Here is a 144179-nt window from a genome sequence, read left to right as displayed (position 1 = left end):
ACTTTTAAAAAAAAGCAAGTGGAATGAAATAGAGATTTGCATTTAAGTAGAGAATCTCTTATTAATTGTATGGAAATTAATTTTTGGCATTAAAGTTGAGGAAAAAATCAAGATTAAAAAGTATTTATTTGGCAGCTACATGGAAGATAGATTGGGGGAAAGAGGGATAAGAAACTAGAGGCTAAAAAAAACCAAAACAGAATAATTGCACTAGTCCAGGTGTGAGGTGAAGGCCTAAACTAAGGTGGTAGCTATGGAAGATGGTTCAAGACACAGAAAAATAATAGGAGGAAAAAAGCTCCTGGGTTCTAATCACATCTATGACAGCTACTAGTTGCTGGCAAATCACTTAATTTTTCTCTGTGTTTTAAGTTCTTTATCAGAGGATGGAGATAATACTTGTAAAATCTCACAAGATTTTATTCAACAAGCATTTATTGAGTTTACTAGATTTGTCATGAAGATCAAATAATACATGCAAAGAATTTTGCCAACTTTCCAGTGCTAGATCATCTCTAGGGTTTCATAGATGATCTTTACAGGTATTACAACAAAAATTTCATCATCTTGCAGCCTGATGAACTTTTCCTTAATTATGTTGTTTTCCCTCCGGATATAGTCTGTCAGCCTATCAATTGCACGGAACTTCCCAGAATTTGTCATAGGCTAGAACAGCTTTTAAGAATGTAGGCTCTTGAGAACCTATAGTGACTTCCCAAATGTGGCTGGGCATCAGAAGGCAGCTTTACTGAATGCCAAGTGTTTTCTAAACAATAAAAATGTCCTAGAAATGTCAGTAGTTATCACTTGGTGCAAGAGAGGAGAAATAAAGCTGTGAGAGACTTGAGGGAGGGTGCCAGTTGTGACCAGAGGTCCTAGGAAAGCTTCCCTGCAGCAGTGACATCTGAGGGTGCTTTGAAGGTATGGCAAGTTTTTCTCTTTAATTTTTATTAAAATGTAGAGAAAAAGTATAGCATACAAAACAGTGGATTTCTATTATACACGAGTTTTGTTTAAGTGCATATTAAAGCCTCAAAGTCAAGAACACCTGACTTCAGGTACCACTTACGACACATATAATCCTGGGCAAGTAACTTTACCTCTTAATGCCCTCCCTAAAAGCAACTCTTAAGAGTTACAGGTGCTGTAGTTTTAACCTGTATTTTTATCGCATAAGTCACAGGTCCAATTTATATTCTTCAAATTTACCATGATAGTAAGAAATGTGCCCTTTTCTATGCTTCTATGTAATGTTTAATTTTTTCTTTCCATCTCTACTACCCATGAATTCTCCTGTCCCAGCAAGCAAAACAAATTCATAGATTAGCCCATCTGAAAATGATTCATTCTGCACCCCAAATCTGTCCCCTCTTCAAAGGATGGGAAGCATGCTTCATCAGTCTTCTGATGGCATGATTGATTACTGATTGGTTAGGAGAGTTCTGGAGTCTTTGAAAGGTTGGGTTCCTTTACCTTAGTCATTCCACAGACTGCTCCTCTGGTTCTGTTCTTTTCCCTCTGCATCTTCATAGAGGTCTTCCCAGGTTTTTTTGAATCAGTCATTCATCACTTCTTGGCAGAGTATCCATTCCATTCTTGCAATCTTAGTTACTACTCAGTTTCGAGTTTTTTACAACAAAAAGGACTGCTATATTTTTCTATATAAGTCCTTTCTATCTAGTGACTGTTGTTAGATATAAAATGTCTATAAAGTGTTTTACAAAGCCCAAGCCCTATAATATGTGGGCAATAACTAACATAGCAGTTTGTGTGCAAAGTATTTTACATAGTAACTCATTTTATCCTCACAACCTTGTGAAATGCTGTCATTACCCCCATTTGACAAGTGTGGAAAATGATGCAGATATTAAGTGACTAGCCTACTAAGTGAGGCAGACTTTCAACTTGGGTCTTCCTGATTTCAAGTCTAACACTTTATCTGCTGCTCCACCTGCCCCATTCTCTTTAAGAGGAGATTCGTGGTCAGATGCCAGTTGGACTCCAGTTTCTGAGGTACCTTCCAATTCTGATATTCTTTGAATGGATAGCCAACATGGTGGTGGTTAGGAGGAAGAGGGAGATTATGTATGCTGCCACTGGTAGTATCTAACCTGGCTCCAAAATGAGAACATTATTAGTTTTAAGAGTAGAAAAATACGACACAGTGGATTCAGTTGGGAGAAATTTCACACATGGTACGTCCAGTCAATATAACCTGGGAATGACTTTAGGAGACGCTGACGCTGTAAAATTCTTAGTTCAGGAGATTTCCTCTCCTCTCTTTGGATGATTTAAACTTTCTTTATAGGAACTGAAGTTTCTCGACCTAGTCTGATTTCTTCCATAAACCAGGTTGAGTTTTCCTAAGTCACAGAAATAAGCATTTGCCCAGTGTCTAGAAGAAATTAAGGTGGACCTTACAATATACGGTTTGAGTTTATTAATCACTACTCCTGTCTTCTTTCTCTTGCATGTTGCTCCCTATTTTCTGTTTCTTCTACATGTTCATATTAGTATTTTTGTTTTCTCTACTGCATGCAGCCCATTATCTTGTATGAACATTCAATAAATGTTTAAGTACTTTAGCAACTGTAAAGCATTACAAGAAAATGAATCGATAAGCCTGCGGTTGTGAATTCTGTAGACCTTTTAACTGCATGGAAGGAAAAGAACCTTGATCTAATAGAGTTAACATAAAAGGATTCTAAGATTCAGTAATGTCACAACACAAGTTATATGATGGTGGTGCCATCTAGACAGTATCAAGACATATCACATGTGATCAAATCATCTTTACTGTGATAAGGAAATCTGGTTCTTCATTTCCCTGCTGATCATATCAAAGGAAAAAGCACGATGTTTCTAAAACTGATCATTATTTTTTTGGTAGATGTTATTGTGACTAAAACTCATTTTAAGGACTCACATTATGCACATATTTTATTTCTTAACACATGTGGCAATATCTATGAAGAATTCAATGATGTAAAAATAGCTTTAAAGTCTGGAACTTTCATATACCTAAGATTCAGAATATTTGAGTTATTTTAAAAGTACTTTACTAGGCTTAGAATTAAGTAACTTGTGTTAAGTACTGTCAAAATATATAATATAGTAAGTTAAAATTCATTTTAAAAGACAGTATACTATCTCTTTTTCTTAGTGATAAACTCAATTATCCAAAGTGGTATTCCTGAAAGTCAACATGCACTGGACTTAAATGCAGCACATTCAAACAGATAAGAGTGCTGCACTTGAATGTGAAAGACATGAGTTTGCATCCTGCCTCAAGGATGAATCCTAGTTCTGTGACCCTGGACAAGTCACTTAGTTTTTTCCTCAGTAAGATGAAGAAGTTGGACTCGATGACCATTAAGTTCTCTTACAGCTCTAAATCTTTGATCCTAGGATTACCCAAAACAACCTTTGTTTTCTGGGTAATTCCAAAGCTTAACACTCTTGACTTTTGAGACTGAATTCTATTTCATTTAGTGAAAGGACTTCTTAACAGAATCAAACAATTTCACTTAAATTTGTAAAGCTAAAACCAGATTTTGTGAAAAATTAAAGCTTAGGAGTCTTTTGGAAAGGGAATAAGAACTAGGAATGAAGAATTAGGTTAAACCAGTCAATGAACAATAATTTACTGACTGTATGTGACGTGCCAGGCACTGTGCTACTTGTGACTACAGATTACATCACTAAAACATTTCATGCCTCAGTGTACCTATCTTACTAAAGGTCCTTCACTATAATCCTACTACCTCATGATGGTGTGGAGGTATTTTACAGGGACCAATCAGACTGCAAAGGTTTTCAGTACAGGCCTAGAGATGTACTGTTGTCTGAGAACCAAACCTATCTCTACTCAAGGTTCCTTATAAAACCAAGCTCGCTGCAGGGAGATGAATTTTTCAAATCACAGAAATTCTCACAGACCATTTACCAAGTAACAGAAAAGTGGTAATCTGTGTTGGTGGGAGAAGTACTAAGTAAATTACTTACCGTTGAAGTTCCTGTTTTTTAAAATGGGAATCTGAGGGCTGTTACAAGGAAAATGTGTTAAAAGATGTGAACATATTACAGAACACAATGTAATAACTTTGCTATATGGATGTCACTTAGAGACTTTCAGAATGGGAAGCTGATCTCACATGATAATGAAGTCCTTATTCTTTTAAAAAAACCCCTTTGGATAAAGGGGAAGACATACTTCATACTGCTAAAATAATGTTATGGGGGTTTGTTTTTGTCAGCTGCTAAAGCCAAAGTAACTGAATGGATTGCAGAAAAAGAAAAGTCTCAATGACAATTTATTGAAAGGATTCTTAAAAGCAGATAATGGGAAATGGGAATCCAGTGAGATCATAAAAACATTCTCTTTAGGTTCCAATTGGTGTGCACGTCATCCATAGTATACATGCTAACATAGCCATTTATACTACACAAGCTGTAAAGAAGTGTTTTGTTCCAATGTTTGTAGGTCAACAAATTGGTACAAAAATCTCCACTGGTTGCATATGGACAGGCATGTTTCCTACAAAAGCCTTCGGAATTCATTGAGCAAGTGCACAGTACAGTGTGTGCTGACATTATCATTTGTTCAGTGTTTTGTCTGGAAATAGTATATTCTTACCAAACGGTGTCATAAATTCTAACCAAAGTAGCCACCAGCAAGACACATTAAAAGGGAAATTTAAAAAGTATTATTTTACTAAATATTAATTTTATGTCTGATTATATAAACTAATTGTTCCTTAATATTAAAAAAGTTTGTTTTTGAAAATTACAGAGTAAGTAAATGTAAACTTTGAAACAAAATTTCTGAATATTTACAACGTGGTATAAATATTAAAGACCGTGGGATATTAAATTGCTTTAGTGGGATAGTCATCTACAAATTTTATATACCCACTTACCAGAAATGTGTATTCTGTATTTATTGCATGTATCTCTCACATATGTGGGATTTTGATTTGAACAATAAACTGGTGATATATATATATGTAATTGAGCTGGCCAGAATGGAACCATGAATGAGGCAGTCAGATGGTGGGTTTTTTGTTGTTTTTAAAGTTCAATTTACATATTCCAACTGTAAACTACTCTATAACATTTATTAGCATTCCCTTTAAACACACATTTGACTACAGAACTAATTTATGGGAGGAAAACCTTATATTAACTCAATGACAAATTCCACAATTCAACCATTTCAGTTTGAAGGAATATTGTCTTTGTCCTATCTGTTTTGAACTGAAGGATGTTTTAACACTTAATTATGTGACTCTTATACCAAGCCCTTTTTTACAATAATGTAGGAATTTCCTAAGACAATCTGCTATTTGAAGAGTTTTCTGCTATCAAAAGGCTTACTTTAGTAGTAGAAAAATGCCAAAAATTTCCAGTGTGAAAGTTAACTGTCAGGTGGTATAAATAAATGCATACTTACACATTTCATACCAAACAGACACATGGACATCCACACACACACACATACACCTAGACACACACATGCACACGCACATACAATCATATGCACACACCAGTGTACCAGAGGACAATGAACTGAATAGATGGCTAATATGAATGTGGTTACAAAATGTTTCTTTAAGAGGTATGATGGGCAATAAAGAAAATGCTCTTGTACTCCTGTGCTCCTGCATGTAATCATTCTGGGCTTCTCATCCTGTGTTTACGGTTGGAGTACTATATATATATACATATATAATAATGCTCTATTAAAACAAGAATCAATACTTTACAGTTTAAGAAACTTTACATATATACAAAAATTGTACATCAGGAATGGATTTTTAAAGCTCATATTAGGTTTTTTAACATGAAAGTTCTATTTTCCTTCAATTAAAGACTTTAATTCTTTCATATTGTGGTCATTTGCAACAGTCATAGCATGATCCAGAGCTCGAACACTTGCAAGAAGTTTTACTATCTGTTTTATGTTTTCCCTAAAAAAGAAAAACATTTTAAGTAACAAAACATTTGATTAGTTAATTTTCATAAGTACACTTACACAAAAACATTTGATTACAAACTCAGTTTAAAAATTCATCTATGTAATATACTGTTAAGAAAAAAAGCTTATGTAAAAAACTTACAACATTCTATATGTATTGGTCTGATATAGTCTGTACGTTTTCCCCAAATGAAAACTGTATGAAACTTGATTACATACTATAAGCAGCATAATTTATTTTTCCTTTTAAAAATTCATAGTGAGACAGGATTAAGCTCTTTTCCTTGCACACTTGGAATAATTACTGAGTAAATTGGTCTCATTAAATCATGTTAACTGATCCCTGTTGATATGGGTAAATAAAAATTTAAAAAAAAAGTGAAAAATAAAAACTAAGTGTATTTATTCTGGGAAAAGAGTTCACAATTACTAAAAGTATTTCTAGTGAATTTAATCCAATTTACATCTGCAAATAGGATGTGTTCAAATATCAAGCTTTCTATAAATGTTAGCTATTATTAATATGTAAATAGCAGCCAAGTCAAAATTGAGACCATGAACGGTACTTCAACAAGTAAATAAGCTGCCCAGAAAAGATTCTTAGGATCTCCCCTTTCTACCCCCAATGACTTTTGGGTAACCACAGCTTCCTCTTTACCACTGTACCCTAAACAAATCTAGCCTTAATGTTTTGCTTCATCCTTCTTAAATTTTATCTTGAAAACAGAGGGAATGAAATGGACATAATTTTAATACACAATTCATACACACGTTTATGTACAAATTATGTAATGTAATACAAATGTATTATAATTACAATTTGATTAGGAGTAGAATCAATACCAAATTACACACACACACACACACACACACACACACACACTCTCTCTCTCTCTCTCTCTCTCTCCCTCCCTCTGAAGAGCAAGAGATTCAATAGTAAGATTTCACTAGTACAGGCAACTTCTAGTTTGGAAATTCCTTCAACTGAGCAATCTGAGCACTGAGAGATTTTCGTGTCCATGGTCATACACCTAGGACAAGAATTCAGATTTTCCTAACTTCAAAGTCAATCTTTTATCTACTATGCCGCGCCGTGTGTGTGCGTGTGTGTATCTGTACATAGAAATGCAATAATTCAAAACCAAAAAGTAGATATCTTTCAACTTTAAAATATCTAATTAAATACTATTTGATTAAATGATCCCTACTTTACTTCATTAACTGAATAGAAATAATTACCTTGCATTTCTTTTTTCTACATCAGAGCATCCAATGCTATTTCTATAAATAGTATCTGCCAGGTGAACAAGGTATCTACAAAAGTTTTCTAGCTGGCATATAGTCCTTTCTCCCTTCAGATTTACAAACCACTGTTTGGGGAAACAGTTGATTACCTGTAGGGTAGGAAAAAAATGGTGAGCAGGGTTAGAAAATAATAATTATCCAACTAGAAATCCTGCAATATATTTCTAGATAAAGATAAAAAAGCCTAATTGATTTAGTCAAAGTCACACAGTTAAATTAGAAGTATACTCATGTTTGGAACTCAAATATGCTGAGTTTCCAAACCTCAGCTAAGCCAACATGTGAAAGAACATTTTAATTTTAATGCAGACATAGTTATGTTATGTTTTTAATGATCACATTCTGTAAATCAGAGATAACAAACTGATGAGTACAACTGAAATGAAAAGACCATAGTACTTTTTTAGAAGTCACAAAAAGAATCGTAACTGATAAAACTGTCCCAGAAAGAAAATGCTACTAATGTAAGGAGACAAAACTGCCCCATAGCATCTTTCAACGTCAACTGCAGAATCATCAAAAAACAGCATTAAAATATTTTCCCTTGAAGAGTTTGGTACAAATGAAATGACATATTTAAGAAAATATTAAGATAACCAATTTATTTTATGATTACTTAACCATATTTAGTTAAATGGCTATTTAACAAAGTGGTTGTTAAAAACAATTTTTTGCCTAGCATACTGTAGTTAATGTATTTAATAATTATTTTTTTAATATTTAAAAGATCAATATTCAAAAAATAAAATCAAACATTACTAATCTCCTTGGTAGTACTTAAAAGTACCCATTAATTACCACCAACATTTATTTAGAAATAATGTGGCACACAGGATGCTATGGGGGATCTGAACTAGCTGTCTAGGTAAGTTACTTTCCAATCCTACATTTTTATGTCTTCTCCTAGTTGTTGTAGAGGACTTCATAAAATATTCAAAAGGTCTGTACAAAATTTTTTTGAAATTCAAAATAAAATAAAATACTTAATAGCTAACTTAATAGTAATGGTTAACTTACATGTTGAGCTTTTCTGATACTGTCATCCCCATATTCTGAATTCTGAAAAGCCATAAGGATGTATCTATTCAGCAAACCATCTATGGATAGTTCTTGAAGGGTTTTGTTTGAAAAAATGCCATACCACTGGAGAAAGTTTCCTAATAGCTGAGGAGAAAATCAAATTGAAGAACTGAGATAACATAAGAAGTTAGGTTGTATATACATATGCTGTAGAAAATACCTTTAAAATGCTGGTATTGGGCAAAACTATTTTAGAATTTAAAAGCAATGAATCAGTATATTTCACTAGGGGATATGACTTAACCCAAAGTACAGAGGACCTCAAGAGGCAGTTTTAGAAGCCTTTCCAGCTTGACAGGTCTTGCCAGAACTTCAGCTGTGCTACCATTGACTAGAGAACCCAAGTTCCCTCTTGCATAGCACTCTGAAGCAATGGAGAACTTTTGTGGGAACACTTTAATAATTTTTTTTTTTAAAAAAGAATTTTAGAGAGGTGAAATAAATTGATATATCTTAAGACTGTAACTCACTCATGCTTTATTCGTAACAAATAAAGCATATTCAGTCCATTCTATTACTGCTTTAATATTGAAAAACCTCTTACCTACATATAAATTAGCAACACTGATTATAAATTCCTTTTACACACAGTCCCCAACTTCAGTGTGAAAAAAAAAATCCAAATAGGGATTTTGTCAGGGTTTACAAGAAACATAAAATGAAAAGTAATTTTGAAAAGTCTCAATCATAAAATTTCTTTGAACAAATTCTTATTGAATTGAATATGAGTTTAACCTCTGAAGGCTTCAGTTTTTTAAACTTAAAACATCTTACAAATTTATAGCCAACACATACAAAAGTCTAATTCCCGCCTCCCCCCCCCCAACATACACATAGGGAACCAGCTGCTATTGCTTATGAAAAGACAATGAAAACACTTGGAGCTGTTAGAGAATATGCAGCTTCAATGGCTGAAGAAAGGATACAAAGTGTTATGTGTACTTTATTACAAATGATTTTTCACAAATAGCCCTAAATTACAATTCCTATTATCAGTTTCGCCCTCCTTTTACAAATGAGTAAAGATTTGCACCCAAGCTTCTACTGACTCCGACCACTAGATGGTGCAGTAGATACAGTATCAGGCCTAAACTCATTTTCCCGAGTTCAAATCTGTCTCAGACACTTCCTAGCTGAGTGACCCCGGGCAAGTCACTTAACTTGGTTTTCCTCAGTTTTCTCATTTGTAAAATAAGCTAGAGAAGGAAATAGCAAACCAGTTCAATATTTTTGCAAAGAGAACCCCAAAAGGATTCTTGAACAGTCAGATATGACTGAAAACAACTGTACAAAACAACTCTGCTGACTCCAAATTTAGAGCTTTCATAAATAAATATTGCTGTTTGTCAAATTTTAAAAATAGCTCAGGACTCTGATTGTAGAGTCAAGCTCTCAAGGAAGACTCCTGTCCAATTCAATAGTTGTCTCTGTCAACAAATCAAATCCAAAATATCTCACTTCATTCTGGGAATATTAAGAGGCAATTAACAATCATTTATATTTGTATGAATAAGCTCAGTAAGAAGAGTCCTCCTCACAACCTATTCTCTGATGTCTGTGATCAGCTACAATGAAGTAATAACAAAAGAGAAAGGTTAAGTAATTCTGAAACATATTAGGAATGGTGTAGAAACTTATCCTACAACTATATCAGATACTTAGAGATTGAAGAGACATGGAGAAAGGACAGTGGTGGGTTACTAAAATCGATTTTTAAAAATTTCTGAGGGCCATCTCGATAGCCAGGAAAAAGTGAAAAAACGAGTTCAGTTACTCTATATAGTTTATAAATAGACTTTTCTGGGTTAGCCAAGAAATCTAACCAACACTGTTTCTCTTGGAAAAGTATTTTGCGTTTTAAATAACAAAACTGCAAATGAGCCTGTTTCAAATAGAAGCTTTTCTGTTTATAAATATCTAATTATTTATATTAGAGGTGATTTTCTTAACTAATAAAATTGTTTTAGAGTGGTAGCATTTATGAATTAATTCCAAATTCCTAGAATGTCATAGTCACTTACCTTTACTGAAGACCAGAACTGTCGCTGGAAAAACAAATAAGGGCCAGAGTTTTTATTTTCCAAGATACTATATATAAAAGGGAGAGAAAAACAGTAATTGAAATATTTTATTCTAGAAGCCAGATGACGTAAACATGGAACAATGACACAAGAAAACAGGCAAAAAAAAGTTTAAAAGGCAGCAAAGGGTTTTCAATTAATTATATATTTTTAGGAAAGTTATTTGACATTTATGGGATAAAACAATACACTTTATTTGGCAGATATTAATGGAAGATTAATGATTAAATATTATTACCTATAAGTCAACAATCTGTCCACCACACTATCCAATAGTCTGAAACTCCTTAAAATCAAATGATAACTACATATTAAAACAGCAAAGTAGGGAATAAATAAATTTAACTTACTTCTTGGGATACAAGGGCATGAATACATCATCATCTAAAGTTCTTCTCATTCTTAGTAAAAGTGCCTTTAAATATAGCTGAAAATGTTAAAAAAGAAACTTGATGGCCATTTAAAAATTATAATCTTTGGGTTTGTTATACTGTGCCAACTTATAAGAAACACATTTCTCAATGTCTGAATAAAGCTGCAAGATTTAAACTGATGAAAGTTGCTAAGTGCTACTTTTAATGAAAATGATCTTTCGTAGACATATAAACTGTAACACACCCATTCATATTTCCAAAAAGGAAAATTAGAAGCCACCTAAATGAACATAATGCTTCCCAACAGGCAATGAAAATAAATCACCTGTGTGTTCTTATTTTCTGCATTTACCACTGAAGGATATCCACTTGTCAATTTCAGTGTAATCCCAACCATTCTAGTTGTCTGTGTTGTAGAGAAGGGGTCCCATGTATTTTCAGCTATTCCTATTCGGATAAGAATAAGTTTTATTGGATATAGAGATAAAGGCGAACTATATACAAAATTAAAATAGACAAGTAGCAGACAAAACAAAAATACTCAGTAAGTTTTAATAACCAGGAATCCCTACTTACAAATACTCTTTATTACATTAAATGGGTTCTGTCACTTACCGTCCTGGTTGGTACAGCTGTAAGAGCAACCTCTTCCCTTCCTTGTTGCCCCTGGAGATTTGCCTCTTTGCTCTCTCTGCTGCTGCCTGGCCTGTCTCATCACATTAACTCACTCTAAATCCAAAGAAAATGCCTGGAAAATGCCCCTATTCTTCCCATCTTCAAACAACATTAACTTCCTACTTTAATTGCCCAATCCTCAGTCAATATTCCTTTGCTACTACCAGGTACAGAAGAGGTATATTGTTTTGTTCCTTTTTAAAACCATCCCTATCCCCTGAATGAAACCCTGTGACATTATTTGTGGTCTGCTTGCTTAAAGCTTCACAAGTGACATTTGTTTCCTGTCCCCTCAGTTATCTTGGACTGGGCAGGATACCTTCCTATGAATAGAAAAAAGCTAACTATAGAACAAGATTATTAGTCATTTTAACCTGCTGACATTAGCAGAAAGCTGTTTTCTACCCCTTTTGTGAAACCACAATTGAGATTTCCCAGTTGGCTAAATGCCATACTTGTTAACACTTAAGAACGTCCAGGATTTGCCTTACAATGTGGAATTTTTCAAGAAAAGTCTGTTCTGCTAACACACAATAGCATAAAGAATCAAACTAAGGGAAGGAAAAGCTTGTAAACCTTTAATTGCTTTGCATAGTTTTCTTTTGAAGATCACTATTAAAAAATTGGACTTTTTATACTTGAGATAAAGCATTAGAATAAAAATCTAAATAAAGACTAGGATAGCAGAAAGGTTGATTTGTCATCAGAACACCAAATTTCAAGTTAAAACTTGGGGACCATTTTCTCAGAGAAACAAAGAGGAAAGCATGGTAGAATTGGCACTAACATTCTATATTTTGTACTGAAGGGTGGTGAACCTAAGTACAACTGCAATATTGTGCACGCACTCTCACACACGCACACACAGGGGCACCCACACCCACACAATCATACCTGTTAGCTTAGGAAGAATCACTTTCTCCACAATGGTAGGCAGTAATGCAACATCTACATCTTCCTTTTCTTGCTCCTGCTCTTCACAGCCATAAAATAGCAATGACTCAAACCACAGCATACTCTCAAAGTCACGACATTTTGCCTTGCGCAAGAATTAAACATGTCATTAGAATCAAATATTCAAATCATTCTGTCATGTGTAAAGTAATACAACAAGGATTTCAGTACACAAAACAGTTTACCAAAGTAACCACTTATCGTAACAGTAAGTGAGCAACTTTTACATTTAGCAGTGGATTAACAGTTTAAAAAGTGAAAACAAAAAGGCCGCCTGGACGCTGGTTCTAGTCCTGCTGCTTAAAATAAGTGAAGTGTTGGACAGGTCATTTCAATCTGTGTCTTGGTTTTCCTCCATAACAACTGAAGAGAATACTAACCCTACCTACCCCATAAGTAGGGGTAGGTATATTTGCCAAGAATCAAATGAATCAGTGTATGCGCAAACAGCCTGAAGAGTGCACAACATTATAAAAATGAAAGGCATTATATTTATTAGGAGCAACTAAATATCAAGGCATATCTTCCAAAATTTTTGTAACTAAGGATATAAAGACATCTTTATATGACAACTTCAACATATTCTCAAACCAAAGTTATATAATGTACCTATTACTGTTACCCTCAAAGTATCAAGTTTTTATTAATCAAGAACGTGGGAATGAGATTATGTTATCTCTAATTTCAAAAATATTGATAAGTATTTTTTACCTACGAGGTGGAGTGATAAGACTGGGTTTCTAACTTTCAGCATATTGGAATAGACATGAAGGAGGACAATGACACAGCTATTCATAACCTAGCTATAAATGGGTGAACCGCTGAAAAATTGTAAAGCACCAGATAGTTTGTCATTTGGGGACACGAGACTGAAATGAGTGTAATCTTTAGTGTCTTCTCTCCAAAGCAGCATTGCATATCACTCCAGGAGGGAACTAAATTATATGTTGGGTAAAATTTTGAGATTGCGAGTCAAAGATTAAATTTAATCAAACAGACAATTTTATTACAAAAAAAAGTGTTTTTACATCTACCCACCTCCAGGGGAGTCCAAGTAAGAAGTTGCAGCCTTATTAGAGGATTGAATAACTTTGGCAAACAAAGACCAATATAAGCATCCTTATAAGAAGTGAAATATTTAGAACGCCATGCTTCAAACTGTGATTTAATACAATCAATCGAATAGAAGCTCTCAAGGACATCTTCAAAAATCTTACTGGATTCTTTTGAGATACGATCTAGGAAAGAAACACAACTAGAGTTATTACTAACTATGTAAGTATAAGCAATGGGACCCTGATGAAAATTAATCAAGAATAAGGCTTTTTGATTTTCAGTTCTTGGCCACCACAAAAGAGAGCTGCTATAAATATTTTTGTACATGTGGGACTTTTTCCCCCATTTTTATGATCTCTTCGGGATACGGTTCTAGAAGGGGTATCTCTGGGCCAAAGGGGACACACATTTTTATAGCCCTTTGGCCATAGTTCCAAATTGCTCTCCAGAATGGTTGGATCAGCTCACAGCTCCACCAACAGTGAATTCGTGTTCCAGTTCTCCCACATCTTCCCCAACACTGATCACCTTCCTGTTCTGTCATGTCAGCCAGTCTGATAGGTGTGATGTGTTATCTCAGCTGTTTTGATAGTGATTTAGAGCATTTTTTTCATATGACTATAGATAGCTTTAATTTCTTCCTCTGAAAACTGCCTGTTCATATCCTTTGACTGCTTATCAATTGGGGAATGGCTGAATAAATTGTGGTATGTGAATGTAATGGAATACTTTTGTGCTGTAAGAAACGATGAAGAGGAAGACTTCAGAGAGGTTTGGAAAAACTTATATGAACTGATGCTGAGTGAAAGAAGCAGAACCAGAACTTCGTACACAACAACAATCACAGTGTGCGAGGAATTTTTCTGGTAGACTTAGCCCCTTCACAGCAATGCAAGGACTTAAAAAATTCCCAGTGGTCTCTTGAGGCAAAATGGCTTCCACATCCAGAGAAAGAACTATGGAATTGGATCACAGAATGTAGCAGATCATTTTCTTTTGTATTATGTTTTCTCCCATTCATTTTAATTCTTCTATGCAACATGACTAAGGTGAAAATGTATTTAATAGGAATGTATATGTCGAACCTATATAAAGTTGTACGCTGTCTCAGGGAGGGAGTGGGGAGATAGGGGAAAAAAATCTAAGATATATGCAAGTGATTGTAGAACACTGAAAACAAATAAAATAATTTTTAAAAAAAGAATAAGGTTTTTTCATTCACAAATACAACTATATTTTTGAGAGTGTATTAATAATGGAAAAGACCCTTAGATTTAGCAACATTAAAAACCTGAGTTAAATTCTCATCTCTCACTTAATATCTGTGTACCTATATATGCAAATCATTTAATCTTGGACTCAATTTCCTGATCTATAAAATACGGATAATATTTATAGTACCTGCCTCACAGTGGTACTGGCCAAATCACATGAAATACTTTATATGACATGATTTATAACCTTTTAAGTGACATATGAATTCTAATAGTTGATATTTGCCATTATTTTTAAAGCATTATAATTTTCTAGTCTTACAGTCAATTTAAATAAACATTCAAAAAAGAACCTACTATGCGCAAAGCAGCTAGGTAGCACAGTGGATAGAGCACTGGGCCTGGCATCAGAAAGATTACTTTTCTTGAGTTCAAATCCAGTCTCTTCGTCCCCCTCCCCTGGGGTCACAAAGAGTCAGACATAACTGAAAAAAATGACTGAATGAAAACGTCCCAAGCACTGTGTTAACACAGGAAACACAAGAGTCAGAAAAAGTGCTCTATGAAAATTAGAAGAAAACACTTCCCTTTGGGTTGATGGAGAAAGGGTCTACATAAAATGTGCCATTTTAGTTAAGCGTTAAAGGAAAACTTAAAAAAAAAAAAAAGGTAATTCGAGGCATGGAGGAAGGAGTTGCGTCTCCCTCTACACTTCTTTCTGTTGATTTCTGCGCATTCAAAAAGTTTTACTGATGCTTTTTTCTTCCATCTCTTCTTTGGAAGCAGTAGTTGGATAAAGTACCCTCATCCACCTCTACTTTCATCTCTTCATCTTGCCTTTCCCCTTGACAAATAAGTATACTCAAGGAAAAAAAATCTATACATTGACCATGTCTGAAAACATATGACTCATGTACTTCTAGCCCATCACCTCTCTGTCATATTTCATCATAATTCTTCTGGAGTCCTGGTCAGAAGTTCTTAAGCATTCTACAGTTGTTTTTTACAACATCCTGTTTTATAAATTTTTCTCCTAGCTCTGGTCATTTTTCTCTGCATTAGTTTATATAGTCTTCTCAGGTTTCTCTAAATGTGTCCTCTTCACAACATTAGGACAAAATAACATTACGTTTACACTTGTATTACATAATTTTTCGGCCATTGATGGGTAACCCTTTTCTGGTTCTTTACTAGAATAAAAAGTGCTGTATTGAATATTTTTGTACATATGCCCCCTTTTTATTCGATCTTTTTGAACTGTGTATACCTTTGTTTGTGTGTACCCTGAGTAAAGCCTTCTCATAGAGTACACACAGTTCAGTGACTTTCTGGCCTCTCTCTATTCCTGGCAGAGGTGAGAACTAATAGTATGGAGTACTGCGTACAATGTCAGACTTGGTCAAGTCTGTGTTAAGTTTGGATGAATTGTTTATTATTTCCTCTTTTTTTCTTCCTTTAAGAGATGACTGAGGGAATTGGAAAGGAAAAAGGTTTAACAGAAGAATTAAGTAATATAAAAATAGAAGTACTAATTTTTTTTTTTAAAAATTAGAAAGGCAGGCTAGAAGCAGATCAGAGAATCTTAGAGGCTAGATTAGTAAGTTTATTATTTTCTTTAGAAACCAGGCTTCTGAGGAGAAGAGTGACATTGGATCATACCCACAAATTAGAAAAATTATTTTGAAAGCAGCTGTGTAAAGGGTCAGATGATGAGAGGTAGAAGTAGGAGCATGGAGACCAGTCCAGGAAAGAGATGATAAGTACCTGAATTAATGGCAGCCATGTGAGTGAAGGGAAAGATATGAAAATGTCAAGGAGGAAACACTGAGTAAATGAGGCAATTGACTGGGTATGGCTGGGGGATGAAGGATAAGAAGAAGGAAAAATGACTCCAAGTTTTGTGCCTGAACAGATGATAGTTCTACCAACTAAAAATGTTGGGACTTCGGTGAGATTTGAAAGAAGATGAACACTAAAAAAATAATAAATCAACAAAGGAAACCCAAAAGGGACAGTCAGACAAGTAGAAGAACCAGGAAATAAAAAGAAGTAGAAATAAGGAGGAAGGAATATCAATAATGTGGAATGCAGAGAGAGCTAGGAAGATGAGTACTGAAAAAAGATCATCAACTTTAACAAATAAGAAGTCGCTGGCAACCTTGGAGAGTGTCATGTCTGCATCATGTTAGGCTTGGAAGCCAGACTACAAGGGAAAAAGAAATGAATGGAAACCAAGGCAGTAGGGATATGAAGTCTAAAATTACTCTTTCAATGAGTTTACTTTAGAAAAAAAGATATAAAGTGATAGGTTGTTGGAAAGCTAGGCTCAAGGGAGAGATAGTAGGGAAGGAGGGCAGGGAGGGTACCTATGTCAATACAGGAATTTGTAAGCCACTGGGCAAGGTGAACACTGAGTATGGAAAGACTAAATCAGTTACAAAGAAGGTACTTAGTAAATAGTCAATGAATGAATGAATCAGGAAAATATCAGTGTAAAAGTTCCCCTTCTGATGGTACCTCCCAGGTATAGTGACTTCAGCCAGTTGTAGCAGGGGACTGTTGGGCCTTGTCCAATCCATGAGATCTAGAATGAATTAGGTTTAAGACTTGGTTCAAAATTTAACTTCCTTTGGGCAGAACACCCTAAGGTAAAGGAAGGAGAAGAAAAGGGAGATGTAGCTGAGTTGCCCAGTTGGGTCCCCATTCAGGTAGCTCAGACTACTCCCTGATTTTGCACAGCCCTCCCTTGCTCAAGTCAGTCAACTGCAAGTTATGTCATCATCTCTATTATCTGAGGGTCTTCTACCCAAAGGAGGGTAAATTTTGAAACAAGCCTTAAACCCAATTTCACTCACGGGTTGCTCAAGTACCACTTAGTGGTTACTTACTGGGGCCCTCCTGACTCGGAGTGAATGTAAATAGTAACTGTTTCTCTTTTGACCAGCAACCTGGAGGGTCTTTCCCTCCGAGTCTGATTTCTTTTTTTGATTAAGGGGGCCATGCCTTGACTCACTTCTTAAATAGTCCAATTCGCTGAAAGGGTTTTGCCTCACTCAAGTGAGAACTTGAAAAGACCTTAGCGTAAAAGGGCCAGGGTCTCCCACTGCATCCTGGGGCATCTTCATTCGTCCTGAATATCTGACCACTGGACCCTGACTCTGGAGGAGAGAGTGAGGCTGGTGACCCTGCAAAGCACTTCCTCACTCAAATCAAAGTCAACTGCCAAATCATGTCATCATCTTGATATCATGATCCTCTTTGAGAATCAAGGACAAACCACACACAATAACGCATTCTCTAACCCTGTAAAGATAGACTTGAAACAGTTCAAATATTAGAGAAGTTTTCATTTTACCCTAGAGTGATCCACTGAGAGAAGTAACTTGAGATCAACTAGTAGGCTTTTGCAAAAGCTAGTGAAAGGCGATGAGGGCCTGAACTTTAGAGTGGTGGTTGTGTAAGTGAAGAGAAAGGAATAGATATCAGAAATGTTTTGGATGTAAAATTATTAGAAAGAAACAAATGACTAGATGGGGGGGTGACAAAAGTCAAAGGTAACTTGTAGGTTGTAAAAGTGGGGGATTAAAAGATAGTGGTGTTCTTGATAGAAATAGAGAAGTTAAGAAAAGAGGTGAGTTTAGGGGAAAAGATGAGTTCTATGTTGGACTTGTTGAGTTTGAGATATCTATAACACACAAGTAAAAATATTCAGCAAGCATTTGGAAATGCAAAACTGGAGCTCAGGAGAAATACAAGAGCTGGGTATGTAGATTTCAGTCATTTGCACAAAGGTAATAGTTGAATCCATGAGGGCTGATAAAGTTACTAAGAAAGAAGAATACAGAGAGAGAAAAGAAAGCCTGGAAGAGAGTCTTGACAGATCCTACAAAGACGGCTGAGAAATGGTCAGGCAGGTAAAGGGATCAGAGGATTCACAGATCTAGAGCTAACAGGATATCAGTTCCAGCTCCTTTATTTTAAAGATAAAGAAAAGAGAATTAGGAAAAAGAGTCATGAAAATCCAGGGAAGAGATAAGTATCCAGGAAGAGGTAAAGGTTCTACATAGTGACAAATGCTGCAGAAAGGCCAAGAAGGATGAGCAACAAGAAATGGACTAGGTATAGTGTACCTGGTGATACAATTCTATTACAGCAATCAACAGAAAAACATTATGATACTCAGGATGGCTCAGAACTGTGAGGTAAACTGGGTCCACCAATTCTCATCATATTTTTTAAACTTAGCATTTCAAAGAAAATAAAAAAAGTATGGCTAATCAGGTTACACAAAGACTATATACATACATACATACATATATATATATATATATATAAAACGTATATATGTGAAATGGCTACCTTTCAAAAAATTAAATTATTTGCATGATAAGAATGGTCACATATTCTTCAGGAATTGTACCAACCAACTAATATTGATATTTTTTGTGTAGAAAAAAGGTTACATTTTTATTCATGTGGAACACGAAAGAGGTCACTATGTGATGATGTTCTGGTCACAGCAATCCATATATGAAAGAGATCTGGGGCACATAATTTCTTTCCTTCAAATGTCAAAATCAAGAGGTACACAGCATCAGATTTTATGATAAGCACTGGCAACACTACATTCCTTTATGTTAGTTTGGCATTAGCATTTTATTGTCTTCCTACAATAACCTTAGCTACTCAAAAAAACTCAGTGGGGTGAAAAGTTAAACAGAAAACCCTAGTTATCTAGATGACGGCTGGCAGGTCTCACAGGATACTGCATTACTGTAATAGCAACTTAAACGGGGAGATCTTTTATATCCATTAATAGGCCCATGCGACCTGCCTGAGTCACATGGAGCCTTTGGTGGGAGGAGTTTGCTGAATGGGTGGAACAGAAAGAGGTGAAGCTAGAGCAGAGCTACGAGGAAATTGGTCAGAGAGCAGTCAGTGCTAGGAAGGATGCAGGCAGCTGGCTAGTGAGTGATGTTGTGATTGTGGTTTTGTCTAAGGGAGTTGGTTTGTGGGAAGTCCAGCAAGGGGGAAGACCTGGGGATGGTGCTGTCCTGTGCACTACTATTGTGTGCAGATTTTTCTTACTGCGATGGATTTGGTTTTCTGCTGTCTGAATAAATGTCTTGGTTCTGTCTTCCATGGGGAGAGTCTATTGCATTTTGAGATTCAAGAATTATGCCAAGATGTTCATGGCCACCATGGGCGCTGTGAATATTGCACTGGCGCTACAACTACCTTCCTATAACCTGCATTTCTGGGAGTTTTGGACAACTTATTGTTGTCCAAATTCCTTATAAGACATAGGAATTCCTATGGTTAATAAGCATATGCCAGGAAAGGAGCCAGGGCAGGAAGAAAGCAGAAATATTTGTAGAGTAAATATAGGACACGAGAGACACTATTCATATTAATTAGCAGTCCTGGTTTTGGGAGATTCCAAGCTTTGCCCTTAGATCCTGAAATTTTCACTGAGATATAGGAAAAGGGGGAAAAAGGAAAGAGAAAGAAAAAAAGCATCTTGAATGATTTTGCGCATCCAAGGTTCCTCTGGATCAGGAGCCAGCACCTGTACTCCAAGAGGCAACTTATGGATATCCTGTAGCCCACTAAAATCTGTGACAAAAAAGCCTATGGAGCAAACCTTTTGGTGGAAAACATAACATTTTGAATTATGTGAACACAATTTATCTCTCCAGCATTGATTCTTCTTGTTTTTGTTTTACTAAATCATATAATACTTTCCTAAGTAGGAACATTTTTGCAGGACCAATCTAATCTGAATTAGTCTTAGGGCTCATTTTCTGATTTGGCACAGGCCATTTTTATTGGCATCATTTATTATTTAACAATGCCCTTCTTAAAAAAAAAAAAAAGACCTCTTCTCCACCTCCTCAATAACTGATAGCTTAATATTTAGTTTAAAAACAAAAAGCCACTACTTAACAAACCAACCAACCAGTCTCTATGTTTTTATTTCGTTGTAAGAAACAAAAGGCTAAAAAACAGAGAAGGGATAGGGCTTGGCCCTTCACTGCAGGGCAGGGCAGGGCAGTACTTTCTGTGAAACCATCAGTCTTACAGAGCTACCCAGAGTCCTGTGAGGTAAAGTCATTTGGACAGAGTCACCCAGTCAGGATGAGGCAGAAGCTGGATTTGAACCCAAGCCTTTCCTGGCTTTGACACAAATCATCCACTCTATCCAAGGAGAAATTTTCCAAATTTCATATTTAAGTACACAAATATCTAACCTCTTTCCAGACTGAAATTAGTAATATCTGTTGATGTTTCTTCATCATCACTGGAAAGACCTTCAAGGTGATCTGCCATTTTGCCGGTTTGCTCCCTGGCTTGTCTGCGACGGGTCCTAAACATAAACAGTATCAAGTTTCCCCCAACACAGATAAAACAAATACTTGCTTCTCATATACAATGATCGCTAGGATGAGAAAACATTACCTTCTGGCCTCTCGCTCTGCAATCCGACGCTTTGCATGCTCCTGATACAGGGCTCGGTCACGTCCAAAAGAATCAAGATTTGGTGCCATCAGAGCTTTATCTGCAAGACATCAATGACTCAAATTAAAAGCCTCCTATCAACAATACTGGGGAAAGAGTTTGCATAGAACAAACTACTATGACAGACTGCTTGCTAATCTCAATACAGTGTGACTGGTTCCAGTTAACAAACCTGAATATTTCTCTGTGTTCCTGGGAAAAGGGGCAGAGGAAGGAGTAGAACAACTGAATTACCTTTTAGAAGAGGCAACAACTCTAGGCATATACAATACTTTTCATTTTTTTTCAGGTCTTAAGTACTGAAAATGGTGCATGCTATTATGAACACACAAAAAAATTTAAAAATCCATATTGCCTAACTTAACAAAGAAAACATGTTTTTCCTTAAGCAAGAAGATTTCAAATGTTGTGTACTTATAACATGAAAAATAGCAAAGAAAGACAGGGAAGGATACAGGAAAACAGTTTTGTGGTCTAACTACTATTTAAATTTTGGCCCATACTAACAATATTAGATTTCCTAATTACAACTATCTTTTGGAACCATGAAGGAGAGAAGCAATACTCAACCCTGAAGTTCAGAATCTGAGTAAGTCCAACTTCACCATCCCAAAATATTCTTCCTTTTATACTTTTCTCACCCCTATTTCCAAATATCTTAATTATGAGTCTTTGAAAGGAAATGGCATAGGAGTGGGAGGGAGATAAATGAGGAGATATTGGGAGAAAAGAAATAACACAAGAATAAAAAGGTACCAATTAAAGACTGTAGAGATTCCCTCTTCCCACCTCTTGTTTTCTGGGCTAGTCCAAAACCATGACAATCAACAGCAGGAAAACCAAATCAAACCAAAAAAAAAATGGCCTCCCTCAAAATGTCCTATTACGGAAAGTAGAAGTTAAAAGTTTTTTATTTCTTAAAGCCCTAAGACAGGTCTGCAGGGTTTTCTAGAACATCTCTGTCAGAGATCGTCTCTAACAAGTTCCTGGGGCAAACTGCTTAATCTCCCTTTGCTTTAGGAAATCTTCTAACACGGCAAGCTGCAGAGAAGGTGTCGACCTGCGTTGGTCCACTGACTTTCCTATACTGATGCAATAGTAGATCCAATCTCTTTCTATTCACTAGGGTAATGAGGAATGGTTTAATCATGAACGCCCCAACTGTGGCTCAACTAGCTCTGTAAACTTCCCAAATCGCTAGACTACTTCAATTAAGAAACTCCCTGGCACCCAAACCATCATACTTCCTAAAAACAAACTTTAATAAATTAATGATTTAAAGTAGGGAGAGTAATATAACATTTTAAATATCACCATTTATAGGCTTTACAAAAATATTTACTTTGAGGGAAAACATCTGAGTCAAGAGATCCTTTTGTCTCTGTTCCTATCCCTGAGTTTGTTTCAAGGTAGCAAGAACTATACAAAAGTATCGATGAATTTATGCAGACAGTCCATGTGACAAGTTTTCAAAATCTTTCTAATGGATGCCAACACAGCTTTGGGAAGTGTTAAGAGACATTTTCATTATTTCCTACATTTTTTTTCCTTGAATCTTCTGATAATATTCACTCCTTGATTCATTTTTATTTCTTAAAACTTTCAGTCTAATTATCCTATATCATCCCTCACATACTACAGGCAACACTTAACTAGTGTGAATACATTTTGATAAGTAAATTATAAGTAGCAATGGAAATTGCTTAGAGAATCTAAAATGAACAATTCATGTTAATTACTTTATTTAAGAGGGAAATTTCTCATGAACAAGTCACTAATTACTGAATGACTAAAGGCCTAGGTTACAGAAATCAAGTTTAGGGTGGGATGCAGAAGTCAAAATCTGTAAAACATCAGAACACAGCAAAAACAGAAGCTCAAAAGACATTTGGGGAATCTCAGCTCAGGCCACTTTACTCTGGAAGCCACTGCTGTTACCCCTTTTCTTTGCCTCTCCCAAACTCACAGAATATGCCTATTTTGTTAATCAAACACTTCTTTCAGAAAGAGAAAGTCACTGGGAATGTTTAGTTAGACCAAAAAAAAAAAAAGGCAACAGAAATTAGATTTTCACACCAGCAAAATTTCTGATCATCTAAAAACACATTAGAATGCATGGGCAAAAAGAAAAGGGTCTCAACGGTTTAAAATTAATAGAGCTCTATTTTTATAGATTGAACTAGCAACTGTATGTGCGTGTGTCTGTCTCTATCTTTCTGACAAGAAATGAGTCTCAGCTCCGTCTGTCTAACCAAAGATTAACTACTGCTTCTCTTCAAATTAACAACATTATTTTTTCCTTTAAACCACTCTTTGACCAAGAAAAAGTATTTCTGACCAACTATATAAGACCATATCACGGTAGAAAAAATAAATATGCAAATAGCTCCACTACATTTACAAAGTGAATACTTCAGAAAGACTAAAATTCATTAACATTCTACTCTACAATTTCAAGTATCACAAAGCATTTCAGTATGCTAGTTAGCAAAGTAAGGAAAGGGAAGTTTAAAAAAAAAAAAGAAAAACATGGAGAAATGCTTTATCCAAGAGATATTAAAAAAAAAAAAAAGACTGAACCCCACAAAGCTGAAGTTTTACATTTTGACTGACACTGTAACAGTTTTAACAGAATAAAACTGTGGTTTCATTTTCAAGCACCTGAAGTCTTCAAACTTCCTTTGTGTGATCAAGTTAACGTAATATTACTTACTATGTGTACGGTGAAAAAAGAGAAAAAAAAGACAAGATGGTTTCAAATTAAAACATTATGAATATGAGGTATTGACTGAACTTTAAAGAAAAGAAGAAATATGACTAGAGAAGAAAGAAATAATCGTAAGACAAAAAGTAATAGTGAAAATCTCAGAGTTCTTGTGTGATGCAGAATTTAAAAAATACATTTTGATTCTATGATATTATTTTTAGATCTACCTGTCTTAAGACCAAGGAAACTGGTTTTTAAAAAATACTCTGAGATATCTACTTTTCAATTAAGCTGCACTAAGTATAAACAAGGTTGTTTAATGAATAATAAAAACCTTCAAGATGGACTGACTTGAATGGCTTGAAAACTCCGAAGATTCATCTTTAATATCATCTTGTCGTCTTTGGACAAGGCGGGAAGCTCGCTGTTTGTACAGCTGATGCATTGCTGATTCAAGTTCGTTAATCAGTGGCACCTGCAAAAATACAACACACTACGTAACATCAAATTCTAGCTGCTTAAGTATTCGGGGGTTCCATACTAATCCAAGAATTCTGAAAAAGTATCCTAATTATGGTCAGAATAAAAAGTGTAATTTAAAAAATAGAAGAAATTAATTTGCTTCTGCAATTCACACATAAATTCTGTTCACAATTCCAAAAATCTCTTTCAATATTTATTTTCGAATAAAATTTGCCTACCATACTTTTTAGATTATCTTAATTTTTTTAAAGTGCTTCATTAATCTCTCAGCAGTTAAGTTCTGATTCTCAAAAATACGAAGAAGCCAACTATATAATTATCACTGGGCAATGCTAAAAAAAAATACTATGCTGTATGTATATCATCTATTTCTTATAATAATCTAAAAGATAACTGAATTAATAATTTAAGATAACCTTAATACTGCCCTAAAACCTACAGATACTACATAACTCAGTGATTTGTTGAACTTTTAATCAAGAAATTTTGTCAAAAAACAGGGTAATATTACTGCAATAGGTTTCACTAACCTCTCTGTTAGCAACCAGGATTTCCTGTTATGAGGCATTAATGTCTTAAAAGTATAGCCAGGAAGTTCCACCTCTTGCCACCAAAGAATTAATTTCCTTTATTTTATTATAAGACAGTGAGTTTTCACATGAGTTATCAGGTTAAGAAATCAATGAACTCTGCTTCTAGTTTATTAAAACTTTTATAGTTAATTATGTCACTGGTTCTCATTTAGCACCAAAGCTTTTATAAAAGCAAGTCAAATACAAGGAAACGAATGCTTATTTCTTGATAATCCTATTATTGCAAATAAAAGTGTCACAAAGATTCCACAAACAGCTAACCATTACACACAAGTAAGCCAGAACTTATGGTTTCTTGATAGTATAAATGGAAAATACTTCAAGAGTTTTTGGGTTTTGTTTTTTAACACTGACCCCAAGCATTAAAAAAGCTTGTTGAATGGAATGGACTGGAGATGGATAATTAAAAAAAACCAAACAAAAACAAAAGGGCAGGTACAAAGCACATCTGCACGATTCCACTGCAAGAACAAAATAAAGCAAACGTTCACTGAAAGGTGAGAATGATGCAGTCATTTTATTCTTGAACAAGCCCTAATGATGGGGGAACAACGTCCCCATGTCTTCACTTGCTGTTGTTAAGAGTTAAACCCAACAACTTGGGATCTACCATGAACCAGTTTTTATAGGTGAGATTACAGTAACTGGGTTACATTTTGACAAAGAACATTCTACTCTCTGAAAAAATTTTATGTGTATTCATTCAACAATAAAAAAAAAGAACAAAGATTAAGTATGCTTAAGCTCACAAGAAACAAGACTGAAGACAAAACGTATTTTGTAAAAAATTACAAAATTCATGCTTTACTCCTGATAATACTACTTTCTCTAATGGAATTAATGTAAACATATATTTTTCAAATTTTTGGTTAAGTTTCTGATAATGTATTTTTCCTAATTTTGGAAGCCTTTTAACAAAATCCACAGAAAATTCTACCAAACAAAAGAAGCTATATAACTCAAAGCTTAAGTGTAAATAGATTTACGTTAATGACTTTGACCAAGATAATTTCCCTCTTCAAACTTTAAAAAACAAATAAAACCCCACAACTAAGTATTATTTCAGTAGTATGTCTTTTTACTAAGCTGGAAGCCAGGATGATGGCTGGATGTAGAAGGAAAAACAAGACACTGAGAAATTAGAATTAGAAATTAGAACAAAAGCTAGAGATTCTGACTTTGTTTAAAATCTGGAAGCATTAGAACTTTATACTGTTGTACATTTCATCTTTAAGAGGAAAACTTAGAGGAATGATCAAATTTGTAGTCTTGCACTGAAGCAATGTCCTTGCAGTATCATCAATGATCTGAATCTTCAAGATTATAATCCAACTCTGTTCCAAAAATAGTTCCAAGATAGATGACTCATGACAACATTAATTCTGCAGCATTTTAATAATGAACTTGTACATATGCAATTATTCAAAACTAAACAATATTCACTGGCAAAAGATAAACTACCTACATGAGATAAATTAAAATCAAATGCTGTATTAGTCTGATAATATATATATATGTAAAGCCCCAGATAAATGTAAATTCCATTTATGTAATGTTTTTCATGTGTGGCCTATGGTAAGAACAATATGAAATATGAAGAATAATATCTACAAAACACAGCAACAGGCTCTGCAACTTTTCTATAACTGGCACAATTCACTGAGTACTTAGTACAAATAGCTGCAATGGCCTAAGTGGGGAAAAGAGCTAAAAGTAGCCTGAAACTCACAGAAATTAGATTCTTTTGAAAAGTTATCATGTAGTAGTTTACAAAACTACATGTCTTTATTTGTCTTAATTATCGAGTTCGATTCAATTCATGTTTATTAAGTTTGGGTAATAAAGTATTGAAAGAAACATGTGTCTATAAAGCTAATGAACATGACTTGTTCATGTAATTTAATGCTGTCAGAATCCATTCTACTAATAAGAATATCACATCATCTAAGCTGAGCTGTCTTCAAGTTAATTTGCTTTCAGGTGCACATGACCCAAATAAGAGGGCTTTATCTCAGTTTGTGTAAACACGCAAATTCTCTATACAACAAGAATCAATCCCAAAGTTTACTTTCAGTGAAAAATAAAAGATAAATAAGAACCAGTAACCTTTAGGTCACAGAAGACTGGTCCTCACAATGATTTCCAGGTTTAGATCAGCTCTGCTGGTAAGAAAAGCATCACTCCGCTTTCTGAGGGTTATATCCAGTCCCCAGCCTTGATAAGTACATGACCAAGTATGTGCCTCCACTATTCCTGTATGTATGCCCCTACTCCCTGGAATGTCATAACTTGGCATAATATCCTAGACATTAAGCATGACAACTGATCTAGAAATTCAGCTGCAAGGCCAGGCACGTAACAAAACCCTAAGATTGAATCAGGACATGATTACTGTTGCTTTAAGTCACAGACTAGGTCTAATCACCAGCCACCTGGGCTCATTAAGGAAGCCAAATTCAGTCTGAAACTATCAGTTACTAATCCCTTGTTTTAGATATTGCAATAATATCTAAATAGCAGGGAAATCAAATACTTAAGTGTTGATGTGTTGCCAAGTCACATTTCCACAATATAGCTGATAATACACTGATCCACACAGACAATGACAAAAGGAAAGGCTTCCTTTCAATCTCTTTATAAAGAAGGACATTTTATATAATTTTCTGCCAAGCATTTGTCCTTAGGTGGGGAAAGGGTTTATAAAGGAGGAGGTGGGGACAAGAAGAGGACCATCATTTTTACAGCTAAGAATGAAAGGTCCATAAAATACTGTGTGGGGCTTATCAACTAATGTACAAAGCAAAACATTTTGCAAATTCCATTATCTCAGAGAAGAAATAATTAGCTATATCATAATTTCTAATTCAGAAAAAAAATCAAGTAAAAGGCCAATTGTAAAGAAAGGAGATTCCAAGGAAATTATTTAGAAATGTAATCAATGAGTGACAAGATGAAACGCTAAAAATTGTGCCCAATACACTACTTATCTAAATGCAAACATTTAGAATAAAATGACAACTTAAAAAGAATGGTAGTTCAAAATGAATGCTACTTGAAATGGATGACGCTGTAATTTAAAGCAGAATACTACTGGAACCAAAAATAACCAAATCTATACCAGGAAATAAAAACATTACATCACTGTTTATATATTTGGAATTATGTATAGAATTATAATAAACAAAGCTAAATCTAGTCTTAAAAAAAAATCCCATAAGATCAGTATCTGACTTCTAATGTTTTAGGGCAAGCCAATTAATAAGCTACTCTACGATTAAATCAAAACCTTCTGTCTAAAAGTGCTACAAATTCTAAGGCACTCATCAAAGGTAGTAAGTACTATTAAAGCTATCAACAAAATCATGAAAATAAAGCAACATAACTTTCTAAAACCAAATTCAATGACACAATTTTTTTTAAAATACACAGTGGTGCTAAATAAAACCTAGATTTCCCTACTTTTGATTTATTGAAAGAGATTAATATTTTTGCATTCTTACCTTTTCACTGAAACACTCAAGCAAGTCTTGGACATACCCTCGCATTTCTTGCAAAAATTTATACCGTTCACCAATACCCCCAGAAGACCCTTCCAATCTCTCAATAGCCCTGGTAGAATCCACTCGGCTTTGCAGATGTTTCTCATGTTGCTGTCGATTTGCTTTGTGCAATTCTTTCAAGGAGTCTAACCTTAGGAATAAAAAAAAGGATAAATATAGCAAATTTATATCCAAAACCTTAAGTTGTCAGGACACTTGCAATATTACATTATAATGCAGTTAGTTCCAATGTTAGAGTATGAAAATAACTTTAAATGCACTTTTTATCTGCACTGCTTTTTTTCTTTTCAAACATAGCAGTTTACGGACTTTGCAAAGGTACTTGGCAGGCTACCCGAATTCTCATTCTTTGTTTTGCTTTTCCCCCCAAATCTTGACTACACTTTTTCAGTGTCCAGAAGGTAGAACATCAGATCTGTCTTCAACAAGATCATATGGTGACATTTCTATAATTTTTTTCCAGGCTTCCACAGAAGTCATCCAAGGAGGTAGCAGAACAGAGTATGATGTCATCTTCCATTTAGTTTTTGAAGATGGGCCAGTGGCTCTTCATCGACGATATTCTGCATCTGCTACCCCAGACTAAATGTTGCCTGAGGGAACAGAAAGCTAGAAGACAGGTCTTTAAGAAGCTGATCTGCCCTACCTGTCTTTAAGCTGTTTCTTTACCAAATCAATAGTAACAGGAGTCATCTCATTACTGGGAGTTTTGAAAGGGACTGTATTATCTGTTTTTTGAGATTTGGCTTCTGATGATCCATAGGCTGTATAACTGTAAGGAATGCCATACGATGAACCATAAGGAATTGTCTGGTAAGTATTCTGGTAGTACATATTCACTTCAGCAGGCTGACTTGCTTGAACCTATAAAAGAAGGCATGTGATACATGAAATACTAATAACGTAACTGACAATAAAGCATTAGAGAGCAAAATACAATTCCAACAGAAAATGTCTCCAATTTCCACTTAGTATTTATTTAAAATATTAATTTAGTTAAAATTTAGTGCTGCACATTTCTTAAAAAAAAAAACAAACAAAACCCATCAGTAACAGGAGAGGGAGCCTACAGAGATTTTTCCCCATTGTAACAGATCTTCAACTGATGCCTAATAAATGACTGAATTATTATTATTGTTGTTGTTGTTAGATCTGCTGAAGGTGAAAAAGACCTCAGAAATGATCTAGTCCAACTCCATGTCTCCATGTGGAAACTGAGGCTCAGAGAAGTGAATCTATTTGCTCAAGGTCACACAACTGGTGAGTGACAGCGTCAGGATTAGAACTCTGGTCTCCTCACTGCTATTCCTGTGCTCTTTTCCCTAGTTTCTTCTTAGCATAGCATGCCAATTAAGGACTTGTAAAATTCTGGAGACATAAAAAGATTTACTCAGGACCAAGATAATTTTTATCAGTATGGGTTATAAAAAAATATTACAAAGTATTTATTCTGCTCTCTTCAGTGGGAAGTAGCAACAGGTAGCAGAAAGGGCACTGGACTGAATTCAGGAAAGATAGGGATTTAAAGTCTTTTACCAGCTGGGTGATCATGGGTTAGTCACTTAACTTCTAAGTGTCAATTTCCTCACATGTAAAATCAGGATACTTGTATCCAGTAATACTATCTGTAAGCTAACCTACTTTACAAGGGGCTATGAGTATCCACTTTGCAAACCTTAAAGTTACATATAAATGCCAACGATTTATCACAGAACTGAAGGTTTACCAGCAGCCATTCAGCTAACCCACAGTCAAAAGGAATCCTTAGGATTAACATACATAAGAAATGGTTATCCTGCTCCTGAAGATCTTTAAAGAAAAAAACCCATAACCTCTTGAGGCAGGTTATTCCACTTTTGGACAGCTCTGTTAGGTTTTCCTAACAGCAAATCTTAACTTCTCTCTGCAACATTCACCCATTGTTCCTGAGTTTGCCTTCTGGGCAAATGTAATCATACCTTACAAATGACAGACTTTAAATTACCTGACAGCTATCACATTTTTCCTGAGTCTCTTCATCTATCTCCAGTTTGTTCAATTTATCCTCACATCACATGAACTCAAGTCCTTCATTATCCTGGGTGCCCTCCTCTGAACTCTCTCCAATTTATCAGCATCATTCTTAAGCCACCATGCAATGACGTTAAAAACAGAACATCCTATGTGGTTTGACCAGGGGCAGAGGTGCTATTTGCTACCTCCTTTATCCTGGAAGGTGTTCCTCTCTTAAAGCATTCCAAGACTACATTACACTGCTGACCGTCCACCAACATCCTCAAATTCTTTTCTGACAAACTCCTATTGAACTCTTCTTCCCTAATCCAGAAACTGAAGTTGATTTTTGGAATCCTACTGACTTTAATCTTATTATATGCCCTAACCTGCCATATCTTTTGAGGTCCTGAATGTAATCTGTGTTAGAAATCCCTTTCAGCCCTGTACCCTCTATCTATCTAATGAGTATGCCAGCAATGTTAGTATCCAATAATTAGTCCAGGGTCAAACGCAAATCCCTGGGATGCTCTCTCAAGTTGATAACGAATTATTAATGATCATTCTGAGTCCAAACATTCAACCTGTTCTGAATCTATCTAACTTTATTACTTCACCTAGTCAATGTCCCTCCACTTTTTCCCTAAGAATAAGATTTTATAAAATGCTTTCCTAAAACCTAAGTAAATTAATTAAGTAAACATCTTCCAATCTACCAATTTAATAATAAAGTTTAAAAAAGGTGTGGGGGAGGGGAGAGGCAGCTAGTTTGGCACAACCTGTCCTTGATGAAGCAAGCCATGCTGGCTTTTTGTCATCACTGCTTCTTTGCCAGATGTTCAATAATCGTTTCTTTAATTATCTGTTCTAAAATGTTTCCAAGTATCAAAATCAAACCGACTGGCCTAAAATTTGCAAACTCTGTTCCCTCTCCTTTTATAAAAATCAGGATAACTGTTCTTCTCTAACCTTGCAGTAGCCTCTTAGCAATCACACCTGCCACTTCCCCCACATACAAGGATGTGGTTTCCATGTGACCTGAATTCAAAGACAGCCAGGTGCTCTCTTGCTTTATCTCCTTTACGTATCTTAAGTAGCAAATTCCTGTTCCTCTTTTTTACTGTTATTTTGAGTCTTTCTCCTTTACAGAGAAAACAAATACAATGAGAATTTTGCCTTCTCTGTTGTCAGTACACACTTCACCCCAAAATCCCTACTCCCTTTTGGATCTTCTTTTTTCTCCCAATACGCCTAGGGAAACCCTTTGCGCTGCCCTCTGCTCTTCTGGTCAATGGCCCTGCTGGCAGTGTTATCATAGGGTTGTTACTTTCTCATGCTTCCATCTTCTGTACTGATCTTGTGAAATCTAAGTTGTTTAGTAGGTTCCCTGTGCATCAACATTACTATCTTCAGACATGGCCTATTTTTTCTTCTCAATGAAATTATTTCTTCATATCTTCAAAATTTCTCTCTTGAACAGGATTCCTATTGCTTGTGTTTTAGTGCATAAGATCCTATCTATTTTTCCTTTGAAAGCTCCTTCCTCATAATCCTGGGAGTATGCCAGACTCTGCCTGGTTTTTCCTTCCTCTATTCCAAACTCCAGTACAAAACTGGTCTCCCCAGGGTTCCCATAATTTCCATCTCAACAAGCTGTATCTGTGGGGAAACAGATCCAGTCTAGAATTTCCCTTGTGGCTCTTCTATCTTGAGATATGAACTTATCATCAATTAAGTCTGCTTTTGTAAAACCCTAAGTCATGTCTGGATAGATGAAACCTCCTACCATTCCTATATCAAGGTGCTGTGCCAGGCTTGTGATTTGAGTCCCCATCTCCATATCTATTTCCTCTTTCTGACCAAGTGGTCTGTAGTATATTCTAATGATATTACTTCTGTTTTTCTCTCCACTGATCTTCACCCAGGCAGCATGGTACAGTGGAGAGAGCACTGGCACTGGAGTCAGAGGACCTGGATTCAAATCCTGCCTGATACTGTGTGACACTGGGCAAGTCACTTAACCTCCCTGGGTCTCAGTTCTTTATCTGTCAAATGAGTGGGTTGGACTAGGTAGCCTCTGAGATCCCTTACAGTTCTAGATCTATGATTCTAAGGTTTCATTGTAAATTCTCCACTATGCTTCCTCACTGTGGTTCCTGATTTCTCCCTAAGCACACCATCTTAACAAATGATACTAACCCCCCTCCTCTCTTCCCCTTTATACCTAGCCTTATTCTTTTGAATAAAGTATAACCATCCAGCTGAACATTAGTCATGGGTTTCATCTCACCAAGTCTCAGTGATGCCTATGAGGTCAAATTCACCTTTTATCAGGTCCTTTTGTTTCTTCTGCTTGTTGCCTACTCTGTGGGCATCTGAACAGCCATTTCAAGCTGTGAATTTTAGTACTGGCTCCTTTCCTAGATTTCTGTCTCCTGTGAACTTCTGGGCGTCCTGACTACTACTCTTCTGTCTTCACTGTAGCTATTCTCTATTATGTCTAGCTTGGTGAATATACATAGGCAATTTTCTCCCTCATCTCTGCTTTTTAAAGTTCTTCCGATTAGATCTGCAAGACAGCCAGCAAATACATTCTTAGCAGTCTTTGTTAGTTACACTCCATCTCAGTATTTTAAGGTGTGGTCCAGAAATCCAAAGTTCATTCTCAGGCACCAATGTTTTAGCCAGCTATTCATTTTTTAAATCAACTTCTCACGTCGGTATCCCTTGACTTCAGCAGAAAATACAACCTTGGCCCTTTCCCATGATTTTATAAACTCTGGTAATACTTTGTAGTTTCCTTCTGGCAATATCATTTGGACCCACGTGAATCGCCAAAAGTGCATAGGAATCATCTGTTTTGATGAATCTCGGGAGATTCTGTTATGTCTTAGATAAATGCCCCAGAAAGACAAGAGATCTGATTGTTTTCAGTTCCCCTAAACAAGAACTCCCTTAACCACCACTTCTACTCCTCACTTCTTCCTAACTTACTGGACAAACTCATCTGATGGCTCTTGTGATTCTTTCATTCTTTTGAGGACAGATAGTTGCTTTCTCCTCAGAGCATCCAGTTCTCTCCTCTTCAAGAAGAATATGAAATCTGTGTTTTTAGGACTAAGGGTATAGCTGTCCTCTTTTCCTCCGTCTTCTGTATGACACTTATCTATTCTCCAGTCTCCTGACAAAGAGTCAAGAATTTCCCCTCCTCAGATCTCCTTTTCCTCCCATTGAAGCCCTGTTCATTGTGCCTAACAACCTGGAGTGGGGGAAGGGGTTCCTGCAGTCCCTTCACCTTGGGCAGCCTACATTTAGAAGGAGGGGTGTGTAAGAGTCAGCTCATATTGGCTCATGAGAGTCAACTGTTAAATTTTTAAAGTGAGTCAATGTTACAAATCAGGGCTTGGTTTATTGTTTTGCTGATTGTCTAGACTTAAGAAAATGAAGAAAATGTTAATAATGCAAATTAAACTTAAAAGTGTGTTATGGATATACTTCCCCCATGCAGAAAGTTGGTTATTAAACATTTACCAGAACACTTCTACCTAGAACAGTGACATTAGTTATAGTTTATATTACTGAAGTCAGAAATCTTTCACAATACATATTAAATGGAAAGAACATGACTTTTTTTTACCTATGCGCTATTGTGCTTTTCAATTTCCTCCAGCCCTGGTGAGGTAATACAAATGTTATCAGTCCCATTTTACAAATGAGGAAACTGAGGCTTGCAGAGGTTTAAATCATTTAAGGTAACAGAGAGATTATTATGTGTTAGAACTCAAATTCAGGTCTTTATATTCCAAATTGAGTTATTTCCTCTGGACACTGTTACTTTGAGTCAACAACTTAGTATTCCTTTCTGCCAGGTAGTCTTCAGTTTTCTACAAGTGTAAATTTGTTATCTTTTTCTTCTTTGAGTAGGAGTTGGAGTAACAAGAATGAGCATTATCCCTATCCAACAAATTTATCTGAGCAAACAAAATTTTTTTTCTGGTTGGAAAATGCAAAATACAATATAGCCCCGATTAAAATTCCAATAAATGGTTTTTCTATTGGCCGTGTGTAATTTTACTAGAAATTCTGGCTTCCAGACTCAAATAATGAAATACAATGATTTGAATTTCAATATTCTTTTTATCAAAGTATTATGTGTTGACACAGCTTTATGCAATAAGGCTGCTGAAGTACTCTGACAAAGAATGAATACTCAATATGATTTTTAAAACAGCTAATGATTTTGATTAACTTTTGATTAGCTTTAAAATATGTATAAAAAAATCTTTACAAATTTAATTTTTTTGGACTTACCTGGGGTATGTTAATTCCTTTTCTTATCTGCTCCTGTTCCCATCGACTTAGTTCTTCATCCTGTTCCCCAGTTACTAAGGCTTCATCATCACTCCCCTCGATACCTAAATAAATAGATCATTTTTTTAAAAAATATGAAATATATCAGAATAATGCTTATTTTACCTAACTTAAGTTCAAAAAGTTTTCATTCATATAGAACACACTTGCATAAATGTCCTACACACTAGTGCGTGTAGCTATTCCCTAATATGGAAATATCCTTGGGTTCTCTAAGGCTATGGCAGTGTAATTCAAGTGCTGGAATTATCAAGTGATGCTGGAAAGACTTTGAGTACAGTCCTACTTACAAAGTTTGCTCTCCGAAGATCAGCCTTCCTAAGTACAAAGAGGCTTCACCAACAGGCTGGTTACTGGGTTATACATTGTTTGACCATGATGACCCATAAAACAAATATAAATGGTAGAAAATAGAACAGATCTGTCAGCTGTTTTATAGTGATCTATTCTTATAAATGTCAGTGGAACTATACTTTGGTACCTAAAATGTCATAGAGGGATATACTTGGACCAAACCAAATGCTCAAAAAAAGAAATTCATGCAGGCAGTGACTATTTAAAAGCACTGTGGGACCAACTTTCAAGATGGTATTTTTTTTTTAAATGTGAGTGTAAGGACATCAGGAAATAATGATCCATATCTAACTTTCTCTCACATACAAAATGATGTACACAGACACATTTGGCTTTACTTCATGAAATGAGAATAGAACATGAAGGCTTTTGCAGATATTTTTGGCAGTGGAAATCTTAATTATCTCACAAAACTGACTTAAAGATAGAAAAAAAATTACAAGATTTCCCCCTTTTTTCACTGCTTCATTATCAAGATCCTAGGGCTCCTTTAATGAGATCAGTTCAGCAACCCACACAGGAAAAAACAAATGTTTTTTGTCAGACTCCTATGTACAGCTATCTACCTCCAAAGTCTGCTGAGTCTAAAACTGAGTAAGATGGAGGGACAAATGGCATTTGGAAAATTTAGCAGTGCCTTCCAAAGTTTCTTCCTGACACAAAGACGTATCTTTTTTTTTGCCATCTGTACATGTCTACTGATACTGAATGGCTCCAAACAAGGCAACCTGTAAAGATTCAACTGTGGGTTAAGTATAGGATATAGTAGAGTAAGAAAAAAAGGAATACTTCTCAAGTGAAAAATAAAATAAGATGAAAGATTAAAAAATAAAAGGCATGGGAGGCAAAAAGTAGGTAATAGAATAAAAGCAATGATGATTACAGCATAAGAAACTGCATAAAAGATAATATTGGGGAAATATATGATCAGGAAAGGGAGGTAGGCAGGTCATGCAGTAAGAATGAAAGATCAAATGGACAGTCTAAGAGTTGCACAAGAACCCATCATTTTTATTCTCTCTCTCTCTCTCACACACACACACAAACACACACACACACTCTCTCTCTCTCTCACACTCTCTCTCTCAGGAAGCATTCCAGGATGCTTTGGAGCATCATGGACAGAAACTATAGGATGAGAAGGCATTTGTACCCATGTTGACAAGACCACTATGGTTGCTATAAATGTTTGGTACATTTGTTAGCATCTATTAATGCAATTACTACTCTATTAAAATGTTACCTATTTCCTCTGCAATTTTTTGCCTCTGTGACTTTTCTTTAACAGAGAAAACTATTCGACGTTTCTCATCATCATCGTCATCGTCACTGGCATCATTCTCATCCTCTCGAACAAGGCGGCCTTTACCAGGTTCATGATCATGAGGTGTAAAATCACCCAGTTCACGGGCCATCTGACGTTTTTTCCTAGCAGCATGAATAAAAGCAGCATCTGGGATTTCCCCTAGAAACAAAAAAATTGTTTTTTGAATAATATAATTTGGTGAGGAAAGTCTTCCTTGTTAGAAGTACAGATTGTGCACATTTTAAAGAAAGGAGTCTGTAAAATAGGACAGAAATCAGGAGTTACTCTTAGAGCTTTAGAAGTCAGTTAAGAAGCAGTTCTACAGCCTCTATTATGTGCATACACACCACTGGATAAATTAGTGCTAAGGGGCACAGAAGCTAGCGTCTCTTCAAGACCTCTTTGTTAGAACTACTTTCTAGAGCTAGCTGACTATATAACTTTTTTTCTCTTGATGATTAACAATCACACTATCCATTCATTCAGTTTAGATCAAACTGTGATGGATACAGTATAGGAGGAAGTTTGCAGCGTTTCAATCCTTGCTAATTATTCCTAATTGCTTATTAGCTATTTAGTTTAGGTTTAGCCAGTACTATAGTGCCCTCTGCAGTTAAGAAAAGTAGCATCTTAGAAATACAAATCTGTTTAACTATTCTAGAAAGGAAAGGGAAATTATGCAAAAAAAAAACCAAAAACAAAAACCCAAACCCTAAAAACGTCCATACTCTTTGACCCAGTAGTGTGCATTTACAATAAAGAAGTCAAAGACAGAAGAAGGTCTTTTATAGACTAAAATATTCATAGCAGCCTTTTTTTTTTTTGGTAGTAGCAAAGAACTAGAAAAAAGTATGTTAAACAAATTGAAATACAGGAACATAATTAAACACTGGTGTCATAAGAAACAACGAACATGGGGAGAATTCAGAAGTACAGAAAGACTTAATGATGCAAAATAACCAAAACCAGAATAACAACATACACAATGTCTACAATAAGGGAAATTATCAATCAACAAGCACTGACTAAGCACCCATTATGTGCTGTACTGGGGATACAAAGAAATAAAATATCACCATTTCTGCTTGCTCTCAAGCAGCTTTGAGGGGTGGGGAAAAGAGAATATGTATAAAGTAACATCATCAACCAAATAAAACTGAGCACTGTGTGATTATCATGAAAAAGATCAGTCCTAGGGAAGAGAAAATATACTTTCCTGCTTTGGAGAGGTGGGGCAACTATAGGTTTAGAACATCATATAGTTGGTTAGTTTTGTTGAACTGCTTTTCCCTTTTCTTTAAAAAAATACTTTTGTTATAAGGGATGACTGGCTAGCTAGGAGACAGGGAAGGATATTTGGGAATGAATGATTAGACATTAGCAAAAAGATTTTTTTTTAAAATTGAGAGGCACCAGGCTGTGAATTTGTTTGAGAATGCTAGTACAGGATCAAGGACCAACAGAGAGAACACAGGATAAAGCGTATGGCAGCAACTTTGAAAACTGATTATGTTACTACAAATTTTTAAAGAAATTTCACCCAAATGGGAAATAAGCAAATTTTAAGATTCTTAGTGATATTTATCAAAAAGTAAAAACAATAGTTTTTAAAAGACAGTTAAACAGAGTTTACACATTTAAGACCTGGGCTTAAATCACAGACTTGCCTATAACGAGCTATGATGTTCTAGATGTTAACATTTATATGGATTAATTAGAATTCTGACTTCTCTTGGACAAAGAGGAAAGGTAATCAATCTTCTAGTAACTCTATGCTAACATTTATTCATAATGCATATGCACAATGTCCATCTGCATAGATAATAAAACTGGCTGTATGCATATTATTTTGGAAAAAACATTAGTGGTTCCCTTACCCCAGTCTAGAAATGACACTACAACCTATCTACCTTTATCATATCTTTATCACATCTACCTTTAAGCTATTGTTTAGCCAAAAACAAAAAAAATTTGTTACAAATTTCCAAAATTTTTGTTACAAAAAATGTTATGTTACAAAAAAAATTGATTTCAGCCCTATCCTTTCCTCTCTGAAATAAAGAAATGTCAAGCAACCTGGCAGAGGTCACTCCACAATAGATATGCTAATCTGGCATCATAAATTCTTAGTAAATACATACCTGGACGCAAAACATTCAAAGACGACAAAGCATTTGAAAAAGTCCCACCAACTTTTGGCTTTTCTTCTTCCTTCTCACTCTCCACTTCCATTTCTTCTTCACCGTGTTCACAGATAACAGCCCCATCTTCTAGATTAAGATCCTTAGGCTGCCCTGCTTTGTCCAAAGGTTGTTCAGCTGATGGAAAAAAAAGTAATTCTAATTCACCCCAAAACCTTACCCCAAACTTCTTTATCAGAAATGCAATTAGAGGAAGCAAAGGGATGCATTACAGGAAAAGGAATTTCCTTAATGAACTGTGCTTTGAGAATAATGAAGGTTACCTCCCCAATTCTGAATCCCTCCTCTCCCCCATTGCTCTCTTGTATGTGTACAGATTATCTCGAATACCAAATTAATATAATTCACACACTCCAGTTTTTATTATGTAGTTTGCTCTTTACTGTTTTAGGTGAAAGGTTTTCCATCCTTCCCAATGACTATTTGAGTGCTTAGCACAGTGCTCAGCACACTGCAAGCGCTCAGTAAATATTTACTGAGACCTGAATTTGTTCAGTTCTAGGTGAATTGAGTACTGATTTGATTTTATTATCCCTAAGAATCACTTACACATTTCAAAATTATCTTTTTCATTTTAGACTTCAACCTTAACTGGGTGGAGGTAGAGGCACAGTACAAATAACTTTGACTTCTTCATAAACTTCTAGAATTTGAAGCAATGGGTGCTCTACGCAAGATGAATGAGCTCCAGTGAGCTTTAATCTAGGTCTTTCTTTTCTAATTTGAAGAATAGTCATTTGTAATAAATAACCTGTAGGGCAGTGAAAAGAATACAGAACTGGGAGTCAGAAGATTTACATGTGAATCTGTTCTTTAACACTTCCCAACTTCCAGAGATGTAAAGTGAGGTTGAGATGAAGTCATTTCATTCACAGAGCCTCAGCTTCCTCATATAAGATGAGGAAGCAAGACTAGATCAGGGCTTCTTAATCTTTTCTTGTGTCATAAACTACCCTTTGGCAATGGGATGAAGCCCAAGGAACTCTTATCAGAATGTTAACCAATGTAAACCAATTATACTGAGAGTTATCGAATATCTGAAAAATTATCTGAAAAAATTATTTTTATCCCCTAAATTAAGAACTCCTAAACTGGAGGTTTGAGTTTTATTTTATTTATGTTACTACATTTAGATATTAACATTAACATAAATTAATATTAATTTAACGTATCAATTTAATTATACTTATATTTATTTATATTTTCAGGTTTATTCCAACTCTAATCTATGAGTCTATGAACTCTGTTGTGGGCTGGGAGATCCTAGAAATCTGGAAACTAGACCCAGACTCATCTTCCTTCAGTCAGGCCTTGAGCCCCTGTCAGTCTGCCTACACAAGTATCAATGTTTCCTCCTTAGCCATTTGTAACGACCCCTGTGCTGGAAGCCAGATCTTAACTAATCTTCTTACCCAGGCCAACTTTGTTATCATCTTTGCTCCGAGAAGATTTCTAAAGATATGAATATAATGCTATTCAGTTAATATTTTAAGCAATGAAAAATTTAACAATCTGATATATTGATATAAACAATATTATAAATTAAAACTGTTATTCATAACAATAATATATCTTTTCCAATTCTCATCTTCACAACTGTTTAACTCTTTTCAAATCTCCCCACTCCACTTCAATAAAAACAGAAAACTAATATTCTCAGCAAGTTGACCTTAACCAACCCCACCCCTTCCCCTGAGGCAATGGAGTTCCTTCCTTCCCTCCCTCCTCTTCTTCTGTACACAAAAAGAATCATACCCTTACCTGCAAGCACTCTGCCCAAAGGAATATAAATTTTGATTGCTGAAACCAAGCAAGATATCTTAGGGTTTACAGGCCAGATTTTTGTTAAACTTAAATCAATGACTCTCACTGATTGGCCAGCAAGTCCCAGCCCAAGCCTTACTTGGTCACAACTTGGGTTCCGATGACTCAAAGAGAGAATGTAAATAGCAAACTGTTTCTGTTTTGGCCCAAAACTCTTGAGGGTCTTTGCCTCACAGATTTTGTTTTTTGACTAGATAAAAGAGGCCATTCTTTGCCTCTTTTCTTACCTAGCCTTTAATCACTGAATGGTTATTGCCTTAATCAAACTGAGACTAGGAAAAAGACCTTAGCTTAAAAACACCAAGGTCTTCTGCTGCATGGGGCCATCTCTAGTCATCCAGATTTATATCTTGCCAATGAATTCAGAAGACTCTGGAAGAGTGAAGCCGATGACTTTGCACAGCCCTCCCTTACTTAAATCCAAGTCATGACATGACATGGTCCTCTTGGAGAACAAAGGACAAAAGATGAAGGAATGATGAACACACCGGACAAAGTGGCCTACTTGAGATTTCCTATACACAACATTTCATCTTGTCACCATGGCTGGAATGTCCTTCCCAGTCACTACTAACTCTTAGATCTCTTAAGATGTCCAGCTTCCCTTGAGACTTAGTCAAGGTGCTCACTCTTACACAAGGCCTTTCCTGATGCCTGATAGCTGTTAGTGCCACCTCCTGGCCTCCCAAAAGATTACTTTGATGCATTTTATATTCACTTTTCTGTGCATATACTTTATCCCCCAAATAGTAAGTTGTTTAAAACATGGACCCATTTTCACAAATCATCAGTCCTTAGTAGAATGCCTTGAAGATAACAGGCACTTAGAGGCTTACTGAATTGAATTAAATTGGATCCAGGCTATCCTGCACATATTATCTTGCTTATCTTTCTCAAAACATCTGTCTATACCTATTCTCTCCTCCTTCCCTCCAGTCTCAGAAAAAGGTATATACTCCTTTAATTCCATTGCTTTCTTACTCCTCTGAAACCTTGCTCCATCAATTATGCCTTCTCCTTAGCATTTTTCATCTCCATTAGTTTTTTCCTATGAACATATCACATATGTATATCTGCCTATCCTATCTTAAAAAACAAAATAAAAAAAAACTTCAGTAAAATATACTGTTTGTTCTATCTTAAGCTTTTTTTGTGTCATGGGTTCCTTTCATAGTCTGTGGATCCCTTCTCAGAATATGTGCTGGCTACATTCATAATGGAAGAGTATGTTAAATTTTATACATTAAAGAAAATAAAGATGTAACTTATTTCTTATCCAAGTTCAAGTATCCCCTTGAAATCTACCCACCATTCCATGAACTCTTAAGAATTCTTGCTCTACTGGATACCATCCCTCTTCTTTTCCTCGTTAAATTTAGTAAATAACTAATCTACACCTGTCACATCCCATCACTTTCTCACCAACTATTTCGTTTTAATAGTCACTGGCACCCAAACTGCAAAAGGCAGTCAATGACAATTAGCAAATTTAACGACCTCTTCATAGTACAACTCTTAACTTTTCTATACAAGTTGATAGTGCTGAACCAATTCATAAAACTCTCCTCCCGGGTTTGCTTTGAACAATTCTGACTTCTCCTACTTCTTTCTTATACATCCTTAAAGTTGCTAAAATCCAATGTTTAACTCTATGTTCCTTTTTGCTCTCCCTCAATGACCTTATCCATTTTGAGCTTCAACTATTACCTTATTATTAGATCTAGTATTTTCCAAATTTAACTCTCCAACCTGACTTCTCTCAAATTTCCTTTCTTCTTAAACTGCCTGCTAGATATTTTCCTCTAAATCTCAAATTCACCCTCTCACACTCACACACATCTGAAGCCACTATCTTTCCTCCCACAAATGGCTCCTCTTCCTAGATTCTCTTTTGGATTAATGTTTTCATTACTCTCAATCTTAAAGTCCTGTCCATTTTTTTATTACTTTTTTGACATTCCCTCCTCAACCTCAATCAGTCACCAAATCTTATTATTTTTTCCTTTGGAAAGTACAATCAAATCAGTCCCTTCCTTTTCATTTCTAGGGTTATCCTAATGTAAGCAGTTATTACTCCATATCTACATTACTGAAATCAACTTTAAGTAGATTCCTTGTCTCTACTCTCGACACACTCCAAGTCATTACTTTTACTTCTTTGAAAAAAAAAATTTATTGTGAAATTAGTAATCAGACAAAAACATTTCAACATACAAAGAACAAGATGGTCATATAAGAAACTCAATTTCTCATACAGCTTTTAAAAAATGTCTATTTTCAACCAAGCAGTAACAGTACTGCCCTCTTTGTTTGTATCCCTTTTTGCACTTTGGTTTCTTCTAGGTATTAAATAGTTATAATGATCTGTTCTTCCAATACAATAAATCAACACATGTCTTAGAATACATCTCCATCTACTTCTCTTATCCATCATCTCTCTGTCAAGAGGTGGCAGACTAGCTGCCCAGACAGAATCTTCCTTTCCATGTTACTGCCACCTACTACCCTCATCAAGTCAGCACTATACCTTCTTCAGCCTCATCCCACCCTACTCTACCTTTTCACCATGGACCCCATCCTATTGTTTCAAAACTAACTTTTACATCCTTCTCATCCTCCATTTGTCTTGCCATCTTAAAAAATCTGGCTCTTCTTACCCACCAAAAATAGTGCATCTCTTGTATCCCTGACCATCAGTCCTAGAAGTATTTTCTCTCATGCTTTCCCAACATCCTGAGTCATAAAGAGAAATAAGTGTGCCTCTTGTTTTTCACTCTTTCCCTACTACCACTATTCAGAAGCTTCTCCTTCTTTGGGATTCACTCCGTCTAGTTACATCATTCAATCCAGATCTTGATGGCTATTTTTTGCTGGCTCCTAGATCATTTTCTCTTCTTTCTCAAGGAGTTGTATACATGGTTTATGTTTGCCTCCACCTCAATCTCTGTACTTATTCTTGAGAATATCAATTTACCTGCTAATGTCCTTCAAATGTCTCTGCTTTCCAGTTCAACCTCAACCTACAAGATTTGATGTGCACTTTTGCTTTACTTCAGCCAAATGGTCATACACTTGACCTAATAAACACTCACAAGTGTCTCACCCCACGTTCTAGTGCCCTCCCTTTATTATTTCCTATTTTATCTTTTATATAGCTTATCTGTTCATATGTTGTCTCCCCTTTTAGATTTTTAGTTCCTACATGGCTGGGACTATCTTTTACCATTTTTTTTTCTTTACCATCCATCACTTACGATGCTGCTTGGCACACAGTAGGGGCTTAATAAATGTTTACTTTTTTATTTTATATTTCATATCACTTCAATATTTTCTTTATATTCTATCCTTTGCTTGCTCCTCAGAGGAAGAGGTAGCCCTTCTCCTTGCCAATGCTAATATCTTCTATTTCTGTACTTTATTTCATTCCCTCTTGTCTCCTGTGGGGGCCTGCCCCTCCAGTCATTCCCTCTCTTCCTAAATTTTAATTTCTCCTTATCCACTGGCTCCTTCTCTGCTGCATTTAAACATGCTCATATAACCCCCCATTCTTATCCCAACATGTAGTTTCTTCTCCTTTCCACTGCCAAACTCCTTGAAAAAGCCCTTGACATTTGTTCCTTCCTCTTTTTCACCTCTCATTAACTTCACAATCCCTGAAAAACCTGGCTTTTAACCCATCACTCAACAAAAAACTCTTTACAACTTCCCTGATGATCTTATAGCTAATTCTGCTGTATTTTGTCACATCTTGTCTTTCCAGACTCCCTCCTGTCATTTGATACCATGGACACCACCCTCATCCTAATTACTCTTACCTCCTGGGATTTTTGTCTCTGTTACTATATCCCTCCTACCAATCCAACAGATCTTTTTCAGTCTCTCTTGCACAGTCATTACCCATATCCTGACCTCTAAGTGTGAGCATATACTAAGTTCTGCCATAAGCCCCTTTCTCTTTTCTCTCAACTGGTAATTTCAGTTTCCATGGATTTAACTATCATCTCTATGATGATGCATAAAAAAAACCCTTGGAAATTTAAACTGTATCAACTTGAAATTCAAGATCACATCTGCATACATCTCCTGGGAAAGCAAGGGGACAGGGAAAGATGAAGAGAAGGAGGGGGTGTCAATCTCCGTTTTCACATCACAGTTACTTCTGACTGAAAAACCTGGGTGACATAATGCCATGGAAATGAGAGAATTCCAGGGGCAAAGATTTAATATTTTCTTTAAACAGGCAAACTATGATTTCATCACTGTCATACAACAAATCTATTTTACTAGAGATTCCCCCTGAATTATTTCACATTCATTTAACATCCAAACTGTGCAGTCAATATATCATATTGCTTTCTATTTACCGTCAGTTGATGAATTGAGCTCTGTCTTAACCTTTGATTTTTCAAGATCTTCTTTATATTCTTTTTTAAGGAGCTTTACTATTTTTTTGCTATAACTTGACTTCTTCACTTTAAAAACTTCTTCAGTTTCTTTAAAAAGAGAAGACATTCATGTAAGACATCTGCATTTGTCATATTTAAAACTGTCAAATGTCACATTCAGTTTAAACAACCAAGCTGCTCAGATCAGCAGTTTAGGCATGGCCATCACCCACGAATTCTGAAGGTGCTTTGAATTTCTCACTTACTGGGAATCCCAAAGCAATTTTTTTGGATGTTTCCTCCCTCTATGACTAGCCCATGAAAGAGTTAAAAAACTTTCTATTGCATTTTCAAACTCTTATACTAGTGGAGAAAAGATTCTGAGATAATAAAGCATTTAACCCCCCACATGTTAAAAATTTTAATAGTTTTATTAACTCAAAACCTGTCAGTTAATTCCCAAGTCTAGTTTTTTGTCTGATATTTCAAAGGGAAACCCACACTCTATGGCACATCAAATTTATGTTTAAAAAACAATTTGGGGTATTTCAGCCAAAAAAAGGAGGGCAGAAGAACTCTTTTGTGTAACGGCAAAAGCTATTAAAATATAGAATCTCATTTAGTTTGCAGGAAAAGCCATCTCTAGCTCGATCCGATCTTGCTGTCAAAATTCCCCCAGTAAGGAGAGCTAGGATCTCCACTTTCGCAGGTTTCCAGGAGTCAGATTCATGCCCCTCTCGGTCTATCGGACGCACTCGGGCAAATTGGCTCAACGAGAACGAAGGTTTTCAAAGGCTCCCCTCGGGTCCTTCCCCACGCGGAGAGCCTGGCCGCCACCGCCGCCGTGCCCCCCCGGGCCTCCGCGTGGCCTAGCCACGCTCTTCCCTCCTCACGCCTCTCCGGGGCCGGCCGAGGATGCCCGGCTCCCCGGGGGGAACGAGACCCGCCGACCAGATCCTCCTCGGAGGGGGAGGGGGAGCCCGGCTCGTTCCCCAGGGGACACGAGGTGGAGAAGCGGGAGGGGAGCCTGGGGGTCCGCAGCGAACGCCCCCCCGCGCGCGGGGCCGGCCGGGGGCTGAGGCGCCGGCGGCGGGGATGGCAGTTACCTTCTTCTTCGTCCTGGAAGCTCAACAGGCTGGCCCGGGGCGCCTCTTTGTTCTCCCGCGGCCTCTTGCGCGGCTTCAGGCCATTGCCCTGCTCGGCGCTGGCCGGGAAGCCGGGCCCGGCGTCGGCCCCGGGGCCCAGTAACAGCGAAGCGGAGGAGGAGAGGAGCGGCGGGCCGGGCGTCAGGGGGGGCGACTGGAGCTCGCCGCCGGGGGCCCGTTCTCCGGCGCCCGACTCCTCCCCCCCGCCCGGCGGCAGCAGCGGCGGCGCCTCCGGGTCCTCCTCGCGTTCCCGCTCCTCCTCCTCCGAGTCGTTCCGCTTGCGCACGTTCACCCGCCGGGCCTTGCGGAACATCGCCGCTGCGAAGGTGGCGGCGGCCCCCACCGAGACGATGTCCGGGGACCCCGGCCCTCACACACCGCGGCACCGAGCGCAGAGCCCAAGACGGCGCAGGCGCCCACTCCGAGCTCCCGGCGCTCCTCCTCCCCAACCCGCGCACAAGCAGGCCGAAAGCGGGCCTCCCCCCGGGACGGGCACTGTAGTCGGCTGCCCCCTGCCGGCCCGGAAGACTCAAGGGTGGGAGAGGAGCGGCAAACTTCGCGTTCGACCACTGGGAAAACCATAGAGTAGAAGTGAGCGTGCGGCTAGACAGTCAGGGCCTGCCCTCTGGCCTGCAGGGTCTGTGCTCGGATGTCACAGGGTGTTGCCTCCCGCCTCTCGCCTGGAGAGGAGAAGGGGGCGAGGGGGTGCTCGGACCCGAGCCCAAGGAACCGGGACGTAAGAGAGGAGTGACTGCCGCCGGCCTTCGCCGGGGGAGCTGGGGAACTGAGCTGCTACAGACTTTCCAAAAGCTAGGGAGCGGTAGAGGCTGCTGACGACGGGGCTTTATTCTTTGGTCTTAACCCCTAAGAATAGAAGGCTGTTTTTAAAATTTTAAAATTATAATTTATTTTTTAAATCATCAAAAACTTGCGCGCGTTCTCTCCCTCCCCCTCCTCCTCCCGTCATCCCCCTCCCCTCCTCCCCCTCCCCCTCCCCTCCTCCCCCTCCCCCTCCCCTTCTCCCTCCCTCCTCCCCCTCCCCCTCCCCTTCTCCCTCCCTCCTCTCCCTCCTCCCTCTCCCTCCTCCCTCCCCCTCCCTCCTTTCTTCCCTCTCCAGCCCCTCCCCCATCTCAATCCCCCTTCCCCAATTTGCTACATTTTCTCTTAGGCACGTGACCATTTGCAAAATCTCTCCCCGATCCTTACCTCCAATAAAAAAAAGTGAACTGGATGACAAAAGCGTGGTGGGGTGTCCGCAAAGTTTAAGATGGCTTTAAGATGCACTTAGATTTTGGGGACCCCTGTATTGAGCTAGCCGGGACAGCTAAAGAAAGCTTTGGATTTCACTGTCCGAAGACCTGGGTTCAAATTCCAGCTCTTCTTACTTGCTTGTGATCCTGCGCAGCTTCCCTCACCCTCAGTTCCTCCTCTAAAACCTCGAACGGTGGGGAAGTGAAGTGTTGGGAAACAGTACGAGCTTTTAAAGACCTCGTGGAGCTTTACGTGTAGAGGTGTTGGCACAGGAAAGCCTTTATTTGACTTTTTATCCTGGTTAATGTTTGGTGATTGAAGTTGCCCCGCATAGTCTATTGGTGGCTGAGACTAGAAGCTCTTGTCTTAAGAGTGACTCCTTCCTGTCCTATAAAATTATTGACGCTTTTACCAGGTGGTGGTAAAGTGGATAAAGCACTGGACCTGGAAATCAGGAAGACCTGGGTGTAAATCCAACCTCAGACACAAACTTTGTGATTTGGGGCAAGTTCCTTAACTTCACCTTGCCTCAGTTTCCTCATCTGTGATGAAGATAGTAAGAGCACCCACCTCCCATGATTGCTGTGAGGATAAAAATGAAATAATATCTATTTTTAAAACTTTTTTGCAAGCCTTAAAGTGGTATATAAATGCTAGCCAGTTATTTTTTTAGTAGTTTTCTTGGGGCAGAAGCATATGGGAGCTGTATATGACACAAAGAGGTTTGAAAAAAACTTTTTTTTTTTTTAATATTAACAAGCATTTATCTTTTCTTCTTCCAATCCTCTATTTGAAAGAAGAGGGAAGAACAACCCTGTGACAAACAAATTTCATTTTGTGTCTTAGATCCATCACCTCTCTGTCATCAGTCCTCTGGAATTGGTTATTGCATTGATATGAGTTCTTATGTCTTTCAAAGTTGTCTTTACAGAGTTGATATTGTATAAATTGTTCTGGTTCTGTTCACCTGACTAAATGGTTTAATACAAATATTCCCAGGTTTCTCTGTAACCTTTTGTCATTTTCTTGTGGCACAATAGAATTTCATGGATCATTTGTATACCATTTCCCAATTGATGGGCACTTCCTTAGTTTCCAGTTCTTTGCTACTATGAAAAGAGCTGCTATAAATATATTTTTTTGTACATATACGTCCTTTTCCTTTTTTATTTGATGTCTTTTTGGTTAAGCTGAATAGTGGTATCTATGGGTCAAAGGATATGCATAGTTAAGTAGAATAATTGTAGTTCCAAGTGGTTTTCCAGAATTGCTATACCAATTCACAGCATATGAATGTACCTATGCCTTTTTTTTAAACTAGGTCTCTCTAGCTTGTTCGGGCTGGAGGTTCATCAGCCACTCAGTGTCCTGATCCCAAAACATATCAGCAGAGAAGCTTTAACCTGTTCCATTTTTTTTAAACCCAAAGAAAAACAAAGTTTATTAAAGATTCGCCATATTGGATTGATTCTTAAGGAGCCTAAACACTTGTAACACTTGTATTCACAAGAGGGCCAGATAGAATCTCAGCTAGACAGAGTCTGAGCTGGATTGAATCTGAGCACCTTCATGGAGGCAAGATAGAACTTGTATACAGAAGGTCCATAGGAAAGATCTAGAGGTGGTCTAGTGGTCTGGGAAGAGGGTCTAAGAAGGATCTTGATGGGACTGGGGTAGCTAGTGATGTAATCCAGGGTGGGAAACAGTTGGAAGCAATTGGGAGGTATCAGACAATGCAGGGCTTGGGTGGGAAATAGCTGGGGCAACCAAGAGATAACAGATAATGGCTACAAATTTGAGTATGAAAGGCCAGTGTAAGTGGGGAGATTCAAGGAGAATTCAAAGAGGTTCCAAGAGTCTATACCCCATCATTCCCCCCCTGAAACAGATTGAACTCAAATTCTTTTGGGGTAAAGGGTGAAGGTGTCAGCTTCTGAAACTGCTTCCTGCTGGCAAGAGGCATAGAACTGTTCAAGGGGTATGTAGCCTGTGCAGTCATCTGGAAGCTGATGGCTTGCACTCTGGAAAAGACAAACCTGACAGACAAGGACCAAGCAGGCACAAAAGGAGTATAAAGAAAAAAATTTCCCTGGCATAAGAGACAATTTCTTTGTAGAGAATTAAAGATGACTATGATATGGCCAAAACATAGAAGGGCATGTTTGATAGGGGAGTTTTTTTTTTTCTGTCAGGCATCTCCTTTCTTTCCAGATTGTTCCACGGGCATATAGAACAAGGAAAGCCTATTTTGAGTAAATAAAAACATCAAGTGGCCTAGGGTCAGGTGCTAAGGTATGGGTTACAACTCCCAAAATCTCCTTTCATCAACATGCAGAGTGAAAGGTTGTTCTAGACTGCATAGGGCTGTGCTGGGGTGGTGGTCAAATTAGTTTCCAGAGTCTCAAAAGCTTTAGCTTGGTCTGAGTCAGTACCCTGAGTAGAATCATAAAGGGGTTTAGCAATAAAAATAAAATTAGGAATCCAGAGTCTACAAAATCCAGTCATGCCTAAAAAAACTGGAACTTGTTTCTTAGTGCTTTTGCTCTCAGAGGTTAAGGAGAGAGAGGTGGGCATGAGTTCATGGCTCAGATACTTGCCTAAGACATTAAGGGCTTCTGTGGTAGCAGCCACAGAAGCCTCCTGGGTGTTGGCTACAAATAAAAATATCATCCACAGTTGTTTCAGGTCCCTTAAATCCCTTCCCAAAGCCTGGCCCAATAAATGTAGACTTTTTTTGTGGGAAAGATTGCAGAGGTGCATGGAGATGAACAAGGGACAAGGATTTTATACTTAAGGAATTTTTCAATTAAAGGTTGTAGTCCTTCCCAGGCCTCAGGCTTAATCAGATATTGGCCATGAAGAGGAAACACTTTAGGGTCTGGGAGGCTAACAATGGCTGGGGTGGCAGAAGTAGCTAGCCTAGGAATTCCAGGATCCCAAACAGTTGGCCTTACTATCTACTGCACTTCCAAGCAAATGTAGGGAGGTTCTAGTGTACAGAGGCAAAAGGGAGATGGGAGATTTAACTAGAGAAAATTGGTTCCCCAATTTCACCATCAGGTCCCTTCCCAACAAGGGGGCAGGGCCAGAGGATGGCATAAGGAAGGAATGTTTAAACAATAGATTCTCAAGTAGGCTGGGTAGGGAGTATGTCTGGAGATTTCCCTTAATATCCCCTCCCATGCCTATGACCTGGTGGGTCAATGGGCAGGTAGGGCCAGAGTAACTGGTTAAAGCAGAGAACTTAGCCATGTTAAAGTAGGTAACCTTACCTTCAGCATGCTTTTTTGCCCAGGGCTTGGCGAGAGAGGTGGAGAAAGTGGGAGCACTGCCAGCACTCAGGCTTTCCTGTCATTTTAAGTCTTGAGAAGACTGCAGGACAGGGTACTAGGAGATGACTCCACTACTTTTCCAACCTGAGGGACAATCTTTCCTCCAATGTCCCTCCTGGTCACATGGACACGGTTCCACAGGTGTTGATTCCTGGGGCTCCCTCTGGGAGGGTGCCTGGAGGGGCACTCCTTGGACCAGTGACCCTGCTTGTGGCATCGAAAGCAGGTTTCTATACTGCCCAAGTAGCCAGCCTTCCTCCAAAGGGATGGCCTGGAGGGGTGTTCCTTGGGTCTTTTCCTGGCCATGGCAACAGCCAAAAATTGAGCATGCTCCCTGTCTCTGGCCCTTCCCCCTGCATCCTCTTTCCTCTGCTGCAAAAAGGTCTCTGTTATTAAAGACTCCAAAGGCCATCTCCAGTAATTGGGTCTGAGGTGTTTGGGGTTACATTGCCAATTTCTGTAGTTTCCTCCTAATATCTGGCAAACTGATTAATAAAATACATGCTAAGGATTGCTACCCCTTCTATGGAGTCAGGATCCAAATTCGTATGCTTTTTAATAACTCCTACTAGGTGGTCTTGAAAAAGGGCAGGGTTTTCCTTTTCTCCTTGAGTAATTTCCCTAACTTTTTGAAAATTTACTTGTTTTGGAAATGCAGTTTTTAGGCCTTCTCACAGGCAAATTACCATATGATCTCTCTTTCCTCTGTCCTCACTCTTTTGATAATCCCATCCTGGGTCACTAGTGGGAACAGCAGCTGCACCTGGGGGGTATTTTATGGGATCATTGCTAGCCATACAATCCCCAAACTTTTGGGCATGTTCCCAATGGTACAACAGGCAGAGAAAAGAATATGCAGATCCTTCCAAGAAAATTCAAATTGTAGGGATATGTCCCTAAAACCATCAGTAAACCTAGTGGATTTTTCTGAGTATTTCCCCAGTTTATCTTTAACCTGAATGAGGTCTGAGATGGAGAATGGGACATGAGGTACTGTGGGGGCAGGGGCATGGTTAGAGAGATAGGAAGTCCTGGTTTTCATGAGGAAAAGTCAGGGGAATGCTGACTGAACTGTATTGGGCTGCAAGGTCAAGGGATCTGGCTGGCAGGGGGAAAGATCAGCTGGTACCTGAGGAAGGGAAAGGTTTAAAAGAGGAGATAGCCCAGAGAGTGTTGTGGGAGCATAGTCTGAGGTTAGAGTGGATGTTGCCCCAGGGAGAGGGGCTGTAGAGGAAGGTATCTCAGTATGGCCTGTGGCAGGGGCCTGTGGCAGTACGGCTAGAGTCCCCAGGGTGGGGGGGGAGGGTGGGGTTGAGTCAGGCAGAGATACTATAGAGACTGTTACAGGGATGGGGCCTGAGTTCAGAGTTTCAGTAGGGGTTTCCTCTAGCCTAGGGGCCAGTGGAGGAGGTACAGGGTAAGAGACACGGAAGGAAAATGAGTGAGGAAACGAGAGGGGTTGGGGTAGAGGAAAAGAGAAGGGAAACCAAGGGAAAGAAGGGGTGGTCAAGGGGGAGAAGCATGGGAAACTAGGAGGGTTGATAGGAGTGTGACAGGAGGGCTTAGGGGAGGTAGGGGAGCAGTTGGAGGTTGGGGAGCAGGAGGGCTCAGGGGAGAGGATAGGAGTTGGGATGGCGGAAACCAAGGTAGGGAAGGGGGTGAGGTCAAGACCCTGGAAGTCATAAATAGGGGGAACATCCAAAACATCCAATTCATTCCCATTGCCCTTTTGTGGGGTGGCTCTAGCGACAAGCATCTTACAATCTTTTCTAAGAATGGAGTTCTCAGAGAGTTTGACAAAGACCTTTAGGTATTTCTATCCATTTTTCCTTTTGATGACAATATAATTCTAACTGTAAAAGAGTATTACATTGTAAGGTCCCCAAAATGGGCCATACTTTGTGGTCTTCCAGGGGATACTGAGGCCAAACTGTGTTGCAAAAGAACACCAACTTTTCTTTTTAAGTTCTTTAGAGAAGCTAAATTTTTTCCAGTTTTGTAAGAGACAAAAGGCAAAGTTTTGGGAACAGAAGAGAATTGACCCATTATAGGCATGGGGCTGGAAGTCTCTCCCTCAGTAAAGGAGGACGCGGGAGTAAGTCTTGAGGAAAACAAGTAACTGATGTTTCCCTAATTCCCTAGCACCAGGGAATTCAGAGAGTTGGGCCTACACTTCTTGATCTATGCTTTGGAGGGTGTGCCCAGGTCCACGGCCTCAAACACAGCCCCTGGACATTCAACCCGAGAGCGTCAGGTTGAGTGCAAGACAGTCTTCCAGCTGCATGACCTATTGGGACCTGAGGTCAGATCTGAAAATTCTCTTCCAAGGTGCTTGGAGAGTGAGAAGGGGATAGAGAGAAGGGGAGGCTTACATAACTTCCAGTCTTGGCAGAAGAACTTGAGATTAGTAGTTCTTCCTGGTCAGGAAACCATAATGTTGAGGTTCAGGGGTGCTGGGGGCCCCTGAAATACCAACATGCCAGGTCCTACTCGAATGAATTTGACTCAAGCCTTCTTAAAGTCAGAGAAAAACGAAGTTTTTTAAAGATTTGCCATATTGGGTTGACTCTTAAGGAGCCTAAACCTTTGTAACAGTTGTATTCACAAGTGGGCCAGATAAAATCTCAGCTAGAGAGAGTCTGAGCTGGATTGAATCTGAGCCCTGCTCCATTTTTATGACCTTGGCTGATTTGCCCCTCCTTAAATAGCCTACTGGTTTTTCACTCTTGTAGGTTTACCATAGTGGTACTGATCTTTATTCAGACATGTGATCAGATTTTTCCCATACAGTTTAGAACTAAACTCAAGTGTTCTGCTAGCCTCAACCTCCCCTGCATCAGGAACCAAAGACATAGGCACCTTGTTAGTGTTTTCCTTCAGACCTCTAACATGTATAATTTTCCTCGTGGGGGGATATGGGATTGAATTTCAAAGTTGTTTTAATTTTTATTTCTCTAATACTAATTTGAAGCATTTTTTTTTCATATGGCTGTTGAGATCTTTAATAATTTCCTATTTATATCCTTTCACCATTATCAGTGGAGGAATACAAACCTTTTCTATATGACCCTACTTGTACTTTTTGGTGTGTCTCGTTAGTTTTTTATAATTGGAATATTTCTTCATTGTCTTTGGCATTTTCTTCTGTTTACTGTTGTCTCCTACCATTGTTTCTGAATTGGAATTTTGTGCTAGAGCTGGGTGCTGCCCACTTCCACATTCTTGGATAGACATTCAGGGGGCCAGTCTTGTTTCTGTTGCCACTACAGGGCTGAAATTGGGTGGCTAGGACTAAGCCCCACCCTCCTCCAGAAGCCCTGACTTTGAGAGCAGTCTCTTGATGGCCCAGCATAGATTTTGGTTTTAGCCCCTCTGTCTCTTTCCATCTGTCAGTCTATCTCTCCCCACAGATCCCAGCTGGATATTGTAGATTGTGCTGGCAGCAGGCCTTTTGCCCTAAGACCGCAGTCTTGGAGCTGCCTAGTTGCTGTTTTTCGTGTTACTTGTGATGGTTCCAGTAGAAGAGTTAATTTCTTCCTCATGTACAAGCTGTCTGGGTCTTGTGCTGACCCTGTCTTTTGTGGTTGCTTAGTTAGATACATTTGTTTCAGGGCTTTCATGAGATCCCCCTGCTGTTCAGGTTACTGCATGCTCTGCTGGTCCTGTGTCCTGATGGGGCTCTGGTGTGGACTACCTTTGGATCCCTGAAACTTTAAGAACACTCAGAATTTCTCCAGGGGTCTTTGAAGCACATAGTGAATCCTGGTAGAGTTTCACATTCTCCCCTCATTAGGACAAGCAGGCTAACTTAAATAGGTTAACACATTCAGAAAAACTTCAAAGAAAGTGTGGTATTCCCTAAGAAGGATTAATTATATTAGGTAGATTACTTAAGAATTCTGGGCTTGTAGGCAAACTATATCATAAGACTCTTTAGTCCATAAAGATCTCTGACTAGCTATCTGGGCGTATATAACACAAGGCTTATGGTGAAGGTCTGTATAAAAAGTTAAAAAAAAATCATCTATTGTGCTCGAGGTGAGTTGCTAGGCATGAGTATTCTATTCCTACCAATATTCACATAAATAATGTGTACCATTACACAACAGATATCAGCATAAGTATTCAAACAAGAAAGAATTATCTTAAAGAGACAGATCTGACTTGTAAACAAAACACACCATGAAACTGACTGACCAATTATAATCTCAAACAATCAAGAAAGAAAAAACAAACTAATTTTTTCCCTACAGCTTCCAAAAAAAAGAATCCTGAATGGAGAATTTTTCAATGAATTCCAGAAAGTGCATCAGTCTGATGAGACTCCCTCCCTCCCCCCACAGTAGAGTAGCCTAATCCCTCAACTTGCAGTTGCATTCAAGGGTTGAATCTCCAGAGACATAATACTCTCAGTATTCTAGAGGATAATTCACTTGTAATACCTGTTGACCTGAAAACTTGTTGAAGAAAAGGCAACATGGCTGAATGCATACATTTTATGATTTAATTAATTGATCAATTCCCCATAAAGAAAACAGTTACATAATGCATTATGGAGCCAGAAATCTTCTGGCTTATATACATTTTGCCGTGAGAAAAGAACTCTCCTAATTGAGCAAATCATAAATTCAGTAAGACAGGACAATTAACAAAGCAATGTTGGTCAGGCCTTGGGATTCCAAGCTGGGTAAACATATGTCTCGGAAATCCCACCACTAGTAAGTGGTAGGCTTCCTGTCCTAAACAGATAACTGACATAGGAAAGGGTAAACAAAGTTCAATAGAAATTACGACCTAAGATGTCTGTGTTTTCTTTACTATTAACATGCCATAACATAGTGTAGGTCTACAAATATTAAGATATGGAAAACGTCCCATTATTCAAGATAGTGTCTTAGGTTAAAGGTCTCTTAAGGAATGCAGAGTCAGCCTTGGCTGGCTTTTGCTGACATAGGAAGAGGCACTCTCTGAGTTTGCTTCAGAGAGAACAAAGAGATTATTCCAAAATTTTATATTAAACATTATCATACCAAAACTTGCAAGTCCCCACCACTGTGTTCTTTAATAGTCCCCCATAAACTTGGGAGGGCACTTTTCCACAAATAGTTGTTCCTTTCACATTGTGGGGTTAGGGATGCTTTCTGAGATATAGAAAATCCTTATAAAACTTTTTGACCCTCCGTACCCAAGAAGTCTGAATGTTTTCTTTTTCTTTTATGGGGTGTTTATAGTATCTTGTAAAATTTGGGTTAAGTGTTTGATCATAGGCTCTGTGTTGTCTGCGGGTCTTCATGTATCATCTGTGCCTTCCATAAGACTCCCCCCAAATTCCCATTTAATTTCTTATGCTGACCCATGATACATTAAAACCACAATGGTGAAAGTTGTGATATGCAAAGGATAACTATACAGCATCCGCCAGAAGAGTGGGCTCATATTTAAAAAGTACAAATGGTAAAAAAAAAAGTACAATTTTAAAAGTACAAGAGTGAGGTGTGGGCATAGGATATACATATAGCAAAGGCAACTCATAGATGGTGCTACAGAACCTAGAAGTCCTATGAATTACTCACACTGGCTTTTCATAACCTGACTTTCATTTGCCAGGATTCATGCCTTTGAAGCTGCTTCCTTCTACAGGTGATTTTCAATTTGTGCCTGTGTCTGTTTGGAATGTGTCTCTGCTCCCTACTGGAGGTAGTATTTGCTACTGGTTCACTATATCCTATAAAATGACTAAGGGGGTGGGAATAGGGGAGTCAAGGTGGTGAGAAAATCTTATTGGATCATGTTATTTAACCATACGTGTCCCTCAGGATTCTGTCCCAGACCCTCTTCCCTTGTTCCTCTACTGCTTCACTTGGTGATCTTATCAACTCATGAATTTAATTATCATCTCTTTGCTGATGATTCTCAAATCTACCCATCTTGCCTCAGTTTCTCTCTTAACCTCCAATATAGCATCTCCAACTGCCTTTCAGACATCTCAAACTGTATGTCCAGTTGACGTCTTAAACTCACTACGTCCTAAATGGAACTCATTAACATTCACCGTAAGCCCCCCCCCCCCCCCCCATTATTGGACTTGCAATTTAGGAATCATCCTGGACTCCTATCACCACCCCTCTCTCCCCCACTGCTTCCCTGACCCCCCCAATATCCAAACTGTTGTCTAGGGCTGCAGATTTCACCTTTGCAACATCTCTTTCAATATCTCAGATATTGCAGGTTCTCATCACCTCAGAGTTGGACTATTTTAAGCCTGCTGATTGACCTTTCTGCCTCAGATATCTCCCCATTCCATCTATCTTCCTTCAGCCAATAGAATAATTTTCCTAAAATGAAGATCTGAACATATAACCCTGCCTATAAGATCAAATACAAAATGCTGTGTTTGGCATTCAAATCCTTTCATAACCTAAACCTTTCCTACCTTTCCAGTCTTTTTGCAACTTACTCCCAGATGCTTACTTTGATCCACTGACATTGGTTTCCCAGCTGTTCCACGAACAAGACATTCCATCTCTCCCCTTCAGAGCATTTTCTCTGACTGTCCCCCGTGCCTGGAACACTTTCTCTGCTCTGCCTACTAACTTCCCTGGCTTCCTTCAAATTCTAGTTAAAATCCCGTCTTTTACTGGAAGCCTTCCCCAACTTCGCTTAATTCTAGTGCCTTCCCTTTTAATTATTTCTTATTTATCCCATATATAGTTTGGTTTGTATACATTTGTTTGCACATTGGCTCCCTCATTAAATTGTTTGCTTATTGAGAGCAAGGAATTTCCTTTTAACTCTTTTATACTCAGTACTTAGCACAGTACCTGGCACATAGAAGGTGCTTAATGAAGCACCTTAATAAAGATTGATTGAAAACCTTCAACACTTGTTGGAATCATCTCACTTTTATTGGCTAGAGCTCTTAAGAGCTTAGCTGTTTAAGACTAGAGACAGAACTTCTTATTCTTTTTATTTATAATTTTGAAGAATGTTTCTACGTGATGTTGACTATGTTTTACTTGCCCAATCTGACAACCTTAGTTGTTGGGTGTAAGAGACATCTATTTATTTATCAGATTTTACTATGAAGCAGAAAACTTTCTCCATAACCATAGTGTATCTATCTGGGTCTAGGATATCCTGTTCAATCAGTTCTGTGTTACATTTTTTAAATCTTTCTCCGGTTCTGCTTACTGTACTCTTTAATTTTTTTTAAATTTTGAATTTAAGCATCAGAAAAAAAAACGTGCATATACACAGCAGAACACAAAAAGAGTAATATATATGAAATTGCGAATCTCAATTTCATATTGTTTGTTTTCTAAGAATGTAATTCCACAAATACTTTCAAAATGATCTTGCTTTTCTGCACTTTGTTCTAAATGTTCCTTTTGGGAAGCATCAGTGTCATTAATCCTGCCTCTCCTCTATATTTCTCCCCCTTAAAAACTGAAAGGGGGGAAAAATTCTTATAGTAATTAAGCACAATCAAAATGATGTAGCCATACAATGACTGTGTAAAAAAAAATGTTTCTTTCTCAACTTGGAATTCGTCTCCTTTTTATCAAGAGGTAAATGATATGTTTCATGATAGGACCTCTGGAGAAATGGTCAGTCTTATGTTAATCAGAGTTCTTAAGTCTTTCAGAGTTGTTTTTCCTACAGTGTTGTCTCAGTGTAAAATGGTCAGGTTCTGCTCACTTCACTGAACACCAGTTCACTCTGAGATTATGTCATCATTTCTTAGGACACTGTAATATTCTATTATGTTCATATGTCACAATTTGTTCAACCATTCCCCCGATTAATGGCTTTTCTCTTAGATTCTAGTCCTTTGTTTTTGTTTTTCACCTATTAATCCCACCTTCAGGATCAGCAAGTTTGGTTTGCTTGCAACTATCACTTTCCTGGTTATTTTCTTTCCTCTTGACATTTCCTACCCTGCCCTCATTGCCACTTGTTTTCTAGTCAAATTGATGTATTTTTACACCAAACTGTGTATATTTCTTTGTTTCAAATAAGGTTCATCTCATGCCCATTGTCCCTACCTTTCCTTCTTATTTGTATGCTCTTCCTTTCATGTACCTGATTATTAGCACCCCTTTCCTCCACTAGTATATTTCTTTTATTCTGTCTTTTCTTTCCCCTTCTTAAATTCTCAGAACAGAATCAGGCCTCCAGGTCTTCCGTTGTTTTTTTTTAATTTCATTCCCTCAGTGCACTTGGAAGATAGGAGAATTCTGAAGGGTCACTTTTCTCCATTTTAAAATGTTACCACACAATCACATTGCCCATTCTAGTTGCTTAACATTTTTATCTTTCTAGAGTTCTTTTTAATGATTGATGACTTAATGAGTCATTCTTTTTAAAGCTGATGCTTTCTATTTTTTACATCATCTCACCTCTCCTCCTTTTTAAATTTCCTTTTTATGTGTTGACTTCCTCTATTAAAATATAAACTTGAGAACAGGAGGTATTTGTATGCCCAGTGCTTAGCACAGTGTCTAGCACATTGTGAATGCTTTGTAAATGTTTGTTGTTGTTCATAACAGAAGCTGCTCTGTCTTGTATGATCCTGACTGGTTCCTTTCAACTTGAGCTTTTTTTTCTGGATTCTTACAGCATTTTTCTTTGACTTGGGAGCTCTGAATTTTGGCTTTGACATTTCTGGGATTTTTTTACTTGGAGGACTTATTGCTAGGATTCTCTCTTTGTCTTAATGCTAGCTTCTGTTTCTAATAGATCTGTTAGGACAGTTTTCATTTGTGGTTTCTTGATATGTGAGGTCCACCTCACATTATGTTTTTAAAAATTATTTCTCTTACTCCTATTTCCAGGTTAGTTGTTTTTGGATAGGGATATCTTCCATTTTCTTCTTAAAAAAATTTTTTTTTAACTTTGTTTTAATATTTCTTGCTGTCTCATGGAATCATTTCTATTTGTTCTCTTCTGGTTTTCAGAGTAAGATTTACCACTTCTTCCAAGTTCCCTATTCTCCTTTCATTTCTTTACTCCAGCGCTTTTATTTTTTCATCCATATGGTTGGGTCTTCTGAATTTCAGCATGGACTGGGAATCAGAACTTGCTTTAATCTCTGAAGTTTGGAGTGCTGGATCTTTAGGGCACCCTATGTGGTCTCAGGACAAAGTGGCAGAGAACCCAGGGGTACCCTGGTCTGAGCTTCACTTGTAGTGGTCCCTTTTGCTTCTGGAACTTCCAAGGTTCCCATCCTGGGGTTTATAGATTTCCCTTGGTTTTTCTCTGGTGAATCCTTCATTTTCTTCCATTAGGCAGAGTCCCACAAGCCACATGTGTCTTTTTCACTTTTCTGGTCTCTCTAGAAGGCTGTAGATTTGTTTGCTTGTGCCGGTGCTGCAGTTGGTACTGTCTTTGAAAAGGGGTGACCCCCTTTCTAATTGCCTGTGGGTTCCTGGCTGTCTTTTTGTGTAGTTCTGGAGTGGACTTATTCACTTACCATAGTTTCTCAATGGATTTCTTGAGGATTATTCAGTTTTTGAGGATTATTTCATGTTTTTGCTGGAATAGTTGTGGCTGAGCTAGGTGCTCTATCATTCAAGCAGCCATCTTGCCTAATTTATTATCTCAGAAAATATAATTTTTCCCTTCTTGACTCACTAAAGGGTTCACGTCCCTTAAAGGAATCAGGATGTAGACTCATTTTGTTTGCACATTAAAGCTTTATTATGTATGACTACGTTTTGTGACTATATCAACTGAGCTAGATTGGGAATCACAATATTGCCCCTTTATTACACATGATTAACATATGCTACTGTTCTATCTGGTACCCCAAACTCTCAGTCGAATTGCCATTTTCTTATAACCGGTTCCCTAGGTATCACATAGAGTTTTCATTCTTTCTTTGGGTATGATCATTGCTTCAGTGTCACATGGAATTTCTGCATAAGGCATCTACCTGCACATTTCACCATCACAATCTGTCTTTTCTTCTTTTGACCTCTACAGAGGTTGCATGGATGACCAAAGTGTAGGAGTATTGCATTCCACCTTTCTGTTTACTGTATCCTATGATGTTGATTGGAATTTTTTCAGTCAGTCCTGACATTCTGTTAGTAGATGGTAGATTTGGAAATACTAAAACCACAGTGTCCACTGCCCTATTGACACCAATAATTTCCATGGGATATTTCAGGTTCATTTTGATGTTTCCCATATATGTCAGTAATTTTTGTTATTTAATCCTCTAAATTGTGATTGAAATATGATGGTTATTTGAAATCCACTGTCTAAAACAATGGTGTATTACATCCTCAATCTTTCTTTTTCCCTTTGTTCAGAGCCCTAGGAGTTCAGATGGAGTAGACCCATAAGGAATGAGTGATGAAACCATATTTACTGTTTCAGGCTCTAGAGTCACTTCCTTCCCAGGACCTGGTTCCTTTGTTTGGGTCTCAGAAGATACCAGTTTCTACAGCATCAAGGCTTTATTCTCCTCACAAGTGCATCTGTCCTTCATATAGTAATCTTTCCCCCAGTTATAGTGAAAAACCATTCTGTTTTTCTACTGACGGTGATGTTTGTATATTAGCCCAACATGGTCTATTCCTTTGTCTCATTGCTTTCCAAGTATTGGTTTTATCCAGGGTTCTTTCCTTTTTTTTGACTCTATCTTTGGTATGGCTGTTCTTTTCTGTATATGTAGCTCATATAGTACTATATTTTCCTGAGCTATTTATAGATGAGACTTCCTAGTGGAAATACTTGGCTTTGTTATTACCTTCCATTATGCTCACTGATTCTAGCAGCATTTCAAAATCTGCTACATTCTGTAGAAGTTCTTAACTGGGTTGTTAATATTTTTTGATGTAGAAGGTCCCTCTGATTGTCTTCCTTTCTTCAGGTCTTACTGTCCCAGTCTCTATCAGCCTCTGAATTATGGAACTCATGTTATGTATAATTGAGGGCTTTTCCCTCCTATGCTGAAATGTAGATTCAATGAATGGAGTTCATGCTTGGCCAGCTGTTTCTTTATCACTATGATGCTTAAGTTTCTACAAACAAGTCTGCCATTAGACTTGTGAAAACTTGGCAGATCTTATGCCTCCTATTGGCTTCAGAAATAGTCCTCTGAGACACTCTATTAATTTATTCCCTTTTTCTATATCATATGCCTGCCAATTTCATAATAGTTCTTAATCCCTCTTGATTCTACTGCTTTCTTTTTATCCCAGCTGTTCAATAGATTGATCCATGATGGCAGTATCCAACAATCTACAATGTGGCAGTTAACCAGACATACAACAGTGATACAGTAAGGCAATCATCTAAGCAAATGACACAAAGCAAGTAATAGTGAAGCAAATATGCAAATTAGTAGCAATGGAACACTAGTATTTCATTTAACACTAACACTGGCACTAAATCACATTTAATGGCACCATTTATTGAACAGCAGACTTTCATATTTAAATTTGACATAGGAATATAACAGTTTGAATATAATACAGGGAAATACTTATGAGAAGCTAGAAAACAGAATGTAGAAAAAGTAAACCCAAAATAGAAACAGGGTTTTTAGAAGACTTAGGCTGTAAAATCTCAGTGAGAAAGAAATGAGTTGTGTATCAAAATTATAAAATTCAGGAAACAGCAATTCTCCCCAAAATAGAAATAATTTTTACTCTAAACTCAAAGCATCAAAGGAAAATTAAAATAACACACTCCAAAATATATTTTTTTAAGATAGAATTTTTGTAAGTAGGAATATCCAGTACTTAAGCAAAAAAAGTTTTGGTTTAAAAAACAAACCAAAAGAACCCCAACAAGAAATAGGAAATATAATAATATCCAAGCTTCCAGAACAGAGAAGGAAGAAATCCAAGATGGGTTCCCACTTTACTGGGTGTAGGAGTGTTGTGTTGCTATGCTGAAGAAGTCTAGTGGCTTCCCAATGAACTCCATCTTGGATCATTGCTTCCCAAGTACTTCCTCAGTCTTTCCATTGGGTATTACTTCAGCAAACTCTCTTGGCTCTTCCACTCAGGAATAGTTTGGTTTTCCTTTCAAGAGGGCTGTAGGAAAGCAATGGGAAGAGGAAGTAGGTGGAGTACCACATCTCATCCAATTCCAGATGCCTACAACCAAAGCTATTAAACCTTTTGTTAGGAAGATCCAGGTCTAAGTTTTCTTTGGGAAGTTAAAAAAAAGGAATCATCCCTTCCCCCCACCCCCCAGTTTGAGCCTACAACCTGAACAATTGTCCTAGCAATATGTGTTTAAGTTGTGAAATCTATTTCTTCCTTCACATTTTCTTTTCTCTGATACTTTTGAGTATTGAAAAGTATAGTTCTATGATGCACTAGTCATCCATATTTATTTTAGAATTTCTGTGTTTAGTCATTTCAGTCATGTCTGACTCCTCATGACTCCATTTGGGGTCATGGTAAACTTTCTTGAGTTTCATGGGTTCTTGGAAAAGATATAGGAGTGGTTTGCCATTTCCTTCTCCAGCTCATTTTTACAGTTGAGGAACTGAGGCAAAAAGGATTAAGTGACTTGCCCAGGTTCACACACTTAGTAAGTGTCTGAGGCCAGATTTGGACTCTGGAAGATGAGTCTTCCTGAGTCTAGGCCTTGCACTCTATCCACTGTGCCACCTAAGTGCCCATTTATCTTAGAAAACAAGCTTTAAGAACAAAAGGGAAATATAAAGCTAACAAAAACTCTTAAATGGTATTTTGGGGATAATATGCCTGCTCTCCCACAAAGGAGAGGTGCAAAAAAGAGAAGAGGACCATGAGGAATTACTAGCCTTGGTCTCAACAGTTTGAACAATCTCAGCAAAACCCAGCATCTCTTCTGTGACAGGCACATGACTTGATCACACAAGCCCTTGTGCTGTAGCTTGCTTGTCCTTGTAGACATGCTACAGGAACCATGGCTAGTCTTCTTACAGAGTTTTCTGGAGCACTTTTTTCAGTCTCTGATTCAGCTATTGGTGTTGTGGTCTTGACAGCTCTGCTTTATGTAAGGTCCTATACCCAATCCTCTGATTCTGGCAGGAAAACCTCTAGCACTACTCTCTTCTATCTTCTCTCTTGGGAACAGGATGGGCTAAATTGTGAATATTTTTTCTTGATCAGAAGTCATCCATATCCAGTATCTCTATCTCTTTGGCAACCCCAAAGAGCACTATATTCATTTGCTATCATGTCATTTTGTTTAGGAGACCATATATTTATCAGCTAAAATGTTTTTTGTGCTTTTTAAACTTCTTTTATAAATGGTAGTATTTACAACAGATATTTTTATATATGTATTTAATTCCACTTATTAAATTTACCATATTGTTGTAACTTATTAATATTGGATTCTGGGAATTAGAATGTTAGTAGTCCCTTCCAGTTTTGTGTCACATACGCGTTTAAAAAAGATGCCATTCAGTCCTGTGTTGAAGTCATCAACAAAAAAAAAAGATTGAACAGCAAGGACAGATCCCTGGGAATTCCATTAGAGAGTTCCTTTAGGTTGATGTCCATTTATTAACAACTACTCTTTGGATCTGTTAATTCAACAAGTTCAGAGTATACCTTCATTATCTAGAGTCTAGGGATGTCAAATTCCCAGACAAATAGCTCACAAAACTCTGAGGAAACCAGATTAGAATGTAATTGGGCAATGTGTAACAAATGAAAACATAATACAACACAGCTAATATTAACTTGCTATTTTTTAAAGTCAATATGTGACCTGAGGGGATCTATTTCTGCTTGAATTCAATACCACTGATTTAGTTAAAATCTTTCTTTCTTGTTCAAAAGAATGGAAGAGAGACTTTGTCAAGTACTTTGCTAAAATTGATTTACTAAATCTAAAGTCTCATGGTCTAATCCTGTCAAAAAAAAAAAAAAAAGAAAGAAGGGTCATGTGGCATAATATTCTTGATGAAACAGCATATTTATCCAGGTTTATATCCCATTCTAGTCATCCAACAAAATACCTGGGTCTGTTGAGTGTGAATCTTTTGTATTTGCCCCCTCCTCTCTCCCTCCTTTCATTTCTTACCAATGTGTTGGGAGCAATAATTAAACAAATAATAGTATTGCTGTTGGAAATCTCATATTTCTCTGTGGCTTCATTCACAATCCTTGTGAGAGCCTGTACAAAGTTCCCTTTCCTGGCCATCCTTCTTTATGTGTTGCATCCCCCAGTTAGAATGTAAGCTCCTTGAGGGCAGGGTCTCTCAATTTTATATTTATATCTCCAGTGTCTTAGCACATAGCAAGCACATAATAAATATTTGTTGACTAATAAATATTCACAAACTCTTTCATAATAAATTCTAAAAATTTTTCCTCGAATCATATAATCATGGCTTTTGAGCTAAAATGGATTTCAGAGGTAATCAAGGATCACTGGATCATTAATTTGAAGGTAGAAGTAATGTTAGAGTCCATGGAATCCACCACCTCTGCACCCAAGTGCAGAGAATTTGTCCAGCCTTATTTTACAGATAAGAAACCTGAGCCCTGAAGTGAGGATAGTGGCTGGTCCAAGGTCAAGTTGTGCAGTTTTCAGTTTGAAGGATCCACCCTCTTTCCATATTTGAAGCATTTGGATAACATTTGGCCGTCTTCTGTACTATTGTATCTTTTCAATTCTCAACAGTTTTCCAAAGACTACCTACCAGTCATGTCCAGCCAGGTCTTTCTGGCAGTTCAGTAGCAATTAAACCCAGCTACATACTCTGTCAACACTTTTTAAAATTTTTTCCTTGGTTATAATTCTAGGTTAACCATTTGTTTTGCTTTTTCTGAATCCAAAGATTGACCTTGAATATGTTTAACATATGTGTAAGGATTTGGTCAGGGAACTTCCCCAGCCAATTTGATAAGCCTTAGAGAAGTTATTTCTTTTTCCCTCTTGATTTTGGACATACCATTGGTCCCTTGGAAAGGCGAAGAGGGGGAAAAATCTCAGTAAGTCTCATAATTGGGGATGCCCAAAGTTGAGCCATTTCTTGATGCTTTCTAGGTAATAGGTTTCAGTGATCGGGACTGCCCCATAACGAATTGGTTGACTTGGACTCTTGGGAGTAGCTACCTCTTTTTTCCTGGCCTATCGTGTTCATCCTTTGTTGCTGAAGAAGACCATGCCATCAGAGAAATGATGACATGACTTGTACTTGACTTTGTTTTGAGTGAGGGAGTGCTGTGCAGGTCACCAGCCTCACTTCTCCTCCAGAGCCATCTGAATCCAGTGACCTGATATTCCTCAGGATTATTGGAGATGACCCAGGATGCACTGGGAGACCTTGGGTCCTTTAGGCCAAGGTAACTTTGCAGGTACTCACCGAGGGTGAGACAACACCTATTCATTGAATAGGCCTGTTTAAGAAGTAGCCAGGGCATGGCCTATAGAAAGGAGCCAATGGAATTTGTCCTTTCACCTTTATCATATATCTTCAGCAGAGTTCCTCAGAGTACAGGGGTGGAGAGGATTTTCACCCACACCCACACACCCACACACCCACCCACACACACACCATCCCAAGAGTTTAGTGATTGCCTTGTAATAGACTGACATAGGTGCTTGGTCAAGAAGCCTGAGAAAACTTCCTTTTTCTTTTTTTCTTTTCCAAGAACAAATGTCATAGATTTGAAAGTGGACTTGGCAGTGGGGGATTATCCTAGAGAATTCCATAGGAGCTACATACATTGCCCAGGTGGCTTGGGAAAGGACATTTATAGACATGTCATTCCTGAATCCTTCACTCCTAATTAGAGGAGGTGTGATTTCTTGGACAGTGCTAGCTTTAGCAATTGCCTAACCCAAGTGTTTAGGGGTCTACCCTTCTAGCCTGAGAAAGGGTATTTCCTAGGCAGTTCAGTCTTGAGATCTAGCATTTTAGCTAGCAGCAAATCTGAGAAGATGGGCCCCATGCCTGTCCTGTGCAAAACTTCCTTGGCAGAGAGGAGCAAAAACGTTGGCTTAATTTTGCTGTTACTGGTATTCTGACAGTGCAAAGGGAGATTCACTGGGGTATTTCTCTATTGGTGACCCCAAGATCAGTTTCCTTCTGAGCAGAGTTCAAAGCATAGGATGGGATGAGTATGAAGGACACTGGAAAAGAAGAGGGAAATCTGTGTCCATTGTTAGTAGATATTGTGAGTTCCTTTTTTTTTCAGTACAGTTATCACTTCTACATTGGGGGAAGAGGAAGGTTAGGGACATACCCCCATTGGACAATGTATGAAATTTTTTTGCCCTCCCTTCATACCAGAGAAAAAGTCTGAATTATTATGGTATTGAAAGATAAAATATGTTGCTATTATACAATACTATACATATATTTTATGCATTTCTGAGTTTATAAACTTTTTCTGTGTTGTCTGCTGGCCTTCACATATTGTCTGTGGTGTCTGCAAAACTCCCCCAAATTTTCCATTATGCTGGCCTATGATATATAGAAACCATGATGGGGGAAATTGCAACGTGGAAGGATAACAGTATTTGTTTATGGATTCTTTTAAGCTGTTTTAATCTTCTGCATTTTCTGATAGGTTAAATGTAGGCTATCCTACATCTGTTACCATTGTTCCCTTGAGTGTATATATGAGAACTGGGCAACCTAATTGACCCAAATCTATGAAAGCCAATACAAAAGCTATACATGATTCATATTCAGAAGCTTCTCAGAATAAACTCTGAGTGGAAACATAAGCCAAAAAGTAAGCGATCTTTTGGGGTCAGGATTTGAAGGTTCTGGGCCGTGGATTACATATGACATCAAAGAAAAAGTTATGGCAAATAGGAGATAAAAGAGAATAAAGAACTGTTTTGGCAAATCTCTCAAATTAAAGAGGTAAACATTTGAACACTATAGTGCCTTCATTTTTCTATAAAATACACCAAAGTCTTTCAGCTCATAGCTAGTAATAGGCCTGATTGAAAGGCAGTTAAATTTTGATCAAGGATAATTGTTGTGGGAGTAGGGAAGAGTGGGTAGATGTGAGAGCTATTATAAAAAAGAGTTGCTAGGACTTAGTAATTTATTGGATTGGGGGAGGAATTAAAAAGAATTAAAGGTGATTATAAGGTTTTGAATCTGGATTATTCAAGAATCAACAGAAAGGTAAGTTAGGAAGAGAGTTGGGTTTTGACTGAGGATTAGATGATGAATTCAGTTTTGCTCATGTTGCATTTGAGTTATCAGTAAGACATCTGAGTTGAGATGTACAGCAGGCAATTGGAAAAAATGTTGTGCAGATCTAAGGATCCTTCCCCATCTAAAAGATTATGATTCTACAGTTATGAAGATGATATTAAAAGATGGAAACACATAAACCCAGAGCTATTACTAGCAAATGTGCCTGAAACCAGCACTGCAGATTTTGCCTGGGCAAATGATAAGACCCTTAGTTTGGAGGAAGGTACGTACCACCCCAGGGAAGGGGACAAAGATCCCAGGTCACTACCCAAGAGGCTGCCTTCCAACTTCCACCATCATATGCCAGTCCCTTTGCCCACCCCACCCCCAGGAATTTGCCCCTTTGCTAGCTTCCAAGTTAAATTACTTACTCTTGATAACTAAGTGCTGAAGTCATGTGTTTCTTTACATTTGTAAAGCAAGAAATGTAATCCCTGGGGGAGTGATAACTTTATAAGTAGGCAAGCTTATAGGGAGAGAGCTAACAGAGACTTGAAGTCAATCTCCTTTCCTCCTCATCACCAAAACTAAGTACTATCATAAAACTAGAAAGGATCTTATGTATCATTTTGTCAAAGTCCTTGATTTTACCAAGGTCATAACTGAGGGTATAGAGAGGAGAACTGATTTGTCCAAGGTCACAAGGCTCATTCAACTCTTACTGTAATTGAAGTTGAGCAAAGACAGAGTCAAGTGGATGCCTGGTTTCATAGATTCACAGACTATTGGAGCTAGAAGGAACCTTAGAGATTGCCTTGTTCAGACGCCTAATTTTACAGAGAAGGAAACAGGCCCAGATCAGTGTCAGAGCAGAGACTCAAACCCAGTTCTCTAGACTGTCATTCTAGCATTTCTGGCCAAGATGCTGATATTTGTTTACTCTTAGGGTACTTGGACACCAGGCCACTCGACGTTTCAGACAAGTAGTCCCTCATTTCAAACCTGAGGATATGCAATTAAACAAGGAAGAAATCTCCTCAGGTCAAAGCAATTTGGGAGGGTCAAACTTCTAGGGAAAAACATCTTGGGGACTGGGGAGTCAAAAGATTCCCAGGACAGCATGGCTCTCCATCAGGGGCCCGCATATTCCTCTGCCTTGTTATGCTTTGCTTTCCCCACCCATACCCCAATTTCTCCTCCATTGAGGGCAGATAATGCTGAGAGGGAACTCTGTGGGCTGATGAAGCATTTCTCCCTTTCAGAGACAACCTATCTACTACAGGTGCCTGACACATTTGAAGTTTCCTTCCTCTCCTCTCACAGGTAGCCCACAGCACTTACAAACTGGACCTTCCCTCCAGTTTTTTTCTCTAGGCCATGGAAAAGCTTGAGAAGCCGGGGAAGGTAATTCTTCCTGGAGAAAGACAAGATTTCCTAGGATCAGAGAGTTGCTGAGAGTTTTCCTGAGGAAAACACAGACCTAAAACTGGGTTGAGATACTATCTCCTTTACCTTGCCTTACTCCACCCTGCAACCTAAAAAACCCAGCCCTCTTCCTTTGGTGAGATGTGCTGTCTTTGGGCCACCAATGAAATTACTGAGGAGACAGGCTTGCTTAGGTTGAGACTGGTTCCTTCTAGGCTGGACCTGGCTGGGTCTCTTACTTTGGCTATCTCCATTTTATAATCTTGTTTGTACATAGCTGTTTACATGTTATATATCTCATTAGATTGTGACCTCTTAGAGAGTAGAGACTGTTTTTTGCCTTTCTTTGTATCTATAGCTTGTAGCACGGTGCCTGACACATAGTTAAGTAAATAATAAAGATTCTTCATCTGTAAATTAGGGATTATAACAGTTGCAATGCCCAATTCATAAGGTTTTTGTGAGAAAGGCATCCTCTCAGCTTTAAAGCGCCATATAAATGTGAGCAATAGTTTTATAATTGTTATTTTGTGTATAACAGGAGAGGTTCAAAGTCAGCTCCATAATTAACATCTGAACTTTCTACTTGCAAATTGTGTCCACTGTGTATTACTGTCTACTGGAAACTTTGTGTTTGCCATACGTTTATTGTTGCAACTTTATGTACAAGAATAATAACTGTAATATTTATACAATCAAAACAATAATGATTAGTATAGTGAAAGAACCCTGACGTTGGAGTCAGGTGACTTGAGTTTGGATCTCAGCTTTGTTATTTCCCATCTGTGTGATATTGAGTAAATCAGTTCAGAGTCATAAAATTTTGTAGCTTGAAGGGGTGATGAAATACAACCCAACTCCCAAAAAGAATCCATTCTATAACATAAGTGACAAGTGGCTATCCAAACTTCCTTCAAACATCATATAAGGCAATCAGCTCTATTTAGAAATAGTTATAATTTTTAGGAAAATTTTCCTTACATTAAGCCTAAATATGCATCTCTGTAACTTCCACTGATTCATTGCTTCTAATTCTGGGGCCAAGAAAATACATTTAATACCTCATCTACATGACAGCCCTCCAAATGCTAAAGACATCTGTCAAGCCTGAGTCTTCTTTTCTAGATGCTAAACATCTCCATTTCCTGGCGATAAATCTTTCATATAGCGTGCACTTGAGACCTTTCTCTATTCTGCTTCTACTATTCTAGATGCCTTCCAGCCTTTGTAAATTATGGTGCTTAAAAAAGAGCATAGTATTCTAGTTGTGATCTGACCAGTGTTGCTGCTTTATTCCCAGAAGTCACAGGTCTTTTCATGCAGCTGAAGACCATATTTACTTCTTTGTTAATGTTAACTGTTCAGCCTAGAGGCCGATGGACTACCCGAGCCTTCTTACCTGTCGTCCAGGTCTTCGGTGATCAGCTGGATTTACGTGTTGAGAGAAGAGACTTTCCAGAGTCGAACAAGGGTTAGGCTTTATTCAGGGTCTTAGTTACATGTGCAGGGTGAATTCTTCCTCAGGAGAGAAGAATCCTCCTCCTCCCAAGGGGCAAGGATCATACAGCAAGAGGATGGGAGCAGAAGAGGGGAGGGACCCTCTTCCCTCTAAGGGCCCCTCAGTGCAAAAGAACGCCTTCAGGCTTTCCTGTCCCTACTTAAGCTCTCCCAGCCGCATAGTTTGCACGTGAATACCATGTCTGCTCTCAGTCCTTAGCTAGTCAACAACAGGTGTGCTCAGACCACAGGCCAATCTCAAGGGTGGGATGCTTTCCCCAGCAAGTTTCCAACTGAGAAGAGGTGGAAATACACAAGATATAGCCTGTGTTTCTCGCCTCAATCCCCAGCTGTTCCCTGGGGAGCCTCATGAGAACTCTAAGATTTAGAGGTCCTCACTTTTACCTGCCTGAGACTGTCCTCATGAAACTGAGCTTACACCCCTAACAGTTAACTTTGTTAACTTCTTTCTGGGTCTCAGTTTCTTTATCTGTAAGGTGAGCTTAGATCTTCAAAGTCCCTCATAGTGCTAACATGCATTAATTCTTTGGTTTCCTTTTAAAAGGATCCACTTGATCACACCTAGTAGCTTGGTACTTAGAACTTGGTACTAAGGGGGCCAAGGCTAATAATTCAGTTGCCATGGGCTAGTTACCTTGACTGTGTTCTGGCTATAGACTGCAGCATAAACTATCTCTAAACTATCTCTCAGACTCCAGGTCTGGCATTCTATGCACTGGGCCACTATAGTAGCTAGCCATTGATTGGCTGAAGGATCAGCTATGTACCTGCTTTAAAATAACTGCCAGCTCTGCAAACAGATACTTTCTAGTAAGTCAGTACAGACAGGAGGAGCCCAGTCAGTTGAGAGAGAGTCATCCCTGGTGATCAAAAGAGGCAACTATCCTCTTGGGAGGATATTGTTGCCTCTTGGTGAGAATCAGGCTTTTCCTCTCCCCCCACCGCCAACTAGTACTGTCTTTCAGAGGAGCAACTTACCCCAAAGATGGTCTAGGTGTGACATTGCTGAGAGTGGGCTCAGGGAGCCCAAATAAGTGACTTACTCAGCAGACACTGTGCCTGGGGGGTAGCAATGTGAGAAGAGCTTGAGAAAGAAAAGATGTTAGGCTCTTGCCTTAGGGGCATAAGTTGCTTGACCACACGTATTTCTAAGGATGTGTCTCTATACTACTATATTCATACATGTGTGTTCTCATGTATGTATTTGTGGCAGAATATGTCCCAGGTTTTTAAGAGAAATGCTTTAGATTATTGTTTCTGCTCCATGATTTCAGTAAACATTTTTATTTTGAGCTAATTGTGTCACCTGGCTAACTGTTGAAGGTAGACACATCTGTGGAGGCTTGTGATCCATAGTCTCCGGAGTTCAGAATCATAGAATATCCTGAACTTGGACTTCTTTCAGAAGACCCAACCCATGAGAAGATATTGCATTACTATGTAACCTTGATTAAGTTACTCTCTCTAAGCCTTAAGTTTTCTCGTTTGGCAAAATGAAGGGGATAAACTAAGGCAGTGATTCTCAAAATGTGGTCCAGAGACTGCAAGGGTCCTTACACAGTCCTTGAGGTTAAAACTATTTTCATAATGATAGTTTTAATTTCTAATACAATAAAACCAAGGGTGTGCTGATAAGTGTTTAATAACCAGCTCTCTTTTTTAAAAAAGTGTATACAGCATATTTTTAAGTTTAATCTTCATTACTGACATTTTCTCCATCACTTTCTTAAATCTAGAGTCTGGACAATCCATTAAACAATAAATCAACTTTGAATGTAGCATTTGTGGATTTCCAAGATGTAAATGCTCACATAGAAAAGTTTAAAATTATTTTGAAATAATTTTTAAGAGTATAAAGGAGCCAAAATCTTTGAGACCCATTGGAACTAGATGACCTCATATCAAATCGAGATCTAAAACCTATGATTCCAAGTTCAAAGAGTACAAGTTGGGGAAATCTGACCATAGGTCTCAAAGGAGTAAAGACATACACACACACACACACATACACACACACACACACACAATGTATGTTTGAATATGCACACTTCGTGTTTAGTTGTTTTTGATTCTTTGTGACACCATTAGGGGTTTTCTTGGCAAAGGGTGTTCAAGTAGGACTAGTACCTCTGGTCTCAGGACTTGCCAACCCCTTTTCGATGCTGCTCATCTACCTTTGGTGTCCAACTGATCACCCAGCTCTCATCTGTGGCTCCAAGAAGCTATAGCATGCTCGGTGGCCACACCCGGGGCTAAACCAGGTTGAGGGCAACAGATAGACCTCAAAATTGTTGGTGTGTTATTGGGGGTGGTTAGCCTCTCCCAAGCATGTGAAGACTTCCTGTGGGATGGGCAGATGAGAACAATTTGTGCCAACAGCCACAAATGCTACATTCAGAGTTGATTTATTGTTTAATGTATTGTCCAGACTCTAGATTTAAGAAGGTGGTGGAAGCAGGCACAGTGGAACATTTAGAGCTTGGTCACACATTGAAGATAACAAGTTATCCACTGCATCTTGATCCATTGCCAGTCATCCTGACTTTTGTCCTGCCACTGTACTTATGATTCTGGAAGAGAGTGAGGCTGACAACTTTGTGTGGCTTTGCCTCACTTAAATCCAATTCACATGCCAGTCATCACCCTGTCATGTTCTGTCTTCTTTGAAAGTAACATAAATAGGTACATATATGTATAGATAGGTACATATATGGTACATATATGTATAGATAAAGACACACCAGTGTGTATATATCAGTGTTTATGTATATATAACTAACTATATGTACATATAGTTTTATGTGCATATACATATGTATGTATATAATTGGATTTGCCATCCAAATACATACCATAATCTGGACAACGACTGGCTTTTGCCCATTTAGTTTTTCCTGTATAAACTGTTTGGTTAATCTTTTGATTAATCATGGATATCTTGGAGGAAGCCTTGTAATATTCTGGGACTTGATGTATTCAACATAGTAGCATCTCCAAAGGGAATGCATGGAAGACCACCATCAATAAGGCATCACTTTTCCATTTAGACCTTGCATAATAAGTCCTCTGTAATAGTATGCACCTTTGGCAAGCATTTATCTCTGTATCATAGACTAATATTAACATATTGATGAGGATAGCTGTTTAGGCTGGGTTTTCCCCCTGATGCTTTTTGTAACAAACAACAAACTCATTCACTATTAGTGAGGGATTTTGTATTCTCTTAACCTTTAAGACCAGAATGATGTGGTCTGCTGTAGAGTTCTAAGTGAAAGCTTGCCTTTCCTTCATATACACATATATTTTTTAAATCAGTAAGTCCTTTAATACATATGTAGATCATTCTCATCAAATTGTTAAAGTCTAAGAAAGTAGCCATATGGATCAGTAGTTATTGTTGTCTTGATTGGCATTTTGGATATTATTACTGGATGTCATTTTTTTCCTGGTTGTTTTTGCTATTTTCTCCTTGAACTATTTTAGAAAATAATTCCTCAGTTCTTTAAAATTTATGTCCTTTTCTTATACTGATTTCTTCAGCATACATGTAGGTTTGGTCTGGTTATTCTCGAATGTATCTTAAGTGCCATTTCTACATATAGTACATTGGGGACTAAAGTGTTAGAATCCAATTATGGTTAATCTGTTGTTGATGATTAAAATAGATCACTATAGAAATGTGGTACAATTTGTTCCTTTTTATGACTATTTGTGGTCATCTTGTTATTTTCATCTTTGTATGCTCTTGGGATGATGTGGCTCGTCTGGGTTTCATGCCAAGGTTTTTTGTAGACTTATTTTCCCTTCTGTTATTTATTTATTTATTACTAATTTTTGAAGTGATATTGCTCATAATTTTCCACCATCCTACTTGGCAGTGTTTTGCAAATCAATTTATGGTATAAATTGACTTTGCTTTTGGTTCCCCACTTCTGCCTGATTGGTGAAGATATAATAAATGGTTGTTTCTGAAATCTTTTAGCCTAATTGTCACTGTAATTGTTTTATGGCAGTTAAATTTTGCAGAAAATGATGTCAATTAAAATTCGTATCTATCTCTTCCTTTATCCATTTCCCATTTCCTACCATCAGTTTTAATAGGTTCAAGTTGTTAAGTTTTACACGTATTTTCAGTGTCTTCTCATCTTTAACCTCTTGCTTTATTTGTTGTTGATTTTGAATTTTGATCTTTATTTTTTTAGTCTGTGATCTGACTGCATATGAGACAGCTGATTCTGATATTGCACATCTATAACTAGCAATTTTCTGCCTGTTGAGATATAGTCAACTTAATTTTCTTTGGTAAGTTGTTTGGGATTTGTTTTATCCAGTACCTCCATACTCTCTCTCTCTCTCTCTCTCTCTCTCTCACTTTCTCTCTGCCTCTTTACACACATACACACACACACACACACACACACACACACACACACACACAGAAAGAGAGAGAGAGAGAGAGAGAGAGAGAGAGAGAGAGAATCTTTTAAGTACTTAACTCTGTCAGGCACTATGCTACAAATACAAACAAGATAATCCCTACCTTCAAGGAGCTTACATTCTTTCGGGGAGAGAACAATACATAAAAGGGAGCTGAAAAGCAAAAGGGGCAAGGCAAGCAGGTTGTCAAGGGAAAGCAGGAGGAAAAGACTTTTGGGGAGTTGAATTGTAAGTGCAGTGGAGCATGGCAGGGTCCCTTCTGACCCAGAAGTCTGGGCAGGCAGTCACAAATCATGAGAGGCTGGCCTCTGAGTGGAGCTTTCTCCAGGGAGGCAAAGTACCATAGGTCTCCAGTATTTTTTTTTTTTTAAACTGCCAAACCATGGTACATAATCAAACACTCCGTAAGCATTTATTAAGCTCTAGGTGTCAGGCACTGTGCTTAGGTGCTAGGGATACAAATATAATAAATGAAAAAAAAACCCTTCTCAAAAAGAGTTTACATTCTAATGCATACAAATATGACTGCCCTACTTACTGGTTCTGAGAGTCTCTTGGTCATGTGATATAGGATGAAAGGGGAAGGAAGAAGAGATCCTCTTCCATTTTTTCCTTGGATGGGGCTAGTCCTGGGGCAAAATGTTTAACTGGCCAAAGTTTGCCTTGGGCATCTTCCCACCTCCCTCTGAGCCTCCCTCCTCTCCTACTGCCCTTCCTCTTAGGTTGTCCCTGACCTCAAGGAGCCTCCACTTTGACTTTTTTATCCAATCCTTCCCTAATCTCCAAAGTGCATTATGTTCCATCACTACTTACCTCTCTTGCACCAAGATCCATCTCTTTCCCTCACTGCAGCTGTTTTTAGCTAGGTATTAGGATGAAAGCAATCTGATTGAACACGCTATTCACAGTAAAATGTGATTGGTGCATTGGTCCCAGCATTTTTAAGAGAGGAATTTGTAAATCCAAATTTGTTTCTAATTAGAGGAAATGCAGGCTGTTAGAAATTGTAGAGTGGAAGAGTTCTTAAAGTATATTTTGGTAGTCTCTTTCTTGGTTCAACTCTCTAAGCCCTTTCTGTTTTTCATAACTTCTTTTCTTTCTCTATTTCTAGACTCCTGTAATCTCTAAAAAATAGTCTCTAAAAAAAGTCTCTCATTGCCTTAAATGATTTCTATGGCAAGTCTGGTACTATGGAAAGAGGATGGGCTCTGGAGCCAAAGGCAGTTAGAGGCAGCTATGTGGGGAAGTAGATAGAACCTGGAGTCAGGAAGTCACAAGTTCAAATTCAGCTTCAGACACTCATTAGCTGTGAGGCCTTGGGCAAATCACTTATCTTCTCAGCTGTAAAATGAAAGCACTTACTTCCCAGGGCTGTTTTGAGGATCAAATGAGACCTGGGTCCAAATTCCACCTTGGACACTGACAGTGTGACTTTGGACAAGTTACTTAACCTCTCTAGGTTTTTTACTCATCTACAAAATGGAGGGCTTGGACTAGATGGCCTGTGAAGTAATTTTCAGCTCCAGGTCTGCGGTTTCATGATTCCCCAGAAGCCTGATGGTAGTATGGGTTGGAGGAAATGTTGGTGGTTTGGCAGGGAAAGAAGGGGTTAATCGTAAGTGGGTATTTATAAAGTCAGAGATCCCTTAATGACACACCTTATACAGATTAATCATATTTTGTTAATGTATCCATTGAAATTGATCACAATACAATATCAGTAAATGAATGTAACAATATAACTTTTGTTGCTTGGGATGGAAAACATTTTGAAGTAAGAAAGGTAAGGGAAGTCATTTGTGATACTGGCAACATTTTCAATGCTGTATGATTTCAAAGAAGATTCCCCATTGAAAAGAGCTGTATCCAGGAATGAGACATAGAAAAATGTTTGCCTGTCTGTGGGCCATTTAGGCTTATCTTCCTTAAAATCACTGTCACCACTGCTGTGTATCAGTAAGCTTTGTTCTGGGAACTGATCCTTGACTTCTGTGTTGATTCGAAGTCTCTTCAGTCCCCAGATAGCCAGATATTCTGTTGGGAGGGTAGTAGTGCTGCATAGGGAGAGCTTCAGGTCCCTAACCAATGTAAAGTTCAGTAGGAAGCCCAATGCAGTGGTGTCAGTGAACCAGATAGTCAGATCACTGTCATAAGTAGCTTGCTCTATTGTATAGGGTAAAACAGTTTTACAAGTGCACATCAGATTAGCCAAACTGTAATCACAATCCTGTATATCGGCAGAACAGCTGCAGTTTCGCATGGTGTTTTCCTTAATGAAAATCAGTGTGTTGTTCTTTTGACCTCTTACAAAGCTGCTGTATGCAGAGAAGCTAAAGAAGCTCATTAGAAGGAGCTGTTGTCCAAAGGGCAGAGCCATCTTTTTCCCAGATAAGACAGTGGCACTCATTTGTTGGGTTGTCTTTCATTCGGTGAATCAAGCCAATGCCAACCACCTGGGAGAAAACAAATAACCTTGTCACTACAAATTCCTCTTAAGAAAATAATTTGAAAAAACGAAACCCCTATGTTCCAATTGTGGCTTTCAGTTTCTGGTTCTATTAAGGGCATAAAATACTAAAAATACCAAACCACAGGCAAAGGGCTTTTCCCAGAAACATACACAGGATTACAACCACTTTATTGTGCCTTCCCAAAGCCCAGGACACCACCCACTGATAGCAGCTGTCATTGCAAGAAATGTGCCAGTGAAGGAGAGAGAATGCCAGAGCCGAAGTCTGCCTTGTAACTGCTGAGAGAAGCTTTTATTATCTGTAGGAAAAATGAGTGATTTGTAGCTATATGAGTAACGCATTTTTCAGACATCCAATTGTTAAGGTTTTGTAACTATTTGATCCATCAAGCATGGACTCATTTCTTCCCCCTTTGCCCTCTTAAAACAGGATTTTACAAAATCTAGAGCACAGCTTTTTGTTGAATCCATCTTGTTCCCTACATTCTCCCTATTGTTAAATATTAGACAACGTACCACAAATACCAATTAAATGTTTAGTTAATGGTAAACTTTAACTTGATTCACCCTTATTTTTCTTCTACCTGGGTTCCATTTTTTTTACCCCCTTGTGTTATCTAATGATCTAGCTCACCCATCTACTTGGTGCTTTCACAAGCTGACTAAAGATTGAAAGTGGTAGATTGAATTAATAGCTTACATTTGTTACTGTATATAAATGAACAATGACAAAGCTAATTAAAGGATAATTAAATCATAATTACCTTTACCCATACTGTTCCTGTCTCACAATAATATCATGCATTGGTTTATATATCTATCTGTACACATAGCATATACACTACACAGCATCTGTCTATCTACTGGGTCATAAGTAGCCTTATTGTTACTCAATCAATTTAATTGTGTTAGACTCTTTGTGACCCTATTTGGGATGTTTTTTGGCAAAGATATTGGAGTACTTTGTAATTTCCTTCTCTAGCTCATTTTACAGATAAATAACTGAGATAAATAGAGTTAAGTGACTTGCCCGGAGTCACACAGCTAGTATGTGTCTGAGGCCAGATTTGAATTCAGGAACATGAGTTTTTCCTGACTACATCTACTAAAATGTTGTTCTTAAGTTTTTGTGGATCAGTGTTATTTCTGAGTAGTTTTCAGCAAAAATTTTGACATTACAGTTTATTGGTTGAGAGTGTATCTATATGTATATATATGTATGTGTGTATGTGTATTTATATATATAAACATGCATAAATTTTTGCTACTGATAGACAATTATTTTTGTGAAGACTATGAAAGTAGTGTTGATGTGTCGTTTCCCTGACTTTCATTCATAAGTTATTAATTGTTGTTCTATAAGATAATTGTCATTTTTGTTGTTTATAAAAGTGCTGGCAACCTAGAAGGAACAGGTTTCCTGTCAAAGTCTCCATGATTGTGAGAAAAGGATAATGTAATGCTGTACCAAAAGCAGCTCCCTAATTAATCAATAAACATTATAAAACAAACATAAAACGTAACAAAATAATCAATAAACACTTATTAAGTGAAGACTATATGCCAGGCACTATGCTAAGGAATACAAAAAGAGGCAAAAGATGATCCCTACCCTCAAGGTCTTACAATCTAATAAAAATGCCCAGGGCTAAGAGATAGTGTGTCTTGCTCATGGCATAGCCCAGAGACCAGTGTCACTGGACTGAAGAGTTATGTGTTGAGGAGTAATCTGTAAGAAGACTGGAAAGGGAGGAGGAGGCTAGGTTATGAAGGGTTTTGAATGTCAAACAGCATTTTATATTTGATCCTGGAGACAATAAGGAGCCCCTGGAGTTAACTGAGTGGGGTTGGTAGTGATATAATCTATTTGGTTAAGACCTGTCCTTTAGGAAAATCACTGCTGGCTGAATAGAGGATGGGTTCAAGTGGGGAGAGACTTGAGGTAGGAGGACCTTTTTATCCTCCATATGGGGAGACTCCATCTCAGGTGATCTGGGCATTCCTCAGAACCCTATTATGCTATGTATAGTTTCAGTTTTCCCACAGCCCCTCCAACATTTATGATTTTCCTTTTCTTTCATATTAGCCAATCTCATAGGTATGAAGTGGTACCTCAGAATTGTTTTAATTTGCATCTCTCTCATAAATAATGATTTAGAGTGCTTTTTTTCATATAAATAGCTTTGTTTTCATCATCTGAAAACTGCCAGTTCGTATTGTTTGACCATTATCAATTGAGGAATGACTTGTATGCTTACAAATTTGGCTCATTTCTCTACGTATTTGAGAAAAGAGGCTCTTATTGGAGATGCTTTCTTTTGTGACTTCTTAAAAATATGATGCCTAAACTTATTTTTTTTGTTTTTGATCATGACTTTTAGATAGTCTAACGATTCTCAAATTATTTCTCCTAAATCTGTTTTCCAGGTACGTGGGTTTTTTTTTCTATGAGATACCTTACATTTTCTTTCATTTGTTCAGTCTTTTGACTTTGTTTTAGTATTTCTTAATATCTCATAGAATCATTAAGTTCTATTTGGAAAATTCTAATTTTCAGGTAATTATTTTCTTGAGTAAAGTTTTTATACCTTTTATTTCAAGTTGTTATTTTTTTTACATATATAGCTCTTATTTCTTTTCTCATTTTTCCTCTTCAATTCTCATTTGCTTTTTAAAATCATGTTTAGCTCTTTTTTTAAAAAAAAAACTCTTGCTTTAACTCTTCTAGGCATTCTGGTTGGACTTGTGTCCATGATGCATTTTTCTTTAGGCCTTTACTTCTAGATGTTTTAGAGTGGTTATCTTCTATGTGTCTTGAGTTTCCCTGTTGCCATTACAGCTTTTTATATAGGATTATTTTTTTTTTGCTTATTTTTTAGCCCTGCTTTGTGATTCTGTATGTTATATGAAGGCTAGGTTCTGCACACTTCTCTCTCTCTTCCCCCCCACCCCCCAGTGACCTTGTACAGCCCTCCCTCACTCAAAACAAAGTCAAGTGCAAGTCATGTCATCATTTCTCTGATGGCATGGTCTTCTTTCGCAACGCAGGATGAACACAAAATCTGTAAGTAGATACAGCTGCCTGAATGGGGACCCAAGTAGCTGGGTAACTCAGCTCCTCCTCTCCTGTCTCCCCCTCCCCTTCCTTTTTCCTCTCCAAAGGAAGGTAAATTTGGATGGCCAGAAGATGCCCAGTTAACTTGGGTTTTACTGGCTAGATTCCTTTCCTCTCCTCTCCTCTCCTCTCCTCTCCTCTCCTCTCCTCTCCTCTCCTCTCCTCTCCTCTCCTTTCCTCTCCTCCTCTCCCCTCCCCTCCCCTCCCTTCCCCTCTCCTCTCCTCCCTTCCCCCTCCCTTTCCCTTCCCTTCCTTTCCTTTCCCTTCATTTTCTTTCCCTTTCTTTCCCTTCCTTTCTCAAAACCTTAAACCTACTGCACTCTGAAGCTCATACATTGGAGGACACTAGGCCCCTGCCTATGGGTTCTCTTCTGGACCCTCCTGGCTTAACAGTAACTATCAATAGTAACTGTTGCTGCTCCCCTCCCAGCCTGAAGTCGTTTTTTTCTATGCCTCGTTAAAGGGGCCATCCCCTGGCTACTTCTTAAAGAGGCCTATTCAGTGAATGGGTGTTACCTCACCCTAAGTGAGTTTGTACATAGACCTTGGCCTTAAGGGGCCACTCCCATTGCATCTTGGGTCATCTCTGGTCATCCTGATGAATATCTGGTAACTGGATTCAGATGGCTCTGGAGGAGAAGTGAGGCTGGTGACCTGTACAGCTCTCCCTCACTCAAAACAAAGTCAAGTGCAAGTCATGTCATCATCTCTCTGACGGCGTGGTCTTCCTTGGCAATGCAGGATGAGCACAACAACTCCTGGTTAGACTTGGTCCTCAGTGTCCCTGGATCTGTCTCCCTAATCCACTGTGGGCTAGAAAAAATGATCCATTGTGACTTTTTCTTGAGTTTTCTGATCAGAAGTCAGTCTGATATTCTTTCTAACTCTTTGTGTAGAAGGTATGGTGAGGGAGGTTGCCTCTACTTTCTGTTACTCCACTATTTTGACTCCACCTTTGTGACCAACAGTTATGAACAAATAGTTCTCAAAAATTTTTGCCAACTATTGTTCCAAATCATTAGCGATAAGAGAAAGGCAAATCAAAACATCTTATACCCAACGAATTGATAAAGATGACAAAATTGAAAATAGCAAATTTGGAGGAACTGCATAAATGCAGGCAAAAATATATATTGCTATGTATGTGAATTGGTGAAACTATTCTTGAAAGCAAATTAGAATTATACTAAGAAAGAGCCATGTATCTACTTTCTTTAGAGAGAACCCCCCCCCCCCCCCAGTGCTAAACTGTTAAAATATTCACCAAAGAAGTCAAAGACAGAAAGAAATGTCCCACATACACCAAAATATTATACTGGCATTCTTGTGATAACAAAGAATTGGAAATAAGATAGATGTCCATTGACTGGGCAACAACCAAGCAAATTGTGATACATGAATATAATGTAATATTACCATGCTGTAAGAAATGATCGCTGAAAAATTGAGTGAAGTCTGAGAAAATATATATGAACTGATTAAGAGTGAAGTAAGCAGAATCAGGAAAGCAACATATAATGACAACAATAAAGAGTAAAAAGCACTAAACTGAAAACTTTGTAACTGTAATGATAATGAGAAAAGCCATTTCTTTTCTTTCTTTGCAGAAATAGGAGAATATGAGTATGGAGTATTTCATATGCTGTGAATGTCTATGGATATGCTGGTAGTTTTACTGAACAGTTCTTTTTTTTTTGTTTCTTTTTTACTCTGTTATATACTGGGAGATTGGCCAAATGGGCCTCATTCCTATGGGCATACACAAAGTATCTGGATGCAGTTCCCCACATGGAAGAGCCTGCTTCCAGACAAATTGTGAAGATATGTAATAGGAATGCCTTAGACAGACTTTAGAAGCTTGTGTAAATGGTCTGTAACTGGTTCCAATCTGCTAACTACACACTGAATCGATGTCTCTTGATTTTCTGTGGCTTTGGAATTGGAAATGGGGGACAAAAGATATTTAAAAGACCTTAGTTGGTCTTGGCCCTTTTCTCCATGAGTTAGGACTTCTTATAGTTTTGGCTCTTTCCTGTCTGGTTGCATCTGATGAAAGACAATGTTGTGAGGGTAGTGGCTATGTGCTCTCTACTTCCAAGATCAACATTTGGTCCTGTGAATATAGGCTTTACTTTTTTGCCTTGGCATTTGTTCTTTCATTTTAGATGAAAAAAGTTGGAGGCTATAGCTTTCTGAGTTTTGAAAGGTCAGGAGATCAAGCCACCCATGGTCCAGGAGTCTGGGAGTCTGAAAGCCTAATCAGTCCTCAGTTTTGCAGCCAGTTCAGCATGAACAACCTGAGGACCTTCAGGACCCAGTCTAGTGACAGTTGAGACTAGGACTCATCTCCACCATAGTGCCACATCTGGCACCTTTGAACATGATGGGACCAATGCTCTGTAGAAACTGTGCTGTCTGAGCTCTTTTTTCCTGAGAGACAGCTTACTGAGCATGGGAAGAAGAAGTGATATATTTAGAAGTGAAAGTGATATAAAAACAGAAGATAGCAAGAAAAATGAAAAAAAAAAACCTCAAAGAATTCCTAGCTTCTTTCAAGTCTCTTAGGGTCATCTCCTGCTTAAAGACTTTCTTAATCCACCTATTATTAGTATTTTCTCCCTCCTTAAATGACCATATATTTCCTTATCTGTGTACCTCTTCTATTTCTCAGTAGAATGAGCATTCTTTGAGGGCAGGGACTTTGATATAATAGGCTTGATAAATGTTTGTTGAATTGAATAAATGTATGTTGAACTTGGCATTCTCAAAACCTTTCTCTGTGACCCTGGTCTCTATGGTATAAGTTCATCTTACCCTTGGAAGACTTTAAAGTCTCTTTTTTCCTAGAACAATCTACAAAGACTTTGCTTCCATGAACCTTCCCTACTTCTTGTTCCAAGACTTTCTTCTTGAGATGCTCCAATGGAGAACTTCCTTTGCTTTCCCCCCCATATAAATTTATTTATTTTTAGTTTTCAAGATTAACTTCCACAAAATTTTGAATTTCAAATTTTCTCCTTGTGTCCTCCCACCCTTACCCCAGGACAGCATGTATTCTGATTGCCTTTCCCTTTAATCTATTCCCACCCCCCTCATTCCTTTCCCTTCTATTTTCCTGTAGGGTGAGATAGATTTCTATTCACCATTGCTTATATATCTTATTTCCTAGTTGCATGAAAAATAACCTCTACCATTCATTTTTAAAACTTGGAGTTCCACATTCTCTCCCTTCCTCCTTCCCCATCCACCCTCATTGAAAAGGCAAGCAATTCAATAGAGGTTATACATGTGTGGTCATACAAAACACTTCTATAACAGTGATATTATGAAAGACTAACTATATTTCCCTGTATCCTGTTCCACCCTCCATTTATTCAATTCTGTCCTTTGACCTGTCCCTCTACCAAAGTGTTTGCTTCCGATTACCCCTTCTCCCAATCAGCTGTCCATTCTATTATCCCCCCTCTCTTATCCCCTTCTCCCCTTTTCTGTAGGGTAAGATAAACTTCCATACCCAACTGAGTGTGTATTTTATTCCCTCCTGAAGTCAAATCTCATGAAAGGATCATCTTCCCCTTTCCCCCTCTATTTTAAAAGTTTTTACTTGCCTCCTTTATGTGTTTCCTTTACTTTTAAATATCAAACTAATTTCTAGCCTGAATGTTGGGGTTGCTTAGGAGGTCTGCTTTTGAGCACAGCTCCAATCCCTCTTCTTGGTAGGGTCTATTTGGTCCTATTGCTTTTCCCCAGATTCTGCATTTGGGGTGCTCCCCAAATACTATTCTACTAATAAATGAAAAATTACTTCTGATATGAAGGGGGCAAAGAAAGTCTGGAATTTCATAGCTATGTCTTTCAGTTTTTCATTTCAGAGTAAAACAGAGCTTATCTCAAAGCATTATTCCTGAGAATTTCACATCTCTTTGCTAGACAAGTAGTCCAGATGATATCCTCCCTTTGACAAGTTATCTCCTTACAAGTAATATCTTCCTGCAAACAGAACCCATCCTATCTAACATTCCTTTTGGAGACAGATATAAATATTATCTAAAAAATGCTGTTTAATCCTTGATTTTGCAATAAGTAATATCTGTGTGCCCACACATTCTCCATGGGGCACAGCTCCTACTAAAATGCACATTGGCTCAATTCCAGTGTGTAGACTTCATCTCACTGTCATGCACACTCACACTTAAACTATATTGTGAGCAATATTTTGTTCTAAGGACAGCTGCCTTCCCCAGCTGTGTTAGTGATGCAAAGGCTTTCAAGTTTGAGTCATGTTCTATAATGATAAGAGACACTTTCAGTAATAGAAATAGAAATATTTGTCAGATCTACAGACTGACTGAACTTCTGTAGTGGTTTGGCATGAAATTCCTCTCAGGTTGGAGAAATGCTCTCCAAGTTTTCAGGGAGAATAAAATATTCCTTTAATAATGAGAAGAAAAAGAAGTAAGAGGAGAAGGAAGAGGAGGAGGAGAGGAAGAAGAAGGAGGAGGAGGAGAGGGAGAAGGAGGAGAAGGAGAAGGAGAAGGAGGAGAAGAAGGAGAAGAAGGAGAAGAAGGAGAAGGAGGAGGAGAAGGAGAAGGAGAAGAAGGAGAAGAAGGAGAAGAAGGAGAAGAAGAAGAAGAAAAAGAAGAAGAAGAAGAAAGAGGAGGAGAGGGAGAAGGAGAAGAAGAAGGAGGAGGAAGAAGAGGGATCTGAAGAGGCAGAAGGGAATCCTGACCACTATGGGGAGGCTGAAGGTGGAGGAATGTGACCCAAAGGAGGATGGGAAAAAGAAAGAACATTAAACATTTGCAGCTAAGTATTGGGTATAAGCCATGACTCAGCCTCTCAGGTCTGAGAGCACCTGAACTGGATTTGATATTGTGAATCCCCAAGAATGGTTCCTTTATCACCATGGGTAAGCCTTGGGAGCATAAAAAAACAACCCCCCCCCCAAAAAAACCTGGCTTATGTGTTTCTCAAGGCTCTGCTCCTGCTCTCTTATTATTTCCTATGAACTGTTTTCGTTGTTCTGTTGTTTTAGTCATGTCTGACTCTTCATGACTTCACATATCACATAGCCCAGCCTTTTCCCATGGGCCCTCTCAGACTCTGGGCTGCTGCTCCTTTCACTACAGGCAAGACTCCCTTTTGCGACCTTCCCTGGACCTGTCACTGAGGAGAACTAAAATGCCCTCAGCCTACAACTTTGAGAGTCTCAGTTATCCCTAGAGCCTATCGCTGAGCTGTAGTGGTTTGCCATTTCCTTCTCCAGCTCATTTTACAGATGAGAAAACTGAGGCAAGGAGGTGATTTGCCCAAGATGACATAGCTAGTAAGTGAGGTTGAATTTGAACTCAGGTCCTGCTGACTCCAGGGCTAGCACTTTGTCCACTGTGCCACCTAGCAGCTCCCCTATATTCTATAAGTCTCACAAATATTTCACAAGAACTAGACTTATTAGGAAAAAGAATAAAACAGGAAAAACAATTGAACTCCCTCTCCACTGAGGTTTCAGGACTCACAAGGCCTTGAGTCACAGTCTTGCTTTAGTGTGATTCCAATTAAGGGCCTCAGGGGCAGCTTTTCTTTGTGATTTGCTGCCCCATCCTACTCTTGCGCTGCTCACTTTCCTCTCACTGCAGTTGCTGCCATTATTACTATGTCAGGCACCCCAACACCCTCTCAGGTTGAAGTTCCTGCATCAGCCAGCTCAACTGTCTGTCCACACTTTATCTTGGCGGGTGCGGTCACTTTAGCAAACTGACTCCCACTGCACCAACTTGTTTATACAAATGAGGTAGAATTGAGGGTGCCAAGATTGACATGGTGTAGGGGAGGATTATGCCCCTACATATTGGGATAGTTGTATGTTTGTTTTTATTGTATCTTTGAAGTAAACATTCTTTTGTTAAAGCTAATCTAATTATTAAGTGATTAAATGGAATGGAGGCAGGGGATCCCTAAAATTGTGGGGACACAGCAAGTGGGAGCTTGAGTCACTGACATAAAGACTAGATATCCTCAAACCTTTCTTGAGTGCAAGAGAACCCTGGGGGAGGGGTAAAATATTACATACCTTGCTTTCAGGCAGTAACAATCCAGGTTAATCGCTGCTAACATGTGTAAGAAACAGGAAGGAACTCAGTGTTGCTGGGTCATATGGAGGGGAGTAAAGTGTAAGAAGACAGAGGCATAAAAAGGGACCTTCCTTACAAAGGAAGGAATCAGGTTATGAAGGATTTTAAATGCCAAACGGGTGATTTTTTTTATCCTGGAGGTAAAAAGGCACCACAGGAATTTATTTAGTAGGGGAATAACATGTTTAGATCCCGGCTTTAAGAAAGTCACTTTGGCAGTTGAATGGGGGGGATGTAGAGACTTAAGGCAGGAAGGCCAATCAAAAGGCTGTTACAGTATTCCAGAAATGAGGCAATGAAGGTGCACACCAGAACGCAGGCTCTGTCAGAGGAGAGAAGGTGGTATATGTGAGAGATGTTGGGAAGGTAGAATTGATAGGCCTTGGCAACAGATTCAGTATAGGAGATGAGAGTGAGAAATTGAGGGCGGTACCTGACTTGTGAACCTAGGTGACTGAGAAAATAGAAACTATTCAACAGTAATAAGAAACTCAGGAAGGGGAGAGGATTTAGAGGAAAAATTGTGTTCAGTTTTGGACATGTTGAGTTTAACATGTTTACTGAACATCCAGTTCTAGATGTCTAATAACAAATTGACAATGCCAGTTTGGAGGTTAGGTCTTATAAAGAGAACTGAGAATCATCTGTACAGTGGGTATGAACTGGATAAACATCCAGTAAAAGAGACTGATAATGAGGGGTCAGACAGGGAGGAGAAGAACCAGGAGATAGCAATGCTGCAAAAACCTAGAAAGAAGGGAATATTGAGGAGAACAGCATGATTAACAGTGGAAAAGGGGGCAGAGAGGTCAAGAAGGATGGGATCCTTCCCTCATCAAGTAGCACAAAAATGTGTTCTTCAAACAAATTTGTAATGTACTGGGTTAAAATAATGCAAGAATTATTATTTATTAATATGAAATCAAATGAGATAATATATGTTAAGAGCTTTGTAAGCCTTAAGAAGCTAGATAAATAAAAATTACATAAAGTTAAATAATAAAGACAGAGTTCCTTGAGTTGGAGTGTTACGTGGTTGTTAATAATGCTAGTTAGATACTTACTAAGTTCAGTTATTTCTATGCTGATGAAAGAGTGCATATGTTCCCATTGTCCTGCCCTAGTCCTAGCCCTGGAAGGGCTAGTGCATTTCATTTGGGTCAATAATTTAATATCAGGAAACTTATGCATCCTTTTATATGAACTGTTATATCAAATAGAATCAATTTCTACCCGATGCTGAAGAAAAGGAAATTTAAAGAATATATGTGTTCTTTAAATTCCATAATGGATTCCATATCCATTATGTTATGAACCTTCATACATTCCTTAGAACAAATTCTTTTCCCAATGCTTTTCACAGAATAGAATGTTTTTTGAGTTGGAAGGGACTTTTTTTTAGCTCACCTGGTTCAGTTCCCTAATTTTGCAGATGAGAAAACTGAGATTATCTCATTTATTTAGTGGTTTCTAAAACAATTCTCTTTACTAGATCATTCTAGCTCTTAGTTAAATTTATTGTTGCTTGAAATAAATGGGGATTCTCAGGGGTTTAGAATTCACTTGCAGAGATTTTCACTATAATTAAATTTGTTATAATGGGGTTTGATTTGTAACCCTTGTTCTCTTCCCAAGTATCCGTATTTAATTGCTATAGTTCATGAGATGCAGTTTGGTAATGTGAATAAAGGGCTAGATTAGGAATTAGGAAGTCAGTTCAAGAACTGTCTTTGACATTTACTAGCTGTGTAACCATGGAAAAACCACTTAACCTCTCTCTGAGCCTAAGGCAACTCTCTGAGACCAAAAATTTTAAACAGGTTGTGAACTGCCCAGGATTAATTTTCTTTCTTGGTTCCCTCCTCCTCTCCGCATCCATTGCTTTTTAAACTCCTGTCAACAATAATCATTTAAGAAGGTCTTCTGTTATTTGTCTTTCCCACTTAAAGAGGACCACTAACATCACAATGTTGGGGTCAAGGTACAGTTTGTTTGACTGTGACTGATCAGTCCAGTATGAATTTGGAAGGCACTACCACAGTTTGGGCACAAGTAGTCCGTTAGAACATTTGGGATGGAGGTGTCTCTAGATTTGTACATCTCACATTTCCTTTGATCTACTACAATTCTGCTTTCTTCATGGAATACAGTGCTTTCTTTGGTGCAAGCATGCCATGCTGCATGGTCCTCTGCCAGTGTCTCTTGTGTCTCATAGTAATTCCAAAATTCTCCAGAAAGATCTTGAGAGTGTTCTTATACCACTTCTTCTGACCTCATGTGAGTGCTTGCCTTGTCCAATTTCTCCACAGAATTTTTTTAGGTAAACATACATTTGGCATGCTGACTATGTGGCCAGCCCATCAGAGTTGTGCTCTCTGCAGTAGAGTTTGAATGCTTGACAGTTCAGCTCAAGAGAGAACCGGTGTCAGGTACGTTATCTTGCCAGATAATCTTCAAAATCTTCATAAAACAATTCAAATTGGAAACAATTCAATTTTCTGGCATGTGCTGGTAGAGGATCCAGGTTTCACCGGCATCTAGCCATGAAGTCAACACAACATTTCTGTCTGGTATGCTTCAGTTTGGTATGCAGCCTAATACCTTTTCTCTCCTACACTTTCTTTCAGAGCCTCCCAAATGCTGAACTAGTTGGTTCTGGCAATGCTTACAGCAATTTCATCATTTATGTAAACATCCCTGGAAAGCATACTGCCAACGTAAGTGAACTTATCCACAGCATTCAAAATTTCTCCATTTGCTATAACCAATGATTCCATGTATGGATGGTGTTTTGCTGGCTGGTGGAGAATCTACTTTCTTGGTGATGATTGTTAGGCCAAAATTAGCACAAGTGGTAGAATTGATCCACACTCAGTTGCATCTCAGTCTCAGAGGCTGCACTGAATGCACAATCATCTGCAAACAAAAACACTATTCCTGTGTCCTAAGTAGCCCAGTTCTTAAACTAATTCTCTTTTTAACTCTCTCTTCAAATTTTTCTATTACATTTTCATTGCTTGTAGATTTTTTGATCCCTTTTTATCCCCCTTGCCACTTGAGTTACCAGGTCAAGCTCATCTATCTCTCTCTTCTCTACCGTTCCCTCAAATCAACCTCCATAAATTTTTTCCATGTCATCCCATTGTCATGTCACATTCCATTGCTCATTTAATGAGAAACCACTTTCAATTAAGAACCCTGATCAATTCAATGATCAACTATGATTCCAGAGAACCAATTATGAAGAATTCTACCTGACAGATAGATGATTGACTAATATGCAGAATGAGACACATTATGGGGCATGGGTTTATTTTACTTGATTCTGCATGTTTGTGTTATAATGGTTTGTTTTTCCCTTTTTCTTCTTCCAAGTGGTGGAAAAGAAACATTTGTTAGTTGAAAAAAATCAAATATAATTTAAAAATAAAAGAATAAGGAATGACTTTTTAAAAAGTGCAAGAGACCTCCTCATTCATCCTTAGGAAATGTCTGTCTCTGCTTTGGCAGAGAAGTTAGAATGATGGACATGCTCATAAAAAGAGCTTAGTCTCAGTAGTATCCTAGTTGCCTGCCTCCATTCTGTTAGGGCTGGGGGGAAGTGTTAGATCAGTGAGTGGTATATGTCTCCTCTCCCTTTCTGTGTAAATAGTTATTACCATCTGGCTGCTAGGAATTCTCTCTGCCATTGACTCCTACTGGATTTGGCTGCTTCACTGCTGCTATTGGGGCCACTACCATTCCAGTAGCCATTGAAAATTCCAATTATTCCCAACCACTGGTAGCACCTTTAATAGGAGTCCTAAATCTCTCAAACTCACAATGTTACCTGGGCACTTTCATATCAAGCTACTCATCTGCTAAGGTCAGGAAAAAATAAACACAAGAGACAAAGGCAGCCATGTGCTCACAGCTGCCAATAAGGCTGCCACTTTCCCCCATCTCACTTTTTGGGTAGATTTTAAATCCTTGTAATTGTAAAGGAAAAGAGTGAGAGATCAGAGTGTCACTACTTTTATAAGCACACTGTATTCAGTGACTCTTGAGTTATCAGTTCTTCTAACTCCTCAACCAATTGAATGATTTTACGGCATCGTACAGTGCTAACCCATGAGCCATCATGACCAACAGGTTTTTCTATTTCCACATGGCCAATTGGATTGAAACTAGGCAAGAGGGTATTTACACATACCTCAAGGATTGGCACTCATATGCTAGTCTACTTCATTATGCTCTGTTTTTTACCTATTTCAGTACTGAATAATTCTTTTGTTGTTGTGTTGTTGAGTCATTTTTCAGTTGTATCCTACTCTTCATGAACCCCTTTGGGGTTTTCTTGGCAAAGGTATTGGAGTGGTTTGCCATTTCCTCCTGCAGCTCATTTACAGATGAGGAACTGAGACAAGAAGGATGAAGTGACCTGCCCAGGATCACACAGCTAATAAGTATCTGAGGCTGAATTTGAACTCGTGCCAATAAAACTTTCTGATTCCAAGCCTGGTGCTCTATCTGCTGCACCAACTAACTGCCCTCAGGTACTTACTTGAGCTATATTTTATTTGCAAGAGAACAGTGAAGTATTGTGGAAAGACTCCTGAGCTGGAAGTCAAAATTCATGCTTTCTATTCTTGGCTCTTTCATTTAACTTTACCACCATGTGTAAATATTCCAGTTTTCTTATTTAAACAATAGTGACCATAATATTTTGACTGTATCTCACAGGGTTGTCATGAGGTATGTGGCTGCTAAGTGATGTAATGGACACCATTGGTCAGGAGGACTTGTGTTCAAATCCTGACCCAGGCATTTATTAGCTGTGTGACTCTGGCGTCTCTTTCAACCTCAGTTTCATCAGTGAATAATAACAGTCCATACATTACAGTGTTATCAGGATCAAATGAGGTGATACATTTAAAGAACCTTATTGTTATTGGTAGTGGTCTTTCATTTTCAAAGAGGGCCAATAAGGTCACAATGTTAGGGTAAGATGGTTGGTTGGTTGTTGTCCTTTGCTCTCAAAGAGGGCCAATAAAGTCACAATGTTAGGGTAAGATGGTTGGTTGGTTGTTGTCCTTTGTCCTCAAAGAGTACCAAAATGGCATCACTATGTTAGAGTCAAATTTCAATGTGTCTGACTGTGGCTAATCAGACCAATATGAGCTCTGAAGGCTCTACCACAGGTCAGGACAAATAGTCCATGTGAATATTTGGGGTGGATACTCTAAATGTGCATATCCTGCATTTCCTCTGAGCTGTTTCAATTCTGCTTTTTTCATAGAATACAGCACCTTCTCTGATGTGGGTATGCCATGCTGAGCGATCCTGTGCCAGTGTCTCCCATGTCACGAAGTAAATTCCAAAGTCCTTAAAAGAGACCTTGAGAGTAGCCTTGTATTGCTTCTTCTGACCACTATGTGAATGCTTGCCTTGAGTGAGTTCTGTATAAAACAGTCTTTTTGACACGTGTATGTTTTGCATTTGAACATCGTGGCCAGACTATCAGAGTTGCCCTCTTTGAAGCAGAGTTTGAATGACTGGCAGTTTAGTTCGAGTAAGGACTTCAGTGTCTGGTACTTTATCCTGAATAATGTGTGATGTCTTGACTTGAGCATGAATTGGATTTGAGTGAGGCAGAGTTGCACAAAGTCATCAGCCTCATTCTCTCTTCCAGAGTCATTGTAGTTCAATGGTAAGACAAGACAGGATGATTGGTGATGGCTTAAGATGCAGTGGATGACATTGGCATCTTTGGTATCTGACCAAGCTCTAAGCACTCCACAGTGCCTGCTTCAGCTGCCTTAATGGCCACTGGAACAAACTGTTTTCATCTGCCCATTCCACAGGGAAAGTCTTCACCTGCTTGGGATAGATATCCCCCTGAGTTAATGACTGGTTTGAGTCCTCTCAGTTATCTTCAACCTGGTTTAGCCCATCTGCTGAAATGATTTTACCAGGGTGTGATCAGTACATATACTACAGCTCCTTGGAGCCACAGGAGACAGTTGGGGATAAGTGGACACCAAAGATGGAAGAACAGCCCTGAGAAGTGCTCAGAAAGTCATCACACCAGAGGTGCCAGTCCTCTCTGAACAACCCAGTATAAACCTTAAAACAATACTGAAATGTTTAATACTATTATTATACTAAGTATCAAATGAAGATATGGATAGGGAGGCACCTACAATGTAAACTGTTATTTTATAGGTAGAAGGAAGGAGGAAAGGTGGTAGTATCGAAGGATAAGTACAACCAAGGTATTAAAGAGGAAGAGGCAGGTGGTGGTAAGGAAGAAGGTCAGCACTGATTGGCATTGAACCAGCAGGTCTCTTTTAGAACTTTCCAGTAAATCTGATGGTGATCAGACTGCCAAGTTGTGAAACCAAGGATGATCTTCTTCTTCTGAATTCTAGAAAGTTGTAGTCTCTATATCTTTGCTCCACACATCTCCCTTTTGAGAAATTTCCATGGTCTAGGAAAATGGAGATAAATAAGCTTCCCCCTTTCTAACCCAATTGAATATCACAATACTTCATAAACCAGGCCAATGAACCCCAGATCAATACTACAAAAGGCCAAATGTCACTGATTCCATTTCTGGTTCTTGATTGAGAATAGATACAGCCTTGTAGTTTTTCCACAAGTCTGAAATTCAAGAGCATAGTTCTCTGGAAACTCTAAGCTAAATCTTGGTTAGGAAGGAGGAAGCCAAGGAAAATGAGTCAAATACCATTACAATCCTTTTGGTAAGTAAAGAGCAGAAAAGTGAAAGAAGTCAGCGAACCTTGAACAATTTAACGATGTCCCTTCCAGAACAATAAAGGGGAGTAAATTTTTACATTCACCTAAAATTTCTCTATATATTTACCTCAGAATGGAAGTTTAATGATTTATCTTTTTTGTTTTCCTTTCATTCTTTCTCTCTTTTCCTTCTCCTTCTCTCCCTTCTTCCCTCCCTCTATCCTTTTTTCCTTCCTTCTCTCCCTCCTTCCTTCCTCTCTTTCTTCCTTCCATTCCTCTTCTCTCTCCTTTCTTTTCTCCCTCACTTCTTTCCTTTTTCTCTCCCTCCCTCCCATTCTTCTTTCCCTTGTTTCCTCTCTTTCCTTCCTCTTTCTCTTTCTCTCTGTCCTACCACTCTGTTTCCCTCTCTCTTTCTGCTCTGCTGAGGTTTAAACCATAGTTATTATGTAAGGGTACAAAAAGAAATTCATCTCAGTAAATATTTGAGCCCAAATGCAGTATCTGAAGGCCATCAAACCCTTGCTGATTTCTTGAAAGGTTTCCTTAGTGTCTTTGTCCAAGTAAAAATGCCCTCTCTTCTCATTGATCATTTCATAAAGACTATTTTTGTTTTGATAGAAGGATCCTAACAAACTCTCTGGGCATTTTTGTTTGGACTGAACTGTGAACTTGTGAAATGATGTCCAGGCAGGAATCCAAGTGAGCTCTGCTGGATTCCTGGCAACTGAGAAAGGGATTCTGGTAGTTACGAAGCCTTCCTAATGACCTTTGGGACCAGGCCTTTCCAGATGCAAAATGGATACTGATCCAAATACTTTTTTATGGGATACTGATCAAATTTATCCATTTCCTAACCACCCACTATATAACAAAAATGATTATTTTCTTATGAATTTTGGGAATGAATTCAGTTGAATTACCTCTCCCCCTTTTTGGTGGGGGGAGGGGAGGTGAAATATACAACAGTAATGTATCTTTTATGAAAGACTCTCCTCTAATTTTCTATTTCAGTCTACACGTCAATTTCATATTACCTGATGGGCTTGGGGTAGCAGTATATTTCCCATTTACTAAGGTAACTCCCTTCCCTCATTTAAATCTTCCTCTAATCCCACCTCTTTCAGGAAGTCTTCCCAGACTCACTGATTGATACTCCTTACTCTCAGAAACTGACACGTCTAGACATTTATCTTCCCTGTAGGTACCAATCAAGTCTAGAAAATCAGAAAAATCTGAAGGAAAAACAGAAACCCAAACCAGAACCTTAAAAGCAAGCCTCACATAGGAAAGATTGTGTATGTTCTCTTTTGCAGTGTACTATTATACTGGGTCTTCTTGAGTTCAAATCTGGCATCAGACACTTACTAGCTATGTGACCCTGGGCAAGTCACTTCACCCTGTTTGCCTCAGTTTTCTCATCATGAGCTAGAGATGAAAATGCAAATTATTCCAGTATGTTTGCCAAGAAAACCCCAGATGGGGTCATGAAGAGTTGGAAATGACTGAAACAACTGAGCAACAAAAACTATACTGGGTCATTCTATTTTAGCTTGTATCTCATGCTACTTCTGAATGTAAACTTTCTGTGGGGAGAATCCAGGACTCCAGTAATTATGGTAATTTCATATCTTAATGAGGAATAGTAGATACTTTAATTTCTATTTTACCCAAAGGAGTGCAGAGCAAAAGAAAGTTCTAACTCTCAAATGCATTAAATTTTTTTTGTTAGTTAAGGGCAGGGAAAGCCAAAGTTACTAGGTTGAAACATGATGGCTCCTTAAGGCTCTTCTTTAAGCTAGCACATTGACTAAGAAATAGTTGTTAATGAAAGGTAATAGCTCTTAAAAACAAGAAGAAAAAAAGGTCAAAAGGAGATGCAGGTTGTTTTTGAGATGTAAACTGAGACTACAATAGGTCCTATTGTAAAGCTCCCAGTAAACTGAAGATAGACAGATGATGGCTGTCTGTTCTTAGGACACCATGACACCATGAAGACAATGATGTTGTTCTTATGTACAATATTTACCTGGATAGTGGCCAAGTGAGGTACTGTGACTTTTAGTCCACTGTTCTGTTCATTACTGGACAATGCTAGAAAAGAAGAGGAGAGGGGAGGAGAGAGAGGAGAAGAGAGGGGAGAGGAGGGGAGAGGAGGGGAAGGGAGGAAAAGAAAGGGGACAAGGTAAGGAAAGGGGAGAGAAAGGAAGAGAAGGAAAAGAAAGGAAATGAAAAAGACAGAGAAAAAGAATGAAAAGAAAGGGAAAGGGAAGGGGAGGAAAGGAATGGAAAGGAAGGGAGTGCATGTATATATATAATAGCCATGGTTACCTGGAGGTTGCATATAGCACACACAGAGCTGCTCTTAACTGCTTCTGCTCTGCTACGTGTGCTTCTCAGTGTTGAGAGTACTTCATGCTTTGAAATAATTATGTCTGCAGGATGACTATTAAAGGTAAATGCACTGTTGAGGACTGGTGAACTTAGATTAGCTGACCTGTAGGGAGTGTGCATTGGGGATACTTTGTCTGGGATATTTTTAGGTTGCCCACTTATAGGGGCCCAGTGGAGAGATTCTCTGACCAGGATCTTCATCTGAATAACCTAATCTTTTAGGGATTCACCAGAGAAGAAACGCATTTTTTTTTCTATATTCTTTTGTTTTCAGACTAACAAGACATTTTTTCATATCTTTCCTTTCCAAGTCAGAGCATTTTCTTTCAGATAACCTTTGTATGAATTGAATGCTTAAAACTGCTTACCCTGTCCATTAGAAGCACAGAAGCCAATATGAGCGGTTATTTCTTCTCTAGAACGCTGTTGCCTAGCAATTTGCCAAGATGGGAACTCATCCAGGTTAATTTTTAAAAAATTGCTTTTGAGCAGGTCTAAACTGATTGCCTTATTGTGACATGTGTCAGGTTGTTGTTGTGTGTTGTGTTCATCCTTCATTTTCCAAGAGGACCATACCATCAGAGAAGTGATGACATGACTTGCACTTGACTTTGTTCTGAGTGAGGGAGAGCTGTGCAAAGTCACTAGCCTCACTTTCTCCTCCTGACCCATCTGTATCCAGTGACCAGATATTCATCAGGATAACTGGAGACAGCCCAAGATACAATGGGAGTATGTGTCAGGACAATTTCCATGAAATCTTTATGGACCACAGGATAAAGTTTGCCTGATGGCCCAGAAATCCCAAGTAATCAACTCTAAACCCTTCACAACTTTTAAAGAGTCCCATACCTCTTTGGGGCTTTTATGAATTTGATTTCTTCATAAACTAGGGACAGTTAGGTAGTGTAGTAAATAGAACTCAGGAAGACGTGAGTTCAAATCCAGCTTCAGACACTTACTAGCTGTGTGACCCTGGATTCCTCATCTGAAAATGGATATAATAATAACACCTACCTCTCAGGGCTGTTGAGAGGATCAAATGAGATCATATTTGTAATGCCTGGCACATCATAAGCCATATATAATTTTTAGCTATTTTTATTATCATTAGTCTGCTTGTCTTAGTGAGGGAATGTCCATTTGGAATGTCCTTTGTGTTGCAATGAGGTATTAGAGAAATTTTAATTGCAGGAATACAGAAGAATGTTTGTAGGAAGAAGTTTTGTTTCTCCTCTGAAGGTGAAGGTATCTTCCAGTCAATCTAGGTCCCATTTTTTTGGAAGCTTTGTTGGGTTTATACTTTCCGTTTGCAGGAGAGGAAAGGTCATTTTTTACTTTCCCATTTTCCTTTATTGTCTTTGTGCTGTGATAAGTAAGCACCAAGACATGCCGTAAATTGAGAGTTTTGAAAAATGTTGTGTGTTTCTTGAATTGTATAACCATGTGTTTGGAGGTGAGTATGAGTTACAGGCCCACCATGTATGGTAAGACTGGACTCTCATGGAAACCTGCTAGTTTTCAGGTTGTTTAAGGACTGTGCCACATGGACTTTGCTCAGATTCTAGGGGAAGGTTCCATGGAGCAATATTTGGGCCTTCCTAAGACGCTAGAGAGCTATCCAGAATTTGGGACTAAGGACAAATGAATCAAAAGTGCACCAGCTGATTTTCTGGGGACAGTAAATATTTAATTAGGGAAGGAATATAACGGAGAGGGGAATTGATCAGGTTGCCCCTGATTAACTGATACTCCTCAGTCTGTTGATGTTGGTGTAATCACAGAAAGCAATAGGCAGGTAATAGCGAGATGTTAAAGTCTTAAACAAAGTGTTAAGGAAGGGTTTATACTTTGTTAACCATTTATGAAGTATGAAGAAATTCTCTGATCAAACTAATGAAAAGAGGGTAGCTGGCCATTGGATGACCAAGGACCAGCCATAATTTTGGTGGCCCTGTAAAAAGTGGGACACTCTCTAGAGAGCTGAGAGTGTTAGGATCTCTAGGCCAAAATCACCCCTCTATCTTTACTCCTCTCTTGTTACTGTTAGGAGATACTCTGTTTCCAGAGCTAAGGCCCAGCAAACAAGCTGATCCTGAGCTTGGCATAACAACGATCCTTTGCAGTCACCAACTGGATGAATTCAGACACAGCAAAATCCCAAAACTGTTTCACACCAGCTCCAGGTGGTCCCCGAGCTCAGACAAGCACCTGCAGGACCTATGTTATAATCATGAAGCCCTGCTATGAATCAAACTTGTCTCATTGTTGTGGTCATTGTTGGGGCTACAGAACACTGTGTAGCCACTACAAATTATATATGTATTAAGATTTGATCTCACTAACATGGGACTCCTTGTAGAGGAAACTCTGGCACATGTGTCTAATTTCCCTCTCCCAATGGAATTAAGAAAGCTCCTTATTTATGACCACTGTTAGCTCTTTGGTTTTATTTTGTTTTTATTTCATTTTATTTCTTAGTTGTGATAATCTGCGTGAACTCAGTATTTTCAGAATTAACAGCAGTTGCATAATCTCTGTGACCAAGGAGTCATTTGTTTCCAGACTTGACAAGAATCAAAGCAGGCAATAGGTCTGTGGAACATAAGCTCTGGCAACAGAGAAGAGAGCCAGCTATGGAAGAAGAACATAGCTTTTGAGAGGGATTTGATCTTTGGTTCTTGGTGGGAAAGGGAGAAATCTCTCCCCTTTTCCACCAGTGGCCTTGGGATCTTGCTGAGGTGTTATGCAGCAGTAGGAGAAACCATGCCCAGCAGCTATTAAGCATCTGAGGGATGAAACAGCTTTGAGGAGTCAAGAAGGGAAGCTACCCTCTCTATCAGGAGTTGAACTTCAAGAGAGGAACAGGCCTAGGGAGCACAGGTAAATGACTTGGCCAGCAGATGTTTCACACAAGGAGTGCAGTGTAAGGACACAATGATAACAGAAAAATCATCAAAGACTTCATGGGCCTTGGTCACACTGTGTATTCCCTAAGCAAAAGCCTTTTTACTAGTGTGTTTCTACTCTTTCCTCTGACACCACTTGTAGTTGTGGGAAAAAAAGCCCCAAGTTTATTGGGGGAACTTTTGTTACTGTCATTCATATGATGTCATCTCAGTAAAACCCTTTGCTTTGAGCCATTTGTGTCTGACTGACCATTAAAGGAAAGCACACCAGAGGACTACTTTTTTATATCCACAAAGTACCTTGAACTTGGAAGTAGCTGCTACCTAGGGACCCATCCATCATATCCATCATCCATCATATCATATTCACATCACCCAAGTGTGAATTAGAGGAGGAAAGGTAACACAGATGGGGTACTATACATATGTGGGAGGGACCATTCCCTGGGGGAAATGGATTTCCCCCAGCTCAGGATGTAATTACAAATAACAATTTTTTTTTAAAACTAAGTATAAATGCAGATGTCTCACAGAAAGTAAAATAAGAAGGTAATGGTATTAACATTCTATTAATCTTATATAAAGTATGAATTTCTGCCTGATCGCTCTACAGGAACTGGTTGTCTTTAAATAGTTTACTAAATTCTGCAGTCAGGCAAAGCCATGAGCAACTTTGTGGAGTGTGACCCTTATGCTTATACCATAGTGCAATAGGAATGAGAGAAGATTTCCTCTCTTTCAATGGACATGGCAGTGGTATTAGTTACTCCAGAAGGGAGTAGAAACATTTTCTCCAGAAAGACACAGACACATACACAGAGAAGGAGTTGAATCAACCTACTTGAGACCAAAAGCAATTTTGAGGATCAAGGACCTCTGGCAGCAGAGAATAGAGCCAATTATGGATACAAGAGAGAACTAGCTTGGGTAACTGAGAGTTGAGCTATGGAGAAGAAAGGACCCCAGGAACCTACTTAAGTGACTAGTACAACAGAGACACTATCTGGGATGGGAGATGAGAGATGCAGTCTGAGGACTCAAGTAAAGAAAGGCTATCTAGGCTCTGAAGAACTGAAGCCATGAGGCCCCTGATGACATTTGTTACCTAAATGTGTGTCTCACTACATTTATACTCAAAATTTCTGCCTACTCTCTTCCTGGACTCTGTATGTATTTATGGGCCTCAGGAGTTAGAGTTTGGGGAGGTCCAAATGCTGAGATACCCTAAAACCTAGGGGTAGCATCTGCTCTTTGGGAACACAACCTTCAAGTTAGGAGAGGGCAGTAATGCAGAGGGTCACTAGATATACAACAATATGGATTCATTTGTTCTTCCTTAGGTTCTCCAGTGATTGGCATACATTCATTCAATCAATAATGAGTCAATAAACATTTATTAAGTGCCTACTATGTGCCAGGCCTATCCATTGACAGAAGGGCATCTATAAAGTATATTAATGGCAAAGTTGTAGGTTGCCTTTAGGTAATTAAAAGAAAATTGTGTATTGGAAAAGACATCTGGAAATACAAGTTAGCTGTTGAATATGACTCATTTCCTTAGAGTTTGTTGAAGCTGTTAGTCTCCATTATATGCCAGATTTCTGACAGAATGAAAACATCTCTCTTCTTCCAAACCAGTTGCATCGTTTTGTCTTTAGCAAAAAAATTCTTTTCAGAGATAATAGAAATAAGCATCATCCTTATCTTTCACTTAATTAACATACACATACACACAGAGGACCTGGTATTATTTTGGTGGTTAATAAAGGATTTATTTCATAAATATTATGCTTACTTTTTATGCCATTGAAGCAGCTCCTTTCCTTTGATAAACAACACATTCATCACTAAGTAATGATAAAAATCCAATTAACTAAATTTTCAAATATATCTGTGGGCTAGGATTTTGATTAATTGAAAAAAAAGTCTTAAGAGATCTCTTTTTCTCACCAAATATGATATTTTTATTAAGACTGAAAAAAATTTCAAAAACCATTTGAACTACTGCAGCAAAATATTCAGCTAAATTTCCCTTTAAAGTTTTTTGAATATTCATGTAGCAATCATTAGCTTTTCTTCAAGACAGAAGCAATGCTAAGAATTTGTAAACCAAAAGGATGGCAGGGAAGTTTGTTTTTCTTTCAAGGCTTATATAAGAAAAGTTTCAGATAGAGCTATTTTTAAAGTCCTGATAACTTCTTATAAAGGAGAGATAGAAGTTTTAAAATGTAAACCATAACCTGATTTGTTTCAACAAGCACTCCATAAGCACCTATTATTTTCTACGTTACTATTCCAGACATTCCATGCCTGGTACTTAGCAGATGCTTGGTAAATTCTTTTTGATTTACTGATTGACCATCTATATTTTGGGATCATTGAGCATTTTCCCTACTTGGAGACCAAATGATAAGAGAGGTCCACCTAATTTTTGACTTAAGGTATGAAGTTTGAAACTAAAGAACAACTACTGACTTTCTGTGTTTCTTCCATCCTGGGTTCAGTTTTAAAGACACAGTCTCTAGAGGGAATAGGTGATGTCTATAAATGTATTAAATATAAACTCCTTTAAGTATTTCATGGTGAGAACGATTTACTAACTAATAAAACCCACGTTCAAGTAACTTAAACTGTCCTGTGCAAACAGAGAGACCAAAAGGAGTGAATCATAGATCTAGGAGAAAACATTCATACCCAGCAGCATGAACAAGGGATATTAAAAATGGTCCCAGTTAAACTAGACGTACCTTTCTGAAAACAAGAAGAAAGAAATGACTTACATTTAGGGGTTAAAACTATGGTGCTCCCCTTCTTCCCTTGGAAGTTCAGTCTGACCATTGAGGCTCCATTCTGGCCCTGCAGCTTGGTAAATCTTCAAGGCTTTGTGGAATGTGTGGTCTTGCACTTGCTGTAGGTTTATGCTAACAGACGGCCAGCAGCTCTGGTTGTTGCCATGACAACAGGGAAGGAAGCCTTCAGCCTCCTACTTTCCTTAAGGACCCAGAAGGATCAGTACCTGCATTATTTTGAGTTTGGGTGTACTCAACTTGAAAATTTACAGGGCAACAGGGGAGGTTGTTGTGATAGGAAAGCCTTGAACAAACTTACTTTAGTACAAGAAAGCTTACTTAACAGGAAATTGCATGATTAATTTTGGAACACTGAAACTCCTGACATGTTTTCCTCATATGGCTATTTCACTCTCTGACCATTTGCTTCCTGAGTTATTATGCACAGTAAATGTCTGTTCTCCAGCACTAATTGTCCCCTCACAGAGGAAAAGATTAAATGCTTTGTAGTTTATGCCTAATATCATCTCTAAGGATTGGGCCACCTCTTATTCTTCTCTATTTCAGTTATATGACTAGACATTCAGTTTATTTCATTCACAATCTTTTCTCAGTTTTTCTTCTTACAGAAACTGAGAGCTGGGAAAGAATGTAAAGGGCATTTTTTAAATTCAACTTAAAATGAGAAAAATAGGGCCTTGAGTGACCATGACTTGCCCAAAGTTACAAAATCAATATATTTTTTTAAATGGGACTACAACCCAAGTTTTTGGACTTTCAGCTCACTATTCTCAAATGCTTCTTCTCCATATTTAAGAAACAAAACTTCTCAAAATACATAGATTAGTCAGTTGGCAACAGCAAAAGTCATTCTACGTTCTCTTATTGAGGTTTATTTTTATTTGGCAATATTGACCATGTTACAGTTCATTTTGCTTTGATTTTTCAAAGTTTTTCCTTTTAAAATAAAATAACACAGGCAACTCCCTGTTAGGAGGAAGGGCTAGCCAAACAGAGATAAAATATGGCATGACTTGAGAGTGGAGAAAGTTAAACATTTACAGTAGGATTTCTATTTCCTCATGTTTTAAAGCATTTGAGGTTACTCTATTTGTTTTCTGTGTTAGCTAAAATAAGCACTTAAAAGTTGGTTCAGCAAGAGAGTGGGGAAAGAGTACCAAGCCACTTGCTGTGTGACTGTGGGCAAGTCATTTCTCCTCCTTAAATTTCAGAGACTTTCTCTATAAAATGAAAGAAATAATATTTTTACTGATGTCCTGATAGGGGTGTTTTGAGGAAAGTGCTTTAAAATTTATGAAGTCGCTTTGGGGTGGGACAGATCCTGCTGTCCCATGATGATTACAGGAATTGTAGGTTGAGGCTTGGACAGAATGACCTCGACGTGAACTAGATGTGGAGGCTAGCAAACAAGCCAGTGGAATCTGCAGGGAGGAAAGCAGGGAAGAGAGGGAGTCAGGGGCACCATAAGAAGAAATAGAATCATGACTGAAGGCTTCAGTGGCCCTAGCAGCAACAAGTCCTCATTCCCCAGTGCTGAGAAATCTGATGCAAGACAGCGATGGTCCTAGGAGAGGATTTAGAGAGCGAAAGTTAACTGGAGCATCGACCAGCAGGCAACAGGGAAGAATTCTTCTGTAACTATCCCAAACCTTCTCCTTCTCCAACTTGTTTGTTGGCAAGTTGTACTCCTTTTTAAAGCCTTTTGACTTCTGTTGTTATAAAAGTTTGGTCTACAAAGACTTGCTTTTGCTCAGCGTGACTATAAAGGTAGACTAAGCATGCTAAAGTGACGGAGCAGCTCTGAGAAGTATTTAAAAAATATTTTCCAGAATATATGCTATAGGACCCCATATCCTGACTTTGTGGTTGAAGGGACCACCAGGAGGCATATTTTTCAAGTCATTTATTCTATTTGTGTTTCACAGTGTCATAAAATGCAAAGAGTAGAAATGAAGTAAAGCCTGAGTCTTTTTTCTTCCTGCCTGTCCCTCAGACTGCATGAACTGGTCTTTCATTTTTATTGGTTGTAACAACCAAATGTGGGTCTCTGGGAGAGAGCCTAGTGGGCCACTGAGGCTGTGGAAGTAGGGGATTCACAACTGAGTGCTACAGTGACACCTTTGGGTTATCGCTGTATAAATGTGTGTGTAACAAGTTCTGGGATATTTGTTCCATCCTAGTGCCTTTCTCTTCTGGGTAACTGAAAGTAAATTGTGTCACTCTAAGTGCTGTGCAAGCTGATGGGTGCTGCTGGTAACTGAGAAAACCTAAAGAAAGCAGTGGGGAAGAAGAGCTTGAGGGAAGGAAGGAGTGGCAACTAGGGGAAGAGAAGACAGGAGGGTTTTTACCCTTATCTTCCACTTGGATTTGGCATGGCAAGCTTGGATGATTATATAGAGTTTTGCCTTGGCTTTGGGCAATGGTGCAATGGAGGAAACTGTGTGCTAGGGAAGTATGGGGAATATCAAAGAAAAGCAAGGAGGGTTGAGAAAAAGAGGAAGAGACTGAAAGCCAGAGAGAAACAGAGAGATCTTCCTTCTCTTTCTACAACGAAAATCCAGGGAATTTCAGGACAAGGCAACAAGACTAGTCGGGGGAAACCTCTGCCAGGAGAACCCTCATACTTGGGACTGCAAGCGATCCTCAGGTTTATACATGTAACAGCAGGCCCCAAGGTCACTCAAAGACTTTGGACTCATTGTTTATGAATATCAAAAGGCCATAAATGCTGTTGTATAATAGGCAGGTGGCTTTGTTGCCTGGCTTTAACCCAGTCATCTATGGGGAAGAACAGAAGGAGCTTAGTCAGGGCTGTACTGGAGCCAGCTTGAACCTGATCAAGAGAGCCAATTATTAAATTTTCACTGTGAGCATTCACCCCTCAGAAATCAGCAAAAGCTACAAATCATGGCTCAGATTATTGTTTTCTTGATTGTTTAGAATTAAGAAAGTAATGGAGAAAGCATTAATGTTGTAAATTACACTTAAAAGTATATCATGTACACAATTTATCCCCCTAGAGAGTCTCTCTTTTTTTTTTTTTTTTTAGGCCATCATCATTAGGTGACTTGCCTAGGGTGACACAGCTAATAAGTGTCTGAGACCAGATTTGAACTCAACTGCTCCACCCTAACTGCCCCTCCCAGGAACTCTCTTGTTAAATATTTACCAGCATAGCACTGGACTTAGGGTTTAAAAACTGAGGAACCCTGAATTCCATAGATGTTTGGTAGTTGTTCAGGCAATAACCATTATCTGACTTAGGTAATATAGCCTTCAGAGGTTGACAATTTGGAGGTTTATGGAATGATTATTATAGGTGAGGTCTTTGACAAAGTGGCTCTGCTCCAAAAGAATCTAAAGAAAAGATTAAGCTTGAGGAAATTAGGTAGCTGGAAATCCTCTGATTTTTTGCTTTAAAGAGCTCAGCACTTGAGGTTAAAGATCTGTTACTTATTGGCCTCAGTAGCCAATAATCTAAGGGAACGAGGCAAGAGAACCCAAAAGGAGAGACTTTTGTTTTGAGGGAGTAGAAGAGGGGATAGTCTGATTACCAGTTAAAGGTTTCTTCTGCCTTTTCAAAAAGAGTTAGAAAAACCTATGGGTTTTAAGATAATGGAGCATGGATGCACTTGTTCTTTCCTTCAAGGAAATCATAAGCAAGATTTTCAGTGGAATGAAAATCTCCAGGGAACAGACCAGTGCCCAGAAAACCAAGTGACCATTTAAACAAAGACCAGAAAATAGTAGTTAGCGGAGGAGAATCCAGCAGAAGAGCATATGGCAGGAAAGTCTATGCATCTAAGCACATGCGGCAGAAGTTAAAAAGTCAGTAGAATTCAAACCAGGAGGGAAGTTTACAGTGATATTATTAAAAGATATCAGTGGCTTTTAAGTACTGGAGGCATAATTTGACCCTCCATACACGTACCCTGATCACATATGTTTTCTGTGTCAATCTCTCTCTATGTGTGTGCCCTTGTATGTGGGTTCTCTATATTTATTTACCCTTCCAAATTGGATTGTATTTATTTGCACTGAGGAACATACCTCAAGTTTATAGGAGATATTTGTGACTACTTAATATACTATTTCATGAAATGCCTTTGCCTTATACTTATTGTGTTCTCTGGCTGTGTAGTAAAGATGAATACATTGATGGGACTAGTGAGCTCTGGTTTTAGGGAATGTAGACCCATAGAATATGTTGAACATAAGGTTCACTGAGGGAAACTGCCCTGAGGGCTAGAGGTTTGGTTCCTTCAAATACTACCTATACATCTTTGGGACTAATGGTTGCTCATTCTATGATTTCCATTTTATATTCCTCTTTTTAATAAAACCTTCTTCTCTAATGTTATGACTTCATGTCTACTAATGGTTTCAGTATACAAGGGAGGGGTAATCTTTCATGTATCTGGCCTCAGATACATACTAGCTATGTGACCCTGAGAAGTCACTTAATAGCCTTAGTTTCCTTATCTGTAAAGTGGGGATAATAATACCTCCCAGGGTTGTTATAAGGATAAAATAACATAATGTTTATAAAATGCTTTTTAAAACTTGAGGCACTATCTAAATACTGTCATCATCATCATTTTATAACATCAGCTCTGATATACTTCCTGATCATGTACAAAAGAACTCAGATATAGGCAGGCTGATAATATACTCAGGGGGATGGGGTGAGTGATACCTGTGCAGGTGTGCCAGAGAGGAAAGGTGAGAATGAATGAACATGAGATGCTGTTTCCAGAGGGTACTCAAGTTTCCTCTGGAATTCAAGCTTCTTTCCCATTGTTGTTAGCTAAAGTTAAACATGCTCAATAAAACTCACCAAAGAATTCAGGCCTCCTCTTTGTTATTCATAATCCCGTGAATTAGAACTATTTTAGGTTTGAAGGAAACAATTTGGGAAGGGAAGATGATTAATGTCCCCTGTCCACATTATTTCCTACATCTTTCACTTGCCACCAGCTGCTCTACTCCTCCTTTCCTCCTTCCCTCCTTCCCTCTACCAAGATAAATTCATCACCAGGAAATTTATCACCATAGAGATTGCTTCAGCTTTGGTACTAACACCTCAGCAGTACCCTCAGTTGCTTCAATCCTTGTCATTGGGGGACTGGAGGGTGGGGCAAAAGACCCCTCCCATAACCTCCCTTTAAAGTGGCCTCTAAATGTCAGCCATCTCTTTATTTGCCACCAGCTGCTCCGATTGGCTTGAACACAACATAATCGTCATGATGCCCTGACATTAAGTACTATTTAGCAGGACCCTGCCTCTTGTCACCCTCCTTTTGTATATTGTCTTCTCATATTAGAATTAAGCTCCTTGAGGGTAAGATCTATCGTTCCTTTTCTCATTTGTATTCCCAGTACATAGCACAGTACCTGGCATGTAGTAAATATTTATCATGTAATCTATCAGCAAATGCCTCTCTGAGTGAGAGATTTGTGTGAGGGGTGGGGGGAGGTGTTAAATTAGCATTCATACTAACAAAGGAAAAAGAGATTCCACACACAAAATGTTGTGTATCTAGTAGAGATGTTTGGAAAGATACTCTTTACAACTGATACAGTTTTTAAGATGGCTGCAGACAGAGAATGCTATAAATGTTCAAGTCTGCAATCTGAAGAGTATTTCCTGTTATCAGGTAGTGACCACTGAAATCAGGTTGTGTACCTTTCTCACATCCGTGAAATGATCAGTAAATCAGGAAAAAGAAAAGCTTTCCTTGGAAGCCAGCTTTTTGTAGGCTCATTAGGTCAATGGGGGAGTCAGGGGTGGTGTGAAAGTTTTAATCTCTGACACAGTCACAACTTTTGCTGAAGGGTGCTAACATCTGAGGGAACTGAGTGAGTGATTATGAATGTATTATTCCCATTTTAGAATAGACTTCTCCTGTACCCTACCTACCTTGTTAGAAGGGCCACCTGCATCATCCAGTTGGTATTTCTAGATGAAGGAAGATTGTATGACTGTGTATCATTTATTCAGGCAAGCAATTACTTTTTTTAAAAAGTAGCTTCTGGGGGTCATTGCTTTGGAAAACTTAAAGATCCAGAAGCCTTATGGTTATTTGTCCTGGTCACCTGCCAAAAAGTTCCACTAAGCCTGGTATTTATGGACAACAACCTCTAAAAACATGGGCTGTGTGGACCCAACAGGGGGATAGGCTGCTGGACAGCTCACTTTAGGTCTAAGTTTTATTTGAAAGAGGCAGACTTCTAAGGTAAATGAGGACCTTATTATCTACATGAAGAATGTAGGTTCTCCAAAATTCCAAGAGTCCAATAAACCTCTGTGTCCCTTTTTAGCCAGAGAAATGAGTGTCAAAACCTTGCTCTGGACTGGTAAATTCAGCATCATCTGGATTATCCCCATCCATTATATTCCCCAAAACTTGTCTGAGTGATATAGATCCTGAATTTTCTTAGGATTAATTTCTAATTTCTTGTTCCTTAGGGAGTCATCATCCAATCTTGGGTGTCAGCCCAGGGTAGACACATCCAGACTATGTAGCACATCAAGAGTATAATAGTGTACACCAATGCCCTCAGGAAGAGGTTTTTTTTTTTTTCAGGCTACTCATCAGAATGTGGCAGTATGAAGGAGATTTTAAATAGCCCAGGAAAGAATGATAAATATATAGTAGATTCCTTAGGTGAAATCAAGCTATTCCTGATTAGTTTCAGTTACATGAATAAAAAAAAGAGGCATTTGTGAGAAGTCTTACTCTGAGTCTGGACTGCCTGCTCTGTCATATTGATGAGGTCAGGAATAACTGCAGAGATAGGCATGATCAGTTCTCTGTAGTTCACTGTAATCCACTTTCCTCATGGGCAACAAGGGGTTATTGTAAATGAAGGAGGTAGAGCAAAGAACCCCAGCATCCTTCATCTATATCTCTAGAAAGAAAATATCTTTGACTTCTTGGTATAGTTTGGTGTTAACTACAGGGGAAGGTTCAGGCAATTTCATTTTTTATTGAAATATTTTATATTTTATAAAAATATGAAATTGCCTGAAATTTCCCCTGTTAGTTAACACCAAACTATATCAGATCCCCAGGAAATTTCAAAAGTTTCCGTTTGGCCATATCAGTAACACACAGAAGTTGCTAAAGGGTCTATATAGATGCCAACTCCCAAGGTAGTCCTTTCCTCAGTGCCATCTATAATTCTAGTGAAAATTTGAATGTCCTGATGGGCCCATCAGTATGACAGTAGGCTAACTGTCCATGTTCAGCACCCCTTATATCCAAATTGGGAGTGGGCTTTTTTTGGGGGGGTGCTTTAGGCTTGGGTGAACCCAAACAGCCTCTACTATCCCAGTGCTAGAATCCCCAGTACAGTTTTATCAGCAATCTCATAGACTGGCCATCAATTGCTTTATTAACAACCCTGTATTTCAAGAGCCAAACTCTAAGTTTCCCCTGGGAAGCTCTATCTATTTAATTAGGGGAAGGGAGGGGAAAAGGAAGGGAATAAGCAGTTATATAGTGCTTACTATGTGCCAGGCATTGTGCTAAGTGTTTTTTATGGGAAAGGGAATAAGTATTTATATAATGCCTACTATATGCCAGTCACTGTGCTAAACACTTTACAAATATTATCTCATTTGATCCTCATAACAACCCTGGGAAGTAGACGCTATTATTTTAATTGAGGAAACTGAGGCAAACAGAGGATAAGTGATTTGGCCCAGAGCCACACAGCTAGGAAGTGTCTGAGGTCAGATTTGAACTCAGGTCTTCCTGACTCCACCACACCACCAGCTCCCTCTGAGACAGCATGGGCAGAGACACCACATCTTCTATTCCCAGAGTACACTAACATCAGTATTTTCCCTCATCACCACTGTCCCAATCTTCTGCTTAAACTTCTTTTGTAGCTTTCCTAAGCCTGGGTCATTCTCTCCGTGTGACATATAAGTAAAGCCTGATTTCATTCAGCTGGGACCCCTCCAAGAAGGGGGAATATTGTTACCCCCAAGCAGACTGGTTATAGGATGTGGCAGGCCATGGGGGTTAGATACCCTTACACATCCAAACTATTAAACCTATTTTCTCTAGGAATTTCATCACCTCCCCTACAAATCCCTAATGGGAAAACAGTTGCAATATGAATTTATCTTTATGGGACCACGTATGCATAATTTCCCATTTTAGCCACCTAAAAAAAGTCAAAGGACAAGTCTCCATTTGGGACATTCAAATGATTTACATGGCTCTTCAAAAGTATGTTTGCTGAGAGATGCCCAAGCCTATGGAACTGTGCTGATCTCCTGGGGCTCCATTGGACCGTGATCTAAGCAACTACTGTTCAGGTCAATGACTCATCATGTTGCTCTCTAAACCTCTCTTTCTAGAAAACTGGAGGTGAAAGCCTGCCTTCTCCTTCCTTCTGTGAAGGAAATTATGGGGAGATTGGGGGCAAGTTTTGACTTTTTATTACCACTGTTTCTGATGTCTCATCTTCACTTCTACTCTCAATCTTGTGTTTTCTAGCTCTCTTGAAGGGAAGCCACAATCTTGCAACAAAACCTCTGGGTCTTGAGTTGGGTCATACTTTCCACCCACAACCTGTGAGTTCCTGTCTGAGGCCTCTTGGTCTCTATCTCCATCAGCCTCACCTCTCTTCCTCGTACTACCACCAACTCCAGAAAATGTCCCTATGAAGATGCCCATCAATTGGGGAATAACTGAACAAGTTGTGGTCTATGAATGTAATGGAATATAAGTTGTGTATATTGTTGTTAAGAAATGATGAGTAGGTGGATTTCAGAAAAACCTGGAAAGACTTAATGAACTGACACTGAGTGGAGTGAGCAGAACCAGGAGAACATTGTACACAGTAATAGCAAATATGCAATGACTAACTCTAATAGACTTAGCTCTTCTCAGCAATACAATGATCTAAGAAAATTCCAAAAGACTCAAGATGGAAAATGCTGTCTATATTCAGAGGAAAAGCTATGGAGTCTGAATCTAGATCTAAGCACACTATTTCCTCTCTTTTTTTTCTTTTTCGTGGTTATTCCCTTTTGTTCTGTTTCTTCTTTCACAACATGACTAATGTGGAAATATGTTAAATATGATTGTACATGTATAGCCTATATCAGATTGCATGCTGTCATGGGGAGGGAAATAGGGAGGGAGGAAGAAAAAAATGAACTCAAAATCATATAAAAGTGAATTTTGAAAACTATCTTTACGTATAATTAAAATACTATTAAGGAAAAAATGCCCCTATGCTTTCATTTTGTCCTTAAAAATGAAATCTCTGTCTCTAGCTCCTGAAAGTATTGGGCCAGCTTACCTGAAATTTTCTTTTGATAGCAGTTAAGACCCTCCATAATCATTAACAATAACAAGGAATGGTAGACCTGTTACAAATCGGGGCTTGATTTATTTTTTGTTGATTGTCTAGACTAAAGATAGTATTGGAGGAAATGTTATTAATGAAGGTTAAACTTAGGAGTGAGTTCTGCTTAATAGCACTGTATTTATGTATATTTGTATGCATTATACATTCTTAGTAAATAATGTTAATTAAGTTACTTTTTTAAAGGATACCTGCAGTTGTAAAATTTCTAAATAGTAAACACATCTTTACATACTTTATTGGGAGGGTCACTGAAACCTCAAACAGATATTTTGGAATACATCGTGGCAGCATAATTTATCTGTCCCTATCATATGCTAGAAGGCCATGGGAGAGTAGATCTGAGATGAATATGTCTGCTTTCCATGAGTTACCTATCTTACAGGTGCACTGGACACAGAGTAATAAGCCTGTCTGCTGAAAGGAGCCAATCAGGAGCCAATGCAGTGAGTCAAAGTCTTGTTCATTCCCAGATACCTTTGTTGATGTTTGCCAGCTGACCTGGATGAGCCATGTACCCCAAACCAGCCTAAACCAACCTTGTAGTCAACTGTTCCTGCAAAACATCCTGTTTCTGTGTTCCACCTGTTCCTAGGAAAGACTGTCCATTTTTTTTCCTAACCCCTTTCACAACCTCCCCTTTGTGGTTTTCTAGCATAAATTGCCCCTGCCTTTCCTACACTGTGGGCTCCTTTGTACTTTGTATTAGGGTACCTCAGCACTAGAATTTTTCTCCTAATAAAACTTTTCTGTTTTCAATTCAATTTGGACTTCCCTGCATTTTGAGGGGTGGGCTTTGCCTGGTTGACAGCCATGACAGAAGGAAGACAACAACTTGTCATAGGTAGAAGGATTCCTAACAACTGTATTTGCTATGAATTCCAGGGGCAGACTTGATCAATTCATGCAGTCAGAACCCTTGAATAAAATATTCAAGTAGTAAGTATAAAGCCAAATAGGCCTGGTCAAGGTTGGTGACCTCACTGGGGCAAATGTATTGGATGAAATCTGAACATTTTGGAAATTGTGACTCTTCTCCCTTAGTCCAGTAGCAGATGGGAGAAACATTGGATGGTATTTGGGATTGGGGTATGAGATCAAATAGGGAATGGAGCTTTAGAAAAAGGCTAAAAATAGTGCTTGGCAGAGAGAGAAGGGGCATGATTAGTTCAGCTTAGAGAGAAGCAAGAGATGTGACTGAGAAGGAGAGGGGAAGAGGTGGTTCAGATGGAGTGGGGAGTGGTCAGGCTCTCCCTGGGGCAACCAGCATAGTTCATGGCAGGTAGATGAGATAGCAACAATATGATTGATTGGAGGAAGGCCTCTTGACTGTGAATCCAAGTACCTGAGGGATGTCTTCTTTCTTCTATTTTCCCTTCTCATTCTGTTCATTTAGACAGAGCTGGAGGGAAAAACCCTAATTTTATTTTCTTAGCACTTCTAATATTGTTGTTTTACTTGTGAGCTTAATATTTTTTTTATAAATAAATTTGTTCCTGTTGTTTCTATAGGCATGCCATTACTTGAGTCATGGGGCTTCACTGTGCGTGTCCAGATCACTTAAGATGGAAACATGAAAATAGGATCAGGGATCTGCTTCTGGGAGAAGACATTCAATGTTCACCTACCATGTGAGTGAATGAGAGCACCCTTTTCTGCTGGATACATCACCAGAACAGGCTGCATCTTTAAATCTACCAAACCAGAACAATATTTCTGTTTTTCCTGCACTATGCATAGGGGCAAAAATCATGAACTAAACTGGGCAGGTGGAAGGGCGACCTTCCCTTGCACTTATTTTAGGACCTGTGGCCCTGAGGAATTGGATTGGGCTTTTGGTTTATTTCAGGTTTGGTTTTTTTTCTTTTTAAGTTCTAGAAGCATAGGTAGAGCCCATGGACTTGGAAGTTACAACCATGAAGACCTTGGAGTCGGAATTCCTGACCAGATGTTTCTGTCCCAGTAGGGAATTCCTGAGGCAAGCCTAAGGCAGGTGGTAGCGATTGGATTTAGAACTTGGTGAGACCACAGTACAGAGGAATGGTGTTAATCTGTGAGCCTAATCCCTTTCCACTCCCCAGAGACTGAGGTAGCATAGGATACATTATGCTTCTACATATTGGTGGACACTTGTGTATTTGTTCTCATTATACCTTTGAAGTAAATATTCCTTTGTAAAAGCTAATCTGAATGTTGAATGGCTAAGTGGATCTGGGGGAAAAGAATCCCTCAAATTGGGGGAACACCCCATCAATGAGGGCTCACCCCATCAATGGGGACTTGAGCAGACTGAATGTTTCCCATCCCCAACCCTCTTTAAAGGTAGTAGAGAACCCTATTAGAGGGGCTGAAATGTAACACACTTGGCCTTCAAACAGTTAGGACCAGGGTTGTCACTGTTACACCTGAAAAAAGTCTGTATTTGTGGGTTAGCTATGACGAGTCTTGTTTTTCAGACTATGCTAATAAGACCCTTTTACCAGAAGCTGGGGATGGGAAGGAGGGGAAGTTAGGAGGGACTAGAGGAGAAAGTCCTAACCTTGGGACTATCCTCAAGAGTTGGGGTCAGAGAGCTAGCTGTCAGTGCTATGTCTTTCTATTTGGGAGAGTGAAGTGAGGGGAGCACAGATCTTTCTCATTCTCTACAGTGGCACTTAGTGTTACACTAGTGTCTGAGTTCCTTTGTTGAATAGCTGAATGGGTCACTTGGGGGACTCTGTATGTACCCTTTGGGTTCTAGGTGGAATGATTTTAGAGACTTTTCAGTAGTTGCCTACATTCTTAAGGAGAACTCTCATAGGGAAGATAAAAGGTATTTTTTTTTAAAGATCCTGATAGAGGGGTTCATTAAAACCCTAGAAAATTGACAGAATATGATTATAACTTTGAATCTAAATGTTCTAGCTTGAAATGGAAAAGACTCATTCCATAAACCCTGGTAGGGGAGGAGAAGCAATCCTTCATCTCAATGGTCATGAGCTTGGACAAGGACATGAGTGAGTAATGGCATGTACTTACATACCAGGTAATAATGAATTCAGGGGACTTAGAAATTTAATGAGCAAGTAGAATAGAAAAAGGAACTAGAATTTGGAACAGGTGACATAATTGTTCTGAAGGCTGGAACACCTGTATACTGGAGGCTGCAAAATCTCAGTAGCTAACTTGATGGGGTAGGCGAAGTATTTGGCTATCAGGGAATCTTCATTTTCCTTAAAGTAAGGACAATGAGAGACATTATTAGATGCAAAGGAAAATAACGAAAGATAAATAGTAGCTTTGAGGGACCCCAAAAAGGGAGGGGCCTTTTTATGATTTTATGTCTTCAAGAAAATTGGCTAAAGTTTAACCTCCTTCAGGCAAATGACTTCGGAACATGGGTTTCTGGTTTTGTGTGTGTGTGTGTGTGTGTGTGTGTGTGTGTGTGTGTGTACACATGTCTATAAGCTTACTATTTAAATATGTATGTAATATCCTCCTAGACTCTCTCATTCCCTGCTAATTGGAGCCATTGCTAAAGGCCTTAAGGAGTAAATATATTTTGAATAATAATTAAGTGTCCTGGGATTTGTAGTTTGACCTATTGTCCTAGACAAGAACTATCATGTGATTTAAAAAAGCAAGGTGAGACTGCGCAGCATGCATCATCTTTGAATTTCTCTGTAGATAAAGAAGACCGGTATAGAAGAGGTGAAGCTAGGATAATGAAGAGAGATGGTGGGAGGGCTGTGTTTTAGGTGTCCAGGTCAACAGTAGCAGCTGTTCTTTGGCCCAAGAAGCAGACAGAAGACAGAGATGATTTGTGGAAGGAAGAACTGTTCCTGGCCAGAGTACCTCAACTGTTTCTGGCCAGAACTCATAATTATGACAGCACCTGTGGGAATGAATGGAACTGTCTCTGAGAAACTGAGAAAGGAACCAGGTTTCTCTCCCCTATCTTGATCCTTTGATAATTTGATGTTTTCCCTTAAATTGTTTTCTAGAGTTTCAATAATATTATTAAACTTATTTTCTCTAGAAAAAAAAATATGAGATCAATTCCAATTGTACATTCTGTGTATGTATGTTCTTATTCAGGTGCCTATGTGAGCCTAAGGGAGTTCTGTCTTACAGAGTTGGTAGCAGATGAAGCTAATTTTGATTAGATTTTGCTTTTACTAACAACTTGATAAATCTTTAACAGGCATACAGTTTTAAAATGAAGCCTGTGACTTTTCTCTTAGATGGACCCTGGATATAATCACTAGTTTGGCTTGGGCTTTTGAGGCTAAGAAGCATTGATTATTCTCACAGTCTAGGTAGGGAGGTGTGGGGCGGGGGGGGGGGGGGGGGGGGGGGTTGGGGGGGCGGGGGGGGGATGGGGGGGAGGGAGGGAGAGAGATAAAGGGGAGGAGATTAAGACAGGAGTAAAGGAGAAAGTTCCATACCAAGCTGGTTCTAGCAGGCAAAGAAACCGATAATCTGTGAAAATCTTGACTACAACCTGATCTGGGATTTAGGAGAACACAAACAGCTGGTCATCACAGTGATACTTGATGGTATTAAGTGTAACATTGATGTGTTAAGGTATAATTTGATATGGGAAAGTAATTTCTTTTTCTAAATTTCTTTGATGAAAGGGGAATTTGAGCATCTTTTCACATGATTATTTCACATGGTTTATATGTATATTATATTGTTATATCATGTCATATTGTCATATGTCTATTTCATGTGGTTGTATGGCCAATTGGTTGTGATTTTCAGTTATTAATAGTTTGTACTTGCAACTAAAACTTGGTTATGTTTTGGAAGCAGACAAACTCCCATACCTCCCTCTTTTAGAAATATTAAGAAAACATTTTAAAATTACCTTAATCTGAAATATTTGTACTTACAGGGAAGAAAAACCTCATTAGTCTTTCTTTAACTGTCAATTTCTAAATGATATCCTGCTTCTCTTTCTCCAGATTAGCCCAGGAAGGACTCCTCCCTGAAGCAGAGTAATTTGAAAAGGAGAAGTGGTTCTTCATCCCCTTTTCCCTAGACCTAGAACGGGATAAGTTAATGATCAGACTAAGAGATCTCTTTAGAGATTACTTTTGATGAGCTAAAAAGGAAACCTAGGAAACTGAAAGAAACAAAGGAAGATTGAACGGTATGATTCTCTAATCGTGTGCTGAGTTTACTGTGAGTGGTCTTTGATGAAGTAGATGGCTTACTAAATTGTTACCTGAACTCTGGACACTAGCTCAATCTTAATTATCAAGTTAAACAAGCACTTAAGTGCTTATTATGTACCTGGTACTGTGTTAATTTCTGGGGATACAAATACAAATAAAAAAGAAAGACAGTTCCTCCCTCAGAGAGCTTATAGTCTTATGGAGAACAACATAAAAGGAAGGGGAAGGGAAGGAGGCATGATGATAGTCTGGACAGCCAGGAGAGAAGCCATGAGATGAGTGAAGGATGGGTGGCCGGGGCCCATCTTGTCTCATCCTCCTTTCTCACCTTTGCTTCTCTCTTCAAGAAGTCTCGAAGCCAATCAGGAGACATGTCTCCCTCTCTGATGGAGCATGTAGCATCATAGGGCTGTTCTACAGGGGAACCAGCAAACTCATCAGGGGAGAGTGAGATAAAGAAACAGGTAAGCTTTGGATATAACACAAATCCTGGATAGGGAGAGAAGAGAAAGGGAAAGGACAAAGAGAATCATTATCTGGTGTCAGTTCCCTTGAATTGAAAGTTTACTGATCTGTTGTTCAGACTCACCTCTCTGTCTCTGTGTCTCTGTCTGTCTGTCTGTCTCTGTCTCTCTCTCTCTGCTGCTCTGTAGGTAGAGGAAGGGAGGGGGAGATAACAGCAGGAACTGAGCCCCAGTGACTGCTTAAACACTAGCCATCTCTCTCTGCCCACTCCAATTTCTCTTAAACTTTTACTGCATGGTGCTGCAGTTCACCCTTGCCTCCCTTTGTGAGATTTCTTTTTTCGAGCAAGGGAGGTTAACAATGCCTCTTTAAATTTATAAGAAAAAGAAACATTCCCCTGTTGATAAACAGACAAGGCATATGAATGGGCAGTTTTCGAAGGAAGAAATCCAACCTATCAAATGCCAAGTGAAAAAAAAATGTTCTAAAGCACCATTCATTAGAGAAATGCAAATTAAAATAACTGTAAGGTATCACCTCACATCCATCAGACTGGCAAAGTTGATTAAAAAAAAAGGAAAATGACAAATGCTGGCGGGACTGTGGGAAAAGAGGTGTATTAATCAACTGTTTGTTGGTGAAGTTGTTGATTGAGCCAGCCATTCTGAAAGCAATTTGGAAATATGCCCCCAAAGCATTTACCTATGCAAAGGGTCAAAGCATTGCTATCCATACCCCCAAGAGATTAAAAAAAAGGGATGCAGGAGGATTCAAAGGATCCTTAATGTACAAAAATATAGCAAAGAACTAGAAATTAAAAGTGTGCCTATCAATTGGAGATTGGCTGAACAAGTTATGGTACATGATGGAATATAATTGTGTTATAAGAAATGAGGAAGAGGATAGTTTCAGAGAAACTTGAGAAGACTGAATGGACTGATACAAAGCAAAGTGAGCAGAACCAGAAAAATCGTTTCAATTTATACTATAACAATAATATTGTAAAGACAAACAGCTTTTGAAAGACTTGGGAACTCTAGCAATGCAAGTACTAACTACAATTATAGAGAACTTCTAATGAAACCTGCTACTCACCTACAGATAGAGATAATGGACTCAGAGTACAAATGGAGGCATATTAAAAACACAAGGCATATATATTATATATACATAAATAATATGCCTCCAATTGTACTCTGTATCTCTTTACCTAGAGATACAATTGTCCCTTCCACGTCACAACTTTCCCCATTGTGGTTTCAATATATCACAAGTGGGCATAAGAAATTAAATGAGATTTTTTTGGGGTAGAGTTTTGTGGAAGCTGCAGACAACATGTGAAGGCCAGCAGATGACACAGAAAAAGTTTAGAAACTCAGAAATGCAAAAAATATATGTATATATAATATCAACCCAAATTTTATACTAAGGTACTATAAATACCTCACAAAAGAAAAAAAATTCAGACTTCTTCTCTGGTATGAAGGGAGGGCCAAAAAACTTTATATGGATTTTCCAGATCATGGGGATACTGCTCCCTTAAACCCTGTGATGTAGAAGGGATAATTGTAAATATATGTGGAGACATAAACTTGCATATACGTGTTTCTCTGTCTATAGATTCAATATATACACATTTACCCACACATGTATATATTCATATATGTGCATATACACACATATGTATACACAAACACATACATATATACACATGCACATTTGTAATGGGGGAAAAACAATGACTCTTGAATAAATCTTGAAGATTAAACAATGTATCTTTATTGCTCAGTGGATCAAATAAAACAGAATATTTGCCCTCCCTGAGTACTTTCACCCCTAGTGTATATATATGTTCTCAGAAGAAGAGATGGAGGGAAGAAATTCCCTGAAGTTTCTAGGGAAGGAAGCTGGAAATAGGGATGCATTAGCCAGCTGCCTTCATCTCTGTACTCTCTGCTTTCAAAGTCTTTTTCTCTCTCTCCTCTGTGGAGTTGTTCCCATACATGTCACAAATGAAGAATGTCTCTTCTCTCCAAAGGTGTTGTGCTAATTCTGTCCTCTCACACAAGCAAGCAGCCTGTCGTCATTCGCTCCAGCAGTTAAGGGAGTTTTATGCAAAATGCTCCAGTCTTGACTGGAAATCTGGGTTATAAATACTATCCATATCTCCTCAGCAGAGGGGGTAAAGGGAGCGCTACGATGTTTTTAACAAATATAAAACAACATGTGAAATAAAAGAACAAGAAAGCAAATAAAACACTGTCTGAGGCTAACAAGGGAAAGCTTCAATAAAGCTTTTGCTTTGACTCATTCTAGTTTCTATGTCATCTTGCCAGACACTCTGCTGCCAAGACAGATAAAAATCAGAATTATTCTGGCTGCTGCTAAAGCACTAGACTTGAAAATCTTTACAATTTAATCTGGTAACATTGACTGAATCAGCACTCACTGTACAGAGAGCCCTAAATAGTGCTGGATGGATATCAAAGAAAGACTAGAGCTTCTCTACCCAAGGGCCTATTTAGGGACAGCTAAGTAGTGTAATGACTAGAACACCAGCCCTAGGGTCAGGTGACAGCTGAATTCAAATCCAACCTTGGACATTTACTAGCTGTGTGACACTGGACAAGTCACTTATCTCCAAATGCCTCCCCCAAAAAACAAAAACAGAAGGGCATAGAGATAGTAAATACACAGTTGAAAAAGACTTGAATGTACCTAAAAAAGCAACTGTAATGAAATGATCATTTTTCTGCCTTAAGGAAGATAGGGTGAAGATGACTCTATCCTCATACCTGAGTCTTTTGTTTCTTGGCTTTACCTGCGCTTTCATCAGTGCAAGACAATCCCTATTAAGAAAATTTCCTTTACCAATGCAAACAGCAAGTATTCTGTTGCTTGAGGGTTGCTTGAGAAACTGTGAAGACTTCCTAGGACACATGTAGCCAGTATGTATCAAACCACCACTTGAACTCAGTTCATACTGATTCTGAGCTCAGTCCTGTATCCTCTACACCACCAAGACACCTTTCCCTTCAATCTTATTAAGCAAAGTCTCTGTCATATTTTATGTGGACCCAGATTAGCAACCAGGGTGTTGAGGGCAAGGAGTTGTTTCATTTTTGGTTTTATATCCCTAGCACCTTGAATAGTCACTGGTCTATAGAAGACACTTAATGAATACTTGTTGATTGATTGAATGACAGTTGGTATTGAAAAAACTTTTGATAGAGCATTGTGCTGAACCTGATAAGATGAAATTCTACAGGGATAAATATAGAGTTGCATTCTTGTAGGTGTATATATCTACATGGTATGCCTAAACATATAGAAAAATAGCTAGAGAGGAGGTGCTGAAAAGTATCTCTGGAATTTTGCACAATCACTTCAAAGGAGACTTTGGTTTCTGCCTTGAGAGGAGCAGGAGAAGCGACCATAAAGTTTGCTGCTGTATTCTCCTCTGAGAGCTCTTTCCTGGTCCCCATTCTGTAAAGGGGGGGAGGATAGCCCTTAATTTACACCTGACAAAATGACTCCTTTCCACCAAATGCTAGTTATAGAAAAGATAGTCACAAATAGTAAGTAAACTCATTTATCTAAGCAAATAGCAAATAGAAATTGGAAAAGTTACACAGATTTGAATATAATTTCAACAAAACCAAAAAGTGAATGAACTCTCCCACTGGTAGAGAGATATTTTAGGTCAAACCAAAGAGATAGCTCCTGTTCTCACCTAAGGGGAAATTCTCTGAATGAAGTCTTTAGGAGGCAAGCTGGAAATTAAGAACATGTTGAAGAATTGGCTTTTCTTGCGTGCCTACTATTTCCAAAACCTTCCTTTTTCACTTCACTTTTCTGGAGAAAGATCCCACGAGAATCTGGAACCACACATGTCCTCTCCTGAAGAAGGAAAAAGAGGAAGCATATCTCTCTCTTCTCCAAAGCTCTTGTAGTAATGATTCCTGTTAAGAAGTCATCCTATAAGAAAAGGACCCACATGTGTAATAATTTTTATGGCAGCTCTTTTTTGTGGTGGTAAAGAATTGGAAATTGAGGGGATATCCATCAATTGCGGAATGGCTGAACAGGTTGTGGTATGTGAATGTAATGGAATACTATTGTTCTATAAGAAATGAGGAGCCAGCAGATTTCAGAAAAACCTGGAAAGACTTACATGAACTGATGCTGAGTGAATTGAGCAGAACCAGGAGGACACTATACATGGTGATAGCAGCACTGTGTGATGATCAGTTATAATAGACTTAGTTGTTCTCATCAATACAATAATCCAAGCCAATTCCAAAAGACTTATGATGGAAAATGCTATCCACATCCAAAGAAAGGACTATGGAGTCTGAATACAGATTACAGCATACTGTTTTCACTTTCTTTTCTTCTGGTTTTTTTCATTTTGCTCTGTTTCTTCTTTCACAACATGACTTATGTGGAAATATGTTTAACATGATTGTACTTATATAACCGATATCAGATTTCTTGCCATCTTGGGGAAGGGAGAGTGAAGGGAGGGAGAAAAATTTGAAACTCAAAATTTTATAAAAAATGAATGTTGAAAATTATCTTTACATGTAATTGGAAAAAATAAAATACTACATACATCAAAAAAAGAAGTAATCCTATGTTGCATTAGCATTTTCTTCTTCAGTTAGGAGAGTTGCATGTACAACATCCCAGGTTTGGCTTACAACAAAAATCAACTTAACAAATACAAGAAGAGTAGGAATGGTTAGACAGGATTATCTTGGGATTTTAGTGAGCTCCTAGCTTTATATACAATTATCCCTTCTACATGAAGGGGAGAGGGGCCCAGACCTCATGCCCCACCTCCCCAAATCTGAAAAATCCATGTGAAATTTTTTGGCTCTCCCTTTGTACCAGAAAAGAAGTTTGAATTATCACGGTATTAAAAGATAAAATTTGTTGATGTTATACAATACTATACATGTAATTTATGCTTTCCTGAGTTTCTAAACTTTCTCAGTGTTGTCTGCTCGCCTTCGCATGTCATCTGCTGCTTCTGCAAAACTCCCCCCAAAATCCCATTTAATTCTTATTCCAACCTTTGATACATCGAAGTTGTGATGGGGAAAGTCACGATGTGGAAGGGATAACTGCATAGGTAATATATCAAAAAACTAATATAATCTTAGGTCACATAAGAAAGTAGAGCTTCTAGGAATGAGGAAGTGATAGTCTCACCCTCAAAATGCCATGTAGAGTATTGTGTTTGGTTCTGGGCATCAGAGTTTAAAATGAAATAAAAAAGCAACAAAGAGATGTTGATAAGTTAGAGAGCATCCAGAGGATAACCATGATGGTAAATTACCTTGAGTCTATGTCTTGTGAGGATTAATTGAAGGAGTTGGATATATTTAATCTGGAGAAGAAATGGTTCAGTGAGAACATGATTTCAAGTATTTGCAGGGCTGTTATGTCAGCTTGTTCTGTTTGGTCCCGGAGAGCATAATGAGAAGCAATGAGTAGAAGTTTCTTTTCTTTTCTTTCTGTTTTTTAGGCAATCAGGGTTAAGTGACTTGCCCAGGGTTACACAGTTTGGGAACCTCCATATTAATGGCTACCTGAGAAGAGTTGTGCTGATGCATAATCTTCCTCCATGATCCCCCAATGTGGTTTACTCTTAACTCTATTGCTTTCTGGCCTATGCTCCAAAAAGGGGGGAAAAAGGCAAAAGGTTTTGACTCTGCTGCTGATCACTCTTTTAAAAATAGACCTCACACAAAGGGTGGCTGCATTCTATAATAGTCTGAGCCAACCGGTTCATTCTCACTGAATGGAAAAATAGGTCAAACGGGCATGTCTGTATACCTCATAGGGAGATGTAAACAAAATGCCAAAGAGGGGTGTGTGTGTGTGTGTGTGTGTGTGTGTGTGTGTGTATGTGTGTGTGTGTGTGTGTGTTTATGTATGTATGTATTGTCCTAATCAAGTCCCTAATGACTGTTACATCAATAATAACTGGATGAAAGAGGAAATACAAAATCACAAATAGATTTTTATTTAAGATAATGATAACATAAATACTACATCTCAAATTAGGAAGTGTAATCAAAGTGGTAAATTTTTTGAAGCAAATTCATCAACAAGAGAATTAATGAATTAAAATTGCACTTAAACATTTGGAAAGAAGCAAATGACAACCAACAGAAAATAGAAGAGAAGTAAGCAAGGTGAGAGTAGAGATCAATATAATGAAAAGAAATAAATTAAAGAACCTTTGTTAAGAAGACTAACACAATTCTTAACAATTAGCTGATCTAATTTAAAAAGAAGAGAGAAAATACAAATAACTAAAATTAGAAATGCAAAAAGAGAGATTTAAAGGGCAAAACAAATTAAAATAAAAAACCCAGAGATTACTATATGCATATTTAGGACAATAAATTTGAAAAACAGTATTTCTTGGGAAATCATATCTCAAGAAATTAAAGTTTTTTCTTCCACTAGGTGGCAATATTTCACTGAGAAGCTCATTTTTTTTTTCGGGTGGCAAACGAGGATCACAATGACTTAAAGGATCAGTTGTCTCCAATGGCGGTAGTAGATTTGTTCTGTGAAATTTGGATTCAGTCAAAGGGCCGTACCTGAGGACTTAAAGGGCCACAAGTAGCCTTGAGGTTACATGTTCCTCACCCCTGTTACTTAAAGCATCTTGTTGTTGCTCTGGTTTCAAACCCAATCCCATAAGGAAAATCTAGGGGAAGATCACCATTTTCTACAATATTATAGCCTTTGCCAGTCCTTAATTCTAGTGCCTTCCCTGATTATTTCCTATTTATTCTGTAGATAGATTGTTGTACATTTTTTTTTTTTTTGCCTGTTATCTTCTTGACTAAATTGGGAGCTTTTTGAGGGCAGGGAATGTCTTTTGCCTTTCTTCACATTCCCAACACTTAGCACAGTTCCTGGAACTAGGAGGAACTTAATAAATGCTTACTGATAGGCCATTGTTTAAAGAAAAGAAAATAAATTGAAGTGAGGGTTAAAATAAAGAAGAAAAAGAATTCTTAATGATTTAAAAAATACTTAAAGAAACAGTATAAAAATAGAAAAAGCTGAATTAATTGATGACCCCCTGTAAGTACCATAGTATCATAGATTTAGAGTGGGAAAGAAACTTAGAGTCCACTTATTCTAAACATGTCATTTTATAGATAAGAAAACCAAGACTGAATGCCTTTTCCAAGTTTTCATAGGTATGTGGCAAAGCAGAGATTTGGCTTTTTTCACTCCAAACATTCTTTCTGCATTTTTTCCACTGAACCACACTGTTTATAAATCATTATCTTTTGTAGGAGTGGAAGTTATGAAAGTAGGGAGAGGAGAGATAAGAGACAGATACACCTTGATCCAGTCCACAGAGGAGCAGAGGAGATAATTCTTTTAGCCTCTCAACAAGCATGGAAAGCAATAGGGATGATGGGAATGGGAAGAGGAATAGAGAGATTCCTTGTTCCAGACAGGAAAAGGATAGACTACCACTAAAAACTACCATAGGTGGGAAGAGGTGTATGTCTGTATTAAAAACAAAGGCTTATAATAATGGGCATTATTGGGGGGTAATGGGACACATGAAATGGGACACATTTCCTTCTCTGAGGAAAAGATTGTACGCTAAAGGACTACATCTCATCTCAGGAAAGGAATGTCTGCATCTCCAAAGGCAGTTAACACTCAAAGCACAAAAGACGTAGAAGCAACATTAGAAGTTTTAGGAGTGGAGAGTGATTATGGTGAAGGTAGAGGATAGAACTAGGGCCTCATGTATTGGGCCTCCCACCACATAACACTGCATTAATTTGGTATTGTTATCTTTATGAACTGATGTTTCATCCAGCAGAAAAAAGAGAAGGGATATGTGTGTACAATTTATAAATGTAGCACCAAAGAAATGGGATAGAGGAGGGAATTAAAATTTCATCCACTGCAAACTCTGTTCTTATAAAAAGGCCAAGTAAATCATGAACTGGAGGACAGAATTAAGAATAGATTATAAGGATATAAACAAAATTGAAAATTGGTTTTTTAAAAATGAAAAAGTCTTACATTAACTGGATCAAAATAAAAAGAGAAAAGAATATCAAAATTTCCTTGGATGTAGACAAAGCAGACGCATACCTATGTTCTCTTATTTGGTGTTTATACTTTGTTGCAATATTCTGTGACTCATGTACCTCATGAAGTATCTGTGAAATAGGTACTTGTCAATGGAAAGCTCTAAGCTATGTTCCTTTAACAGATCCAACCCCATCATTAATCTGCTCTTATGCTTTGGGTTTCTCCAAGACAATGATGTCATGGAGATACAGCAACATTTTCAAGTATTTCATATCTCTACTTTCTTATATCTTTATCTTATTTCTCTACTATTATTATATTTTCTCTACCAGCCTTTGGAAAATGGTAGATCCCACTGAGACACCTGTGACATATAGCTAGTAAAATTCAGCTAGATAGATTCAGTCAATCTTCTTATCTTCTGCCATAGGAATATGGTATTAGCCACTGCAGAATCAACCAAAATCATTGGCCACTTAATAGTCCAGGACATCATCAATTTTTGGCATGATATCCAAAAGAACCACTTTAGCTCCTTTGTTCAAAAGTTAATCATCCACACATTATGCCCTTCTATTCATCTTCAGTACTACCACTATAGGTGATGTATATGGGTGCTGGGCTCTGCGATGATGTCATTAACTGGTGGGTTTCTAATTTTTCTTGATTATTGTGGAATGGTCAGGAGTCAGTGAGCTGAATTTTGTGGGCTACTCGTTGGATATATTCTATGTTCCACTTCAGCAGTAAGAATGCATCTGTCCTTTTGCCTTAATCTCCTCCTAGCATCTAGGTGGCCCAGCGGATAGAACCCTGGACTTGCAGGTAGGGAGACCTGAATTTAAATTCAACCTCAGACATTTACTACTTGTGTGACCCTGAGAAAGTTATTTAACCTTACATCTGCCTCAATTTCCTCAACTATAAAATGAACCTCTTAGGGTTGTTATGAGGATCAAATAAGATAATATTTATAAAGCGCTTAGTACATAGTACTAATTAATAAATTTTAAATAAATATTAATAAATATTTCTTCCTTTCCTTCCTCCCTCCCTTCCTTCCTTCTTCCCTTCCTTCCTTCGCTAGGCAGTCCCTACAATCAATTTTCTTGGGATCTACTTTAGAGGTTGAAGTGCCAGGGCTCTTAAACTCCTTGAGGACAAGGACTGCTTTTCCTCTGTCTGTATATCCCCAGTGCCTATCATAGTTCTTAGGACAGTGCACATAGATGGTATTTCATAAATGCTTTTAAAAATTGAATTGTTCTGTCTAGGGGTAGGAAGGAGTGAACAGGGCAGACAGAAGGGGTTGGATAAGAAAATTCTCTTGTCACAGATTGGCTAGGACCCATGCTGAAAACACTGAATAAATAATGAAAAATTAGAGTTATTGATGATCTCTTCCTAGCCTTTCATTTTCTTCGTGATGCTGATATAACACTAAACTCAGAAAAGTGGAGAAAGCCAGGTCCCCATTTGGCAGAGAAACAAAACTCATTGCTGCTAACTCACAGACAACATCATCTAATGACCCTGGCAAGTCAGAGGCACCAGCGCACACATCCCATTTCCTCTGCTCTGCTTTCTCTTGAGAAGGATGCTTGGCTCTACTTCACTTTATTTTTGCCACCAGTGTCAAGTTCCAGTGATGCCACTTTGGTTATAGGTAGGCCGTATGAAAGGATAATTCCTTCCACTTTTTCTTGCATAGACCCAATAGTCTAGTCAAGCATTCACATTTGGCAGGAGAGGTAGAATATTGAGCTCTATTTACCGAGAACCAAACAAATTAAGGCCTTTTATAAAGTTTAAAACAATGTCTATACTCAGATTCTTCCACCAAGACACAGACTGCATCATGTTCCTTTGTAGAACTTTGTCATTATTTCCATTTAATTTATCCACTATTGAAAGGTAGAAAAAATATTTCTGAAACAAGAAACTATTCCAGCCTTTTGCTTTCTTTAATTATTTGAAATGTGTCTATTTAAGGAGCTGAATGAAATTTGAACTGAACGTGCTCCCATCTGTAGAGGGCACTGTGGCTATTCTGTAAGTGTACTTTCTCTCCTAAGTCTGCTGCTGGACGGGGTAAATCACTCTTAAAAATTTTGCCCTGAAAAATAAGGGGAAAGATGAGCTTTCTTTCAATGAATTTCCTTCAATTTTCTAGCATTTCAATGATGCATTTTCTAACATTTCAACCATACAGTCCCACCCTATCTCCCACAGGTGAATATTGCATTTTGCAATTTGCTTCATCAGTGAAAAAGAAGAGGGATGTATTTTTAGAGTCAAGAACAACTGTTTAGATATTTTAGAGAAAAAATATTAGTAACTATAAACAGAAAGTGTCAAGCTTAAAATGCCATGATTATACATCTCTTAATTTGGGCTAAATAATTTCAAAATGAAATGATATTTACACTTTTTTTTTCATTTAGCATAGTTCCTTTTTATTTTAAAACACAAAATGGCAGTGTTTGGAGAATAAAAAAGGACTTTGCATGGATTTGGGGGGGGGGGGTAAGGGAGGGAAGATAACTGAGTTAATGTTCCAAAGGTTCAGCATTCTAAAAATGTTGCTCTCTGGAACCTTGGTGTCTTCCTTGCCTGCTGATTCTCCTTCACTCCACATGTGCAGTCAGGCAGCCAGTCTAGTTCCTATCTCCACAATATTTCTCACATTTCTCTCTCACATAGCCACCAACTCCATCATCATCTTTTATAAGAACTGTTATGCTAACATGACTAATAGGGAAATAGGTTTACATAATTGCACATATATAACTTATATCAAATTGCTTACCCTCTTAGGGAGAGGGAAAGTGAGGGAGGGAGAAGATTTGGAACTCAAAATTAAAAAAAAAATAAGTGTTAAAATATTTTTTACATGTAATTCAAAAAAATACAATACTATTTTAAAAAAAAGAACTATTGTATTAACTTCCTTTTGGGTTCTCTTCTCGCTTCTTTTCCAACTCCAATATATCCTCCACAAAGCCAAGATAGTATTTTTCCTATAATGCAAGTCTGAGCATGTTGCATCCCTATTCCATATAATTACTTAAGGATTAAATATAAACTCTTCTGTTTGACACTTAGAGCTTTTTACAATCTGACCTTTTCCTACCTTTCCTGTCTTACACATTTTTTGCCTCCCCTCTACAGTCCAGTCATACATACTGTTGACATTTCATTCCCTATCTCTGGGTTTTTGCACCAGAACCTAGAATGCACTCTCTCCTCATTACTGCCTCTTGGAATCCCTGATTTCTGCAAGAGGTCTTTCTTGGTTCCCCCTTGGTTTTCCACATGTGGTCTGAGGCCCCAGGTTCTCTGCCTCTGAGCTAGTGCATTGCCCTCCAAGCAGATACCTTGAATCTGTTTTGCATGCATCTTGAATATACTTCCATAAATGCATATGTTCTCTACCCCTAAGGATAGAGACTCCTTTACTTTTCTCTTTCTACCTCCAGCAGACACATAGTAAATGCTTAAAAATATCTGTTGGTTGATCTATTGACTATAGAATTGCATGTATACTTCAGTTTGAAGTCATTGTAATCCAGATATAACTGAGAAAAGGGGGACTATCATATAATCTAGAGTTACCTGAAAGTATTAAATGTTTGTTTGGAGGCAATCAGGGTTATGTGACCTGTCCAGGGCCACACAGCTAGTAAGTGTCTGAGGCTGGATTTGAACTCAGGTTGTCCTGACTCTAAGGCTGGTATTCTATCCACTGTGTCACCTAGCTGCCCTGAGTATAAAATGTTTTGAAAACAATTCTTTAAAAAAAAAAAATGGATGTCTAAACAAGCAGTGAATTTGCATTCCTTAGGTGAGAAGAATGGTATTTTCATTGACAGAAACTTCTTTCTGACTGATTTTGTACCAGGGACTAAGTTAATTTCAGACGGACAGAATTTCAGAATTAGAATATAATCAAAAGGTGAGTATGCTAACATTTATATCTGAAATTTCAGGTCTGGTGTCAGAAACTCCCAGCAGGGAAACTCCCTACTCAATAAACTCTAGTGGCTCCCTTTTGCTTTCAAGATAAAAAAAAAATCCTCTGCTTGGCATTCAAAGTCCTTCATAACTTACCCCTCATACCTGTCTAGTCTTCTTATACCTTCCTCTCTGACATGGACTCTTCCATCCAATGATACTGGAGTCCTGGTTGTTCCATGAACAAGAGACTCGATATCTTGACTTCCAACAGTTTCTTTAGCTACTCCTCATACCTGGAATACTCTCTCCCTCAACTCTGTCTCCTGGCTTCCTGCAAGTCCCAATTAAAACCCCACCTTCTATAGGAAGCCTTTCCTAATTTTCCTTAGTTGGAGCTCCTTCCATCTGTTAGTTATTTCCTATTTATCCTATGTATTGCTTGTCAGTATATATCCATTCGCACATTGTCTACCCCATTAGACTGTGGACTCCTTGAGGACAGAAACTATATTTTGTCTTCTTTTGTATCCCTAGTGCTTAGTACAGCACCAGAAACACAGTAGGTATTAGTAGGCAATAAACAATAATAATGTTTACTGATTGATTGAAACTCCTATCAATGCAGATCATCAACTTGACTGTGTTATCATCTTAAAAAGTTGCATGGGTCACTGAGAGGTCAAGTGACTATGTTCTTATAGTTAGCATATGGCAATTATCATCACCCTTTGCCCAGAGGGAAACATTTATAAGAGGGCATGACATGGATACATGTTACAGAGCCAACAGTGGCCCTTTTCTTACAAAAGCAGGGATGCTGATTGGACACCTGCAACTTTCACTCTGTTCTGTATGTAGGCATACAGAACAGAAAGTAAAAAAGTGATAGTTAAGATCTCACTACATAAGTAACAAATATAGGCAAGAACCATTATAAGTTTGTCAGTGTGATAGATTTTTTTTTTTAATGTGTCAGCTACAAAATGGTGGGGTTTTTGCCTTTTTTTACCTGAAGTATAAGAGACTCAGCCTCGGAGGTAGAACGTACCTACATGTCTATTGTCTGTAGGGGACGGCTGCCTTCTGGAGTTCCTGACCTACTTGATTGACTGCTATAGTGACTGCAGAGGCAGAAGGGAGCAGCTCTTTATATCCTATTCACTTTGTAGTTGTTTTCTTTTACTTTTTTTTTTTTTTGCATTTTATAATCCATGAGTACCTCAATATATTTTAGCCCTCAAACCTGAATTGCTGGGTTGAGCTAAGTTAGGCCTGATCCAGAATATTTGGTTTTAGGGAATGTTTTCTTTTAATGGTCTTCCTTCCTTTCTTTTTTTAATTTTCTTTTTGTAGAAGTAGGGTTTTATGGAATAAAGGGAATCCTAGGTGAGTGAATGTTCAAATACAGGGTCCTAGCTTCTGGTGGTAATACAGAGTCTTGTTCAGGGTTTACCTCTTTTATGTATATAGTTCTTTGGCAGTCTGGTAATGCCTACAGACCCCTTCCCATTATGTTTTTAAACATAAAATAAAATATATAGGATTACAAAGGAAATTAATTATATTGAAATAATTATCAATATTTGAATTTATGTACCCCAGGTTAAGAAACCTTAAATTAAAACTAATCATGTTCACGTTATTCTTTTTTTTTTTTGGAGGCAATCTTGGGTAAAGTGACTTGCCCAGGGTCACACAGCTAGTAAGTGTCTGAGGTTGGTTTTGAACTCAGAGCCTCCTGACTCCAGGGCTGGTGCTTTATCCATTGCTCCACCTAGTTATCCTATCACACTATTCTTGTTATAAATTAAATAAGATGATGTAAGGTAGTTGAAGGTAAATGGAAGAACAGTTTCTCTTTGGAGAGGAAAAGAAAGAGGTTGATGGAATTGGTTTTATCGTGTATCCAAAGTCAACGTGAAACATCATGAGATACTTGGTAATCATGTATCACAGTAATAGCAAGCACTTGTAAGTTCATCATGAAAATAATTGCAAATCATTCAATCAGCATCTGCTGCAAAGAATGAGGAGGTGGAGAAATTCTTTGAGGTTTTTCAAATTAAATTTCTCTGTATATATACACACACATATATCTATATATCTATATATGTATATATATAGATATATATAGACACACAGGGATATTAAAGATGGATAGAGGAGAAAATGGTAGAAAAAACTGGAAAATGTTCAGCATTAAGAAATGAAAGAAAACAAAGTATTAGTGACTACAAAGAAGTCTCAAGTCTTTCTTTCATGAATGCTTTGTTCAAGAAGTTGGAAGTCATCATAAAAAGATGAAATTGATTATATTTTAAAGACATGAAATGACTTATTACTGAAGTAGAAATCATTTACAAACCAACTGGTCAGATCATCATTTTTAGAGCAACATATAAATCAGCATTAAAATAGAAGAGATAAAAGTGAAATTGGTGAACAATTAAAATAGCTCCAATCTGACTTATTTAGATGAAGTATTGACACAGAAAATGTGAATTATAAACACTGATGCAGATTATCATAATTTCCTTACAGAATTTTAAATGATATAATAATTAGTAGGAGGTCAGAAAAGTCTAGAAATTTTCTAAGGAGTGGAAAAACCCTCTTAATCTTCTTAACAAGTGGAGAGTTATAGTAGCCAAGACCACCACAAATTTAGAATATATATTCCTGTATAAAACCTCAGGAAGGAGGATGGCAGATTGTGCTGGCTCAAAAAAAAAGTGAAAAGCAGTAGACAGAAAAATAAATTAGCAGAAATCTTTGTGCAAAACAAAATTAATATTATCCAGAGCATTCAAAGAAGAGACAGGGAGATCAACAAATTATGAAAAATGGAAAAAATCTGCCAATGTTTCTCTAATAAACCATTTTCTTTATCAGTGACAATTGAGCAAACACATTTGAGCTCCAACATAACGTTGGAGTTCATGTGCTTCATAAGGAAGTAGAAATACAGCTAAGAGAACAAAATTTGGAAGAGCAGCTGGACCAGATCAAGTACACACAAAGGACATCTATGCCAGAGGTGACCTAATTCTGAGGATATTGAGACATCAGTTCTCAAGAAATCTAAAAGAAAGGGAGGTACTCAACAATTGGAAAAAAATCATGAATGGTATTTTTTTATTCAGACTTGTGGATTTATCAGCATGTGTTATTACAAAATTATTACCAAAAAGAAGTCATCAAAAAATTATCCATAAATTTAGACCTATGTATTTACTTTCTCACTTTTACATAACAAAGGGATTATATATACATACGTATGTGTGTGTGTGTGTGTGTGTGTGTGTGAGAGAGAGAGAGAATCTTTGTAATATTAAAAAAAGATGAGCCCAGGCAGGTCTTTTTCAAATGATATTCAATAGCCAATCTAATCTTTGTATTCACATAACTGACTGAAAGGTACAGAAAACATGTTTATGCTGTGTCTATTTTTCTTTTTTTTAAGTTAAAAGTTATGTTAAGAAGTGTGTGATTGTATAGAGCAAGTTGCCATCTTTCTCTATTTGGATGTCTCCAAATATATGTTAAAATTCTTTAGTAGGTAGAACAGCAGAGATAACTTTCTTTAGTGACCTTCTGATAATTAAAAACTCCTAGTACATTCTTACCAAAGGTATTTTCCACTATCAGGGAAGACATTCAATTAAGATCCAAACAGAAAAGAGTTCTCTATAAATAGTGAGGTCCTTCAGCTACTGCTATTTTCAAGTAACATTGCAATGATTGCCTCAAGTCCTGGAACACTGAAGAATCACCTAAACTAGACATAGTCATTTTAGTTGGATCTGACAATCCATACAGGAAAAGTCAAATTGATAAAGAATGTCAATTGTTCAGGCTATGACATGCAAGTTGAATGGTACAGCCTATTGGTACACATGTGTTGAACAGAGGGTTCATATGGACAACGATCTTTGCTTGAAATTTTAAAAACTGAAGAGGCAACAGAGAACATCTACTGAACTATTTTCAGTGGTTACAAACTTTATGCTCTCTTTTACATATTAATATTCTTTTGGAAATGCTAAGAGGATGAAAGTAATTTAATTTTACCATCTCCAAAGAATCAAAATTGTAGATCAGCTAAAAGGAAATGGAGAGAGATATTTGGTAGCTGTAAATAGGTTGTAGCCCTATTACCCACAATGAATTGTGTCCAAGAAAAGGCAAAAAAATCTTCAAGGTATATGATCAGATGGTGGGATAGGTGTATAAGAGATGGAGGGATTCTAGAGGGATAACCAGTATTGCTATTCATGTAATATTAGGAAACCTAGAGGAAGACGACACAATGAATAGACTTCTCTGTAGAGGATTTATGAGAGGACATGGAGAATAGTTGCACAAGATCAAAAGGTGTGAATGGGTTTTGATTTTTACTTTTGGAGGTATTACATAGATTGGTAAAATTATAGATCTACTGAAGTGTACGTACACGAGTGTGTGTGTGTGTGTGTGTGTGTGTGTGTGTGTGTGTGTTGAAAATAATGGGCTATGATGGTGATGGGCCAGGTGGACTGTGGAACCTGTTGGAACCCATCTACAGTTCTCAAGAGATGAAGTCTACAGGGAAGGAATGTTTTCCTTTCTTTTTCAACCATGAGATATTGAACAAATATATATTTCTTGGTAAGCAAAGGGTTGAGCTTATATCTGAATTTCCATTATGCCCTCCACACTCTTAGGTATTGCTATCTGAAATGCCATTTCTTCTTCTGGACCACAGGGCTTATTGTCTGCTCTGAATATGCACCCTGAGGATGACCAGGTCCCCATCTGCCCTGCTGCTGAATCTTGAGGATCACTGGAGCTATCTACCCCAAAGTCAAACACTCCTGTATGGTTTGTCTATCCCCATTGCAATGTCAACTCCTTGAGAGCAAGGACTATATCAAATTTCTATTTATATCCCCAGACCTTAGAACAGTGCTTGACAAATAGTAAGCACTTAATAAATACTTTTTCATTCGTTCATTCATTCATTCATTCATTATATGTCTAGGTAACTAGACTTACACTCTTTTAAAAATTACTTTACTATTCGGTCCCCATTTTTATGCTTTTGCACCTTATATTTCTAGATTTTCTGGAAGATACAAATGACCTAGTTCCTTCAATCACCAAATTTACTTCTTCTTCTCTATGAAGCCTTCCCAGACAACCTCAGCCCACATGGGTCTGTACCTTTTTTGAGTCCCGAATCTCATCCTCAGAGTTGGATGTATAATGTATAATCTAGCTGTATATAGTAATGATAATATTATGCATATACTATATATTCTGTATATAATATGTAATATGTGTATAACATATAATAATAATGGTATAATTTAGCTCCACATTCATTGTTCTTATTTTGTTTCATGTGTGTTGGTTCTATTTTCCCAGTTAAAGGGCATACTGTTGAAGGCAGGGAAGTTTTGAGAACCTAAACACAAGAATGACTGAGTCCTCAGGGAAAGGGCTAGTACTGCCTTCCCAGGTCCTAGACAAAAGTTTGAAGGCAAGAATGACCTTATACCTGACATAGAGTGAAGTGCATGCTGTGTGCATGTGTCCATATGCATGTTTGTTTGTGTATATGTGTGAAGTTTTCTGCATGTGCCATCCATCTTTCAATGGTGGGGTGTTCCCCACCATCTTTCAATGTGATGAAGGAGCTGGTTCAGCCTTCCAGACTGAACTCCCAACCTCTGCCACTCCCTGGTGTTTAATTTTATTTTAAAATTTATCTTAAAAATTAAATTACATTTTTGAGTGAAATGGTTTCTTTTTGTACCCCATCTCTCATGCTTATTACCTGCATGACCTTGGACAAGCCACTCATCACCCTGGGTTTTAGTTTCATTATCTGTAAAATAAGGAAATTGGACTCAGTGGACTCTTTTATACCATGATGTTCTAGGAACTTGCCCCATTAATTGGTCAGTCCCTTTCTCTTGTCTTTAATCTCTCACTATCAACTGATTTTTTTTTGCTGTGTACAGATATTATCCCTTAAAAAAACAACAACCAAAACTTCCACATGACTCTTCCGTACTTTAAAGCTTATCCTATCTCTCTCCTCTTTTTCACTCCTAAATAGAAACATCTATATTCAATTGCCTCTGCTTCTTTTCCACTCGTTTACTTCCACCCTCTTGGAAACCTGGCTTCCAACATATTACTACGCCTTACTGCAAAAGAAATTTCTATTGCCTGTAGACAGGGGTGTACTGGAGCCAACTTGAGCCAGCTGAGGAAAGCTGATTATTAAATTTTCAATGCGAGCGTTTATACCTCAGAATCCCATAAACATATTCATATGCATACATATATCTTGAACAGAGAAAATGAGAATGACTATAGGAGCACTGGCTTCTTGCCTTATCTTAATTACTGCAGTTATTCTAGGAAACAAAGTAACAGTTACATATCATTACAGATGCATATGAAGTATGTGTCACTCTTCCTAGCCTCCCCCCACACCTGTGGTCAAGAGAGCTGAGGTCCAGGCTGTTCCATTTCAATACTGCTTGTGAAGTGCATCTTCTGTTTAGCGTATGGAGGTGAAATCTGCTTGTAAGGCTGACAAAGGAGGACTGACTGGACAGGCCAAAGGGAATCATGTTCAGGGAGGCTGGAGGAGCTCTCCATTGTCCTTAGTTCCAGTGATTAAATGTGGGATTAAAGAGGAAACATTCCTTGCAACCTTCTATCCTCAGCTCATCAGGCTCATTCAGAAGGCACTCCTTCCAAGAAATGTTGCCAGGGTGCCTTCTATTCAGAGCCTTCACAGTTGACATCACCGGCCAGACAAAGAGACTTCAGTTAGTTAATTAAAACCAGGTAATAGAAGAAATCAAGGACCACACTTCAGAAATGCCCCAGTGGCTCTGAAGCAGAGGAAGGGACATATGGTATGAATACAGTCTGTTGGCTGCTGGATGTATCTTTCACATGCCTCCCCTGGCTGATGTACCCAGGATTGTTTTTCCAGGGGCAATGTGTGATATAGGTAGTTAGTTTTCCTACTTTTTCCCCTTTGAATGTCCTTAATACCCTGGTCCTATTAATCTAAACTTCCTGATTTTCTGGAAGAGAAACTCATAGCACATTCCACATTCATCACACATCTTCACCAGAAGTTAGCAGACTAACTTTACTGAGTTCCCCTTCCTTAGAGGTGATGGACTTAAAATGTGGAATGAGATATGCATTTTTGGACATGACTGATGTAAGAATTTGTTTTGCTACCCTAGTATATTTGTTATGAGAAATTTTTTTAAAATAAGTTTAATAAGAGGGAGATATAATAAATGCTTATAACAAGAAGCAAAGAAAATTTTAAAATGAGTTAACATAAATATAAAATATAAAAATATATATTTGTATATAATATAAAATATTAAAAAATATGAACTATAAAATGAGTTTAAAATAAAGACAATCCTTATTCTTGAGAACCCAGACTACATTTATATTTCTTAAGAGTTAAAAATTATACTAAAGGTTTTTAGACAAACGCTGTAGGGTGGTAGCTTGACACAATGGACTCCACTACTTGTGAATAAATTAATTTTAATTATATAGAAGATAAATTGAAGAGCATAGAAAGCTTTTCTCACCTCTTGCCTAGGCACTTATCATATAGCATCTTAGGAACTTACTACTTGTGTTAAAATTCTATCTTGTTCTGGTGCCCCTGACCACCCCTCCCCTTTCTAGTCAATGTAGTAAATTTATGAGTAGCTAGTATAAATGGGCAAGAGCAAGAAATAACATTGCAAAAGGAAACCTGGAAGTCATGCACAAACAGTCCCAAAGATCACAGGAGTGTAATTTGCAAATTATATCATATATTAACCAAAATTCACATTCTGATAATAAGTGCTGAATAAGCAGAAGCTATCTAGGCACTGCTATCAGTTCCCTTTGGTCTTATAAAAATCTCAGACAAATTCCAGACCTCTACAGTATAGACCAGCAGATCACCAAATGGTTTTAATAATTTTGAGATGATGCAGATATCTTACCGACAACTCTGAAATGATTTGGATATGTTAGATGAACTAACCCCAAGGTAGCACAGATAAGAGTTAGTCTGTTCCCTTAAAAAACCCTATGAAATGAGACTTCAAACTCCTGCCTCCCTCAAACATTCTCATTCAGATCCATGAGGTCCATACTGCTTAATGCTCCCCTCTCTAATCCATACCCCATCATGCCCCACTCCTTACCCACCCCTATCCCTACACTCTGGGATTCACTGGCACCAGCCTCCCTGTTGCCATCCTACAAGTCCCTCCAGTTGCTTAGTTTAGGTGTTTTCAATGGCTGTCCTCCATGCCTGGAATGCTCTCCCTCCTCATCTCTATCTCTTGGCTTCACTGACTACCTTCAAGTCTCAGCTAAAACCTCACCTCCTCCAGGAAGCCTTCCTTGATCCCCCTTAATGTGAGTGGGCCCTTTGTTGATTATTTCTATTTGACCCTTTATATAGCTGCTTGGTCCGTAGTTCTTTGTCAGAGTGTGAGCTCCTCAAGGGCAGAGATTATCCTCAGCCTTTTTTTGTATCTCCCTCAATTAGCACAGTACCTGGTCCACAGTAGGTGCTTAGTTAGTGTTTATTGATAATTGACTGCCTGGAAAAAGAGTCACAGAGAAGTTCAGTGATTCTTTAAAAAATAATTTGTTCTCATGACCAAGAAGGACTTATACTTCACACTCATGGGGGGGCAACCACATTTTCTTATCTACTGCATTAGAAGTGGATACGGTAGGATCAAAAGCAGTGATTTTATATATATATATGTATATGTATAAATACACACATATATGTATAAATGTATACACATTTCAGATTATATATGTATGTGTACACACACACACACACACACATATTTCCCTTTGAGTTGCTTATGCTTTTGAAATATATAGAGCTCCAGGTCCCAACTGGTCAATGACCCCAAAGCTTGTTGTTTTACTCTCTATTAATGAGGACTTTGCTATTTCTGAGCAGTGGGCTATTACAAAAGGACTTTTTTGCTGACTAAACTGAAAAACTGAATTGGGCAACAAATCAGCTCTAAACATATCTTTTTGTTGCTTCTAATTACCCACTAGCAAAATCTGTGATATCCCTTGTACGTGTGTTCTGTATGTCAATTCAGAGATTTTAAAGTCTGTCAAATAAAGATTAACCATAGTTCTAGGGAAATAGAAAAGCTAACTAAATGAAGCCAAGTACATATAGTTTTATGTAAGATGATATTAGAAACATTTCCTTTTTGAAACACAGAGATTCGATGCATTGTTTGTCCTTGAATGGTCTGTTTTTATAGTTTTTTTAAATTCCTAATATCCATCAAAAGATTTCCATTAATGTTAGCTAGCATTTACATAAGGTTAGCTTTAAGGTTAACACTTTGAGGTTTGTAAAACACTTTACAACAATCTCATTTAATCCTCACTACAACCAGAGGAGGTAGATATTATTGTTATACCTGATTTATAAATAAGAAAACTTAGAGAGAGGTTAAGAGAAGGGTGGGAAACCTGCGACCTCAAGGCCACAAGTGATCTCCTAGGTCCCTAGGTGCTGTCTTTTGATGGAATCCAAGTTTTACAACAAATCCTTTCTTAAAATCCTTTTTCTTAATGTTCTGTGAAGTTTGGATTCAGTCAATGGCCTGCACTTGAGGATCTAGAGGGCCACATATAGCCTTGAGGTCACAGTTTCCCCACCCCTGGAAGGAATTTGCCCAGGATCACATGGTTAGTAAGTGTCTGAGGCTGGATTTGAACTCGTCTTCTTGACTCCAGGTCTGCATTCTGTATCTAGCTGCTCTGCCATTACTGGTAGAAATAGTTCATCTAATGCCCAGTAGAAGTATAATCTAATCTAATTAGAGTCCAACCCCACCCCTTCAGATCATTATAAGAGAATCCAAAGCACCAAATTCTGTTTTGCAGATTAGCAGGTCACTATATGAGTTGATTGTTTGGTGATTGTTTGGTTTTTTTTTTTGCAACAACAATAAAAATGAAACGTTGAATCATCCTGACTAGTCCCTTTGTGAAGGCTTTTGTTATGAAGGAGGGGATTTAAGAGAATGAGCCACATACTGGGCAGATGTTTATGCCACTGACAAATACTTACCTTGGAAAGGGGAGAAGGCTTTGGGAAAAGAGAACAATCTCAGTTCTTAAAATGGTGAGTTTGAGGTATGGTTGGATGATTTCTTGAAAATGAAGTCTGAGATACAGAATAGATGACAAGGCTAGACAGTAGCAAACATGGGAATGCTTACTTCTCCTCTCTGCTATTTAGTTTTAGTCAGACCTCAGTTCAAATGCCTCCTCCTGCTTGAAGCCTTTCCTGATCCCTGAGGCTGCCAGTGACCTTCAATTACCTTGTATCCATATATACATAAGCATACTATGTCTGTATTTATTAAATCCTGTTACATATCATGTATCACATTACATCTTTATATTATGCTGTTACATTATATTGTATGATATTATATTATGCTATGTCATATCATCACATCTTATGTGTATATATACACCTGACTAGGGCTTGCCTCTCCCATTAGAGATGTTGCCATGGAAGCATGAGAACCAGATGTCTGAAGGATGGGCAGGCAACAGAAAGGTTCTGAGGTTCTTATGGCCTTGCTCTTCGTACAGATTTCTGAGAAAAAGCTGGGGGAGAAACCAAGAGGGCAGCCATGGAGGTGGTGGTGTGGGATTCTCTACCTCTCCCAAATGGAAGAAGTAGTATCAGTGATAGTGAGGAGATTGATAGGGTGCCTCAGAGGAGACTGTTAGGAAGTTCAGGGGAATTTCCTCAAGAAATACTCATTGATAATCTGGAGATCAATCATGATGGCAGAGAAAAGGATTCTGTGGAATAACGGATTCTGGGGCTGCTCTCTGCCAGTTTTTTGCCACCTCCCTGCATCCAAGATTGGAGAGTCACTTTGTTATATCTGTCATTCAGTTCCTGATTCTCCCTTTATCCCTCCATAGCTGTCAGACAAAGCCTCTGACTGTTTACTTTCAGTTTTATGTTGCTAGTATAAAATCTGATGTCCATCTTAGCTTGCTTGGTTACTGAATGTGGAGAATGGAACTTAGAGTTCAGCATGCAAAGTTAAAATCCTTAAAGGCACAGGAGATATAGATCATTCAGTGCAAGCTGGAGGGAGGCAGAAGGCATAACCTTCTGCAGTGTATGAATCCCAACTAGAACACTATACTAATTTCCTTTTTCCCGGTGAACCTCAAGTGAGGGGGAAAAACTAGCACGCCGAGAAAAGCTTACTTTGGGGAATAGCCAGACCTGGGGTGGGGTTAGATGGATTGATTTACAAGTGCCATTGTATGGAAATAGAAGGCTCCTGACTATACATGCCTGAACTTTAGAGGAGGTACAGCTGGCTAGATATCAGTTCTTGGACAGAGGGCTTTTGGCCTCATTCTGACATACCCCTAACCCTAACCCTTCTTATATGGTGATAAGTTGTCTTCCCTTTTAGAATCTTTCGTATCCCCATTACCTAGTATAGCACCTAGCATATAGGAGGTAGATAATAATATTTGTTGATTGCTTTGTCCACAGAATATCAAAAGATCTAGCATTGGGTAGATCCCAAATGGAGAAAAACACACAAAAGAATTACACAACATGAAAAAATCATAGACTGGTTGAGTTCTGCTCCAGTGAAGAGACTATCTATATCCATGGGAACATCTATTCTTTGAAGTTTGGGTTTTAGAAATTGCTTTAAATATATTATCTCATTTGATCCTCAGAACAATTCTGTGAGATTAAAAACTCCATTTTGTAGATGAGGAAGTTGAGGCACACATAACCTCTTTTTCTATGAGCAATTTTATTTTCATTCTCGAAAAGAAGATGAAGATATAAAGAAAACTTCTCCCCTCTCCCCCAGATGATCACTGAGTCAAGGATGGAAATAAAGATATCTTTATTTTAAAAAAGAATGATAAAGAACAACTATTTCCTCATCAACTAAGGTAGCATCTATAAAAGACTGTAAATCTTAAAACACTATATAATTGCCATCTATTTTTATACTGTTAATACACGGTCTCTGGAGATTACTGAATGAAAAAAAAAGTATCTGAGCAGGATCTGCTGCTTTTTCCCTATTCACTATTACTCGATATTACAGATGGACCAAACTATAACCTCAGTCATGATTCTAGCTAGTGGAGTTGGGGCCTATTTTTGTCGGTTCCTGCCACATTGTAACTTGACCAGCTCAGCCCAGCCTTACACACTCTTTCCTGTCACTCACAGACAGACATAGAGCAGCAGGAGCTCTTCCTGGAATATTAAAAACAAATCGTGACTACGTTAGGCCAGTTCCTGAAGTGCTGTCCTAGAGCAATACGCACATTCATACGTAAGGCCAAGTTGAAACCAACCTGCCTTGTTCATCTGTTTTATAAAATCTGTCTTAAAAATGTGAGAGGTATAGACTTATGCAGACTGTATGTATGTATGTATGTATGTGTGTTTGTATCAGACTCTTTAGAAGGCAGAGTTTCTTTGGGCAATAAGTCCTGCATAAATTTCTCTTTATATGTACTGCTCTTTAGTAACTGCCCAGCAATGCTGAGAAGCACACCACTATTACCAGAAAAGCTCCATTTTGGCTTAAATAGTCTTGACTTCATTGCTTCTGCAAAAGTTAACAGTCATTCTGGAAAGTGACTACAACTGAACAATGATCACAGTGATTATATAGTCTTTGTCTCTGTGCTTCCAAAAATCTTGACTCTAAGGCCCTGATGAATTTAAATTAAAAATACTATGCTTTATTGTATTATTTTGGTACATCAATTATTCCATCCGCCCATCCATCCATCCATCCATCCATCCATCCATCCATCCATCTATCCATCCGTCATCCAACCAAATATCCAGGAACTAACACCACTTTCCACAGTATAACAAGGCAGTTTAAATGAACTTAATCTTGAAGATATATGAATAAAATGAATTTTGGAACACACGAACAAAACTATGTTGCATAAATACTATTTAATCATTTCCTTCTCTCTTAGTGGTTTCTCATATGTAAAGTACTTTGCCCAAATCTATTTTAATAGTTAAGGACTCAAACAACTTCTTGCATGATTCCAATTTTGATAACTATCTCTAAGTATGGGGATTTTATAATTTTAAAAGGATGTTCATGTTAAAGAATATTCTCTACAATGCTTGTCATCTCTTTTTACTCTAGTGAAAGGGAGTGAAAATTTTCTAAATGAACCCTGCTTTTTAACAGTCAGTTAAAAAAAGTGTATATAATAAAAGAGGCCACTTTAAGGGGAAAAAAAATTATCCTTTTTTTACCCCCCCCCCAAAGCAACCAGCAGAAGAAAAAAATGAAGGAAGTACATAAGAAGAAAAGGAATATGAAAGAAAAAAAAGAAAGAAAGAAAGAAAGGAAGAAAGAAAGGAAGAAATAAAGAAAGAAAGGAAGAAAGAAAGGAAGAAAGAAAGAAAAAGAAAGAAAGAAAGAAAGAAAGAAAGGTAGCCCTGAGAGCATGATGTTTTTATTTTGGATGAATGCTGTAGTATTCCTTCTGGAGTATCCCCTGGTGGGGAGGCACACTCTGCCAGCCCCAGCTGAGATATCACTTAACAGTGGTGACTCTTTAGGGGCAGAACCTGTTCAACATGTTTACAAGATGTGTAGCTATTAGCAACATTTCACAGCTCATGATAATTAATGGGGAGATTGGTTGATCAAGTGAAGCGCTGAAGAGCTCTAAATTGCATCAGCATTTAGACTTTAAATTAAAACCAGAAAATAGCCTGCTATAGATGTGTTTGGCATAGTTTTTTCCTTAGCTTGCTGATTGTTTTGTCCATCTGTTTTATTAAATCTCAAAGTCTCAAAAATGCGAGGGATGTAGATTTATGTAGATTATATATATATATATATGTATATATATGTGTGTGTGTGTGTGTGTAATTTTTTTCTATCTGTGTGGGTAGCTGAAAAACACATCACATGTGTCCATGAGTAGAACTACCACTTAAAATTAGGTCCCAAGTATTCACCTTGGGAGATCACAGAGTTTATACTCCAATTAACAGCTAGTAGGAAAAGTGGTCATTTAATTTATTTTATTTTTAATTGATATATTTTGTTTTTATAACACCTTAATTTACTAACATAGCTTTTCTTCTCCTTCCCAGAGGACTATCTCTTGTAATAAGGAACAAAGAACCCCCTAAAAGAAGGAGAAAATACAGTTCAGAAAACAATTCAACATCTAAATACAGTGTTTTACAGTCATAGTCCTCTGCAAAGAAGTGAGGAAGGTGCATATTCATTTTAATCACATAGCACTCTTTTGATTATTTTCATTTATATTGGTATAGTCACTGTGGGTGTGGTTTTCCTCTTTCTACTCAGTTTACTTTTTATCAGTTCATCTAAGTCTTCTTATATTCCTCTGTATTCTTCTTTTTCATTATTTCTTAAATCCCAGTACTATTCTATTACATGAATGTACTATCATTAGCCATCCTCCACCTACTTTATTTTCAGTTAAAAGTGGCCATTTAAACCACTATTCTACTTATTATACAGTTTCAGTAAGCAGCTATAGAGGCTATACAAATTTAGACCTTGGAGCCTTTCTAGTCCAATCCTCTAATTTAACAAATGAGGAAACTGAGGCCCAGAGAGGAAAGACAGTTTGCCCAATATTATATAAATAGCAAGAAGTGAATCAAGGATTCAAACTCTGGACCCCAGAATCTTTCCATTACATCTTGCTGATTCCCTATAAACATTTTTTATTTTTTTTTAAAAAACAGCCCACTCTTGATTATTAGAAGTCCTGCAGATAGCTCTTTTAAAATTTATTCTTATTTTCTATTAAGACTAGCATTTTAATTCAACAAGTTAGACTTCCACATGAAGTCTCTATCTTCTGGAAAGACACTGAAATCACTTTCAGAGATCTTCTTTTTTTCTCTTTCAAGTTCAACCCTTTGCTATGAAGGATATACCTGTTTGCTTAAGTGAGGATGCCTCTGCAACATGTTTTCATACATTTCAACTTGCCTATGATTATGACAGTTCTAACCATACAAAGAAAAATGACCTTAAACTAACTTTAGCCTTTTAGAACACTGTACAGATTCAACAGTTTTTTGCTCCCTGATTAGAAGACAAGTCCTATACACTTTACACACACTTAAACCATGTCTGTGAGATGATGAATTAACTCTCAAGAGATAAA

The 144179-nt window shown here is 38.2% G+C and overlaps 2 protein-coding genes and 1 long non-coding RNA gene across 6 annotated transcripts; 1 reads left to right on the top strand and 2 right to left on the bottom strand.

The window, feature by feature from the left end:
• Window positions 1-4283: 4283 nt before the first annotated feature.
• PAXBP1 (PAX3 and PAX7 binding protein 1) lies at window positions 4284-46633 on the bottom strand. 2 transcript variants are annotated; one of them, XM_072615067.1, is made up of 18 exons: window positions 46118-46633; window positions 44991-45119; window positions 38743-38919; window positions 36539-36760; window positions 34882-34985; window positions 29225-29442; window positions 28519-28708; window positions 24294-24435; window positions 21176-21275; window positions 20968-21083; window positions 13485-13684; window positions 12387-12531; window positions 11143-11264; window positions 10794-10870; window positions 10384-10450; window positions 8300-8446; window positions 7217-7371; window positions 4284-5969 (listed from the first exon to the last, which is right to left on the bottom strand). In XM_072615067.1, exons 1-18 carry the CDS (start codon window positions 46467-46469, stop codon window positions 5852-5854), a joined length of 2781 nt encoding a protein of 926 aa, XP_072471168.1. In that variant the 5' UTR covers window positions 46470-46633; the 3' UTR covers window positions 4284-5851. The 2 variants fall into 2 exon arrangements, with proteins under 2 accessions (XP_072471168.1, XP_072471169.1); XM_072615068.1 differs by having other exon boundaries at window positions 24294-24417.
• A 15507-nt stretch (window positions 46634-62140) lies between these two features.
• Window positions 62141-102096, bottom strand: EPCIP (exosomal polycystin 1 interacting protein). 3 transcript variants are annotated; one of them, XM_072615063.1, is made up of 3 exons: window positions 101782-102096; window positions 70692-77700; window positions 62141-62789 (listed from the first exon to the last, which is right to left on the bottom strand). In XM_072615063.1, exon 2 carries the CDS (start codon window positions 77652-77654, stop codon window positions 76965-76967), a length of 690 nt encoding a protein of 229 aa, XP_072471164.1. In that variant the 5' UTR covers window positions 77655-77700; window positions 101782-102096; the 3' UTR covers window positions 62141-62789; window positions 70692-76964. The 3 variants fall into 3 exon arrangements, with proteins under 3 accessions (XP_072471164.1, XP_072471165.1, XP_072471167.1); XM_072615064.1 differs by having other exon boundaries at window positions 76061-77700; XM_072615066.1 differs by lacking the exon at window positions 101782-102096 and adding an exon at window positions 81354-81710.
• Window positions 88707-111060, top strand: LOC140507113 (uncharacterized). The gene is made up of 3 exons (XR_011968200.1): window positions 88707-89392; window positions 89591-89680; window positions 110325-111060. It is a non-coding gene; the product is annotated as an uncharacterized lncRNA (long non-coding RNA).
• The last annotated feature ends 33119 nt before the right edge of the window (window positions 111061-144179 follow it).

The sequence above is a fragment of the Notamacropus eugenii genome, chromosome 5 (assembly GCF_028372415.1).
Source record: "Notamacropus eugenii isolate mMacEug1 chromosome 5, mMacEug1.pri_v2, whole genome shotgun sequence".
In the NCBI taxonomy this organism is placed as follows: Eukaryota; Metazoa; Chordata; class Mammalia; order Diprotodontia; family Macropodidae; genus Notamacropus; species Notamacropus eugenii.
Note: the sequence above shows the minus strand (reverse complement) of the source record. Positions and strands in the feature narration are given on the sequence as shown.

Coding starts and splice junctions, on each gene's coding strand:
- PAXBP1 (XM_072615067.1), bottom strand. CDS start 46,469: ATGTTCCGCAAGGCCCGGCGGGTGAACGTGCGCAAGCGGAACGACTCG. Junction 36,761..38,742: donor TTTGAATGTTTTGCGTCCAG/GTATGTATTTAC, acceptor TTTTGTTTCTAG/GGGAAATCCCAGATGCTGCT. Junction 29,443..34,881: donor AAGGAATTAACATACCCCAG/GTAAGTCCAAAA, acceptor CTTCTTTTATAG/GTTCAAGCAAGTCAGCCTGC.
- EPCIP (XM_072615063.1), bottom strand. CDS start 77,654: ATGAGTGCCACTGTCTTATCTGGGAAAAAGATGGCTCTGCCCTTTGGA.